At 43.7% G+C, this 144179-nt stretch overlaps 5 protein-coding genes across 12 annotated transcripts; 3 read left to right on the top strand and 2 right to left on the bottom strand.

The window, feature by feature from the left end:
- The first annotated feature begins 1638 nt into the window (after positions 1-1638).
- On the top strand, positions 1639-22198 carry btaf1 (BTAF1 RNA polymerase II, B-TFIID transcription factor-associated). The gene is made up of 38 exons (XM_080508156.1): positions 1639-1962; positions 2979-3102; positions 3334-3448; positions 5472-5615; positions 6358-6557; positions 7295-7428; positions 7557-7686; positions 7812-7880; positions 7967-8056; positions 8489-8584; positions 9147-9323; positions 9518-9658; positions 9880-10004; positions 10361-10481; positions 10664-10768; positions 10893-11042; positions 11481-11623; positions 11735-11909; positions 12344-12547; positions 12906-13326; positions 13545-13729; positions 13806-13962; positions 14273-14382; positions 14910-15111; positions 15634-15782; positions 15857-16009; positions 16465-16586; positions 17473-17640; positions 17715-17792; positions 17877-18006; positions 18090-18231; positions 18445-18575; positions 18721-18843; positions 19466-19618; positions 19774-19985; positions 20078-20237; positions 20358-20528; positions 21196-22198. The coding sequence occupies exons 1-38, from the start codon at positions 1949-1951 to the stop codon at positions 21343-21345; spliced, it is 5574 nt and encodes a 1857-aa protein (XP_080364282.1). The 5' UTR covers positions 1639-1948; the 3' UTR covers positions 21346-22198.
- A 3872-nt stretch (positions 22199-26070) lies between these two features.
- On the bottom strand, positions 26071-72798 carry cpeb3 (cytoplasmic polyadenylation element binding protein 3; the record flags this gene model as incomplete). 6 transcript variants are annotated; one of them, XM_080507810.1, is made up of 11 exons in its annotated part: positions 26071-28346; positions 30030-30211; positions 30686-30800; positions 33577-33695; positions 42002-42091; positions 43130-43297; positions 45566-45589; positions 48858-48914; positions 59566-59719; positions 69926-70812; positions 72651-72798. In XM_080507810.1, the coding sequence occupies 11 exons, from the start codon at positions 72796-72798 to the stop codon at positions 28119-28121; spliced, it is 2172 nt and encodes a 723-aa protein (XP_080363936.1). In that variant the 3' UTR covers positions 26071-28118. The 6 variants fall into 6 exon arrangements, with proteins under 6 accessions (XP_080363936.1, XP_080363939.1, XP_080363941.1 ...); XM_080507813.1 differs by having other exon boundaries at positions 59635-59719; XM_080507815.1 differs by lacking the exon at positions 72651-72798 and adding an exon at positions 71081-71141.
- An 824-nt stretch (positions 72799-73622) lies between these two features.
- marchf5 (membrane-associated ring finger (C3HC4) 5) lies at positions 73623-97100 on the top strand. Of its 2 annotated transcripts, none has more exons than XM_080507819.1 (6): positions 73623-73999; positions 85961-86044; positions 95232-95362; positions 95722-95905; positions 96048-96214; positions 96293-97100. In XM_080507819.1, exons 1-6 carry the CDS (start codon positions 73969-73971, stop codon positions 96407-96409), a joined length of 714 nt encoding a protein of 237 aa, XP_080363945.1. In that variant the 5' UTR covers positions 73623-73968; the 3' UTR covers positions 96410-97100. The 2 variants fall into 2 exon arrangements, with proteins under 2 accessions (XP_080363945.1, XP_080363944.1); XM_080507818.1 differs by having other exon boundaries at positions 85961-86163.
- A 54-nt stretch (positions 97101-97154) lies between these two features.
- On the bottom strand, positions 97155-123693 carry ide (insulin-degrading enzyme). 2 transcript variants are annotated; one of them, XM_080507809.1, is made up of 25 exons: positions 123593-123693; positions 121016-121200; positions 120339-120546; positions 119061-119230; positions 117890-118012; positions 116981-117093; positions 116436-116598; positions 115975-116067; positions 115764-115855; positions 115496-115576; positions 114803-114906; positions 113357-113459; positions 113116-113238; positions 112681-112763; positions 110820-110964; positions 108630-108740; positions 108205-108325; positions 107343-107434; positions 105256-105367; positions 103468-103635; positions 103101-103373; positions 102485-102546; positions 101127-101199; positions 100809-100876; positions 97155-99541 (listed from the first exon to the last, which is right to left on the bottom strand). In XM_080507809.1, the coding sequence occupies exons 1-25, from the start codon at positions 123682-123684 to the stop codon at positions 99446-99448; spliced, it is 3054 nt and encodes a 1017-aa protein (XP_080363935.1). In that variant the 5' UTR covers positions 123685-123693; the 3' UTR covers positions 97155-99445. The 2 variants fall into 2 exon arrangements, with proteins under 2 accessions (XP_080363935.1, XP_080363934.1); XM_080507808.1 differs by lacking the exon at positions 110820-110964 and adding an exon at positions 111536-111680 and having other exon boundaries at positions 97156-99541.
- A 3227-nt stretch (positions 123694-126920) lies between these two features.
- kmo (kynurenine 3-monooxygenase) lies at positions 126921-141162 on the top strand (the record flags this gene model as incomplete). Its single annotated transcript, XM_080507817.1, has 15 exons — positions 126921-126983; positions 127271-127340; positions 127429-127526; positions 128061-128150; positions 128671-128719; positions 130417-130504; positions 133752-133917; positions 134016-134087; positions 135742-135863; positions 136374-136521; positions 136852-136909; positions 137002-137084; positions 140078-140179; positions 140267-140326; positions 141016-141162. The coding sequence occupies 15 exons, from the start codon at positions 126921-126923 to the stop codon at positions 141160-141162; spliced, it is 1416 nt and encodes a 471-aa protein (XP_080363943.1).
- Between the last annotated feature and the right edge of the window lie 3017 nt (positions 141163-144179).

Below are 144179 nucleotides of genomic sequence, written 5' to 3'. Positions count from 1 at the left end.
CTACAAACTTGCATCCAACTTCAGGTCAAAAGCACAACTGGTTTGAAAATTTGAGGAAGTTAGTAAGTGTTGTGGTGTGCTAACTTGCTGCAGACATAGAATAGAATAGAATAGAATAGAATAGAATAGAATAGAATAGAATAGAATAGAATAGAATAGAATAGACTTTTTTAAAGAACAGACACTATCTGGAACACATTTGACTTTTCACCATGACACGTGTGTTAACCATTATACTTCAAAGGACGATACATTTATTGCATTGTTAAGTAGCTCCCTCCTGTTTTCTTTTTCTTTTGACGTACCCAGATTTTGGGGGGGCAGTGATGACCAAGAGGTTAGAGAAAATATTGGACGTGTGCAAGTCCAAATCCAACAGTGGGCAGGTCTCCTCTGTCGCTCCCTCAGGAAAACCCTCGACCCCATCAACTCTGAGTGCATTTTATTCTTTAACATGATTCAGTGCAGCAGCAAGCAGGGGCTCCATTAGAGAGGCTACCAGCACATTGTTGCGTTCAGAGAAGTTTTAAGTTGTGTTGTTGATAGTGATAACAACGCTCTGATTTTGAGTACATTGAAAGCTATGAGCACCTCGTTATCTTGGCTTGACAGCAGTATACGTTTGAAACCTACATAAATGCTTTATCGTAACAAATAATCCTTTACACGTTCCACAAAAGCAACTGGTTAAAATTACTGTTTTCCTCATCTTAAACTATGATGATGTCGTCTACAGCTTTGCCTCAAAAATTCTTATAAGTCATTGGTAACTCTTTCCATACCTTTAGTTTATTCAGATCAAAATAGGGGCAATGAAGCAAACAATAAAAGAATGCAATAATATTTCTCCCCCGATGGTAACTACAAGTGAGTTGTAGATTTCTTGGTTTTATGCTGCAAAAGACTGGAATCATCTGTAACAGACGTAAAACATTCTCTGTTGATTCCACTCTCCTCTCTCACAAATACCACAACCAATAATGAAGGATCATTGTTAACGCTGTGAATGCTACTTCCTTTATTTTATGATCGTGTGACACTGCTTTATTGTACGTATGTATTTGATCCTATGTTTTTCTTTGTGCCTCTCCACTGCCTCTTGGCCAGCATGTCATTATAATTGACCTGGTAAAATTAAACTGTAAAAAAAAAAAAATGGAACAGATGTGATGCGTCTCAGCAGAGCACAGCAACTCGTCGGGGGATTCCTGACATATTGTTTTTGCAGACAGTAACTAGGGAAAGGGCTTCAATAATAATCTGATCAAATGTCTAATTTCTAAGGAGGGCCTTTTCCAGATGAGCATCCTTTGCCTCTCTATAACGTCATAATTTCATTTGGAAGATCTACAGAGGTGAGTTGAAGGTTTGGAGCAGTGAAAGTATTAAATACTGTTGCTATCAATTCAATAATACCACATACTATGCTCTAATGTGTCCGATCACATTAAAAAAAAAAAAAAGAAAGAAAGAAACAATTCCTTTTTTTCTCTCTGTTCGTTTCCTCTTTTAACGCGCCATCTGATTGGCTCTCGCGGACGCTCGCAGCCAATCAGCGTCCGCCTGCTCTGGAGGAAGGAATAAATGCAAGATGGCTCCTCATATAAAAACAGTCTTCTGGGCCGTCCTCAGCGTGCAACAAAATAACTCTTTAAACCTCGTCAGGTTGAAATATTTATCTGCGAGGAGCTCCGAGGGATAAACCGGGCTTTCGGGCTGGTGGTATTTGGCGAGAGAGGAAAGCGGAGGGACCACGGGGAGAACTTTGAAGCCATGAATCGGCGGTGAAGTCTCTCTCCTTCGGGCCGGTCCGGAGCGCGCACAGCCGGGCCTCGGCGAGCTAGCGGCGGCCGTTAACCGGCTCATGCCGACACGTTTAAACGGCCTTCGAGGGAGCGTCTTCGGTCACCACCTGCTCGTTGGATGCGGGACGTGAGCGAAAGAGGCCATGGCTGTATCGAGGTGTGGTTTTACTGTAGTAGCTCCGCTTATTGCGACTTTTCCCGTAACAATTAGCTAGCGGGCTTGCTAACACCTGCTAGCTTCTGGAGTTGATGGATTATAGTTCTATTGAGATTAACACAATAGAATGTTGGCCTAATGGACTCATAGTGATGCACGTGCGCCACTTTAATTAAAAGTTAAATCCCCCACTCTTGGATATCCATTTGATCCCTCCCGGTTTGCAGTGGTTACGTACGCTGAACCAACGATGCTGTGGAGTTACAAGAGCTCGTCTGCAAACATGCATAATCTTTGTCTTGTGGCTCTCTAAGGGGATTACCTGGACAGTGACATTAGATAGCGATCTAGTTAAGTCGCTGCAGGTTATGTGCATATCGATCTAGATTCCTACGTCACTTTGACAGTCCACCGCAATCTCGGGGTGCATGTTTGTACCCCACTCACCCCAGTGATTGCTTTAACTCCACGTGGTGTCAGTGGGCTACTTATTCTTTTTTTCCGCACCACTGTACACACTCGTCTATAGCCCAGATTACGTGTGGTTTTACTCGGGGTCACACTCTGTATATCTCTAATCCACTGAACTTTATTAATAGACCGCTAATGACCACGTTGACAGACGGGTCTTGTTGGGCAGGTTGCCTTCATGCGTCGCTGGTGAAGCACAATCATGATGTCCCTTTGTATATTTTTGATCTAGATAACCAAAAAGTCTTAACACCTCGATGTGGAGTTTGCATGTTCCCCCAGTGCGTGGGTTTCCTCCCACCATCTAAAAAGATGCATGTGAGGTTCATTTGTGTCCCTTGATGACATGAATGTGTGTGTGGTTGTCTGTTTTGGTGTGTTTGCCCTATGATGGATTGGAGACCTGTCCAGGGTGTATCCTGTTGGCTGGTATCGGCTCCCACAACCCTGCACAGGATTAAGCGGCATAGAATATGGATGGATGGATGGATGGATTATCCAGTCGTCTTACTTTGCTTCTGTTGACCTTCTTTTGTATTCTGCAGACTTGATCGTTTGTTCATCCTGCTCGACACGGGCACAACACCTGTAACCAGGAAAGCGGCGGCCCAGCAGCTCGGGGAAGTGGTCAAACTGCACCCACATGAGCTCAATAACCTTTTATCCAAGGTATGTGCGTATGTATCTGTTATAGCTTTGTTCTTACAGGCTTTCAGAAGATATCCTCTCCCATGTTTGTGCAACATTGAAGTGCATGCTGGAATTGTACCTGGTTGTAATGACCGTTTCTGACATTGCCCCTGTAGCTTGTAGAGTGTTTTGTGTCTGTGCGTTTCCCTTTGGAGATCATACAATTTCAACTCTGGTGGTAAATATAATTTTGATCTTTTAAATCCTAAGGTCTTGACTTATCTGAGGAGTCCCAACTGGGATACTCGTATAGCAGCAGGCCAAGCTGTGGAGGCCATTGTGAAGAATATTCCAGAGTGGAAACCATGTCCCAGACCTAAAGAAGGTGAGCTTTAACTGTATGTTTGTCATTTTATCTTGAAATAATGTCCAGTAAAAGGGTACTAAAAATATATATATTTTTTTAACATGATGTCCTCTCGTGTCTTTTAAACAGAAATGTTGACGAAAACGTTCAGACCACTAATGTTCACCCTTGTTTAGCAGTAATGCATAAGGTCAGTCACTTGTGTGGGCTGTTGACCTCGTGCTTAGTTGGTGCTTCAGGGAAATAAAAGGTGCGTTTGTAGGCATCATTTAGTGGCACAAAGTCAACAAGAGTTGTGATTATTGTGAGCTATCCATTTTGACATGGCTATTGTCAAATTTTTGAAGATTGTATTAAAAAACAAAACCTCGTACATTTTATGTTATGAAAACAAATATGCAAGGCTTTCTTTCATTGTTGTGTTTAATACAGTATAAATGATGCTCTGAAACATCACATAACCATTACATACATGCTTAATGCAGTGTTTTCTTCTTTGGGCTCACTACTGGCCACTCACTGTCGTTCTCATCACAGAATGATATACATTGATAATGAATGATGTGCTGATCTGGGAACATTGTTGCTTTTTTTTTTTTTTTTTTTTTATACATTTTTAAAGTTGTTTTTAATTGTTTATGGCTGCTGCCATGAAGTCTCATCTCACAGCAGCCGTGCAGAGGCTCAAAAGTGATGAGCGATTTGGAAATATTTCAAAGTGCAAATGCAAAAACAGTCCAAGAACTTGCAATATTTACAATGCCGTTGTTTGAAGAGGCAGTGGCATCGGAGCTCATTTAAAAAAACTGGCTTGTTTGTAAATGTCGCATCGCTAATGTGGAGGCAGAATGAGGAGAATCGGTGGAAGAGAGACCAAGGGAGTCAGTCCATTATTTTCTAACATACTTTTGGGGGATGAGTTTTGGTGTTGTAAGTTGTTTGTTGACCCAAGCTTGAAAGAGATGTTTTTCTGACAAATATTGCATTGTGCTCTATCCACGCGTCGTCTCCAGAAAAGTGCATCCTAAGGCTGCTACGTTTCCTTTGACTCTGGCTCCTATTTTTTCCCCGCCAACTAATCTCTCCTCCTCTCTGATAAAGTGGTAAATGTGGCTCCTCTCCAGTCGCTTGTCCTCTAAATTAGCTGTGCATATATCACTGCGTTCACATCAATGGGGCGTGCTGTGGACGACGGCGACGTCAATAGTTATTCAACGCTGATAACTTGGACTCATCGGGCACACAGGTGACACGTGAAGAATGCGTGGGCAATTTGCACATACGAACAACTCCCAACTGGGCGACGTTCAAACGACTGACTCGTTTGCAAACGACGCATCTCTATAAAACATGTAAAACGGATCCGAGTGCAGTGTGGATGTGCCAAACAAAACTGTCAAATACACCACATGTTTGGAGCCAGTGTGAGCTGACAAGATTCCCAATTCCACATGATTCTCTAAATGTTCAGATATCCACAAGAATAGTAACTTGTACAATGTTTTCTGTAAACTGTTAATGAATAAAAGCTTAAATCATAGATCCAGACAGTATATTTCACTCTCCATCTTATGGAGCAGTACAACAAAGTACATGACAACATACAAGACAATTGAAAATGATAAGTGATAATTATCAGTTTTACTGCAGACATCTGGAACTCCACGTCACTGCTGAGCCTCACAGCACACTGGATTGATTCTGACACTTGAATCCTGCAGTGTTTCATAACACTCCACTTTGACGGCTCTCATACATGTGAAAGAGGAACATCCTGGAGATGAACTGTTCTTCCACGTCATTGTGTATACCACAAAATGACTTTGCAGTTTAATGTACAAAGTCAGAGATTGAAACCACGTTTCTCTACAGGTCCACACAGCAATGTCACACACATCCAGCTGTGGAATCAACGCGGTTGTTTTTAGAATCGATTCTTTGTTGTACACAGAGCAAACTTGGGCTGCATAAAAGTAAAGAATGAGAAACTGTTGTTTAAGATTTATGGGGTGCTTAACTGGACGTGTGTTGTTTCCTGTAGAGTCTTGTGAAGACTTTTCTCCAGAGGACTCCTCCTGCGACCGACTAAGTTTCTACCACTTTGACATCTCCCGCCTCCTCAAACATGGAGCGTCTCTGCTGGGATCTGCTGGGGCCGAGTTTGAATTGCCAGATGACAAAACTGGTTTGTAATGCTTTCTTTCTTTTTTTTCCTAAAACATTTACGCTATAGTGGCACCCATTCTTGTAGTTTTTCCGACGCAGGCACACGTTTACTCTGACCCATAGCTTGAGGCTGCGTTCACCCGGCAATGGTGTCAAGTGTTCAGAAAAGTTCCAAATTAACATGGCAACATGTAATCATTCTAATTTTTCATTATTCCAGATTCATTTTAAGTAGCTTCATTTAAATTCCTTACTATCTTTTTAATGCTCTTTTATTTTCTCTATCTTTTTGGGGGGAAATCGTATGCATTTCTTTGCCTTTGTGAAGCACTCTGAATAGCTCGGTGTATTCACGGTGCTATACAAATAACCTTGCCTTGCCTTTTGGATGCTTGAGCACCAAAAAGATTGCCTGTTACTCTCAAAGCTCAGTTGCTTGCACGTTTTGCTGAGATCAAAGGTGAACAGATGTGTGTGTATATATATATATGTATACTGAAGTCTTACATATTCAAATTTAATGCCACCAGTAAGGTTATCCATTTATTAATTTAAATGTGTTTTGTATAGAAAAAGACTTTAGTCACATCATTAGATTCTGTGACATTTTGAACCATTTATCTGACCATGCAGCCATTATGTAGTTTCAGTTGCATGCATTAACTCTCGGTCCCCACTCTGTTGTTCATATGAAGATAAATGGACTCCTCCATGTCCACTGTGAACGCACGATCTTAAGTGTCTCTTTTCTTCGGTCCCAGGAGAGATGGACCCCAAGGAGCGTTTGGCCCGCCAGAGGAAGCTTCTTCAGAAGAAGTTGGGCCTGGACATGGGTGCTGCGATCGGCATGGACACGGAGGAGCTGTTCAATGATGAGGACCTGGACTACACGTGTCAAGCAGGCGGACTCCGAGCCCCAGGAAGTAAAAGCACCGCTGGCTCAAGCTCCCGCAACCACGTGGTGAGTCAGTTGGGCTTTTGTTTTGTTGTCGTGTCCTTTGGCGAGTCATTTAAGATTTAGTAAATCAAACTGTCCCTTCATGTTGCACTTTATACTTCACTGCTTATCAAATCGGTTGAACATTTCTGACCCCCTAAGAAGCCGCAGCAACAGACACACCATTGTTTATTTTCAGGCAGTACGAGAATGAAACGGGAAGTGACAACGCATCCGGTTTTAAAGTTGGAGAATGACAGACACTACAAACAATAAAGGGGGATGTTTATCTGAGGGGTCACATAAAGTTAAAGTATTTCTATTCTACTCTATACCTTAGGTTCATTAGGCTTAAGATCACATGACTTAACTGGATATATTTTGCTGATGTAAGAATAAAAAACAAGATATGTTGTGTAGCTGTGCGTCTCTTCTTCTCAGATGTTCTTTTAATGTTGCAATGCTGTGGTGAATTAATCTCCCCGTCAATGTGACTTTGACGGTTTTGTTCAATCTTGCAGAATTGGACTTGATTTAGTATTTGCAGAAAGTTAACCCTACAATTTAATAATGACTTGAGTAATCATATGTCATACCTTAATGATATCCAGCAGAAGGTTAGATGTAATTGAAGCTTTATGCCCCACACCTTTAATAACAGACATGTTTTCCTACTGCCTGCTTTATAATGTAAATTATGATTAATGTGTGTCTTTGTGATGTTACAAACTGTATAATCAACTTCATCATTTTGCCTTCAGCCCATTCAAGCCGCTGAATTGATCGACACAGAGTTCCGGCCCGGCATGAGCAGTCGTCAGAAGAATAAAGCCAAGCGGATGGCTAAACTGGTGGCAAAGCAGCGCTCCAGAGATATGGATCCCAACGAAAAGAGGCGAGTCAGGAAACCGTGTATATACAGACAGTTTATTTATGACGTATGCTAAGGTAGGAAAAGACTGCTGTGCCATGTAGTGATGACTAGCTTTGCAATAAAATGGATTTATTCTTTTCGTACTTCAGTAACGACAGTTTTGAGGGCGAGCCCGAAGAAAAGCGAAGAAAAACTGCCAATGTAGTTATTGACCAACCGGCAACAGAGCATAAAGTCTTAATCGACAACGTTCCAGACAACTCCAGCCTGTCAGAGGAGGTAAGCAGTGAAACAGACTCGATTTGTCATTAATCGCTTGTTTGAATCACAGCATGAAGTAATGTGAATTATTTTCTATGACATAATAATGAATAAGGACTCTGCTGTTCTCCCTCTGTGGTTAGATTCTCGAGTGGCCTCTGGAGAGCTTCTGTGAAGAACTCTGCAATGACCTGTTCAACCCATCCTGGGAGGTAAAAAAAAAAAAACCCAGTTAAAATATGTATTGAATTTTAGTTTACAGCAAATGAATCGACCACTTGGATGTGATTGTTTCCAGATCCGTCATGGTGCAGGGACGGGGCTTAGAGAGATTCTCAAGTCCCACGGTGCTGAGGGTGGAAAGCTGGTGGGAAGCACCGCAGAGCAGGTACGTCATCCTCAGCCGGGAGTCTGCAACCTTTATGACCAAGCAACGTTTTTCAAGGACTTGTAGAGACTTTTATTTAGACATTTTATCTCTTCTCAGCATGTTTGCTTGTTTTTGTTTTCTTAAAAATATTCTATTCATTTTAACATTTCTTCCCATTTTAGTTATTGTTTTTTGGGGGGGGGGTTTTATCCAAAAGTTTAACGTAATTTTCAAAAGGATGAGGTGTAAATGAAATGAAGATGAGATGAAACGTTTGTTTTGGTATAATATTGAGGAAAGCTTCAGGGCACCACTGCAAAAGGTCCAAAGAGCCACATGTGCTTCCAGAGCGGCAGGTTGCAGCCCCCTGGTCTTAAACCCTCTCCTCGTTCTTCTGGATCTTCTGTCTTGAGCATCAAACCTGACCCCCGCTGTCCCGCTCTGTTCCAGATGTCCCGACAGCATCAGGAGTGGATCGAGGATCTGGTCATCCGGCTGCTCTGTGTCTTCGCTCTGGACCGCTTTGGAGATTTTATCTCTGACGAGGTAATCGCCTGACCAGGTTTTCTTGGCACACGTGCTGTAAAATGGGGGGTGTCATTTGCCATGTGTGTGAAATTTTTCACAGAGGAACTGTTTTTCATTCAACTTGCCTCCTGTTCTCAATTCCCACAGTGTCATTTTGTGTAGGTGTGATTTCTCTCATCATGTCGGTATTTTAAAAATGTTTCTACCAATTTGCAGTTATGTGCTTTGGCATGATTAATTAGGATAAACTGGGCTCCTTTTGATTTGCAATCGTCACTCTGACAGCATGACAATATTTATTGAACTATAGTAATGCCAGTGCTTATTTTAATAAAATGTTCAGCACAATGTACTTTGTTGTTGAGATTTTTTGTTTCCAGAGAAAATATTTGTCTACCATCTCTGAACATGAACACGACAAGGATTTCACAAACCACAACTTTTCTTATCTTGTATGTGACATGATTTAAAATCTACACGAGATCATTGTCATCTAGATTTTTTTTGCTAAACTTCCAGGTGCAATTGACACATCTCTGGGATTCACTTGAATTCTCCGGTTCTGCTCTCTCCTCTGTAGGTTGTGGCTCCTGTCAGGGAGACGTGCGCCCAGACGCTCGGCGTGGCGCTTCGCCACATGAATGAAACGGGTGTTTCCATGACCGTTAACGTCCTGCTGAAGCTGCTGAAGGAGGACCAGTGGGAGGTCCGTCACGGGGGCCTGCTCGGGATCAAATACGCCCTGGCTGTCCGTCAGGTACCACCTGCTTTGTGTGTGCATACGATAAAGCATCAAATAAGCATCGAAAACCTGTTTGATTCAAACACCATCTGGTCAAATATGAAGTGTTTGGGGGGGTGGAAACATGTATGCATGGACAAAAGGTTCTTTCCATCTGGAAACATGCGCTCCCTGCAGAAGTGTCACTGGTTTGCTCGTGTGCCCCTCAGGACTTGATTGCCGTTTTACTGCCGCGGGTGCTCCCCGCCGTCACCGAGGGCTTACAGGACCTGGATGACGACGTCCGAGCCGTGGCAGCTGCAGCCCTCATACCTGTGGTGGACAGCTTGGTGCAGCTGCTGCTCAATAAGGTCTGTATGGAAGTGAATCAACATCAAGTCCATGTGGTTCATTCTAAGGCCCGTATTCACACCAGTGTTTTCAAGTGAAAACACCAAACTTTTGTTGCGTTTTGGGTGTCTGCTTACTTTTCTGATGCAAAGCGTTTTCACTTGAAGCATTGTCTCGTACATGTCGCCTAATGCAGTCCTGGTTCCGAATCTAGTTGTCTTTTCTTGACTTTGTCTTCCAGGTCCCCTTCATAGTGAACACACTCTGGGACGCTCTGTTAGACTTGGACGACCTCACAGCATCCACCAACAGTATTATGACGTTGTTGTCCTCACTGCTCACCTATCCACAAGTCAGACAGTGCAGGTCAGTTTCTAACGTGCACACTCTTCCACAAGTGAAACATTAAGTTACAGACACCTCCTGTCTCTCTTTAATATTTCCCCCCCCCCAGAAATAGTAGTTTAACAGAAATTTCCAGCTGCATTGTGATTTTGATTGAATGAACTTGGAGAAAATAAACTTTTTTAAAGTTGGTGACTGTGCATCTCATGCAAACTGTTATGAAGTCTTAGTTTCCTTTCCTTTTGAAAACTACTTTATCATATAAACGCACACATCAACCTACTGAAACGTGTTCCCATCACAACAGTAAATGCCAGCTTTTATGTTGGTAATATTGCATTATTTGTTATGGTGAGCATCTTCCTGTGTGGCTGCAGCATGCAGCAGTCTCTAACCGTGTTGGTCCCTCGGGTGTGGCCGTTTCTGAGACACACCATATCCTCGGTCCGACGAGCTGCGCTGGAAACTCTGTTCACTCTGCTTTCCAAAGCTGACCAGGTAAATTTAATTGTCGGATATTCAGTTTTTCGAAGGTTTACCATTTCAAGTATGGATGCAATGATACCACCTTTCTAAAGGAAAATTACTTGTGCTTGTCCTTTAGAAAAGTGGTATCATTGCATCCATCGCTTTTGTATTGTTTTGGGGGTTTTTTTTAACATATTTTTTTGTCTCTTCAGAGTTGTGCAGCTTGGATAAATCCCATCTTGCAGGACATGCTTCGGCACATCTTCCAGTCCTGTATTCTGGAAAGCAACGAAGAAATCCTGGAACTCATACAAAAGGTTTGCTGTGCAACTCATTTTTTAATGGTTTGATTATCAGAACTCTGCACACAAACTGCTTGTGTCCAAGTATTGTTTTTCTGTGTGGGTCAGCCTGTCATGAAACGCCTGCGGTTCTGTACAGGTGTGGATGGCGCTGCTGTCTCAAGCCCCCCAGCAGTACGTGGTCGCCGCCAGCTGTCCGTGGATGGGCGCCTGGCTCTGCCTCATGATGCAGGCTTCCCGCATTCCCATAGATGTAAACATGCTGCTGGAGGTGAAGGCCCGCTCCAAGGTGATGCGCAGACTTTTATTACTCCCTTTTATTCTCTCTTCTATGTTAAATGTCTTTGTCCTCCGGAGTAAAATGTGAACTTCAAGATGTAGCTGTGCATCAGTTTTGGAAATGGTATGATGAAATGTATATGTGGATATGAATAATGTTCTGAAATAGAATTTTGACAAAACCCAGAGTTGCAGGGTTTTTTTCCCCTTTTTTTTTTTATTTATTTTTTTTACCCTTTCCAAGTAATTCCAGGATGCTCCCACACTCACTGTGCTGTTATTACAATGTGACAAACCAGCACTCAAGATGAAAATGAGAACTTTACCTGCTGTGGTTTATCTGTGAGCTTATACCAACTAAATGATATAACGGTGGTGGCGTCGTCAGTGGCAACATGTTTCATACTTCTGTATATAAATACTAATACAGTATGTGTGTATGCAGCAGGATAAGGCCGGTACAAAGGCACGCCAAGGGAACAATCAGGTGAAGGAAACAGTTCAGGAATACATAGCAGGCGCAGAGACGGTGGCAGACGACACGGCGACAAGGGACTACGTGGTGATCCGTGCCCGGCTCATGGCTGCGAGGTAAGTTTGACCCTTGCTTTTTTTAAGAAAACTATATGAAATGCAATATTCCAAGTCTTGTGACCTTTTTTAAAAATATCAATGCACTGTTTTTATTGCTCTGTGTACCAGATTGCTGGGGGCTTTGTGTCAGTGTATCTGTGACCCTCAATTCAACGCTGCATCCCAGGAGATCCGACCAGCAGAGTCTCTGGGCCAGCTGCTGCTCTTCCACCTCAACGCCAAGTCGGCGCTGCAGCGCATCGCTGTGGCGATGGTGCTTTGCGAGTGGGGCTCCTTACAGAAGGTGACATTGAGTTCTTGTACGGGTGTTGGATTATCACAAGATTTCGGGCTCCGTTTACATCAGGGGTAGGGAACCCTGGTCCTCGAGAGCCTTCGTCCTGCACGTTTTTCCAGGTCTCCCTCCACTGAATGTCCCGATGGTTCAGCCCAAAGCCAGATCACGAGCTGCTCATTGCAATCAGCTGTGTTGAAGCACGGAGACATGCAAAACGTGCAAGGCTGTGGCTCTCGAGGACCAGGTTCCCTACCCCTGGGTTACATGAGGCGTTGTGGACGTTCCACCTTGGGTGCCATGTTCAAAACGTTGCATTTTAAATGACTCCAAGCACCGTTGTGTAAACGGCTAACCAAATTGCAACGGATGTTTTGTGTTTTCAATCAAACGATGCCGTGTGAACGGCTTTGAAATCCTTTCATCTCCTTGAATCACCGCAGGGCTGTCAGGTGGTGTCGTCTCTGGTGCAGCCTCGCCTTCAGGCCATTCTATCAGAGCAGCTCTACTACGACGAGATCGCCATCCCCTTCACTCGCATGCAAAACGAATGCAAGCAGCTGATTTCTCTGCTGGCTGAGGCAAACATAGACCTTCAGGACCGGCTCAATTGTAGTGTTTTTACAATCGACCAGGCCAACCAGCTGGTAAGTCTTCACACAGACATGTTTAACCATCATAAAAGTCAAATTTTTAGCCTTTACCGGTCAGTCGACCAGACCAAAAGCAGTTTGCAGCATCTGCAGCTCATGTAGTTGTGTTGGGAATCACTGATCTAATATGGAGCCTAAATCTTGAAAATAACCTTGTGAACTCGATGGAGGGCAATCATAAACAAATATATGTACATTTTGAAAGACTGATTAATCATATGTAAGATTTTGTAGTTTTTCTTTCTTGATTTTCGGAGCTGACTGTTTTGGTGTAGGTACTATTGAGCTCCAAAGGCTAATGGATATTGTACTCCTCACAAATCACACTCTTCCCCCTTCTCTCGTTTCCTAGGTAACGACCATCTTCACAGAGTCGACGGCGGGATTAAATGTGAAGTCCAAACAGTGGCAGCCGCTGGACGGTAAACGACAGCAGGCTCAAGCAACTGTGATGGAAACCAACACGGAGTGGCAGCAGCTGCACCTGCGCGTCCACATGTTCGCAGCCTCCGCCGTCATCAATCTGCAAGTGCTTCCCGACAAGCTCAACCCTCTGATCAGGCCGCTGATGGAGGCCATCAAGAGGGAGGAGAACACCCTGATCCAGGGTTACGCCGCTTCTTTTATAGCCAAGCTGCTGCAGCAGTGTGCCGTGCGCTCACCGTGCCCCAACCCCAAGATCATCAAAAACCTCTGTGCCTCAGCCTGCGCCGACTCTGCGGCCACACCCTCATCCGCCTGCCCCGTGCCCCCCACACAGGAAAACGCCAAAGGTAGGACTAGTTCAGTATCACCCTTATTATTATTATTATTCTGATTGATATTTACATCGATGTCAACGTATTTTATATATCACTCCAAGTGATTCTGTAAAATTCTAACTAATTTAGGAAGATTTAAAACTATAATGAGCTATGGCTCAAGTTTTTGTGTGTGAGGGGTTGTGTCTATATTTTCATGACAATATGTCTTTTGTTTCCTTTGCTTTTAGGAAGTGGCTTCGAGAAGGACGGGATGCAGCACATGGTTAACAAAACCCGAGGTATCATCACTCTGTACCGCCACCAAAAGGCGGCCTTTGCCATCACCAGTAAGAGGGGCCCAGCCCCAAAAGCCCCCAAACCTCCCAGCACAGAGCTTCCGCCTGGCAGCACCATCCACACAGACACTGACGAGGTATGGACGGTGGCCACAGGGCACATTTAGCTCACGTCATCAGCGTTTACTGATCGTGATCCACTCTCCTTTGAAGAGCAAGAAGCCGTTTCTAATCCAGAGACGAGGAGCCGAGTTCTCCCTAACGACTGTTGCCAGGCACTTTGGTGCAGACCTCACCAAGTCTCTGCCGTACCTCTGGGACACCACAGTGGGACCGCTAAGAACAGTGGTGGCTGAGAATCACAGCATCGGTATGTGGAGTGCTTGTTGTGATTTTTGGGCAGGAGCAAATGTGAAGCTTGGTTTGAGCAATATACCAGCAGCTGTCTTGCAGCTACTGAGTTTCATCGAGTGTGTTGATTTAAGTTCATGTCAGCAAGATGAAATCTAAAACACCCTAACCTTTGCTTTTAATGAAACACTTTTCTTTTTTTATGGAGGACAGATGTTTTGAAGATCTAATCCTTACCAGTTAGTCAGAATGATGGACAGGCTTTCACCTTTTGTCTTTGTCAAGAAAGTCCCTTTGTGTTTAGTCGGTGCCCACCTTTGTCTTTCCAGATCGGCATGTCCAGCTGGAGAGGGGCGATGCTGCAGCTCAGGAACTCATCAACTCTCTGCAAGTGCTGGAGGTCATGGCTGGAGCGATGGCGCCCGAACTCAAATCAGTAGTAAGACAACTGAGCCACAGAGACCGTAGGCCCGTTTACACATTTGAGTGAAAAAGAAAACACTTTTGTTACGTTTTGGGTGTTTGTTTACACAACAACGGTGCACGGAGTTGCTGGAAACTCTTCTTTTTGGAAACTGCTCCTTAGGTGGGACCTTTAGAAAACACTTGAGCTACGTTGCCGCGGAGACATGGCTACTGCCTATTGGCACCATCGCTTTTGTAAATAGGTCTACTGCACAAGCGCAAGTAGATGGATAATAACAAAAATGATGGGAAACAAAAACTTGAAGTGTTGTTGTGTAAACGGGGCCTGCATTACTATGCTTTTAAACCACCAATTGCTCAGTCTTCATATATTTCAATAATAGTTCACAGAAGCATCGTTTGTTTGCTTCTTTCTCCGTCTCTAATGGTTAATTTATAAGCGGTGTTTATTATTTCATCAGGGATTTACACAATAATATTTTAAAAGCAGTTTTAAGTTGTTTGGCACACAAGTTAATGAACTTTCCTGCCTTTTTCCAGCTTATGGAGCATCTCCCCCATCTGTTCACCTGTCTGCAGCACCCGTACACAGCGGTGCGCCACATGGCAGCTCGCTGTGTGGGTGTGCTCAGTAAGATCGCCACCTTGGAGACCATGAACAGTTTCCTGGAACATGTACTTCCATGGTTGGCCGCCATTGACGACTGTACCAAACAAGAGGGCGCCATCGAGGCTTTAGCGTGTATCCTTCACAAATGAACCTCCCTGACTATAAAATATGCCTTGCCACTACTACATTTGACATCTGCTTGCATATGCTGCATTCTGTACCAATATCTATCTTTTATTTTATCTGCAGATCCAACCTGAAAACTATATTATTATTGTATAATTAACAGTGCAGATCATCCTGTATAAGTAATTCCAAGAAAACCAAAGAAATGGAGTTTAGGAAACAAAATGAGTGAATAGGGTTCAGTTGCGTTTCAATGTTGACATCACTCCCTGGAGAAACGACATGTTTGCAGCTTCTTTAATAGACAGAAAGTTAAATCCTACGCTTGAGTTGCTCCTACAGAGAACACTGACTCGGCACAATTCCACAGAATGGACATATGTTCTCTAGAAGTTGGCATGCTGAGGCTGATTTCTATTGGTTACCATATTAGTAAGGTTTCAGTTTGAGACCTTAAAAGCAAGATCAAAATTGGCAAATTCATTAACATCTCTTGCACAGTCATTTCCTTGACTGACGTATTTGCAGGTGTCATGGAGCAGCTGGAGGTGGACATCGTACCGTACATCGTGCTGCTGGTAGTACCGGTTCTCGGACGTATGAGCGACCCGAGCGACAGCATCCGCTTCATGGCCACGCAGTGCTTCGCCACGCTCATCCGCCTGCTGCCTCTGGAGGTGAAAGCCTACAGCTCGCTGGAAAGTCCATAAACCATCCAGTCGTCTAAGTGAATTTCTGCTGTGTTTGCCAGGCGGGTATACCTGACCCTCCCACCATGTCCGCTGACCTGATCCGCCAAAAGGCGAGGGAACGCCATTTCTTAGAGCAGCTGCTGGATGGAAGGAAACTGGAGAACTATAAGATCCCCGTGCCCATCAAAGCCGAGCTCAGGAAGTACCAGCAGGTGAGTGACGACCCATTGACACATTTAAGCAACATGTGAAACACTTTACACTGGAGGCGAGAAGACGACAATCTCCCATCTCCCTGACGTGGACGAGAGTTTTGCTTTGATTGCTGCTGCAGGCAGACAACGGAGACGCCGACAGCTAATGTTTTATGGAGTACATTTAAAGCACCCGAGTAGGGATGAGACGTCTCTGAGTAATGCAGGTTGCTGGCCCAGCCATCCATCTCTCGAATGGAGCCCAACTGTTTGAAATGCTGCTACCATTCTTGTTTCTGTTGGTCAACTCGCTGCCTTCAGGCAGTCGGCTTCACGATGAATACGCACTCGGTTTCCTGTCTGTTCTAGTTGAGCAACCTTTTTTTCTTCCCCACTTCTCATGCCGCCTGTGATGACAATGTCCTGCTTCAGTGTGCAGCCATGTAGCAGTTATGTTGTGATGCTTCCTGCAGGATGGCGTGAACTGGCTGTCCTTCCTGAACAAGTACAAGCTACACGGCATCCTGTGCGACGACATGGGACTCGGAAAGACTCTGCAGTCGATCTGCATCCTGGCAGGCGATCACTACCTCAGGTACCGAGTCACAAACGGCTCCCATAACAGTCTCCACAATGACCTTCCTGCTGTAATGCTGGAACATTGACGAACATCACTCTACCTGGAGATCTTCACATCTCTACGATTTTTATGACCACGTCCTGTAGTTTGTTTTAATGTATGGGATTTCAACAGACCAGTTGTTTTTAAGCTGCAGTCAGTTTCAGACATAAATGTTATACAGTAACTCCAGTTACTAAATCAGAGAAAATCTAAAAGCATGAACACTTTTTGGTCTTCTCAGTTTTTGAGCCGGTTGAAACAAATTGTGATGCAGAATCGTGTCAATCTTAGTTTATACACTGAGGGTGTGAAGAGATTTGGGGAGGGTAACGTCATTTACAGTTAGAATCTGTGATTTTTATAAAATGGTTGTCAAGTGGTGTCAAATATGAGACCCGTGGGCCAAAACTGGCCAGAGAAAGGCTCCAATCTGGCCGAGGAAACGATCAAGCAAAATAAGAATTGCATCATGAGGCCCGAGCTGAGATCTTGGTGATGCTGCCATGAAAGATGCTAGAAAGGAAGCAAGAGCTTCAAAGCCATGCTGACAGAGTAAGTTTGTAAAAACATACATGCGTAATGGATTCAGACCATTTGACCCTAGTTTCATGTTGAAAACTACAACCAACACCGTCACCTTGTATTATATCATGTTTATCTTACATCTGTTGATTCTGTTATGTACTTCTTTTTTATTTATTATTTAATTATGACATTTGATTCTACACAACTTAAATCTTTTTGGAGATTTGTATCAAACTACAGACACGGGTTAGATTGCAGATAAAGTTTTGTGGTAAATGGCAACAAAAAAGAATCGCCATTAAAGTGATCCTGGTCTGCTGATTGCGTCGTTCAGAGCACAGGAATACGCCCGGACCAAGGCCGCAGACTGCAGCCCGATGCCCTCCCTGGTGGTCTGTCCTCCCACGCTGACCGGCCACTGGGTGGACGAAGTGAGCAAGTTCTGCAGCAGAGAGTACCTCAACCCTCTGCACTACACCGGGCCGCCCACAGAACGCATGCGGTGAGGATGAGTCGGAGGATATTCCTTAAAGACAAAGGATTTACACGCGTCGCTGACGACTTGTCACTTTCCAGGTTACAACACCAAGTTAAGAGGCACAACCTCGTCGTAGCCTCCTATGACGTCGTTCGAAACGACGTCGACTTCTTTAGGTGAATTCTGGAACCAATGTGCATGTTTGACGTTTCTAGGGAAAAAAAACTTTCCATAATTAACACTTTTAATATATTTTTCAGGAATATTAAATTTAACTACTGTATCCTTGACGAGGGCCACGTCATCAAGAACGGGAAAACCAAGCTTTCCAAAGCGATCAAACAATTAGCCGCCAACTTCAGAGTCATCCTGTCAGGAACGCCCATTCAGGTGAAGCACCAAATGATATCTGTAGAACCAGCGACCGTGTTTGTTCGTCTCTGGACGAATCGTTTTCTTACTCCTGTCCTCAGAACAACGTACTGGAGCTCTGGTCTCTCTTCGACTTCCTCATGCCGGGATTCCTCGGAACGGAGCGACAGTTTGCCGCTCGCTACGGGAAACCTATCCTCGCCAGCCGAGACGCCAAGAGCTCGTCCAGGGAGCAGGAAGCAGGCAAGTTGGCTCTCTTTTGTCCTGACGACGACAAACAAACCTTCCTGATCTGACGACTCATCCAACAGTGGTTGGAAACCGTGTAGATGGAACCAGCAGATGCTGGTAATGCAACTTTATGGAAGCAAACTGCAGTTAAACTCCGAAGAAGACGACCCATCCCGTTTTAACAATGGTATTATGAGTTGCGTTAAATATTTCTCTCCCTCGCAGGTGTCCTGGCCATGGAGGCCTTACATCGACAGGTTCTCCCTTTCCTTCTGAGGAGGATGAAGGAGGATGTTCTCCAGGACCTTCCTCCTAAAATAATTCAGGACTATTACTGCAACTTGAGCCCTCTCCAGGTCCGTGTGGCTGCACATGTTCTTTTTCTTCCGATTCTTTCTGTTGACAGCAGGTTGCTGGTTTGGAAATATGATTGCAGGTGATGTGTGAGACGGACTGTCCTTGGTACTTATTCTTTGTGTAACAACTTGTCAATACTTACAGATTCAGTTGTACGAAGACTTTGCCAAGTCTCGAGCCAAAGCCAGCGTGGAGGACAGCATCTCTGTGGCCAGTACGGAGGAAGAAGAGAAGCCCAAACTGAAGGCGACGGGACACGTCTTCCAGGTACAGATGCAATGATGAAATTCATTCCTCGTGTATTGCCGCAGAAACTTTGCTGCAATACTAGTCCTGCACCGTTGAGAGCATGTACACACAAAGCACATCAAAATCGTGAAAAACTGCGAGTAATTTTCCATTCAACTCTGATGGGAGCCGAAGGAAAAACCAACAAGAATCCTCATGTTTCAATGCCAGCTCATGTTGCCATACTTTCAGCCATAGCCTTGATTTTGATTTCAAAATGTTGCTGCAGCTGTCTTCTATTCTGATGTGAAATTTATTTTTTCATATCTAAGACCGATTTTATTCTTTGAGCCTTTAAGTTTGATATAGTTCTCAGCTGTTTTGGGAGTTTTACGTTGGTGTACATGTGAGCCAGTGTGAGGGGGATTAAGTCAGAGTGGACAGGTGGTCCACTTCCAAAAAAAAGTCCTCTTCTCGTCTGCATGGCCACATTTCTTCCTCAATGTCATCAAATTATACATTAAAACGTAGCTACAGTGTTGTGCTTTAATGACTTTTCATCCCCCCACATTTTCAAAAGTGTTTGTATTTCTGGCTGGTGTCATTTCTCTTTGTAGATTCAACTCAACTCATGGTGATATTCATGTTTGTGTTCTCTCAGGCGTTGCAATACCTGCGGAAGCTGTGTAACCACCCGAGCCTGGTCCTGACGTCTCAGCATCCAGAGTACAAGCGCATCACGGAGCAGCTGGCCGGTCAGAACTCCAGCCTGCGGGACATCCAGCACGCGCCCAAACTCTCCGCTCTCAAGCAGGTGACTCACTCGTCTCAATCTGATTTTGCATTTACTTAAAAAGAAAAAAATTATGATGATAATAAAAAGATTCATGATGTAGGACCAGAGATCAGCAGAGGCGGTTTGATTAAAATGTCTGCGACATTAACGGTGTTTCGTCCTGCGCCCTCCAGCTGCTGTTGGACTGTGGTCTCGGAGGCGGTGGCGGGTCAGAGGGCGGCACTGAGGCCGTGGTGGCCCAGCATCGCGTGCTCATCTTCTGTCAGCTGAAGAGCATGCTTGACATCGTGGAGCACGACCTGCTGAAGCCCAAACTGCCCAGCGTCACATACCTGAGGCTGGACGGCAGCGTGCAGGCCGGCCTGCGACACTCCATCGTTTCCAGGTCCGGCGCTCGCTTTCCTTTTCCTGGAAAAGCTTTTCCGGCTGCTCGTGTGTCGACTTGACGCGATATTGTTTCCCCCCTCTGTGCGTCAGATTCAACAACGACCCCTCAATCGACGTGCTGCTGCTGACCACCCATGTTGGCGGCCTGGGTTTGAACCTGACGGGCGCAGACACTGTGGTGTTTGTGGAACATGATTGGAACCCCATGAGGGACCTGCAGGCCATGGACCGAGCCCACAGGATCGGACAGGTAGTGTTTCAGTATGCAGGGTGTTGTTAGAGGTGTGTGCTGCCTCTACGTTGAAAGGTGCTCCTCAGCATTAATGAATGCCTTCAGTACGTCTGACCGTTTGTTCTTGTTTTTGCCCAGAAACGAGTGGTGAATGTGTACAGGCTGATCACACGAGGCACGCTGGAGGAGAAGATCATGGGACTGCAGAAATTCAAGATCAGCATCGCCAACACCATCATCAATCAGGAGAACACCGGCCTCGGGAGCATGGGCACCGACCAGGTCCTCAACCTCTTCACACTCGATAAGGTGAGTCGGGGAGAAGGCTTCAATATATCGTATTTGTGTTTAGATTTGTCACGTTGGGGCAACCCAGTTGTTAATATAGTGCGTGGGCCCTAAAGGTATTTTATCATGTTATTAGAGCATCAGCAAATCTGCAAAGGATAAATCCAGAAATGGTTGGTTCAGCAAATTATCCTGGAAACTAAGGCTGATCCGACTGGCAGTTTTTGTGCTCAGGATATCTGGAACCAACTAATTTATTTATTTATTTTATTTATTTTTCATATCACGGCATTGTACTAAGATTTGCTTTCCACATCTCTTTTTTTTTTTAATTATTATTATTATTTTAAAAAAAGACATTTTTAAATACGTTAGTCAGTCCAATGTGCTTTTATAGTGAAAATAGAAAAGCCCAACATATCCACATGAGCAAGCAGGTGTGTTTGCGACACTGGACCCAATTGATTAATATTCATAATATCTGTTTACCACGACGACGGGATGGTTGGATATTTGGGTCCAGTCCTACTGGAAACCTTAAAAGCAGCTTGTATTTACATGGGCACAATAATAATGTGTAAATGATGCACCAAGACGAGCCACAGTTTGAAGCAACAAAGATCTGCAGGGACAAAAAAAACCCATTGAGCTCCAAACTGAAGACTCCCGGGGTGTCGCTGTGTTTCAGGACGAGAAGGCGGAGAGGGGGGAGCAGTCGCCGTCCACCTCAGGGAAGAGCTCCATGAAGTCTGTGCTGGACAACCTGGGCGAGCTGTGGGACCAGCAGCAGTACGACACGGAGTACAACCTGGACAGCTTCATGCACTCGCTGCAGTAGCTCCGCCCCTCCGCCGACACCACTCATCTCATCGACTGGCCAAGCAGGACCTGGTCAGAGCCTCCATCCCCTCCCCCCGCCACACTCGCACCTAAAACAAAGAGCTGTGAGGAGGAAACACTTCATCCACACAGATCATGGATCTTCAGATTTCTCATTGCAAAAGTGACAACAAACACATTCTTCGAAATTTTGTCCCACGATTCCCAGCAACACTAAACCAGCCACACGTAAACAACGTCGGCGTTTCCCCGCTCGCTCGGCACGTAACCGAATCGTAGTTACAGTTTTGGTTCATTGTTACAAGAACTTTCTTCTTCAAAAGATTCTACAGTGTTGCGTGTAACTGCTTCAGGCGCCATCACCCCCACCTCTCGTCCTCCTCCACCATCACCCCATCCTTCCACCGCCGCCTCCTCCCATCACAAAGTCTTAAAAGCACCGCTCGACGCAGCCACAGCTCTCGGCACGCCTCAAAGTCTGATAGAAACACGTTTGACAAAGGGAAACGGTGTGAACGGTGTCATCACCCCGTGTAGGATTGGTTTTTTTTTCAATTTTGTTTGTTTCGACGCACATAAAGTTTGTTCTCCAACAAAGGTGAGTTGTGTTCCGCAGAGGAAGAGTCCGGTCTCCGTATTCCTCCTCCTCCGGTGTACAGACGAGTCGGAGAAGCTCCGCCCTCGACGCGGCGTTGCAGAAACTGAAGTCGAGGCCGCGCAGCGACGGCACCCGCCACTCGTCAAGTATTTTAAAAGAAGAAGAAAAAATAGGACTTGTACATTTTTCTGTAACTGCAGCTTTTTGTTTATGATCGTCAAATTGTAATAAATTCTACAACCTTTGAGATACACATCTGTGGTTTTCCCTTGTGTGTTTGAAGGACGGCGGCCAGTAGATGGTGTGGTTGTATATCTCAACACATTTCTTTTCAACACAAGCTTGTGTGATTTATTACATCAACATATAGCAAAAGAGAAACTGCAACCATGAGCTTTAGCAAATTTTGTCTTGTTTTTCTTTAAGCAACTCAAACTTCAGCTTGTGAATTTTGTAGATGACATTTAGATGCATTTTTAAATTAAGAACTGTATAATGAAACTGTCTACAATAAAGTTAAAGTGACCACTCATTTATTTCATTGTCAAGAATTTAAAAAAGAAAACTGATTAAAAAAAAAAAAAAAAAAGGATCTGGTCTTTGCAAAAGAGTATCTGGACAAACTTAGAGCTTTATGTTGATGCACACAAAGTTATTTTTACAGACAGCATAATGAAGCCTGCAAGGACTGACCAACAGTTGAGCATGGTGGAGGAACCATAATGCTGTGGGGCGGCTTTGCTTCAACCGATTCTGGAGGACTTGATCGTACCACAGGAAGCCTGAAATCAGAATAATCAAGAGAATTTGCAGAGAAATGTCCGACCAACATAAGGAATCAGTCAAAGATCATGAATCCTTCAGCAAGACAACAGAAAGCAGATGTTTTATTTGAAATTACTGTATGTCAAAAAATTCTTTGTTAAATTACTTTGGCCCTTTGATTAAAACATTGGGATTGTATACATTTTCTGCATTTGACTTTATCTCTGAAGAGATTCTGCAGGTTATGTTAAAAATGTTCCCCACCAAAGTCAGAAAATGAACTGGCTTCTAAAAATTTTTTTTTTCAATAATCTGAACTTCATACAAAACACTGAATTACATTAACAAACCACTACGGGTCCGCCATGTTTGTTTACAGGCGGATGAGCAGAAACCGGGAAGGGGGTCATAATAAAAAATAATAAAAACAAGATCAGACATTATGTGAACATTCCCTGGTAAAGAACTGAACATTTAAATGGGGTGTCCTAATTTTTTCACATGACTGTAGGTGGACTAAAATGTTTTGTTTGAATTTTAATATGACTTCCTTAAAATCGTTGACCTTCATTGCTTCACGATATAAACATGCAATTGCAATAAATACACTAATGCATATGATGTTGAAGTATTTTTGTTCTCAGATAGCAACACAAATCTCATGCAAACAGAAGTAACAAATACACAACACACTGCATGTATGCTCCTTTCTTGCCATTTTTTGTTTATTTTATTGCCCATTCATTTGTATACATTGCGAATCACTTAAACATCACCAACCACCAATCTGTGTCTGTGTGAGTAGTTTTGTTTTTTTTCTTCTATCTCCATAGATCGTTTTCACACTAATGTAAGCAACATCAGCGAGTTAACACATAAAGCTTAGCATTTCAAGAAACGAGACACTTTAGTAACAATATTACAAAGGTTGTTTTTCTCAGCTTCAAAAAATGGAAGAAAAAAAAATAGGTGAACAAATAAAAAAAATAAACTTTGAAAGAATTAGCATCATAAAATTAATTTACTCCAAGTAAAAACACAAAATAATATTAATGACATTGACCAGATATGAAAGTCTCCCCCAAAAACAACTAATAATGGTTGAGAAATAAAGTCTGTAAAGAAAAATATGAAATAAAAATGTAAATATGTTTAAATTCTTATATATATATATTTTTTTAGCAAAACCTTTCTAAAAATAATGAAAATTTCTCAGTACAAAGGCTACATTACTACTGGAAGGTACTAGCAGGTAGAGTAGGTAAATACACAGTAGAAAATGATTTTAGTGAATCACAATGCTTGCAATGAAAATAATTCTGCAATAAAGATTTATGCGTCTTTTTCTCATTTTTTTTTCTTCTTTTCTACAAACAGTACAAACAGTATTGCACATTACAACAAAGAATCAAGGTTCTCAGCCTTTAAAAAAAAAAACGGGACGAATTCAAGTCTTGCGTGAATCAAAGGCCACCAGTCAATTGATGCACCTTTTTTGGGGCTTTAGGTCACGTTGCAGGTGAAAAAAAACAAAACAACACTTGTCTGGATTTTTTTTTCCCATTATTATTATTATCACTATTATTATTCGGTGTTAAAAAATAACATTCTTTTCTCACCACACGCCGGGGTCACCTCGCTGCTGCTGCATTTTTACTTTTAAGGTTTTTTTTTTTACAAAAACAAAAAGGGAGCACATACTTTTAGAAACATAAAAAACTTCTCTTTAAAAAAATAACAAACAGAAGATCTCTTTCACAACTCTGGTCAGCATAGTAAATGATTTGATTTGATTATAAATATACAAAAAGGTGGGAAATGTGTCGTTTTCCTCTCCGAGCACCTGATGTTTGATCAAGTTTTTATTTCTTTCATGATGTTCTCCACCATTTTTTTTTTTTTTTTTTTAACCAGTGGGACGCTTGCTAGCCTTTGCTTCCACTGCCATAAAGTACTCTCGCCAACTATATCATTATTATATTAGTTATAAAGCTCTAACTCCTTCAATTATAGTCTTTTTCAAAAAGAAAAGAAATGCAAAAAAAAAAAGCATGACAAAGAAAAAAAACAACCATCTGTTAAATCATTTCTCTCGCAGAATTAAATTAATATATAGATTTTTTTTTTCATCTGAATAAACTTACTTAGAAAATATCTGTTTCTCTCCTAATATATTTCAAAATTGAGGTATTGCAAAAGATCTCGTCAGTCAGAAAGCACGCGTTACTTTTTTTTTTCTTCGCTTTTTCGTCTTAACAAAAAGAACTGCTGACTGTTGAAAACTGTTCGGATACAAAGAGTAGTGCATAACAAAGATCTATCGTAGAGAAGAAACAAACATAGAAAACCAGTCTGGGCGATGAAAGAAAAGTCACCAAAAAACACCCAGATTTCACCTTCGTCAGGATGCTTATTATTACTCATAGTTAGCTTTCGTTTGTTTTTCTCCCATCGGTTAAAAAAAAAAAAAAAAAAAAAAAAAAAAAAAAAAGAACCTTCTGTTTAGTAGTTTCAATTAGACTTTTTTTTTTTTCCTTGGACAAGAAACAAAAACGTCTGTTGAAAAAAGAACAGGGAAGAAAACAGTTTACGACTAAATTAAGAAAAAGAGGCGGGGCCATCGCGACTTACCGAAGATTAAAAAAAAAAATGAATTTACAGTTTACGACTAAATCAAGAGAAACGAGGACCATCCAGAGTGAGAGGAAAACAGTTCAGGGTTAAAAAATAAAACAAAGAAATGAGGACTTTGGGATGGGCCAATCACAACACACAAAAAGGTTTTACGACGAATACAAAAAAAAAAATATATACGTTATGTTCATAACTTATAGAAAAAAAAAATAGGAGATTACGGGAAGGGACTCCTGGGCGGGTCGACCGAAACGTACAGAAGAGAAAAAAATAAAAACATTGAAAGAGGAGAGGGGGAAGGGAGCGACAACACACGTGAGTAAATGTAGTATCCCGTTCGGATTGTCCGCACAACTGCTAAAAACCAGTGTAACTCCCCCCCCCCCCCCCCCCTCGACAAACCAGAGCCACCCCTGTCTACAGCAGCCAATACCTTGAAGTGTCATTAATAATCTACACCCCCCCCCCCCTCCTGTTTACACTGCGCACTATACAACCATTCGCAAAAAACAAAAAAATATATATGTATCTATGTATTTATATCCACCATTTTTTTTTTTTTTTAGCAGGTTCATTACTTCAAGCTTTGCAGGAAAAAGAAAAAAAGAAATCTGAATAAATGTGGTAACTCCAGCTTGCACGTGTGCGCGACCCCTCAGCCAATGACGTTTAGCACGTGCAGGGCTCAGTTTATCAACTCGACAGGTCTCCAGTAGCTTCAATGTTTTTGTGTTACAGCACACCCCCCCCCCCCCTCCCCCTTTCCTCTTCTTCACAAAAATTAAAAATGAATAAAAAAAAAAAATTAAATAAAGATCTGCCCTCATTTTTTTTGTTTTTCTCATCGAATCACTCCGTGGCGATCAGGCGGTCTGTCAAAAAGTCAACACGTGAGCTCTTTGGTTGCACTCCGGGACGTAAACGTTAGCTTTTTTGTTTTGTCAACGGTGGAACAAAAGGTAGTTAAAAAAAACAAAAACAAAAACAAACAAACCTCAGTTCTCGGTTTAAGCTCACATTGTTGCGTGTTTTCCTCGGATCAGACTCGGATGTTTGTCGGCCTGTTTTGTGTGCGTGACAACGACAGCCGTCCGAGTGCGTGTTCGTATCCGTGTGTGTGGGTGTGTGTGTGTGTGTGTCCGCTGAGAGGCTTCCTGTGTGCACTGGTGCAAAGTGTTGTGTATGCGAGTGTGTGTGTGTGTGTGTGTGTACAAGAGAACATATATACGTGTGCATACACTAGTTATGAAGTTTCACAGGACTTCTATGTCGGACATTAACGACAGTTAAAGCGAATCACAGTTCTAGGCATACTCAGACCTAACTACATACGGTATAAAAAATTGCACAATTATATCAACAATCACTGCAAAAAAGTACTTCACCTATCAGACAGTTTTAAATGGTAAATCCTACATTTAATTTAATTTGTGATTATTGTCGTTTTTTTTTTTCCTTTGTTTGTTGTTTTTCTTTTCCTCTTGCCCCTCCCCCCTGATGTCGTCTTGTGCAGGAACCCCCTTCTCTGCAACGTGGGCTTTTAAAGGTGGGGGGGGGGGGGGGGGGGGAGGGGGTTGTCATGATTCCTCTTGTCCAGCCTCGTGCGAGTCAAACGTACGTCTATAAGTTGTGTTGTGCAAACATGGGCAGAATCGAATAGTAGACACGGTATTGAAAAGTCTATTGCATGCAGCAACCTGATTGAAAGAAACATGCAGTTCGGGGGCGACCCCACCCCCCCCTCCCCCAACCCCACCCTTCACCGTGACCTTTGGGGGGGGGGGGGGGGCGGCCCCTCCCCCACCCACTCCCCGGTGCCTGTCTACGTCTGTCGTATTTCTATGCCCCAGCCTGAATAAAGTACATATGGTATGGGTTTATACCATAGATTTCTTAGCAGCAAACCTGTCGCAGCATTAACGTTTACATAACACTACAAAATTATGTTATTACAAAAATAAAGAGCTAGAAATCCAAAGCAAACTAATCTGATTGTGTGTATGAGGTAATTTTTTTCCAGAGTGAGAATCGAGACTGAATGTATCTGTTAGTTTTACTCCGGGGGGGGGGGGGGGGGGTATGAGACCCCTCCACTACTGGATAGTTGTTCAATTTTGCTACATCTTTTGCCACCTATTTTTTTTTTCTGGTGTGCATTCATTTAATTTGCCTTTGGTGATGTTTAGTTTTTTTCTACGAGGGGAAATTTAACTACAGCTGCAGAAAATAAGTGCATGCTCCGTTTCACATCGACTTTAAATTATCTATATACGCATAGATAGGTACAAAACAAAAAAAATATATAGACTTTTTTTCTTTTTTAAATATCTGTCTGGTCCCACCGGGTCTCAATATTTGGAGGGGGGGGGGGGGGGGGTCCAAGTCGCAGGTCAACTACACGGACCTGAAAGTAGCCAGATGTCTAACATACGATCCTGTGTGTGTGTGTTTGTGTGTTCTGTGAAATTTTGTGCCAAAGTGCAAATTCTAAGCGGATTCCCCCACCGAGCTTCGTCAGAGGAAGAGTTCTAGACGTTCTTGACGATGAGTTCAGCGTGCCGGATGAACAAGGTCCTGCTCAGATACTTCTTTTTGGGTGAGGTGTGTGACAGGGTGGGTTAGCGGTGCTGTCCCGAGGCTGCGGGGAGGCCTTTTCATTATTTCTTTTTTTTTTTCTGGATTCGGGCTTCGTAGTTGGGTGGGAGGGTTGGTCTGCTGCGGGGAGGGGAGGGCGGGGACAGGGCCTATTTGAAAATCCCACACCCCCCCTCGCCTCAGCTCCAGCGGAAGGACACGTGTCGAGGGCGGTCGCCGCCCTCCTTCACCAGTGGCTTGTGGAACTCGCGGCCGGCCCGCGAGTGGATGCTGGCCCAGCAGTACTCGCAGTAGTACTGCAGGCAGGTCACATTGGCACAGAAGAAGGGTGCGAACTTCCCGCCGCAGCGTGCGCCCTGGCACTCGTCGCACATCTGGTCATCCAGGACGTACGGCTTCACCTCCACCTGGAGAGGAAGCGGGGGTAAGTCGGTAAGTCACGTCTGGAAATGCTCAACGGTATCACTAATTTGAACTACTAGAAATTGCTTAAGGGCACATTTTGTGAATTCTTTCCTTTCCAATCGATTGGTGTGCCCTCCAGTTAATGCAAAATATCACCGCCCACACATGCCCACATCTTGGGAAGAGGAGGAAGTACTTCCTCTCGCGGTGCCATGTGCCAGATTAGAGCTGTCTAATTGTGGGAGGAGTCAAAGGGGAGACGCCTACCTTGGATGGGATTAGTTAAACCCCCCGATGACACTATATAGGGTTTGATTTCTGATTGGCTGGGTGGAGAAACACACACTCTCTCTCCTCCACACACACTTTCTTCACTTCTGGGGCATAATTTCAGGTATGGAGATGCATATCATTGTTGGTAAACCATTAGAAAGTCAATTTTGCACAATATGACCCCTTTAAATGAAACTGAAAATGTAAATGATTTGAAACATTTCTCACAAAGGAAAAATAATCACTATTGTGATCCTGGACCTTGATAAGAACTCACTTTTGCAATCTTTTGTCCCAAAAACAAGTGGACACTAAGCTCAGTTGATTATTCTTCTTGGTACTGTTGATTTAACTTGATTATTCCGGGTTAACCCTCACAGTTCTCAGAAAACACAAACACATCGAAGTTGATTTCCCTCAGTAAAGTAAAGATGACCACTGAAGTTCTGCTGCTGTAGAGTCGCCCCAGTGTGTGAGCAGGGGCAGATGCTGACCTCGCTATAGCCTGGTTTCAGAGTTATCAAGCCCTCGGAGAGCGGGAGAGTGACCTTTGTAGCCAAGCACTGCGGCAACCATGAAACAGCAAAACAAGGAAAGCAGGACAAAACGCAACCGGCGACTCTGCAGGGACATTAAACGCCAAAAACGGTCGGTGGACATGAAGTTGACCGCATACAATTCAATTTTAGAGTTAATTGGCATGCTATTGGTGAGAAACACAAATGCAGCAATGCCTCAATCTCATTTCCTCCGGTCCACAACGGACATTGGTAGTTAAATAAGTGGTTGTCCGAATCACTCTAAGCTCAATACTGCATGGTCCCTTTGTATGAAACTCTCATCATTCACACTTCAATATTTTCTGCTCATTCCTTGGAATTGTGTTCTTATTTACATGCCACCTAGTCGCAGTCATAATAAAGCCACCTAAGCCCCACACTGAATACAGTCGGTGATAGCGGAGGTGGGGTGGAAATGCCCCGCCCTGCAGAGGCTCGGCTTCCTGGCTGACGACCAGTCTCTCTCGGTCACGATCCGTCTCGCTGCGATTGGCCCGCGCGCCGAAAATAAGCAGGCTGCAGCGCAGTCTGTGCAGATATACACGTATAGGGAGCTGCTATAATTAAAAGCAACCCTATGTGTCTGCAACTTGAAAACATCTGTCGGGACTCTGGCAGCCAAAGGCCATAGTGATTACACATCCAGGCACGGGCTTCCGTTATTGTAGGCTGCAGCGAGCAGTTGGCTGGAAGCCCCCGCTATAATGAAAGCTCTGATACATGGGAGAGAGGGCTCCAGAGGCGCTCGGCCTCCGCGGGAGCGACTCCAGCAAAACCTCCCTTGTGGTTAAAGGAAGCCGCCGCTTTCAGGAGGAGCAGGATGTTTTGAATGGAGCCCGTGAACTCGCTCACCCGTTTGTCGATGTCATTGTGCTGCAGCTGAACGAAGCGAGCGCTGATGGCGGCGATGTAGCTCTGCTGATTGGAGAAAGCCACGCGGCCCGCTCCCTTCGGGTACTTCAGCTCCGGGTCAGTGTCGATGCCAGCGTAGCAGACGCCTCCGTACAGCCGGTCCATGATCATAGCCAGCTCCACTGGAGTCAAGACGGGGAGATGATTAGTGCTGCGGGGCGTCCCATCAGCAGTTTTTGAACAAATCAAAGAAAGTTTTGCCCACAAACTGAAATCCAGTTTTTCTGCTCCAATTGACACCGTTTGTGAAACGACATCAAGACCTTCCCTCCTGTATTCATCAGCACAGCGGTATTAAACTGATGGTATAATTAGTAGAAGGGGTGGGGGGTGGGGGTGGGGGGGGTCACATTGCAGACAGCAATGTTTCTCCCGAGAAGAGAAAGACCGAGCCTTCCATTACACCATGAATTCTTAACATGATGACCACTTGGCCGGCGTCCTGGAAACCCGAGCGGAGGATCGCTTTCTCACAGGGAGAACTTTCATTACAGCCCCGGGCCTCCTCTCTCCAATGCCAGTCGGTGTTGTGAAGCCAATTCAGAGAGGGAAAAAAAAAAGAAAGAAAAGAAAAGGATTCCCCTTAAACCAGTTACCTGCACGTAGGGGCCGCGGTACCCCTCCAACAAAGATGGTTTTGCGGGGATCCAGAGGCTGGGAGCCATCCATGACAAAGTCACTGTCGCTCAGGTTCCAGGGACGGATCTGGACCTGCAGGAAGGTGAAGAAAACGAGGTGTTTAAGGGTGCGTTCATTTGGTTTGTTAAAGGGAAGTTTACAATCGACTTGTTCATGTGAACAGGGGCGCCCATCAGAGAACACGACAAAGGTCATCCCGGGATCTTTGCTCATTTGCTTTCCTGTGACGCTGTTCGATTTGACTCAGAGCCCATTTGCACAACATGTTCAAGTGGAAAATGGGAAACTTTCTGTTGCGTTCTGGGTGCAGAAGGCCAGAAGGTCAATAGAAGCTCTCGCAACTCGATTATTTGCCTTCGCCTCTGCCTCACCCCATGTCATGTTCAGATCTTTCACTTCACTTTCAACAGTCCCTTGCCAAGTTGTTTTTGCTCTGCCTCTTGGTCTTTTGCCCTGTGGTGTCCACCGAAGGGCTGTTTTAGTATAATGTTCTTTCCTTGCATCCTATGACACGTCGAAAACGCTTTTGTGGCAGTTGTAGCAAGTTGATATTTGAAATGGTGTTGGCCTAAAATATCAGCAAATCCGTCGGAGGCAGTTGTAGGAGAAACATGACGGTGACCTCATATGTGATTTCGTGACCCTCCCAACATTCACTTCCATACATTAATAGTGATTTAATGTTACTGTTATATAACTTTGGGTTGCCACTTCATTGTTTTGATTTCCAGATCAGTCTAAATTTATGAAAGGCTGTTCTTTCTTTAGCCAGTCTGTTTTTTGGTATCTTTTCCAGTCGGATCTTCATCCAAGGATCTTTTGTTCCATTTGCTTTACTGTGGTGCCGTTCGATTTTACTCAGGCCTCATTTACACATCGTTTTCAAGTGAAAACGGAACACTGAGTTGCGTTTTGGGTGTCCGACTACAGAATCATTTCTTAAAAAACGACTTACGGTGGAACTTTTTCGACAACTTTTCGGAAACACTGCTATTGTGCAAGTGCAACACCACCGTAGTAAATAGTTGTTTTGTACATGAGCGAGTGAATAATAGCAGCAATGCTCGCCTCTAGTTGACGGTCACCGTAATGACAACTTGGTCGTCTGTCCACACCAATGTCTATGTAATCCCAATTTGAATCTTTATAGCGTATTGTTCTCGACAGCATACCGTACGTGTGGTTTCATTACAAAAACAACCAAAGGCACCAAACCGTGGCCCAACGTGAAAACGACTGTTTTCAAAACGTTACCACGTGAATACGAAACTTTTCTTCAAACGTAAGCTCAAAAACGATTTTCCCTTGAAAAGTTGTGTAAACAGGGCCTATAAGCAAAATGCAAACCTTGTGCATCTAAATAGCGCCGACACAGGACGTGACGTGCATCGAGAACTGCAGAAAAATGCCTGATGATTGACTCCTACCACTCTGGTGGGACCCTTTTATTTTTATTATTATTATTATTATTCAGGAGAAGTTTCAAAGTCAGAGTCCAAAGCTATTATTTCCGTTGAATCGTGCCAGTGTGAAGTTGAGGGACCCTGCGGGGAGACGCTAATGAGCATGTGCAGCCAGCCGCACAACACGGAAGGGAGAAAACCCGGAAGCGCCAAAATGTTTTTGAATCATCAGCCCGGCAAGAGATTTTTGTAAGAGAGAGTCAAAGCTACGTTTAAATCCGGTATCCAGCTCAGTTTGTGTCTTACTCATGAATTAAGTATAATTTCCAAGGTATTAAACAGATCACTACACAGTGTATCGGCCTCTGAGCTGCACATCAAGAACACACCAGCGCCTGATGCTACTGATGCTGGGCTCAGTGTGGGAAAGAGAGAGAGAGAGAGCGAGAGAGGATAATAGGTATGTGTGATAATGGTAATAGTTTATTAGTATTCAACAAAGTACCATTGATGCAAAAAAAAGCATCAATAATGTGGCAATAATAGTTAAAAAGAATCAAAAAGTACCTGTTAAAATGAAAATGCATCAACAAAGTAACAGTACTAGTAAAAAAAAAAAATCAATAACGCAGCAGCAATAGTGGAAAAGTATCAAAAAAGTACCAGAGAATATAAGCTATTAAATCAATGTAAGGTAATCGCACTACATTGGTCAAATGGTCGTAGGATACAAGCAAACTGATTAGTCTTTGTACCATGAAAGAGTGTTTTATACGATGGTATAAAACACTCCGGACACTCGCTTTCACCGCGCTGCATAAAATGACTGAATACTGAACGGTCAGCTCTTATCTTCTCTGACGGAGCTTCAGTGGGTCAACATGAGAAGATAATGGGACTTTCGAGGGAACTTTAACCAACCGCGACGGAAACATTTTTTTTTTTTCAAAAGAAAGATTGTGTAATGCTAATTTTTAAATGGAATTTCAAAATCCTCCAAGCTTTTGTCTTGTTAGATCACATCTGTTGAACTTCTACAAAGCGGGTGATCTTCACACAATGACTGCGGTATTTAAATTTTTTTTTTTTTAATTCTTTGTGAACTGCTCAACTTGTTCCAACATTAATTTCATATTTTACCCTACAACGTTCAGTGTGACAAGAGCCATTTCACACATGAGCTCAGAGCCATTATTAAAGAAAATCTGGGACATTTTGGAGCTTACACTCTTAAATTAGCCTGCACGAGCCTCCAAATTGTCCCTGCTTTAATTAAGATCCCAGGCTGATATCTTTACTAACATGATAATTAGCTTAGCATGACAAAAGCCATATTAATTCGCTCGACTTTGCAGCACACCTTCTTCCAGGAGTCCAATATGGATACGAACTGCCCGGACTCCTGTGGTTACTTGCGTGTGGCTTGTTTGGGTGTCACCACTCACCGGTTTGTCCTTGATGGTGGGACTCGACACACACAGGTAGAGTTTTCCATCCTCCTCTATGCAGGCGTCTATCAGGGCCTGGACAGAAGTCTCTTCCTGGAACAGCAAAAAGGCGTAGCCTGAAAAAGAAACGGCAGGGATCTCAGAAGAAATAACTTCTTTTTTTTTTTTTTTATAAACAAGAAACCATATCTGTCTAGACGTCACGTCCTTGTGACCGTGACTCTTCAAACTCTGTCCTCAAGGCAGAAGTTTGTGGCCGTCTCTGTATTTTTAAAAGTCACAATCCCATGACTACTCCTTCCTACTTCTTCCTAGCAACTATTCATAGACTGAGACAACGCGGGCCTTACGCAGGCAACGACCACGACCTTGTGGCCCATTTCTCTGTCCTCATTTGCCTCCATAAGAGACTCTTGTGCCTGGCACCTCGCTGCCCCGCACTGCTTCAGATTAAATGGCTCCGAGTGCCGCTCTCCAAAAAGAACCATGCAAAATTGATCAGCCTCATACACTGCAGATCCTCCCCCGCGGCCGGGTCAGGTAGAGAGAGTTTGGCGATGTCTCCGCGGGGAAGAAAGAAAGAGCAACTCAGACAGTCACTCTGTGCTCGTGAATTATTAAGCAGAGCGCTCATACAAGGTCAGAGCTATTAGACCATTTCAAAGCAATTTGGAAATGTGCATCCATCACACAAAGACACAGCAAAAACAGCTGTACAGTAATCAGCGCACACAGGAAGAGTTGCAAAGAGTCGAGAGACAACTTTCAGTTACGTCTCGTCACTTCAAGTGTCGAAGGCCAAGCGTCTCCTCAGGACTCTATTTTAAAACGCTGCATCGTTCACACACATAAATCCAGACAAGACACACACCACATACGTATGTGGACAAATGCATGAGTGAAAATGAAAACGAGGAATGTGCATCTGTCATGTTTCACTTCTGACATTCCCGAGTGGAGCTGCTGTGGTGGGTGGGTGGGGGGGGGGGGGGGGGGGGGGGGGGGGGGGGGGGGTTGAAAGGTCTGATGACTCAGCAAAACCGGTCAACTGTGGCGTGTGGATCGGTCTAAAAGGGAGGGGAGGGAGATAAAAGCAAGTCAAGAAGGTGACGGCAGCAGATCTGAAATGGGGGGGAAAGGCAGGTGCATGGACAGATGTGTACGTCTTTAAGAAGGCTCGGGGCTTTCGTTCGTGTGTGACATGCATTCTCTCATCTGAAGTAAAGAAATGCGCGACAATTTCTCAATTCAGAGACTGTCATTTGTAGAGTTTCCTGTTTGAAACCTTCATCGGAGAGCGTTACCCCCGTCTTAAAGTAAGAGAAGACCAGTCGGTGCTGCATTCTTTGTGTCGTTGCCTGACTTCGCCTCCTGCAGCTGATTTCATACGCAAACGTATTTCTATGCGACGAGAACTAAAACTACAGAAGTTCTAACAAATTTAACGTTTTTAGCGGCTGCCATTCGCAGGCTAATAATTTCAGTACGATGTTTCTAATAACAAGCCGTACCATCATGGGCACAACGGAAATACTCATGATTGCGATCAGCTGCTTGTAGTGGCCAGCTGTGTCCGTTTGAAATTGCTTGCTGCAAAGCCAAATGCCGATCCAGACGTCACTGATGGGAAACTCAACATAAAGAGCATTTTGTGCACAGTGGTCGTCCTCCACGTGCGCCGGCATCACCCGGCATAAGACCCCTGTCTCTGCGTGGCGGGCTCACATAAAGCGGGTTTGTCATTGGTAGAAATCATGTGGTTTAAGCTCTGACATCCCCCCCTCAGAGAAAATAACAACTGCAGTCATACACAGGGGGAGAAAGAGAAAAAAAAAGAAAGAAAAGAAACGCAGGCATGAAAAGGCAGCGCGAGCCAGCAGCTCAGAGAGTCTGAAGGAGGGAACAACGTGTTCCATGACCCAAGGGAGGAAGAGAGGCTGCGAGAGGAGCGAGCAGGAGGGGAAGACGGATGGAAAGGTAGCAAAGGAAGGAGGGAAGCGGCATGAATAACGGCCATACAAACGGAGAAAATAGGGGGGGGGGGGGTGACGGCGAGCGGGAGGGGAGGCAGACGAAGAGCTGCGACTTTAATGGACCCGGATAGGAAGCTGCAGAGTCAGACAGATGACCATTACCACGACGATACCCGACGAACCGTGGCGCGCCTCACTGATGCAGGCAAACGACACATCAGAGTTCAATATCAGATCAAACTAATTGGGGGGGGGGGGGGAAACAAAGTCATCAGAGCTTCACGAGTGGCCGTATCGACAATGTAAAGTTGTTCGAACGACGACAAGACGACACCAGACCTCGGTATTCAGTCTCGAAGGTTGCCTGTCTCTTCCTCGATCCGCCTTGCGCAGTGCAGAGGCTTATGCCACGGGAGGAGAGCGCAGATCTGCAGTGGCTCGTGCCTGAGATTTATAGGGCTGCGAGCTCCCGGAGCCGCACAGCGAGGGATGGAGAACGCACTCCGCCAGCATTTTCCACCCCCAGGGTGGCGCGTACCGAGACAAACCATTGACTTTGTGTGAGGCCGTCTTTAATGTGACACAATCCAGCAGTTTGACAGGGAGAGGAAGGCGCGATTCATTTAGTGAAATGACTTGGAAAAACAAAGGCATAACTCCACCCATTTAACCAAAAACTGCTCCATGACAGAGTTTGAAACAGTTACTGAGGTCCGGCTACTATCGAATCTACACTTCAACACGAGCTTGTCTTTGCACAACAAAGCAGAAGCATCCAGCTGCACACCACTAGAGACCTGGCAGTGCTGAATCACGCTGCGTTCCTGCAGCGGGGAACTGCTAGATGGAATTAGAGTGAGTCGCCTTTTCCATTTTTACAGCGCTCACGTGACGACGGCAAACAAGAAACACGGCCGTCCGCTGCAGTGCCGCTTTATTGCAGCTGGAGGAATACAGGGAGGAGACAAACAAGGTCGCCATCGCGTACGTCCACCGAGAGACGGCAGGATGAAGCTCAGGAGGTTTATGGTCACACTGCATTAGCGGATCAGGTTGTTACACTCATATAATACGATCATGTATGCCAGGAGAGTGAGTGTAATTTACCATATGATATTATGCTGGAAGGTAAACTATTCCAAATGAAATTCCTTTTCTTTTTTTTTTACTTCAAAAAATCACAACCATGAGGTTGAAAATGTAAGAATCCATAAATTCAGCTTTAAGCATGACGCTGTATGCGAACAAGAAGTTTATTCCATCTAAGTAGCAACAATGCGGGCTAAAGTATATTTCTTAACTTTCCTTGTCTTCAGGTGTTTTTCTACCTGTAAAAACTGGAAACCTCTCCTGCCTCTCAGACTTCTGATGGGCGACCATTAACCATCATACCATAGTGGTGATCTTCTCAGTTAATTCTGACATAATCACACTTTATAACATAAACTGCCACTCAGAAATGAGAAACTATAAAGAGAATCAACTTTTTAGGCAGCAAAACATGCAGTGTGTTGGTTCTCCTTTAGGGGAGCTCTTCCTCCCACACTGTGATGTAATAGAACGATGAAAATGTTTACCTTTTGATTTTTTTTTTACCTTGTTTAGACTATAACGTCCCGATTAACTTCGTATACACCTTCTTCCAATATTCAATAATGTGCAGAGTTTCAATCAGAAATGTTTTCACATTGATCTGAAAAAGTATTTGAGTGCTTTCACTGTGAGAAATGAAACAAGTCGGATTTGAGAAATGACAGTTTGTAGGCCAGTTGTGTTTTAACACTCAGCTTAAATACGCCGTGGAATCCTGAAAGCTGCAGCTCTCGTACACTGAGAATGGATTTCACACTGAAGTTCGAGACTGTTTCACTTTAAAAATTGTTTGCATATTTATTGATTCTGTAATCATCATCATCAGTATCATTGGATTGGTAAGGTTTGTTTGTGAGGAAAAAAATACAGAAAAAGTATGATCTATCTTTTATTTTTGAGTTATTTTTGAGGTTACGACTCCAAACAAGCGCTCTAAAAACACCCTGCTGATTCAAAGTACTGCTTTGGTTCCCTGTGCCAGGCTTCTACTTTATTTAATCACACAGCAGTGTTGTGTCTCTGCAACCGATACGGTCAGGTCAGTCATTACGGCGTACGCAAACATCTTTCCGTCGGTTCATCAGAGTCCCACACTGCAATCCTGGTCACCCCGTTTACCTCATCGAATGAAAGTTATGTCAAGTTCGCTGAAATCCAATCCAATGATGACTGGATAGAGCAAGCAGGAGAGCGAGGGAGTGAGAGAGCGAGAGAGAGAGAGCGGTCACAATGTCAACCTGTCATACTGACATTTGAAACCAGGTTTGCGTTTCATATATGTGTCCGCAGATCGGGCGCCTGTCGGCGAGGAACGGTTCAGTCCCCGTCGACAAAATGGCAAAATATATAAAGTTGTATAGTGGAGAGACAAAAGGAGATGAATAACAAGAAGCGGGGAGGATGAGGATGGAGGGTAGCAAGAAGAACAAAGAAGACAAAGAAGGGTGAATAAAGATATGAGAAAGAGAAGAAAAAAAACAAGGGGAAGAAGAAAAGGAGGAAGTAAAAAGGCAGAAGAAAAACAAGGAAAAAAAAAATGCAAAATGAAGTGGACGGAATAAAGCAACAACAAAAGAGAGCACAGAGAAGATCACCAAAAGAGGACGGAGATGAAGAATGAAAGGAGAAAAACAAGATGAAGAACAAAGCTCCATTTACATCATAAGGTTTCATGTCAAAACGCTTCGTATTTCACTTTTCGTTTCAGAAAAGTTGCACGTTCGCAGGCAATGTTTTGGAAATGATGTTGGTTTCAAAGTTGTTTTTACCCTCGTTTACATGTGGATGAAGGAGATGTTGGAGCATTTTTGAAAAGTTGTGCTTTCCTCATTTCCATGGACGCTGACTCTGAGGGTTTTTGAAAAGTTGTGTTTTCAGTGGCTCCAAGCACCATCGTAGTGTAAACGGACATTCAAAACGCCACGGAAGTTTTGCGTCTTCACTTGAAAAAGATGTCGCGTAAATGGGGCCAAAGAGAAGAAAGAAGAAACAAAGGAATGGAGGTGAAGAAGAAAAGAGCCGAGGAAGAAAAGGAAAAACAGAAGAGGGGAAATAAGGATCAAAAAAGGAGGCGGCAGGTGAAGAGAAAAAAGGAGTGAAAAACAATAACAAAAGGATGAAGAGTAGGAAGAGGGAGATGAAAGAGAGGGGGGCGAAGGAGGAGGAGGGAGAAAACAAACATCTGCTCTGGCTCGGAGGCTTTCGGGGCGTTTCGTGGGCAGACGCTGATAAAATAAAGTAGAAGAGCGGCGAAATCAAGCGTCGCTAATCACGTGAATTTGAAGAAGTCCCTCAGTGGAGAGAATCCCGCAGCAGAGCGAGTGCACAGAGATAAATCACTGCAGGGTGGAAGCAGGAGGACTGGTGGCGCTGCAGCACTCCGACTGGCTTCAACCGGGCCGTGTAACGAGACGGGGAGGAGAAACTGCTGATCACCACTGGTTGTAGTAAAAAGGAAAGAGTTGTTAAATTCGAAAAGCTTTAAAACAAGTTGGACACGCTGTTATATTTCAGTATGACGTGAGCTTTAGCCACTGCAGTGGTTTATAGCTCCCGGTGCTCAGGCTGTACCATACGGACAAATCCTCCTCCTCCTCCTCCTCTTTTATCCCTGATCACAGACAGAAATAGCTCCCGAACATTCGCAGCCTCCTGCCAACAATAGTGACGCCAGCGTTGGGGCGACGGCGTGAGCGACGGCAGCATAATGACCACGGCCTGCTGGTTTACGCTTCGTCTTTAGCGGGTGAGACGACCGAGAAGGCAGCAGGGAAACAGACATGAGCCACGATAATACGGGTTTATCTGTGAAAACACAGTAAATATACAGAAGCTGAATTTTGGCCACAAACGGCCCTGATACCAACGTCTGTTCTGAGGTGGAGCCTCAGCTGGATAGTTCTGCATTTCTTACGTCTTCACAGGATCAAACAAGCTCCAATTTGTTACGTTTGTTGACGACGCAAATTCATTTTATTCCGGAAATAATATGAAAGAATAAGAAAACGTCAGATGATTTTGTTTTGTGTGTGTGTGCCTGCCGCTTGATGCCGACTATTATCTCCTCCATTTTGTTTGTTTTTCACCAAAATCACCATCCGCTGCCAAATAGTTTGCAGTTTTTAGTGCATTTTAAGGAAATGGTGCAGCGATAATGATCACTTTTCACCCAAATCCCATCCACGTTAATGGGAAACTTTGCAGTTTGTTAGCCTTTTTTTTTTTTTTTTCCTGAAACGGTTTATTGGATTGCCAACCAAAGTCACAGTGCACTATTTGATGATTTTTCCACACGTCTTGATGCCGTTCGTATACGTTACTTGCTGAAAATCTGGCAAAAATAAAAAAGATGAAAATTAAATTGTCTCCTAGGATAGTAATCCTTGTGGGGGAATGGGAGGGGAATTATTTGTGTTGGAAAAAATGGTTTACATAAACACAGCTTATGGCGTTTGGAGGGGTTACTGGTCATGATGAGTTGAAATCAAAAGATTGTGTGAAATTGAATTCTTAGGAGTGATTGTGGATTTAAAAACCCACTTGGAAGTTGGAGAGTATATTAACTAAAATTAATCCAAATTTGCTGCTGCTTTATATAAAACCCAGATCTGGAGTAGGAAACACTTTCATATAAACTAACTAACTAGATGAAAGAGCCATTATATTAATATTTTCAGCCTTCAAATCCATGATTATTAATTTAGTCCTGCACTGTAAAGCTTCCAAATATTGTGTATTTAATATCACAACGGGTTCTGAACAAAAGCTGTTGGTAATCAGTTTTTTCAGTTAAGAGAATGCAAATATAATTGAATGGGATTGTATATTTTTGAGTAAAGTGAGAACCAATGTACAATAAACATATTTCTATTCTGCTAGTTTAACTCTGATGAACTTAAATGTAATAGTATAATGAGGATAATGTAATCCTGTTGCCTGTTAATGAAAGTTACACTATGAATTGACCTGTACACTGATATACTGTTTTGATGAATTAGATTTTTAATCCATATCTACAGTTGGTTACTACAACTTGTACCGGTGCTGTCGTGGTTTGCTCGGTCAGCTGGAGGACACGAGTCCAGGTCAACACTTTCTGTACTCTATAGTCTTCGTGTGATTTTTCTCTGTACGACTGTTTCTTCCCACGACTTAAGAAACGTGCACTTCAGGTAACTCTACACTGCCTGTCGGAGGGCATTTATCTGCTAAAAGTGAAAATGTTAATTAGAATGGCGTAAGAGTAGCTCCTCTTGCAGATTGCTGTCAAAAGTCCACTTCTCAACTGATTTGACTAATTTCAACTTTTTCTTTGTGGAGACGATGCAGAACGAGAGAAGCTTTTCCCGTCCGCGCCTCCATTTCGTCTCCAGGCACAAACCAGAGTCCTGCCCTGCCCCTCGAGCCACGATGTGAGTCACTCCTCAAACCAAAACACTTCCATAACACACGGCGGTCCAACGCCAAGCGGGACGGAAAAGTGACGGCCATCTTCCATTCGGTGGAGCTTGGAGAGGAAGTTTAAACGGGAGGAGAGGCCGGTGACCCCCCCCCACCCCCCCCCCCCCCCCCAGCCTCCACCCACCCCCAGGTGTCTGTAAATCACTCAGCCCGCACGCCATCGTGCACATGCATCCCCTCTCAACCCCCCGGAGCCATTAGTGCTAATAACTCTGTCACCAGGCATCTGTCCAAAGCTCCCTCACCAGTTATGTGATTTTAGCAGTTTGCCTCAGTCTGGCAGTGGAGGAAGAGCTTTAGATGAAAGCGAGTGATGACTGTTGCAACCCCCCCCCCCCCCCCGTTACATGTCTCCTCCCCTTACATGGCGGCGTCCACCAGCTGCTGAAAGCTCATTCATTCCCCTAAAAGGATGCAGCATTTTTTTCCTGCCGGCTTTGGATATTAGTGGAGCTGAGCCTGTTTCGAGAATAATCCTCCCGAGCTACAAAACGGTTGAAAAATGAGAGTATGGGGGGGTGGAAGCTGATGCGGCGTATTGCCATCCGACGATGGAGTGTCTCTTTATTTCCAGCGCATCTGAACAGTTTCCCCAATATGACAGATGAGGAGGAGAGTTTGATCTCCCGTCCGAGAGGAGGAAAACTTTCACACTCCCTCCAGCAAACAATCCCCGGTGGGCAGTAATGGAGTCGTAACTCCCTCGCCGTGTCTTCCATGCAAGCGGTCACCTACATAAACACGCACCTCCGCGGCTGCCCAGCGGGGAACCAGGAATTCTGGGTAATGCGACTCTCCAAAGCTCCACGGCGTCGCCGGCCCGAGGGCGATATGTGCTGGTGCCGGTTGTTGATGTCTGATGGGAAAAGCTTACACTGCGAGCGCCCGCTGCTCACCTTTAGGGGGGAAGTAGGACTTGCTCTCGGCTTTGTGGGGCCAGTCGACCACCAGGTGCCCGTAGCGCCGGAAACTGTTGGTGATCTCGTCTGCATTTTAAAAAAAAACAACAAAAAAAAAAACAAAGACACAAAACAGATTTTCATGAAACAATAGACCTCACCCGAGCCCGTTCGTGTGAAATGCATATGAAGCGACTTTATGCGCGGCCACACTCTCCTGCAGTTGCTATTTTTTGCCCTCTTCCTGCCGCAGTAGTGGCCACTGCATTAAACAGGAACACGAGCGCTGCCGGACCGGACTCGTTCTGTGGAAACTCATGAATTTTTCACCCCGCTGAGGGCACGTAGTGTGCATTGATTCAGCGGCTCACGCTTGCTGAACCCTTTCAGGTCTGAGGCGACGTCTGCCCGTACGCCTTCGTGACTGCTTGCCAAAGTCTGCGATGCGGCGGCGTCACACCTTGTGCTGCCGTGCTTCAGCAAGAAATTGTGCTTCATCTCGCATTTTAAGTCGCGGGATTCTCAAAATTTGTTTGGAAGTTTGAGAAAATTAAAAATCGGGAAGCTTATCAAAGGGTGAAACTTAAAAAAAGAAAAAAAAAACAAGTGTAAATCAGTAAATCATTATGACGAAGTTGGGTTAATCAAAATGTTAAATTCGTATTACAAACCGGTAGGCTGCATGCTCAGTGCTATTAAAATATTTTCTGCGTGTATCTGTGATCTTTGGGTCATCAAGCAGCACCGGGCGAATAATAAGGGAGGCGACTGCCGTCTCCTCAGACCTGCCCAGTTCCAGTTTTTTACCTCGTGGGAAATGGGTACAAACACTCATTTCCCTTCTGAATTCTGGAAGGGTCAGAGGAGTTGTACCTAATTTGAATTTTTGGCCAAGTTCTCTGAATTCAAAAAGTCTGTCTTTAATCATGAGAGATGCATCATGTGTGATGGAGACGATCCAGGTTTCTTTTCAACACTGGAAAGAAAAGTCTCTATTAACTACCACAATGTCCAATATTTACTGGGCGTGTGGTTTTTAACATTCTGAAGGCACAATATGGATGAATGAGGCTGATTCGGGGGAGGGGGGGGGGGGCAACACCTTCCTCGTCAAATTCTCTTTACCTTCATCGATGTCTGGGGGAAGGCCTCCGACAAAGACCTTCCTTGAGTAGCGCTCCATCCTCTCTCCGTTCTGACAACGGGTGGGCGAGTTCAGGCCCGGGGTCAGCGAGGGGTCACCGTGGCCGTCGTCGAGGAAACCGTCTTCAAACGGGAAAAGGCAGGAACGACCTGGAAAGAGGAAGATGAGGAGGAGGAGGAGGATGGAAGAAGTGTGAAGTAAAAAAAAAAAAAAAGGGATGGAAGGAGGGAGAGAGAATTAATCACATATGGAAACAGTTGGAGTGGCAGCAGCAGGTTAAATATGGGAGATTACCATTGTAATTCTGACTAAAGTGTCTGCAGGCTGCTCTTGTTCCCCTCCAAACACATCTGCTCCGACTCATGTGTCACACAAATGTGTGTGGATTTACATTTACATTCACAATCGACTATTCATATTCCCACTTTTTTTTTTTTTTTTTTTGTCTTCTGGCTGCAAAACTCATTTGGAAGTCAAAGAAAAACACTAAAAGTTTGCTATTAACATGCAATGTGTGGCAAATGTTTACATGATTTCGAATCTCCATCTCTGGAGCAAATGCTTGGTTTTAAACATTTGCATGATAAAAATGCTTATAATAAGACTGCTGATCTGACACTCAGGAGCATGATTAGAGTGTCTACCGCTCCAGCGGAGCCCAATTTTTTAACATTTGTTCACACAATGATCTTATTCTAGACGCAGCCAGAATCATATTCATGTGCCACATTGGATATTTGATCTCATGTCGCTGCCCGAACAGCAGCGAGCAATCAGATTCAGCCATTATTGGGCACACTGTGACATTTTAGTTCCCCGGCCACAGCGCTGCAGTGTGACCTCACACGTGTCACACACGGTAGCGGCAGCTTTCCTCCTCGCTGGGGAAAGACAGAATTAGTTAAAAAGCACGTCAAGTCGGAGATGAGTCACGTTTGGAAGGTGCCCGTCTTTGCTTTCAGGATGATGAATGACCCCTGAGTCAGCAGACTCTGTCAGGAAACCCTGAAAATCAATCCTGGAAGCACTCCAGCCAAACGTACTGGAAGGGTCACGGTTTACTCCCTTTGATCAAATATAGCAAGCACTTCATCTACAGTCGCTCTGCTTGTTTGCACAACTGCTCCTTTTTTTTAACACTTGGATGCATCCATAATTTGTACGACAGGGTCATTCCACATCAAATCAACAGGACTTTTCCTTCATTCATTTTCTTGTATTTACTTAATGTGTTGTGTAATCAATGTGCCAAAGAACTGTGTACACAATCAATTTTCTGCTTTGTGGGGGATTTAAAAAGTTGCCTCTTTGTGCTCAAAACCACAAGTATTTCTAAAATGTGACCACGATTCTATACATCAAGATTTCTAATCTACACATGTGTAGTTAATTATGATGTGATGTGTGACACTGTTCGATGTCTAAATTCAACATTATATGAAAAAGAAAATATAGTTTGACATATTTGGGAATCTGACATGTTTTTTCCCCCACATCTAACCTACTAAGTAGTTGCATTATTGCATCTTCCTAAGAAATACTCTTCCTAATGTAGATGCATTATTGTTGCTGTGTTCAATTAACGTCATACTGATTTCTCTGAGTGCTCAGAAACTTCCCACTGATGCACTGGGAAGTTCCCAGTTTGATAGCTTAGAAGTGTATTATTTCTGCTCAGACGTCACCCTTACTGTGTTACACACTCTTAAAAACAACTCTTTTCTCCAGTTTTGTACAGCTTTGTAATCTTAGGTGTCCCATCAAGACAGTTCGGCCATAAATTCTGTTCAATTTTGTGGAAAATGACCATGAAAGTATTTGTTAAACAACACTATTTCTTAAATTAATGTTTTCAATATTTTTGCAATATTTTTATATGGTCACATATAATAGTGTTAGAAAACCATTGTAAAGTGATTTTTTTTGTATAATAATGGTCTTTTAAGCAACACATAAGCAGAAAATTGTGCACAGGGGTTGTTGAGTATGTTGGCATTATTCATCCACATGGATGTGGAACATAAAGGCAGTTTGAGGTTAATTTCACATGGAATGATTCAGTCGTTCGGCTCACACACGTCACAGGGAGAAAACAGAATTTGAACCATTATTTTTTTTTTCCCCCCCTTCACCATCAAGCAAAACAAAAATTACACAGACTGATTGGACGCTTGAGAGCTTCGCCTTCCCCGATTCAATGCACAGCATGGAGATTGCTTAATATCATTTTAAATCAACATGATTTTATCCAATCACAACACAGATGAGAAGCAGAGAGTGCCACAACACCAGAAGAACCCCCCCACCCTCCTCCGCTCCCACCCACAACCCCCCCAGCCTTGGACTGGACAGAGACGGGAAGAAACAGACACAGCCGGCATGGCAAGCAGAACCCCAGAGAAAATGCCACACGTTACCTCTTCTGCGGCCATAGCTCCGGGCTGCTTGTCAGCACAGTGAAGAGATGTGGTGGGGGGAGGTTGGGGGGAGTGGGGGGGGGGGCACACAAGGAGAGACAGAAGGTTGGGGCAGGAACAAGGAAAGGAAAAAGATACAGAGACATGGGTTTTTGGTGGAAATAAACCACACCAGGAACATCTCCAAGACAACAGTGGAAACCACAGACAGCCACACCTAAAAGCTTTGGCAACGGAATGATTATTACCGCCTGGCGCCGGCCCACGGTGAACCTGCTGCACCTGCCAAGGCGGCACAAGCATGCAGATGCTGCACGGGTGGCGAGGGGGGGGGGGGGGGGGGGGGGTGGAGGACAAGGGCAATAGGTGAAGCTGAGCGTTGCAAACGGGCCGAGATATTTCGCAGCAGAATGCGACGCCCGACAGGCGGAGATTGTAATCTGGATTTAATGAACCCGGCAATCGCTGGAGAGTTCCTGCTAATCTTCTGTGAATATTCGCAAATGAGGCCATAAAACGGCGCGCATGCAGGGCCGGAGGTGGAGCAGGTTAGTCATTATCACGGCCTCGGTGAAATATTAAGAGGCAGCCGCCAGGTCAAGTATGGCAGGCCAGGCGTGAGCAAAAACTGGAAGGAAAAAAACAAAACAAAGAATAGAAAGCAGAGAGGAGACGGGGAAAGAGAGGGTGTCACGGTGGGACTGATCCAAATCTATTGCAGGACAAAACAACCGAGCTGTGATAACTCGTTTCCCACATTTGGTCAGGTGCTGATTCTCAGAGCTGGACTTAACAACTGAAACAATTACCTCGACTCAGATATGATGGATAAACTAAACACAAATACATGCATGTTAATAGTTCTCAGGTCACTATATCAGCATTTTATATAACTTGCCATCATATCTTCGGGAAATTAGGTCAAATGCTTCAAAATATGAATTTTATACCATCAAAGTCCAAGTTCAACTTAATGTATCCTTTGTTAAAAGGAGAAGCTTTTGTGCAAAAGTAAGAAGAATAACAATACGATTTGCCTAGAAAATAAGCAACTCAGCAGCATGACAAAGTGAGTGTCTGTCCTTCCTGGTTAGATTGAATCTACGGCCTCGCCGAGGTGTCAGCATAACATACAGATCTCGATGAGGGTTGATGGCTTCTGTGTGTATAAGGAGATCACCCATCTATGTCAACATGAGGATCCAAACCCAGAGGAGGTTAGAACAACTAATGCTTTGACCAGGCCCATCAACGTGGCTCTGCTTGTGTTCACAGCTGAGGTGAGAAAGCAGGATAAACATCGAGACGGAAAGCTGAAAGAGTGGAAAACATGTATACGTCCAGGGTGAAAGTGGAATCTACAGGCTTGATTTAGGGACTGTGAAGGACTGCTGCGGTTGGGGCTCGGTTGGGAGAGCAGATTGTCTTTCAATCACAATATTGTGAGTTCGACCATAATTTCATCCTGCCCATATGTTGAGGTGTCCTTCGGCAAGACATTAAACCCCAATATGCTCTCAATGAAGGTTGAGTGAGCGTATGAATGAGTGACTTGTGAAAAGGCAAAAGCTATGGAGCTAAGAAATACTGTAAATGATTCTTATTAAGAGTTTTGTCCTCACATTGGGGTTTTTTTTTAAAGTCATTAGCTCAGGTTTCATATTGAAATAGCTCATCTCTTGAATGTTCTCATTCTGTATCTCGCTTTGCTGTGAAGTGAAACCACAGCAGAGGTAAAAACTGCTTTAAGACAGTGCAAATGCCAGGGAACAGCAGGAGGGCAACGCGAGCGCCAAGCAGGCTCTCCCGCTGCTCAAAGCAGACTCCTAACCTCAAAAACCAACATGGGCCGTCGCATTGTGGTGCCTCCATTATGTGAGCGGACCCCTTGACTCGTCTCGGGGAATAAATTGTCTCCGAAGCCTCTTCTCCCTCGCTATGTTTTCATTAAAAAAAGATCTGGCCCTCTCAATCCAAAAGACCTGGCTGGCCTCTCTGCGGCGGTGCCCTCTCGCCGGCTGGCAACAAAGTCACCTAGCAACTGGGGCCAAGTTGAGAAAAGAAGAAAAAGGTTGCACCGGGGAGACCGTCGGATGCCTCTGCAAGCGAGAATATTAGCCACACGGTGAAGGAGGGAGGTGAAATGCGAGGGGTTCTCAATGTACTTCAAACTGTGGCATCACAGATCTACATTTTTTTTTTTTTTTTTAAAGCCTGAGAAATGTTTTCGCCAAGCTGTCAAGTCAACAGGAGCAAACTACCTGGAAGAAGGACTGACGACTCTCCACCCAGCCCAAACACCATCCCCAGGAAGTAGAGACCTCACAGGTTTCATGTAAAGCCCCAAAGCGAATAGGAAGCAATGAAGTAGAAGTACCGAGTAAAAACTCTTTAAAGCTTGAAACCAAAGCTTCCCTGTCTTTGTGCATCACAGGCTACAACGGAGAGAGATGGCACCGACAGACTCAGAAAGATCTGGACAGATCTGTGCTTCCCCGAGCGAAATCCCATGACACAACAGCTTAACATCAATCGGAGGCACGTTCCTTGAGGACACGGCTCATGAAAGGAACACAACTGAGAAAGGCGCGCCAAGCCTCGTCAGGACGCGACAGAAGAAACAGTCTCGATGAAAAAGTTTTTTGTTTTTTTTCATAAATCGTCAGACAACCGCTTCGTTTTTCCGTTTCTATGCCCTGTAGGCTCACCGAGAGCGTCCAGAAAGGAAACTGGCGCTTTGCGGATTTCACTTGATCATTTGTTAAAGACATCTTTGAGATTTTGCCGAGGTTTGAGCCATTTCGTGAAAAAAAAACACGACAGTTCCTAAAAGAACAACAGCGTATCAGCAGGACTGGAAGAAAACATGTCCTATATTCCCTCTGAAGACCCTTTCAAATGGCCTGGAACGTTTTGTGGCATGAGGCTAGCAGCATATGGGATCAATAGCTGATTTCCCAGCTTGGTTTTTCCTCTCGCTGTCGGTCATCTGCTGGCCGGTGGGACACCAAGCGGGGGAATCTGGCCTCATGTGCCAGGCTGTTTTTAGGAGAGCTGTTTACAGGTCGTCTGTGCTTCCCAAGGGTCCGAGAGGTCCGTCTTGGTATCAGGGAATACGAGCAACATTAAAAGGTAGGCAGGTGTACCTGGCGTATGCTCCAGAGCATCCGTGGCCACAGCATATGTCTTATCACGCCGAGGGGTCGGGCAATAAATTAACGCTTATTCATGAGCTACAAACAGCTGCAGCAGCATGTATCGGAATATTTTTCACAATAAAACCTTGACTTACTGTTCAATGGCATGATGTGGTCTGCTCCAGGATGATGGAAATTTAGGCCCATGCGTCCTGTCAAAGCAAAGACAAAAAATCGTTTACAAAAGGAGGGAAAAATGTGAAAACTAAAGAGATTAAAAAAAGCCAGCCAACATTTTAATCTTCTACTCTGTGTTTTGCAGCAGAGAAAACAACTGTGATGAAATTTGAATGAATCAACAACAAATCAATTGAAGAAAAAGTGGGAGAAAGAAAAGACAAACACAGATGTGGAGGGGAAAAAAGAGTAGGGACATTACTTTGTTGTGACAGCTCTAAAACACACACACACACACACACCTGCTCAAACCAACAAAGGTATCTACTTGGCCCAGTGTTGGAAAGGAACACACGAATTACTGAAAGACTTCCTGATCTCGCTCTTTGTTGTTCTACCCACACAAGGAAACAAGAAAAATACACGATAGCCGACGGAGAAACAGGTTGTAGAATCACACCCGGCCACATAAAGTTTAAATCAGGGGGGTCAAAAATAAGGCTTGTGGGCCAAAACCCATGAATATGTTTCAGAGGATTTACATGGTTTACAAATGTGGTCTGAATAATCTCAATATAGCCCCCATGATCAATCCAGCCGTCAGTGCTTTACAACTGCCATCCAACCAAAATGCACTTTCCTTCAGATGAAAACTTCACTTTCAGTAGTGCTGCGACTGCCAATGATTTAGTTTAGTCGATCATGATATCACAAATGGGTTATAATGTATATGGGTTGCTGATTCACTTCCCGTCTTTAAGTCAGGCAACAACATTTAGCACAAATTTTAAGAAAAATATAGAAAAATGTGAGCAATAAGATTTGGAAGATGTGATCAGTTTCAACAAATAAAAACGGGATTGTTGCCTTCACCTGGTTGGTTGCAGTTATTCATCGTAAAGCCCGTCACCCCAAATATGACAATTAAGTTGCGTCAGAAAAAAAGTAAACAAAAGCAAAGATGGTTTCTCAACATTTAGGTTGTTTTTAATCAGACTAATTGTTTCTTGGAACACTGTAATTCAAAGCTATTAGTGGCAGGAACATGTGAATTGGCCATTCACCATTTCATCATCATGTGTGCAGGCCCACAGTCGGTCTAGTCAACATTGCAGTATTGAGTGCTGGTAATTTAACAACAGCCTCACTGTCTTGCTGAATTCTGGTGAGTTATAACGCCCTTTGTACAGAGAGAGAGAGAGAGCGAAGGAAATACATAACGAGCATTTACAAATATTTTCCTTTTCCCCCCTCAACTAAGTTACTTAAATTGGAGCAACAACAATACTGTTAAACAAGAGCATAAACTGTCCCCTTTTAAGAAAGATGGTAGATGAAGCAATGGTTTGAAAAAACAAAGGAGCATTTCACACATTTGGTAAACACTTCATGGGTTGTCCTATCATTGGTACAGCACTTCCACCCTGGTGGGGGGTGGGGGGGGTTCGGGTTAAAGGCTGAGGGGCCAACTGCAGAGGGTATCTCACTTTACTGCTGCTGGTGTATGTTGCCCCACATGTAACGTAGACTTTGAGCGATGGGCCGGCTGCATGTTGCAAGCTACTGTGGTGCAAACAAGGTGGCATGAGGAAAGGATCACAATTTGGCCGCAGGAGGGGAGCCAATGGGGGGGGGGGGGGGGCTCTTACTCACTCACAAACAAGAGTGAACTAGCACTAGCAGTTAAACCAGAGCAGCAGGCTGGGGGTGAGGGTAAGGAGGTGGTGGTGTGGTGTGTGTGTGTGTGTGTGTGTGTGGGGGGGGGGGGGGGGGGGGGGGGGGGGGGGGGGGGGGGGGGACCCCTGCAGCTCCACAGATGTGGATTTCAACACTCCTCTCAACCAATCAAGACTGAGGCGACATTAGGGGCTCCGGGGCAAACAGAAAAACGACAAGCCCAAACATCCACGCATATGTTAACAACACAGGTCCAACATGTGGATCCATGACAATATGCCCCCCCCCCCCGACTGATAATCATGGGAACAAAAGTTTGCTGGCACTTTCTTTTTTTCGCTCTTGCCATCTCACCTCTCTTACATAGTGGAGCCCGGCTGCTATCCAAGTTCAACAACCCCCGTAGTGACTGCTGCACAGAATCATGTATTGATAAATGTGTGGGTGGTCTTGTTTGTTGGTTCTCCGACCAAATCACAGGGGTCTCTGCCCAAATGTCTCACTGGCTGAAGTGTCCCGGACAGAGAATCCTTCCCAGCTTCACGTTTTTACACACAAAACAAAACAAATAGGATGTATAAAGCACAACCAGTGAAAATAGTTGCAATTACAGCTGAGGGTTTGCCGACAGGAAAGCAAACACAGCAACAGACACCAATGCTTGTCTTTCTATATACTTGAGTCATTTTGGGTAACATGGAGTAGTGGAGGGGGGGCAGATGCCCTCCTTAAAATAACTCTGGGCATGTGCCATCTGCTTTCCCCCCCCATGACCTCAGGGGCGGTGCCCAAAGCCCCCCCCCCCCCTCCAACCACACACACACACACACTATTCTACTGCGGTGACATTTTCTTGCTAAGAGCCCGAGCTATTTTCAACCTTTTTGTGATGATGGCATGGCAGCGTGGCCACTCCGGGACCAACAACACACCATGTGCTTCTGACTAAAACCACGCCAAACTTTAGTGTAAATCCCCCAATCGAAGAAACAACCGACCTTGGTGTGACCACTTCAGTGGAGACGGGCGGAGAGTGAACAATGGATTTCTTTTTTTAAGGAAGTGTTCATTAATGTGGGGCCTAAGCTTCGAAGAAAGCCACTGAGGGAGAGTGCAAGGTGCCTTAAGAGCTATAAATACAGCGGTCAGACACGCAGACAGCATTACGCAATTACAAATGATGTGTGCAGTCATCATCTTGCAGTAAACAGTTCATCTTACCGTTTGAGAAACTTTGCTCAACTCGTTTGTGTGAAGTCATGACGACCTTGAGCTTTGACCACCACAAGAGTTTCACGTGAAAATGCATAATTTTTACGTTTTAGTTTCAGAAACGTTTAGCCGTTACACATTGTTGTTATTGTCCGTCTACTCGCACATCTAAAGAAGAAACATTTGCTACAGCCGAGGTGCACATGTGCAGTAGCAGCGTTTCAGAAAAGTTAAATTTCCCCTGTGTCCACAGGGTCCGAGCGTGTTTGAAAACTTGCATTTTCAGTGACTCCGAGCGCCGTTGTCGTGGAAACTGACCCCGAGGCTGCACATTGAGGCTGCTCAGGGGATAAAACACGATATATTAAAAAGGAAAGTCCTTTCACCATTTACTTGAGCGACTCTCAAATGGAAAACGAAATGTGTCGGGTGGGCTATGAACAACAGTTACAGCCGCACATGACGGCGCCGCCTTCATTATGATTATCTCCATTATCACTTCATCTGTACAATAACCACAGACTGTGTCCGACACCTGGAGCGTCTCGTGCCACGCTTCATCTGGGCCTCATCCTAGCACATATTTACACCTCTCAACAGAAGCTTTTGGCTTCTCTAGTGAGCGACCAAAGAAAAGGTTCAACAATGATCCTCACACAGAAAACAATTCTCCAATTACCAAAACCTCACTCTGGCCAGGAAAAATATGACAATAGAAACTGAGATCATTCCTTCTGCACACAGCCAAGAGATGGCTGGAAAGATTGAGAGGGGTGGATGTTTATATTGGAAAACCTGGCGAGTTGTTTGTGTCTCTGAATGACCCATTTCTTCCACTTACGAAGGGGCCAAAGTTCTTTTAACCTTCCAGCTACAACATGCATCCTGCTTCCTCCTGTTCAGAGTCGTGCGTCTTTAGTATGACAACTGATTGGACACGACATGCTTGATGAAAATATTTTAACTGATTACCAAACACTTGCTGAATCTGTATGAAAATGAAGTTCCTCCCAGAGCAACAGTCACACACTCGCATTCACACGTACGGGCAATTTAGACTCACAAAGAACTACAGGCATGTTTGGATTGTGGAATAAATCCAATGTACCCCGAGGAACCTCGTGCCCTTTATGCGACAACGCTTTAAGTGAAAACACATAATTTTCAGAATTTTAGTTTCAGAAAAGTTTTGCATTTACACGGCAATGTTTGAAAAACGTTTCTAAGGAAATTGCAGAAATGCCGAAATCAATGTAGTTTTCATGCCGGGCCACTAGTTGGTGCTGTTTGTTTTTTTTTTTGTAATGAATCCTCTTACACAAATCTGACCACTGCTTCACTGTGCCATCCAATCGATATTCTCAATATTGGATTTGGATTTCTTGGCACAAGTATTATGCCAAAGTCCTGATAGCGGGACCAAACAAATGTTATTGCTCTGTTATCTAAATCCTATTAAATCATTTCTTTTTATGATACCAGAGTATGTTCAGGATCCAGTTAACCCTGAAGCTACTTGACAGAGCCAGTACCGCCTTTCACTCGGACTTCATAGTTTGTGAGTTCTGGACAAACTGTGATTTTAATTGACAAAACATGCCCAGGCATGCTTGGTTGCCTGGACTGGATTAGCTCAGTCATGCTCGCCCGAGTCATGAATTTTCCACCATAACAAAAACATAGCACTCTGACGATGCCTTTTGCTGAAAGCAAGGTACGAGCTAACCTTTAACACAGCCAATAAACACATCAGCTTATCTCCGTGCAGTCATTACTGAACGTTTAAAGTACAGGTGGGGATAATCTCATGTACCTGTAAAGGTTGAATAGTTTATTGGGTCAAAAGCAGCTCTTCCCCAGCCAAATTTTTTACCTTTGACCACAGGAAGACTGGAATTTAAAGAACAAAAAAAATCATCTTTATTCCTGGAGTTTTTCTGAGAACGACTTCACCTTTGCAAGAAACAGAAGGTGTAACATCTGGGCTCCGTCCCCATAACTCAGACTCTTCCCTGTAATCGACACACTGATTTCGACGGTTTGTTCCATTATCCAGTGCGCTCGTCAACATCAAGTCAAACAGCATCGATGTTCGCTTTCCTGCTGCTACCATTTTCAGCGTCACCTGTTGATGGCGTGATACTAATCATCCATAAACCAAAGTGCCGCCGCTCTGACCAAAACTGAACAAAACGGCAGTAAAATGTTTTTAGCAAAAGCGAAGCTTATTTTCTTCTGAATCCTCAACGAATGCTGTCAAAGTGATGGTCGTCATATGTTTTCTGAAATATGCTACTGGTTTTACATTCAACAAGAGCTTCCATTTTGATATTTTTTAATATTTAATACGGTATTGTGAACTTTCAAGCACGTCCTTTCTGAAATGCTGCTATTGCACATGCGCACCACTGCTGTAGTAAACGGTTCTGCACCACACGTGCAAGTAGATTGACAACAACAACAATGGCGGCCTCCAGAGCGTCATGAGTCCCGGTTTATGTTCTCCTGGGTTTGTTTCTTAGATAAGAGTCACCCGGAATAACAATCTAAATGTCCACGTACTCGCAAAAACGACGCGTTTTCACGTGATAAACAGGACCTTAACTGTTGATAATCTGAGGTTTCTACCCTCTTAATGTTGTAGCTGGTTAAATAATGGTTAAATTAAAAAAATAAAATAAAAAAAACGAGTAAAAACTTTATTTTCCAAATCACAGTAGTTTACAACACGTACATTTAAACATTTGTTGTGGGTCACCAAGTGATTATTTACAACATCGATTGTTAGAAATGAACATGAAACTATATTAATGCTCTGTTGGAGAACATTGTGTGTTAACATTTAGGGGGAAATGTTTTGTAGTTATGAGCTTTATGAGAGGACTGCGAGCACTTTCACATCTGTGGCTGACGTATAAAACCACAGCCACTATGCGACTACTCAAGCCTCAACATCTGGGGGGGAAAAAAAACCCGGCAGATCTCAAAACCTTTGACAAAAACCACAGCGAACTCGTGTCCCTGCATCTTGTTTTCATTGAACTCGGCTAATCAACAGCTTGCTGCAGGTCCGCATGTGGTGTGAAAGTTAAAAGTTACGAGCATGGGAGCCATCTTCCTGTCGCACCCTCAGCAAGAAAGTCATTCAGCACAATTACCCCCCCCCAAAAAAAAAAAAAAACCCAACAACTAACATTGGTTTATTTTGAGTGAGGGAACAAAAAAAAAAGGATAAATAAACCAGCTCGTTGGGAAAACAAACACGAACACCAGCTCAGCTTCAGGGCTTCAAATTGAAGCCTTCAACCGGTCGCCCTCCAGCACACAAAACAGTCTATATGCAAACCGTGTTTGACGCTCGAGTAACATCATGTGAGTCGAGAGCAGCTGAGGGAGTGTATGCATGTGTGTGTGTGTGTGTGTGTGTGTGTGTGTGTGTGTGTGTGTGTGTGTGTGTGTGTGTGTGTGTGTGTGTGTGTGTGTGTGTGTGTGTGTGTGTTTTACAGTGAGTGGTCTTGTGCAGCCTTCATCACATCCGCTGGGCTATTTTGACCACAGAAAACAATGAGTGACAGTTCGAGAGGAGAGTGTTTTACAGCGAACGTCAGAAGTTGATTTACATGTCAGCAACAATTTGGAAGCCTGTTTGATGGCGTGTGTGTGTGTGTCTGTGTGTGTGTGTGTGTGTGTGTGTGTGTGTGTGTGTGTGTGTGTGTGTGTCTGTTTGTTTGTGTGTGTGTCAGCTGTTGTCAAACCGGTGGTATTTGTCCAGGCCAAGAGAAGAATCTCTCGCGTGTGTGTTTATGTGAGAGTGCTTAGTTCTCCACACGTGAGCTTGGCTGACCCAGTTCAGAAACTACATGCAGACCTGTGTGTGTGTGTGTGTGTGTGTGTGTGTGTGTGTGTGTGTGTGTGTGTGTGTGTGTGTGTGTGTGTGTGTGTGTGTGTGTGTGTGTGTGTGTGTGTGTGTGTGTGTGTCCCCGTTTGTACAGATGTCCCTGCCGTCCGGCTCCACTTAACCACGAGTGAAAAGAGCTTTTAGAAAGTTCTGATGTTTCGAAACATCAGCGGGAATAAAGTGTCTGGCTCGCTCTGGCTCTCTCTCTCTCTCTCTCTCTCTCTCTCTCTCTCTCTCTCTCTCTCTCTCGCTCTCTCTCTCAGACCTCTTTTGAAGTCGACTTCTAAAAACAAGCGCTTCAACAAAAAAAAAAAAGAGAGAGAAAAGAAAAGAAACACTGGACAAATGAGGATGGCTCCGTCCTCTTCCTTGCACTAGAAGTGCTTCCTAACCTGGAGTCTTTGAACGCCCCGAGCGCCGAGGCTTTGTTTGCTCTGAGGTTGTCAGAATTAGATTTAGACAACATAAAACACTTTTTTTTTTTTTTTATAGCCGACAACAAAATGCTTGAGAGTGGGGGTCCGCAGCCATTATCAGAGGCAATCTAGAGTCACAAAGGAAAAAAAAAACATTTGTGAACCAAAAAAACCCCCATCAACCCTCGTGTTTAAAAACACACGGACACACGTACATGGACTCGTAAAACACACGAGGAAAAACAACTATTCCTGGCACAATGAGAAGTATGTGAGAAATGTCTGTGATGGGATGGAGGTGGGTGGTACCCGTTCACTTGGGAATGTAAAAAACTGGGCCTACTGGGTTAATTAGTTTTGACTCGTGGTTCACAGCTGGTGAACAGAAACCCAGAGGCCTCAGTCCTGACAGACGCACCGCGAGAAGGAGGTTCCCTTCACAAAATGTGTGAATGCTCATGCTAACACCTGCCAAGGAAGGAGGAAATCTGCAGACCTCATGTTGTGTGTTTTTTTTCTTCTTTTTTTCAGAAATACTCTAAATTAGAGCTTGATAAGGTTTGACAGGTCAAACAGTATCAGGTTGCTGAATGGATTGAAGCAAAGTGGCATTTTCAGCGATAAGGGGGGTGAACACATCACAAGTGGCGAATCCTAAAGGCAAGTGTGTACACGGGCACCAAGCCACTTCCTGAGGTGGTTTGTACTGTGCGTTCCGGGGACGGTGGCGTAGCGGGAAAATACGTCATGCGCAATACTTAATGTCATCAGTATGCGCAGTGCACTCGTTTAAGAGAGTGCGCCGGTCAGTTGAGTTATGCAGTCTTTCCAACTTTCCAAAGAAACTAGGAAGAAAAGAACTTGGACGTCTGCGCCTGGGGGTCTGCTGAGACCTTATAGCGGTCTGAGCAGAGGATCCGTCCAGGCTGGATGACTCATAACTGCGCGTCGGGCCATTTAGCAGAAGTAACAAAGAGGTAGTAACACAATCTGATCTCCAGTGGCCTTAGAAATAGACAGATGAATAAAAGAAACAACTGTTTGTACTCAAAAACTCCAACAATTCTTTCAACATGTGAGATACAATCTAAATCATGTCAGAGTTATCATGGATTACAAAGCCTGTCGACGTCTGTTTGACATTTTCGCTATCGGTCCTTTGAGGGACTTTAAACGCAACATGGACGTCACTCATAAAACAGGTTTTTACTACTTCAGCAGTCTTTAGGTGTCACACCCCTTGGGTGGATTAATTCATGTCACTTAGGATCGGTGGGTAAACCCACTTGTGGGTCCGATCCCCATCTTGCCCTGCCCATGTGTAGAATATGCCCTTGAGCAAGAGGTGACATGTAAAATGTTTGGCATGAAATAGAATTTAAGTAATTTTTTTCTTTTTCGGGAAATTATTTGGCTAAAAATCAGCGCGTGATGGTTCCACGTCGCAAATCTTGCTCGAGTTGATTTGCCTTGCGTTGAGCTTGAGTTGGTTTTACAACTGCACAATAACACACTTCCTGTAAAAAAACAAACAAAAAAAAACAACCCAGAAAATGACAAACCACATGGTGGCATGTGAGAAAAAAGCTCGGGTTTGTCATAATAGTGGCAGATTTTAACCATTTAAAGGTCTTTGAGAGCGTCGACACAAACTTTGGTCATATTTTATGTTCTATCTCAACAAATGTATCCTAAAAAAGAAGGGAATTCCGTAACTTGCATTAGTAGTTACTTGATTATTCCTTTTGCATCTTTGGTATTATGAATACAACTATTCATTAAACTGTATTCAAGAGTTGATGCGACTTCAAGTAGATCAACTTTATGATCCAATCAGGTTTTACGGTCTGTTTTAGGATCTTAAAGGGAACCTTAAAGACTCCATTTCAGAGCTTCAATGATTCACAGTCAACCACTAAAAAGACTTCAAACTCGCGCCCACTGTCCAGACCCCCAAGCCAACGCTGTTTTGTTTTTTTTATAGCCAACACAGCGTGCAGACAGTCATTTAACGGGGATCTACTGTGCTTATTTATAACAAACTGGACCCTTTTGTCTTTTAAAAAGAATTAAAAAAAACCTCCCTGGATCTCTTTCTGGCTGGCTTACTCCTAGGAAGACCCGTTTAATGGATAGAATTTGCTAAAATGCAGAATCAAGTGAATGTAATTGGACACCAGCCTCATGGTTCCCAGCAGTAAAACAAAGCAAAATCATACGTGGATCCATTAAGGACATTTTATGACCTACAGCTGGGCTGATCGGTGCTCTTCTCATACGGAATCTCTGCTGAACTGCGGAAAGCAGCCATGTTTGTTGCAGTAGCTCAAACAGCAGATGGGCCGAGACAGTGAGTAGGTACACCGGCAGGGTGGAGCAGGTCTGTGGTTGGCAGGATGGCTTACTGCAACCCCACGCTGCAGACACGACGGCAACACAAGTAAACAAGCAAGAAAGAGATTCGGGAACATGCCGCAATCCCTGGATTCTCTCATATCTCCTCTGTGTTTGTCGTCATGAAGAAAATCCTTGCAGGACATTTCAACACCTTCATATGTGGAGTAAAGCCTGGGCGACCCTGATTCTTGTTTTCTTTTTTTTTTTTTTTGCTCTAACAATGCACTCTCAGCAATGAGACTGGGGAAACAGGCACTAATGCATGGGAAAACAACATGCCGTGCTCATTATGTACCCCTCCCACCAATCTTTCCATTGTTAAGATGGGAGTACAGGGGAGCATAAAAACCCTACACCCAACCTGACAGGGCCCCATCTGGGAGCCGAGTTTTTACAATAGACACGTGACCCGTTCTCTGAAAATATTTACTTAGAAGGCCTGACATAGATTGAATACTCTTACACGGGTGTGAGGAGAAACGGCTTTACCTTGTTGGGATCGTTTGAAAAAAATTTTAATTGCAAAAAACTCCCTGCTGCTCTTTGTAAATGAAAACGTTTTGCTGGACAATTTTATTAGAGTGAAACAGAATTTTCTGTCCAAGGAAGAAACGCAATGTCTGAATAGAAGTTGCATAGAAATGGCTTGATCTTGTGTCATAATTACGCACAGGATGGAAAAATCCACGGATTTGAATCACAAGAGGTGTAAACCACTAAGTCCTTTCGACTAATTCAATGACAATCTGTCACTTAATCCACAGATTCTGAACAACAAATCCAAGAAGGGAAGGGAAAGAAATGGAAACGAAACAGAAAACACTCAATCACAAATACACACGGACAAAACTAACAAAGATATGTTGAGATTTTGCAGGTGAGGTTCATCAAAGTTAATTACTTGTCCTGAGAACACAATGCTCCGTATAGGACTGATTCAGAGATTGGCAAATTAGAAAAAAAAAAAAAGAAAGAAGAGAAAAACAAACGAGTTCAAAGATGATGTATGCCAATGATGCAAAAACAACAAGAAAAAAAAAACAACAACCTAAATATTGAAAGTGAGGATGTATGAATATTCCTAACCTGCAAAATGATTCCTCCATATAATATCAGCGATAGTCATTGGGGGGCCACCGGCAGGGTGTGGTTTACCTTTGTCATGGTCAGTCCTTATCATATCCATTAAGGAATTCTCCAAAGAGTGCAAGCTAAAAGCATCAAAGGGCCGACTCCGGTCCTGCAACACAGAAACAAGTAACAACATCATTAATTAGATGCATCACATTGGATTATAGTTAAAAACAAAGACATAGATGCCGTCATGGCCATTATGACAGTTTATGATTCATCCACCCCCCCCCCCACCTTTTTGTTTGTTTAAACCATATTATCAATGTTGACCCTGTAACAGACCACTTATAAAATTACCTTATGTTGAGATTTAAAAACCATGTTCTAACGGTTTCAACATTACTTCCATGCAATCGAAACCACACATTCCTTTTTTTTTTTACTTTTTCATCACGACAACAACTGGATACATTTGGATTCTATGGATATAGAATTGTCCAGAAATGTGCAGTGAGTCAGTGCTTCACACATTTTGGTTTTGAAAGATAACCTGATACAAGTTCATTTATATGGCAGTTCTTCAATGTCCCTGTGTGTACAAAGGGTTGCAAATCTTTCAGTTTCTCTGCTTTGTAGTATGTTCTGTGTTTTTCAGCAACCATGACTCGTCTCAATTCCTGTGTGTGGTGACAGGATAGCAGGAAATCAAAAGGCGATTGAACAATTTGGACATTTATATCCATGCTTATTGTATTCCGATTGATCCATCCCTCCACTAATCACTTCACTCACAGAGATCTCCAATCATTCATGGATCCATCTTTGAATATACACATCAATCTATCCTTTCTGAATCTAAATATTGATTCTTCCTTTTACTCATCCAACTATGTATTTGAAAACTAGAAAATGTATACATGAAACCAATTCATCACAGGACTTGCTGTTTAAGAGACATTTTAGAACTACACTGAACAGGAGGTGAACCAAACTGCAGGTTTCAGATTGAATAAATTGCAAAAGTCAGAAGGTCCAAATGAAAGCAACCCCAATCATTTCTTTGATCATAAGTGACCATTTCACTGTAAGATATGGGATCAATAATAAACACATTCAGAAAATGTTCTTCATGAATGGTGAGACGGCTCTTTAAAAAGGCGCATGCTTCTTGTATGCACAATGTTGACATGGTTGTTCCTGAAACTCCTGCCTGGTTGGTTCTCAAGCTTAAGGGCAGATTACCAACAAAAACTTGTGCCGACAGCTCCCGGCCAGGTGGGGGATGTCGTCTCAGCTTAATGGACATCATGTTAATTATGGATCTGGGACTAGATTTTACAGGTTCTAACAGAAAAGGAAAATAGATGGTATGTGTCAGCCCTGGGGATGACGGGGAACACAGTGGATGGTGGGGGCGATATGACTCTCAAGCCTTTTCATGTGCTGAAGAAAAAGCAACAATGACAGATGAGACAGGATTCTGCCCAGAGGAAGTTCATCTGTCAGGATCCCTTTAATTTAAAACCTCTAAACAGTCAAATCCGTCGGCAGCAAAATAAAGGCGTGACGGATGAGCCACTTGTGGGGCTATCGTGTCATCAGATTAGTGCTTTCAAAACTGAACCTTCGGGGGTGCCGCAGGTCCGAGGTGGAGGAATGCATTCAAATATAACTACGACAGAGAATGTGCAGTGAAATAAATCATAAATCTCCTTAAACTTTATTTTACATGGTTTGTGTTCCGTGGTATATACAATAGAGAAAACCCGTGGACTCCCATAAGGAAAACTATCAGTATTAAAACTCAATTCTTCCCTTCCAGTTAATATTATGTGTTTATCTGAACCAGACAAACAGAACTGTGACTCTACTGTGTTTTGGGAGTTTGATGTCATGTGAGCAGCAGGTTTAGCAGCAGCAGTGAGCGACTCCTTTGCGTTTGCACACTGGAGGCGTTCGAGGTCACATGACAGTCATTTTAGAGGCTCAGTTTAACTATTAACCTTGACTGTCCACAACTACCCAAGAAAAAGAAAGAAAAGATGTCCTGTACTGTGTTTTAGTGTCATCATAAGCTGAGGGGAAGGATTTTCACGTTTCTTTCTACATGAGCGAACGTTCAGTTTGAAGCCATTTTGAAGTCCTCAAGGCCAAACGTGACGAAAAAACATGACTGTCCTGGTCAAACTAAAGAAAGAACAGAAATGCTTACGAACAATCTGTGTCAGATTGTAAGCTAAATCTCTAAGGGAACCAAAGAATTCATGGCTGGAAGATAATTTCAGAGCACAGCAACATTCAAACATAAACCTGGAATCCATTATCCTGCACATTTTTCATTAACATTCATTCTGCATAGGGCTTCACACAAGGACGATTTGTTCTTCTGAATGCCAGTTTCAGGTATTTTTTGTGGCCGTGGTGTCTTGTGTTTGTATTTATAAACAAATGCATTTCACTGCTATCTGAGTGACTAAACACAAGTAGAAAAACTACTAAAACCTGATTAATTTAGTAGGAACTTAATGTAAATTTTGAATTACATGCATTTAATGTCCCTCCGTCATTGTACTCTCATTTTTACAGATATTTACTCACAAAATAATGTATTTACTGTACTGGAAGATACAAATCTCAGGTGAGTTTAAAGAGAAAACAATATTTGGTCAAAATGAAGAAAGAAAAATATTTGACGAGGCCTCGGATAATTAGCTTCCAGAAGAACCAGCCAGCTCTTTCAATAAATGACATAACTGTGGAACTCGATGCGAGTCACATCGGCAAAAACTACTTTGTGTCGATCCGCCAACACGAGTTCAACCGTGCAAGAACTTACAGGGCCCGTACGATCAAAGCGCTTCACAGACGATTATGTGAAGACATTACCAAAGCCTACAAATCAATCAGCAGCTCACTTCTACGAGCGAAAACCGGATTGGAAACTGCCCTGAAGCTGAAAGTTGGGGCCCTGCGGCGGTCCGTCAGGGGGTGCCGGGAACGCTTCCCTTTTGCTTGTTGTCACTGGGAATTTGGCTTCTCACTGCTTATTTAACACCGTCCTGACCTCGCGAGGCAGGTCGGTCGGGTTTTCGGCTCACGTCGGACACGATGACGGCCAGACCGCCATCTGCCAGCGAGACGTTCACGTCGCCGGACGGAACTGTGAGAACGCCTGTGTGTGTATGTGCCGGAGGTGGGCCGCCCTGCCGGGGCTGCAGCCTTGGCAGCCTCGTCCTGTGTCCAGGGGCCCGGCGGGGGCCACATTGTTTGCACACTGCGGCTATTGTCGCCCGTTCGGCTGAGCATTCAATTACAATAACCCCCAGCAGCACCACCACCACCACCACCACCACACACACACACACACACTCTGGACCCGGCAGCACCACATAGATAAAAATCTGCCCACTTGGTACAAATGGTAAACACTTAAAACGCTGAGCTTTGACTTTCCTCAGTCCCTCCCCCTTCCACTCATGTGGATGAACATGGCGATGGTGATGGGAGGAGGAGGGGGGGGGCGGGCGCAGACAGCTCTTGCCTCAGTCAAACGAGCTGAGGCGATAAACCAAAAATCCAAACCAGACTTGAGTCTTGAACTCATCAGGAGCGTTCCCGGAGCGAGGAATGCCGGTTGGAGCGACTTCAGCCCGAATACACTGCAGCTCATCTTTCCCTTCACAACCCGTAAACAAGATATAGGAGCGTTTATGACAGAGTTCAAGAGGAGAATGAGACTGGGCATTTAGGATATGGCTGAATACCTCTCCTTTTAATGAATAAAGTCTGCTGAGTGAGGCGAATGGCTGCCAGGTTAAGGAGCAGATCAGAGCGTCTCCACCACACAATCAATCAGTCAGTGGGAAAAGACCCAAAGACACAATAAAAGAGCTTCAGGGATATCATTACAGGTGCCGCAGGCTCATGCTGTACATCTATTGCAACCTCTAATTAAATGCAGCGAGTCCTCCCAGTATGTGTTCGGGTGTGAATACAGCAATGAAGTGCCACCTGAGGCACATTACCGAAGGATTAATTCATGATCATTATAGCAGTAATTCATTAACCCTTACCGGAACTTGTTATCAGTTCGAGAAATATTTGAGAAATCCTGAGCATTCCGCATAAAACTGGTGACGGACTTGAGGAAAATGTTTGATAATACATTCTCGCAGTTTGACTTTTGATGTAAAGCTTCCTTCCCTTTTGGAATTATGAAGCAAGTCTGCGCCTTTAATAGAGGATTTTTTTTCTTGAGTCCTGTAAGTTTACCCAGCCAACCTTTTTGTGATTGAAAGCCCAATGATATTAATAGCAAGAAATAAGTCAGGCCCGGTTTATACGACAATATTTCAAAACGCATCACTTTTGGCATTTTCATTTCAGAAAGGTTTCACGTTTACACGGCAATGTTTTGAAAGCAAGGTCGGGTTGGTGCTTTATCTGTGTGCCCCCCCGCTCAGTGTTTCCCACAGCGATGTTGCCATCTGACAGGCTAGTGAGCATCAATATGAGCCAACGTGCCGGCAATGCCAACTCAGTTCTGCAGACAAATGTGGCGTTGGCAAAGGCGAGCATGCTTGGAATTGTATTTATTTAATCTAATTGCTTAAGAATTGTAAAAGGATGTGTGTAAAGAGTAAAGGCTTCAACTTGTGGCACTTCTTCAATATTTGTTTTTTCAAATTGCCTCACAGCAAAAATGTCCCCAGTTTGAATCAGGGTTAGCGGGAACTACGTTGAATTTACATGTTCTTCCCGTGAGTGCCATGGTTTTTTCTCTCGGCACAAGTATTAAAATAAAAACAAATTTAAAAAAGTGTTTCAAGTTAAATTGATGAGACAAACTTGCCCCAGGGTGTGTTTAGATGTGTGTTTTGTCCTGTGATAGACTAGCAATCCGTCCAGGGTGTAACCTGACCGCACGCATCATCAGCCGGAATCACCTTCAAGACCTCGTGACCCAATCCTGGATAAAGTGGTTTAGAAGTGAAATGAATAACAACCTCATGTTACAAAAGTCGTGTCGGTTACTGAATGCTCGTATTGTGGGATCACAGTATTGGCTCCCTGAGCCACCCTTTAGCCTGGAGGTGTGTGTGTGTGTGTGTGTGTGTGGTGGGGGGGGGGGGGGGGGGGGCATTTGGTTTAACGTTGGCCTCAAAGTCACTCTGACAATAGGTTAACTTGTACACTGTAAGTCATAGTGAATGGTCACTTCAATCTTCAAGTACTTTCATAATGAAAGGGAACCATTGCAAGTTGCAATTTACCTTCCTGATACAACTACATAAACCATTTAAGGTTCTTTAACTTTGCGAACTTCTCCAACAAAGAAAACTTAAAGCATGCGTCGCAAAAGCCAAAATCTCAATCAATAAGTAAAAGCAATTAGGGTGTTCCAGGTTGAACCACATGAATTTCTCAATGCAAATCACTCGAGCTGCACCTTTAAACCCGCCGAGGCTCCTGCTGCTTTACATGACCATCATTTGACTGACAGACCGGACCGGATCCCTCCACCCCGCTGACGTCTCGTCTTGAAACCGACACGATAGGATCACGGCGGCTGTGCCACACAATGCCTGCCGACCGTTTATATCTTCCAGCGAGGCTCATGTGACTTTGCATTTTAAGCCTCACGCCGACACGTTAGGTTGAATTCCGCGCATTCCTCGGCCTGTGAGCGGCGGCAGGCGAGTACGAGCACATTGTCGGAGCGCGCAACATTTCAGCCCGCGGTTCACCGGGGGCAACGTGAAGAGCGCCCGTCCGAATCGTGACAAGCGCACCTGTCACCAGCTGTCCACACGACGGCGGCGGACCACTGTGTGTGTTCACCCTCGGCCAGCGCGACCCGCTGCCGAGCTCGGTGACTTGCCCCAATTTCTTGGGGGTATGACTTCCCCACAGTAAACAGGTCGAGTTGGCATGTGGCACCGTGACCTTGCATCTTGGTGATAACTCCTCTCCAATTAGGGCTGGAATGGTTAAGCAGGGAAGTGTGAGCTTCAGCAAAAACCATCTGCATTCAAGAGGCGCCCATGAGCCCTTCGCAAAATGTAAATGTTCTACATACAGGGACTGACATTTCAGTAATTCGTTGTGCAAAATGATGCAAATTATTGGGAGAAATATAGTCAGAAGTGACATTTCAGATGAAAGAAGTAGGCATATCTATATAGTTACTGCAAATTGCAAGACCAATCAGTTCAAATCAGTTTTGAATAATTATTTCCGGATGGGAGAGAATCGATGGAAGATTGGCTCGGCAGCTTTCCTTACTATTCAAACTCCTCCTGAAGAGCTCACAGAGGCTATCAGAGGGAGGTTGTAGGGTGGGGGAGGTCTCCAATTGATTCAAATTAATCATCTGCAAGCAACAAACGTGGAGAAACTTGGTAATTTATCCAGGACAGATTGCTCCTATAGGTTTTGCTCCAACGATAAAGTATTGGAAGCAAAAAAACATGTAGCTCCAGTAAAGATTCTGTTACAGTGCAAGAGATTAATAACAGGAAAAGTAGAAATCATTCAATTTTGACCTGTGTTGATGGCGTAATAAGTTTCACACTTTTAGTAGACCAATACTGTACAGAGTGTCGCAGATTAGGTCAACAATTTGACTTCACTGGCTATTAGCGAAACCTAGGATAATGATCTCAAGCACTTAGAGACGTATATTGTCTCAAAATCTTTGATTTTTGGTTGAATTTGCTCCCATATTAAATCCTAAAAAAACCAAATCGAATTATTAGCCCGAAAGTTTTGAACTCCACCGTTTCATGATGATCAAGTGTGATGACTTACTATTTCAAAGTTGATTATTATTATGACAAATTTAGATAGAATGTCAATTTTAGATGCAATTTGTTTGACAATAACCCCTTGTCACCATCAACCAGTGTTACTCCTGCACCATGTTTATACACATTTTAATCTTTGACCTTCATTCTTTGTTGTATTTATATCCGACTCATGATTTTATTATCAGATTTTTACTATTACTGGTATTTATTTACCCCGTGATGTCATTGTTATTGCATTATTTTATCTATTCCCACTGCCTGCTCTAAGCTAACATTCAATTGCCCCCCGGGGACAAATTAAGTCTTTGATTGATTGATTGATTGGTTAAAAAAAAGGGAGGGGCTTCCTGCCTATATATCCGTTTTACTCACGAAAATTACAAAAACTGTAACATCTCTCCAGTTGTGTTCTTGTTGCATGACAAGGTTTATCGAATATATTGGAGACCTGTGTATGTGTGTGTGTGTGTGTGTGTGTGTGTGTGTGTGTGTGTGTGTGTGTGTGTGTGTGTGTGTGTGTGTGTGTGTGTGTGTGTGTGTGTGTGTGTGTGTGTGTTTGGACGAGAACAGAGGAGTGGTCGGTTCTGTTTAATAATAAAGGGGCTTTACAAACAAGAAACTAACGCACAGTGACTTCGAGAAGTAACTTTAATCTGAATTCTGGTTTGGAAATAGTAATGCGTTAGATTACTCGTTACTGAAAAAAGTGGTCATGTGAGAGTCACTAAGTAACGCGTTACCGGCATCACTGCTACCGACTAACCGTTTTCTCAAGCTCTACTTATTTTTGCTGCATTGGCCGTTGGTTTGTGACCTTGAAAGGAAAATTACTTGATGAAGCAAAAAGGTTGAAAAGGTTCATGTGTGCACAATTAGAAGGCGATTGGACCAGTTTGACCTGCTTATGCCATTACATTTTAATTTTTTTTTAAAGAACCTATTTTGACCTGCATGTAACGAACTTGTTTGACATGTTTTCATTAATTACTTCATTTCAGGTAAAAGCTATGCAATTTATGTTTCATACTAGGCAAATACATTGACCCACCAGTTATAAGAGCTCCCTGGAGAGGAAGCTACAATGAGTGGTTGCTCTTAGAGACGGATTTCAGAAATTCTGCAGATAAAGAGAGCAGTACTTTCACTGCATCGAGACCTGAAAAGTAATTTCAATTTGCATCCAATGTGAAACTTAGTCTTTGCTGTAATTTTTTAAGTCATTAAAATAATAAAGAATAAAGAGAAAAATGTAAAATGCAAAGGTCATTTGTTCAACTCTCTCCTTGAAAACCCACTTTAATGGAGGATCAACCATTTTAAAATAAAATATGTAGTTTAAAATATCATGAATTTTCTTCAGGTGAGCTTGACTTGACTGCAGGTATGCGATCACAACTATAATAAATTAATGGATGTCTTGTTTGTAGATTAAGCATTTCAATTTCAAGGATATGTGTGGAAAAAGACAAGCAGAGAGGCTGATGTAGGCAACAAGACTGATACAGCGAACGTTGGTAGAACTACATCTTCTGGACAATGTTTTCCTCGAACTATATGTGCAATAAGACAAAACAGGAAAGCGAAACAATGCTGGGGTGACTGTTGTCCTATTTGCCTGTGTTTCACTTCAGTAAACAGAGGACTCTATACAGCGTGACACGTGGCCCCCTAACCCCGTCTCCTGGCGATAACTAATCCAGCCAAGTCAAGGTAGAACACAGATCGGGGCTGCGGGCCGAGGAAACTCAGTACCAGAGCCCAGAGAGGGCCTGACTGACACACACAATCATTATCTCCTCAAAGGGCGATACGTTTCAAGGTGGCTGGAATTTCACCCAGAGTCAGGCTGCGTTACGTCTCCACACGTACACCTCCTCTGCTGCCGCGACAGGTTAGCGTTTTGGCTCTTTTCTCTCTTTGATCGGGCAAACAAGTGCTCCTTTTTAAGTAAGCCAGTCACTTGAGGAGGGAAGGGGGAGTATCCGGCAGGCTCGCATTTTTTTTTTTTCCTTTCTCTTCTCTCTCATGTTGGCTTGTTTGCCAGTGAGCATAGATAAACAGAGAGGAAACCACGTGATGTGCCATGTGAGAAAGAAGATAGACAGTATTGTGACGGTTCATTTTTATCAACGCTTCAATCAGACAGGTCAATCAAGCTTGGATATCAAACCAACATGAGTCCAAATCCCTACAAAGGAGACTCTCCGGTTTCCAAGGCAAGAGACCTTCAACAGGATACATATCGATTATTGTTGGCAATGAATGTTTGGTGACAAAAATGTATTAACACCACCATTCACTTTGTATACTCCATATTCACACAGTATACAAACAACAGTACACACCCTCATCCTTTCCTCTGTCAATTGTGTTTGTTGCCTTTGACTCATTTAAGATGTTCACAATAAATGTTTTTCCAAGTCAGAATTAACCAACTTAATAGCCAAATGTCATGCATGTAGTCCGTTTCTGTAAAGTGAAAAAAAACAATAAGACTCTAAAATATCTGTAAATCAATGCCAGCTGCTGCATTGAGTGTTAGATTAAAGCTCATATGGGATAAATGTTGCATTTTGACTTTCTAAATTACTGAAAAATAACGAGATGTTAGCTTAAGCCCTGCCCACCTCTCCATAATAAACCAATCACATACTTTTGTGAATGATGGCTTCTGAAAAATTGAAAATGGAGGAGTTATTGAAAGAATATGACTGGATAACTTACACTCCACACAAAACTAAATACAACTTGTTAATAGTTAATATAAATGATGATTAAAGACTGACAGTGCAGCTCATTCTGCGGCTTACCGTTTTAATGATAGATGTTATTTATTCTATATGAAATATCACTGAAAACAATGCAATCCTGATGTTTTTACAGTTTACAGGTATTCAAGTAAGCAGATTGTGATCCGAGATGCCTTATCACTGAAAATTCCGAGGCGTTATTGAACGCATCGTGTGTCCTTTAAACCTCACGGAGCTCAAGCGGAAATCTCAATCGTCGTTCAATAAACGAAGCAATTTAAAGGAATAATAATATATATATATATATATATATTTTTAATCTGAATGCAACAAGACAACAGCGATGGATTAATACACCCTCAAGGACTCGCCGTCCTTTGGGATTTGTTTGACCTTTTCCACAACATTAAAACTCGAACAGTAAAACCTGACGGTTGTTTATCAGTACAACTAAAACACTTATGCGACTGATTTAATGAATCTTACATTAAAAAGAAGAGAGAGAATTGTGCTACTTTATCACATATTCACATCGATCAACTTGCCTTTCATAGTAACGTGAAAAACAAATTCAAATGAGTTGGTGGAAAATATTGAATCATTATTGTGACGAATAAATTAAAATCATTTAATGAGACAGATCGTCATTTTATGCCGGCAGTCGCTCCTGCGACGAACGTGCGGGGTCGATGAGTTCAGGGTGACCTTTTAATCCTACTTGTATTTCTGCTTCAGACAAAACGTGAATTTACCTGAATTATTGAGAGAGAAACGTGTGAAACGTGTCCTGGATGAAAAGAGTGAGACGTGTACCTGGAAAGGCAGTATGTTGTTGCCGTTGTCCGTCCTGAACGCGCTGTCCTCCATCCAGGGTTTGGCGGTGAGGGGACCGGGTCTGGGGAACTTCGGGGGCGCGATAACATTGCTGGAATAGGGTTTCTTCATGGGGGAGATGGGGTTCAGGGGTGACGGCACTCCGACACCGACCCCCACCGCGACGCCCACCGCCCGGCGCGGGTCGCGGCCCGCCTGCAGCCCGCTCCAGGGGTTGGAGGCGGAGGTCCACGCCGCGTTCTGGTGGTTATTCCAAGCGGACGACGAGCCGGAGGACGAGGACGACGGGCCCTTGCCGTTGTTCATGACGGCTTGATAAGCGTTTCTCGGGGGGAACGGGCCCTGGCTGGGGCTGACCGGGGACCTCCGGTGCTGCTGGGGCGGCTGCTGCTGCTGCTGCTGCTGCTGCTGCTGCTGGGACTGCGGAGCCTGCAGGCCGAGCTGCGGGGAGAAATTCCCCCCGAACACCGGGTTGACGTGGTGGGGGAAGTTCTGGAAAAGCATCGTCCCGTTGACCGACGGAATTCCCTGGAAGAAGCTGTCGTCCACCTGGCTCGCGGTGCCGGTGGACCAGGTGCTCCCGTACGAGGAGGAGGAGGGCGAGGACAGCGGGGCGCCGGGCTCCTGCGGCTGCTGGTGGAAGCTCAGCCCGGGCAGGATGGGCGACTCCATCGGCACTTTGTCCTGGCTGCTGCTGCCGCCGCCGCCGCCGCTCAACGGGCTCTCCGACTCGGACGAGGAAGAAGTGGGCTCCGATGACGGGGTCGGCGTGGAGGGAGGGGGGTCTACTTGCGTCGGATCGTGTTGATGGTGAGGCTGGGCTTTGTTTTTGTCCATCAGTAAATCATCCTGCATGGTTTGTGGAGCTGCAGCGGGGGGAAACAGACACGGGGAGTTATTATTGTGGGTGTAGTGTCTGATGAAGTGGGACAACTCCGACAGGGAGATGATGTTAGAGGCGCCGGGCAACTGCAAAGCCACTGCCTGATCACCCATTTAGCCGAGAGACACAGAGAGAGAGAGAGAGAGAGCAATAAAAAAAAATAGAGAGAAGAAAAAAAAAACACTTCCCAAAGACTACACCAGAAAAAATCCCTCAGATTATACACGCAGCATACGCCAGCAGATATTCACCAGATTTCGCCACGTCTCGTTTTTCCTTCCACGCAGGAACTCCGGAGCTGCAATGTGAAACTGATTCACTGCTGTTTTTTTTTTTTTTTTGCTCAAGGACCTCCCCTATATTCATTTACATACGTCAGTAAATACAGCTGTCCTTCAACAAGGTTAAAACGTAGTTCTACCTTGACCGTGACACTTAAAACACAACAGTCCTTTCTATAAATGGACACTTTTATTAAAAGAAGCCACACTTCTGCCTTTGTTTAATGCAGCAGAAAGTGACGCACCTGCGCTTCAGCTCAGCTTGCTGCTGCTGCTGCAAAAAAGTGCGCTTCCTTTGGCAATAAAATGCAATCAATTTTAAACTCAACAGGATGACGATGGTGGCTGAATCCAGAAGATTGCGCAATTGCTTATAGGGGCACCCGCAGGAATAATATGATTTATAGTGAGGAGGTTTTATTATAGCGCAGCCCGAGGTCCGCCGCATTGACACACAGCCACGGGGGTTTCATCTACATAATGCAACATGCACGTTGCATTTGTAGGGCACCAATGCAATAGGGGGAAGGCAATACAATTCTACCCTTTGTCCCATTTTTTTTCCAAGTTAAAAGAACTAACCCTGAGATTTGTGTTATGGAGACAACGCCTTGCGCAGCACAATTAGCGCACACACACACACACACACACACACACACACACACACACACACACACACACACACTCACACACACACACACACACACACACACACACACACACACACACACACACACACACACACACACACACACACACACACAATATAATATAATACTGTCCAGCTAGACATCTGCATTCATGAAAACACTATAAACTCATTGATCCATGGATGCAGGAGGAAATGAAGATCTCGGAGTAGTCTTGTTTTGGTGCGTAAAAACGCACAGCCGCTTATCTTAATGCTTAAGTCTGAGGATATGTGTCAGCCAACGTTACAATGATGATATACTGAGTTCAACGATGACAAAGCTCTTCAGAATATGACTGCAGGGGAACTAACATTCTGTCCACAACCGAGGCCTTTCTATGCCATGGGTGCAAGAGTCCGCAGACTTTCAAAATAGCCCCCCCAGATGACATGCCGGGGATCAGTTCAGCGCCTTGATGGCAAGTAACACAAGTTGCACTTTGAGGTAATCGGAACAGCCAACACACACGGACACACTCACGCGCGGGCGCAAACACACCGCACCGGCTAATCCGTGTTTTCTTCTACAAGAGCAACGCTTCCAAGGTCATCAAATCAGCACAATCAGCAGCCCACCGTGGCTCACCTCACCGGCCCTTTAACCACCAGCACCGGACAACCGTGACCCCCCCCCCCCCCCCCACCCCCCACCGACTGCCCGTTTTTTTTATCGCGCTGATCGACAGGGCCGATATGCGTTTCATGAAGCTACCTTTACCTTGAAATCCTCCTCTAATCCATATGTGTCTCTCTTAACACAAAACGGGAATAGAAAAACAAAAAATAAAATAAACCCAGCATGCACACTCAGCATGATCGCGTCTGTGGCTAACGTGAAGCTGGAATTACCTTTATCGTTCACCTTTGTGTGACTCTGTAAATTAAAAATAAAAATAAAAATCTGTTTTCCTCGTCTGGATTTAAGATATGACAAACGAGCTACCCTTGTGCCGAGGTAGTCAGCAGTTGCCTCAACAGCTGATTGACTGCGGCGCATGGATGATGCCGAATTGCCTGCTTGGAGTTGTAGTTCGCTCTTCAAGAGCTACTTCCTGCTGACAGCGTATGCGTTTAAAACATACCGTGGCTATTTACATCTGCTTTGAATGTGCAACCAGTATAACATTACAAAGTGAAGCAACTCGTCATGGCAGCAAGAACATGTAGTGTTATAAATGACAGCAACTCTCCTTTTTTAAACGTGTATTCACAGCAAAAGTGCATCTTTGAGAAGAAAGGGCGCCGCCATATCTCTCTCAACACCGGAAGTTACGTATTTCAGCGTTTTAAATGTATTGAACATGAACACATTCTAGTAGTGGCCAAGCATGCAATCATGAATCACAAAGTTAACAATAGGGAAAAAAACACCAAACAACCAGCAAATACAAGGGGGGAGAACCAGTCAAAAGGACCTAAATATCCTTATACAGGTTAACCACAAACATATTAATCTGGGCTTTTTACATTGAAATTAAATGTATATATCATCATAGAAACTGTATTTATTTCTGTATTTATTTCTGTATTTATTTATTTACAAAACGTGAGAATTTATATCATTCAGTTTTGTTGATATTGAAGTCCGTCTTGTAAAAGGGGGATCCCCAGAAGCGCAATGCTTATGGACAGGGCTCCACGGTTTAAATACACATATCAACAAAACAAATTGCTTTTGTAACGATACTTGCTAACTGTTTGGCCAACATAATAACTGTGTCCTACACATTGCTAAAGAACTACATTTCCCATCGCGGAGGTGACGGGCCTTGTTTTGATGACGCAATTACGCACCGGCGTCCCTCAGAGACGGCCTGTCAATGGAGTCAAACGGTCACGTAAAATGAGGCCGTAGCACATTCAAAGAGGATTTTTACTCGAGATAGCGCATCTCCTGCAGTTAAGTGTCACCAAGGTCGCGATAACGTCACAGACATGATTTTCAGCTGAAGAAATAGTTAGTTAGTTGCCGTGTCAACACACAGGCCTGCGCAGCTCGTTAGCATCAGTTCCGTAGCTAACTTGTTAGCCGTCCCGCAGCTGCAGTAGATTGACAGGCGTGACTTTTTTTTTAATGTTTTATCCGTAACTTAACATTTTTTTCCTCCCAAGAAGACGGCGTCTTGAGTGTATTTTGTTTTCTTCTTCGCGATAATGGCGGAAGAGAATGCCGTGGCCATGCAGCAGAATTTGGACAGGTGAGTACCAAGTTGGAGGCTAGCATGCTAGCGGCAGCTGCACAGATTTACGATTAATCACAGCGATTGTCACAAATGAAGAGCACCGTTCTTGACTAAAATACGAGAAAACTAGTCGATAACAACGTATTTATTATTCTCGGACAGCGAAACACTCCACACTTAGTGCATCGCAACTTTATTGAACTGCTGTGTCTTGCATTGTTTATTCAAGACGCCCCTTCTGCTAGCTATTTGCTTTAAATAAGTCGAGACTGTGTAAGGGAGCCACAAACAACACTTGAAATGTTTTTTTTAAATCCACAAATAATTTAAAGGTCACGTCGTCAGGTTTTTACAATAACATGACCTCCAAACTCTTGATCCAGAGACAAGGAGGGGGACTGCAGTAGCACTATTGTTACGCCCTTTGGTAGATCATGCCACTGAATGTGGAAACTTTCACTTTATCTTGTGCTACATGAGAAACTCAATGTTCCTTTCCTTTGGCAAGTGTGCTTTCACGTACCTTTTGATTGTATCTTTTAGATCGACAAACGTGCATTGAGCAAGGGACACTTTGTCGCCTGATATGTGATTGATAAAGACCTTTTGTTTGAATGGTGTGCACCAACAAAGCTTGTGCAGGTTGGTGAAGACATAAACCAAACTGAGCACGGGTTGCAGTTTAAGAAAGTTGAGATCTTAAGCAAGAGCAACACTTTAGAACTGATTTGCAGTACAAAACCAAGCTGAAATGTGTGTTAAAGGGACTAAAGTTGAATCTTTCTCCAGGCAATATAAAAGAAAATGTGAGCTTTACACATTCAGTTTTATATCTCTGCATTAAAATGCTTGTACTTATTTCTCCCTGAGTCTCAATTATGTCTTCTGAGCTAAGTAGTCTGATATTCCTTCTGATGAATCTGAATCTTAGTTTTCAAACAGAATTCGGGGAGTAGAATCAAGTGTGTGCTTTCAGTGCATTCAGTCCAAATAGAAGAGACAATTGCATCCATGTAATTAGACATCATTCAGATTCATCATTGGTGCATTAGTGTCTCCTTTAAAGTAGGACTGCTCAATTATGGGGAAAAAATCATAATCCCGATTATTTTGGGCAGTATTGAAATCACGATTTTTTTACACGATTATGTCTTTGAATTTGGAACAGCATTTATTGAACGTATTTAAAAAAGACTCCTGTTAAATATGCAAAAATGTTGTAATGTAGTATTAAAAAATACACTGTTGTCCTGCACTCAATCTTTTGAAAACAGTGTTGTAACAGTGTGTGGCGTTGCGCTCTCATGTCAGAGAGAGAGAAAAGAAGAGTTATTGAGAAGTGTGGATTAATGGAGAATAAAGTTTGGAGTTCCTTGCTGAACACGCCGCCTCCAACTCCCGTTCATTGGCTCTACAACATAATCGTTTTTCCTCCATTATAGGAATTTTGACATCGTCTGCAGCCAAGGTCGTAATCACGATTCAAATTCGATGAATTGAGCAGCCCTACTTTAAAGACTCCATCACAGTAAACAAAAACCCCACAGTCCATCTTTTATGGATCAGTTTATGGGAAAGACATGCTGAGGACTCCCAAATCTTAAGCAGTTCCCTGTTGTTATCACACCAAAGTTGAAGTGTAACGGGAGCCACACTTCTTAAATGAGCACCGCCAAAGAACCGGTTCCTTTTCCACCATTAACGGAGCAAAGCGAGCGCTACGTCATTGCGTCACTCCAAAATGTGATATGTCACTGATCTCGCCGATCAGTGCTGACAGTGCTCATAGAAGAACGAGGAGACAGACTGTATTCATCGGATTGGTCCGGGTCACTGCATCTAGTCTGGCCTGAACCTCTGATTCAGACCAAAGAGACAGAAAACATTGCGTCTCCTCGTTGCTCTGTTGTTGTTTTTTCACGTCCGTTTTGTTTTAGTCCAGAGCCCCAAAGTGGCCAGAGAGAAAAAATAAAAAATGCGCCAATGAGCTTGGGGCTTATTTTTCAACATTTGGGAATTACATTGTGAATTTCTGCTCCTTTCACTTTACTTCTGGACGTGTCTGAATCAAATGCTTCAACATCAGGAGGAATGGAGGTGTAAAATGATGGACTGCAGCTCTACAGCCATTTATAATGGAAACCTGCGTGAACACACGCTGATTAAAGTTCTCTTTCACATGAAACTTTAAAAGGCACCTTTTATGGCAAAAAAAAAAAGATCCGAGCTTTCATTTGCAGTAGTATGTAGTTAGTTTTTTAGTTGCTGATGAACCAGAAGTATCACTTCATTATAAAGTTCTGTGGGTTAGAAAATATTAATGGAGCGTCTCGTAGCAGAGTGCAACGCAGCATGCAGACCTCAGCCTGCGGTCATAACGCAACACGACATGAAAGTGAAGTAAGTTACAATGATGTTACGATAAGCGTGAAGAAATCTGCTTGGAAATTGTATATCCTACGCAGCTTGCAGCGCAGCGCCCCAGCTCTGCAGCATCTCGAGAGCCACGGTTCCGCGATCAGGATGAAATGATCTCGTATTATTAACTTTAGGGAGCACCTTATTATATCGTTCCCACGTGTTATTACATTTTTTTTCTCTATAACCGCTCCGGGGCTCTGATTTCACTGTAGATTTCAGAACGCTGGTTCAACCGCTCTTCCGCCTTGTAGTTGGCGATAACTACGGCCCCAGCTGATGACGCGTCTGGCCCAGCGATGAAGTGAAGCCAGCGTAGCAACGGTTTCACTCCTGTTTAGCCCGAGCTTTGGCAGTGGAAAGACAAAGAACTGGTGCCAAGTCTGGCCCTGGCTCCGAACTAGAACCTGGTTGTTTCCGGTGGAAAAGCCCCCACTGAGGCCACCTCCGAAGACTGGAAGCAGTGCAGAAGTTTAAAATGTTTCAAGTTAAATACTTACATCAACAAACCAACTAAGGTTTTCATCAGACACATTAAAGTTTGTCCTTGGACTGAAGTAAAATATTTTGTAGAACTATAAGGGGAAAAATAATAATCCTGGACAATAGGTGCACATTCATACATATATTCACTTGACATTACAGATATGAGTTTGAAGGTTGGAATGTTTAACGTAAATTTAAACCAAGTAAGGGATGGTACTTGATATTATGAAGACCTTTGTGTATCGCAGTCGAAGGTTATCAGTTGATATTGTCAGGTTTATCCAACTCATCCCCTTTTCCACTTTCTTGCCCTAAGATGACCACAAATTGAAAGGCAACAGTCATACTTGTTTGATGAGCTGCTGATTTGAAACCGAAAACACGATGTCATAGATTCAAAGACAACAGAAAGCTCTTTTCTTTCCGTCCTAGAACATCAGCCGTTCTCGTTAAGCTATTTGTGAAGAAATTCACAACTGTTCGAAATTTCCGAACACAGACCTAGAGAACAAAGGCTGGATGTCTATTGGCAATATTTATGAAAGAGGCTTTTTAATTAATAGGACTATTAAAATTTCATTTGAAAATGATCCCAGACTTTATTGGTTTAAAATCTTTTCTGATTTTGGTGGTTTAAACGAGCGTTGGCAACTCGGTAGTCTGAAACTAGTCGTCCATGAAGCTGTGATTTAGCACAGTCATGTTGATAAAGGGAAATCCGCTGGGAAACTAATACAACTGTTCCTCAATGGCAATTGCTTTTTAAAAATTCACCTCTCTTTGGACAAAGACAACAGCCATGATATGCAGGGTTTTTTTTTTTGTCATCCATGACTGAGCAGAGTGCGGCTGCTGCAACAATAGTTTCAGATTTGTGTGACTTGTACTCCCCACGAATAGTTGGCGGTGTTGGAAAGCTCACACAGTTTTCTACTGAAGGCACTTGTAGGAATCTGACTTTGCTCTTTGTGTAAATATTGAATGCTGGACTTTGAAAGCTTTTCCCAGGCACGTGGTTGAGTGGCCGAACGAGCGGAAGAGCATGTGAGCTTTGTTTTTTTGTGCTTTTGTTGACGGGGTGTGTGGCGGAGGCAATAACCCCGACCGGTGTTTGGGGAGCCGATAGCAATAAGATGTATGCCATGTCCCCTTGCTCCTGTACCCAGCCTCTATCACTGACAAACACAAGGCTCCACAGGCTCTTATCTGGGGCTGCCACAAGCAGCCAGCTGCCCCTGCAATGCGGTGTTTCACAAATAGATGTGGGAGACACTTTTCAATCCAGCCTGACCCTTTTTTTTTTTTTATTGGCACCACCCTCCTCATGTCACACTTTTCTTGTCCAGATTGTTCCCCCTGGCTGTGCTCAGTATGACTGGGACAATACACACATGCTGTATGTGTGCATATATAAACACTCATGAACCACACAGACAGGATTTTAACCTGGTAGAAGTAAATATTTGCAGCAATATAAATATACATGTTTTGTTTGAATGTACTGAGAGAAAGTTTCATTCCCATAAGTAAAAAAAAAAAAAAAAAAAGCACAAACTTGGGAAGGTAATTGTTTTGTACTCAGTCATCTGCGTAATGCAATAGAAAGATGCTCAGCTGTTTAGCAGCTGACTTGTCTTGGTTGAGTAACCTGTGGCTGGCATAAATAACTTGTAATGCACAGCATTAACGTCAGCCTGTGCCAAATAACACAACTCAAAATAGTTCTCAGGCTCCGCGGTATTTAAGTCACTGTTACCCGGAGGCCACCCTGGCAAGCCGAGGGTCGTACCTCATACCTTTCCCATCAGCCCTCCATCGTTCTGGGTGTTTTGAACTTGTGCGAGTTGCACATAAATAATGTACTTTCATCAAACATGAATTGTGAATCATGTGAAAACCAACATTAATTCCCAATAGCAGTTCACCTTCTGCCTTGGTTTTCATTACTTTGGATCAAGACACAAGCAATAGTTTAGAATAAAAAATGTGTTATTGAACCACATTTTCAGGTAATGTAAAGATTAAAGAGAACTGTTTTTGGCTTTTCGTTCAAAGAGCGCAAAGACGGTTCCAGACTATATGTTAAGATTTGTGTTCGAAAGCCTCTTAACACGTCAGCAAAGGCTATTTATTGCTTATGGATCCGAAATAGCCATTACTGCTGTTTTTAATGACATCATGAGAAACACTGTGGGAGACTATGAAACAAAAATATAAATGTCGTTATGACTCTACAATATATATGTGGCAACTATTTTCTTTTTCTTAACCCCCCCCCAAAAAAAACCCCAAAACATCCAGTCATTCAAAGTATTGCAATATTTATGTTTCTGATTGATTCTCAGTTGGAGACGGCAGGATATGCAAGTAACGAGTCATTACTGTACAAATTGTCCCTTAAATCTTCATTTTAATTCTTTCAGTGGTATTTTATTTTTTAACCTTTCTTTGAGTTTAAGTACTAAAATCAACAAATCATGATGTGATTCACTGGTCACATGTTCCTCCTGTTGCTTGCCCTACTTAAACCTTTTCTAGTTCCAGGACAGCAGACCCTGAACTTGCATCCGATAGTCGTCTCACCTTGGACACCAGCCACATTGGGTGAAAGAAAGCATAAACAAGTGCCTTTTCCTGGATTCCCAAGCTTGTGTTGAAGAAATAGAAAACACTGCATGTACCAGAAGTGTACATATTTGTTCTGCAGTATGTTGAGGCTGTAATACAGGAAGCGGCTTCTGTGTTTGGTTGACTCAGCTGTCGCACTCAAGTTACTTTTGAATCATTGAAACAGTTTAAATACACCTCTAAGACTAGGATCATGAAATTAAAGTCACAAGACCAATATGTAAGGTTTTGGGAAGTTTCTGCATAAAGTGTCAAAGTTTAGCTTGTTTGGATGTTTCACCATGTTATCAGCTGGAGGCAGGGAGACGGTAAGATATCGGACGACCCAGTGAGGCAAGCAGTCATAGTTTTTATTTAACACACTTGGACAGGACTAGTTAGTGATCGAGTGGAAGCAGTCAGACATGGAGAAGCCCTCCAAGGCCATAACCTTGCTTTCAGATCTTTGTTGACTAGAATCCGGCCCTTTGTGCCGAGGAACCTCCAGTTTTCCCACAGTCACATGACCGTCGCCGAGTGAAAGGAGCCTTTGTGGGGCGCCCCTTTAAGAATGGGAGCCTGACTTGTGAGACGATGAGAAAGTAACGATGTCGTCACACTCATCTTTGTAAGAGAGTGTCAATCATGTTGGCGTTGTGTATTCCCTCAGCGCACTGTTCTCTTATGTGGCTGTGTGACACGTGAAGCAGGTTTTTTCTTTTTTAGAATAACTGGTGCTATTTGCCTGCTCTTGTTGTGTCAAAGCAATCTGCTAGAATTGGGTGGATTCAGACTTGGAAATGGCAAAGCTCTGCTTGACTTTGTTGTTCTGGCCTCCTGAACTTGTCTGAGGGTTGAACTCGCCGGTCACCTTGCTTCAGTGGAGTTCAGGCATCGAGCCATAATCCCGTGTTGTTTGAAGGACATTTTGATGGAAATCTTCTCGACCTTGTGCCTGAGTAATTTGGTAATGTTTGTTTTTATTTTTCCTGCAGTTAAATATACATAAACAGGCTCTGCTTACAGGATTACTGTTGCTCATAATTGGAAGAATTGCCAGCAAGCAATGTTCCCAACCGCTGTCTCTTTTTTCCCAATTTTTTTTCACGTGAACCTGCAGGAATCCTCTGCGTTCAGGCGAAATTTTGTACATGTGCTGCCTCAGCTTATCTGCCCAAGCGTTCTGTTAAACAGCTCCAAGGCGACGGAGAGCTGGAGATTAAGGTTTCATGCAGGGGGATTGCATTTCGGTGCTGTTGTATTAGGTCCCGTCATGCTCAGGGGGGCCGGGTTACAGGAATAAGAGCCAGTGAATCTAAGGTAGCTACCTTAGATTAGATTAGACATCGGTTTTGTTCTCCGCTGTCGAGCTCCTGTGGAGACATCTGCCCACTGTTCTCCTCATCTTCATGTTTTATCGTGGCTTCATTTGTAGCTTCTGAAATCCTCACTCTGTCGGCCTACATGATGATTTTTTTTTTTTTTTAACCTGTTTCAGCCCTGCAGTGCAAAAGAGGGTAAGATCTGGAACAGTCTGGTGCAGGGACGTGTCACTGTCGGGAGGCAAAGAGAAGCAGGCAGTGTAGAACCAGCTCAGTACAGACTGTCAACAAGATTGTGAATGGAGGGTAGATGCTTCAGTTAGACTGGGATTCAACACGTCAGCCCACTGTGGTCCTTTCACCGGACACCTGAGCACCTTGACCCGAGGACTCGTCTCCTGCATCGTCATGTTTTATTCAGCGTCGTGGAGGATTGCGGAGTCGTTCGCAGCAAGCGAGGCACTAACCCGGGCAAATTATCCAAGTTGGCCTTTCAGTGTTTGACAGAAGACCCCTCAAACCCCCCCACCGTCCTCCTCCTCGAGCCTCCCGTGGCACACCTCGACCTCAGTCTGATGATGACAGAACGCCACAGATTTGGCATTCATTATTCAAATGTGAGAGCAGGATGGTTCAAATATACACAGTGCTCTGTGGGGGATTTGCTGAGGCAAGCTCTGGAGCAATGCTGCTGGTTGTGGATCGCATGAAAAATGTCTAACCTCACCCTGCAAAGCCCCTCTGGGGACCTTTTAGTGACGGTTATCCACATCATCTATAGCGAGATGTTGAGTTGTGGTTGTTTCCAAAGGTGTGTTGCAAAATTAAGTTGTTTTTTTTTAATCACAATTCTCATGTGACCAAAACTGAATGTACATGCTCCCTGCAATACATTTTAACTCTGCCAATCTGTGGTTTCTTAATCATAAAACGTGAAAATATATGCCAAATGTCGGTTTTCATCAAGACTTGAGCATCTTCACTACTGAAGTTAAATGTGTGTACTTAATTTGTGGGAAAAGAGATTAATTTATATTGAGCCCAATAGAAGTCAAGTTGTTCAGAGTACTCCTTTTTAATTTGGCCCTAATGATAATTGCCTACGTTTGATTTACAAATGATCAGTGGGGAGAAACTCTGAGAAAAGTAGAACTCGACCAATAGCATTACATTTAAAACCTCTAATTGTTGAAATGCATTCCTACAAAGCATAACTTGGAATATCATATGACATTTTATGAACATTCTTACTGTGATTCATGGCCATGTTTGATGGAAAATACATTTTCTTAACTACGATAGCAATTCTTTTCTTTTATTTATGCAAACGTTTCACAAGCTGACACATGAAGAGGATGTACTTCTTCCAACAGCTTCAAGTATCTCAGGTCCCACAGTACCTCAGTAACTTCCAAGAAGCTCCAGAGCAAAACTCTGCATCCCCGACATTTTCTCCAAAGCCTATCAGTGATTTAACAAACGCCCATCTGTGTTGATGTTTTAACAGAAATACAGGGCAGCTGTCTCCTTCTCAGTCATACCTGTTGTTAAAAACAGGAAATGGAACAATAAATGTTAGATATGTCTTATCAGGTCAGCACAGGCGGCCTGCTGTCTAAACCCTGTCGGGGACCAGATAGTCGCCCATTTGGCCCAGTTTTAAACCTCCAACCTGCAGGATTATTGCAGCAGGAACAGAGTTTAAATGGTTAATCTTGAGACTTAAAAAAACCCCCAACAAAACACAAAAAAAACCTAATCATCCTCTGTGATGCGTTTTGGGGATTGCAGTAATGTGAACTCTGAACATTAATCCAGCATTTCTATTTTTAGGCGCCCAAATATCCTGATATGAATGATAAACAGAGTATAATCACAGTCTGAGGAGGGGAAAGAAGAGGCTTTTCTGTCTATCTGTGGCTCCACGTTGAGGGTGTACCAGGGGTTTATACGAGGTGTGTGTCTACTAATAATCTTTTCATTCATCCAGTGAAATGCCAACTGTTCAAGGTTCAGTGTGATTATGAAAATGAGAACATAAATATCACAGGCAAGCAGTGCAAGTTGAAAATGGGTTGAAGGCAGTCAGTCGGCCTCCTGAACCTGCGGGATCTCCCAGCAACATGCTGCTCCAAGCTCTAATTAGGTATGAAAGAGGCTTCAGGGAAAGTCTTGACATTTTGGGGGTTGCATGTTTAGTTTTTTTTTTCTTCTTTCTTTTGTGTGGTGGGCTTTTTTTTTGGTCATTCAAGTCTTTATTTCTTTTATCACATGCAAACAAGATCCATAAACACAAAACCAAAGTAGATATTCACTAATTATACTGATATCGATGCAGCCAATTAGATCATCACAGTGTCACATTATTTTGTTATAAACAAATAAGAAAGCTGTCCCGTTTCCAATGGGATTGTTTTAGTAGTTATCAAGGTTATGGAGTTCAGTCTCCATTCGGCAATAGCCAATTGCATGTGGAATGTTGAAATTGACTTGTGTGTTGACAAATATTTTATATATATAACTTTCCAAATGTAGTCCAAAAAGGTGACTTAATATCAGCACTGTAAAAGATCATTTCTGCTCCATTCATCAATTTAATTTAGAAGTTTGTGGTTTTCAATTCCGGATGCTGCAGAGTTTATTTTAATGAATTCTTCATGTCTAACCCATGACTCTCTTTACTGGTAGATTGCAGCTAAAATAGAAATGTCACCGCTGTGGGTTGCTGAGTTTGGCCACATGCAGCGAGGCGGAGGGGCGGACGCTCCTCCAGCCGCTTGCATGTCGTCGCTGATTAATTATGAAAAAGCTATCTCATGTCCCAGTCGGAGATGTGCTGTGGTAAGGTCAGGGAAGTCGGGTATCAAATTACCTCCCAGATGTTGAGCTGACATGAAGCGGAAAAGGATCCGGGAGGGGGTGTTGTTCACTAGAAGGGGGCAGTTAATTGGAAGACACGCCAAAAGTTGCCGAAGACTCGTTTCCTGTGAGTGAGGAGGCACGAGCCTTTTGTCAAAGGAAGAACAGACAGCCCTTCACTGTATGGGGGGAGTAGAGGAAGGAAGGATGTGTCGGGACACTTGTGGGGGGGGGGGGGGGGGGGGGGGGCGGGCGCTGATAAATATGGTTTGGCTGGAGGCCAGAGTGGAGCATTTGTCTGGATGTTGCGCACAAGGGAGAGCAGTGTGTCCTCGGTTTGTCTGCATACAGCGCCCCTCTGCTTCTCACCCCGGCTGTGGAGTAGAATGTTTTTGTCACAAGCACAGGGATGCCCTGATGACTTTAGTCTCCTGCAGCAATGCAGTCACAGCAAAAGACAATGTCGGAGGAATGCAGGCCAAGCTGGAGGGAAGGTACGATCTAAGCCCACAGAAGCGTGAAATATGTATGGCCTGCCAGTTTTTTTTTTCAAATAAATATTTCTCGAGCAAATAAAACGGGGGGATTTTAACATTATAATGTGATGTGCAATATCATCCTCTGAAAATGCTTTGCCTTGTATACAAATTGGAGGATGAAGGCTCCGTTTGTTCGAGCGAGTGTATGTGATCGTTGAGCAGTTCTTGCGGTACTCTTAGATATGCAGCTTGTTTGCCTTTTGGGTTTATGTATTGATCTGATTTCACACAGACACATGGGCTCAGGCTGATACTGTGTACGTTCATAGAGGCTATTTTAATCCCAGAGACTGAGGCCACATTTACACTTTCAGCGATTGGAAATGCAAACAAGCCTTTGCATAAACATAAAAACAATTACTGCTTTAAAGGCACCCGTCGTCATCAAGCAGCCAGACTGTAAGCAAAGGTAGCTTTGTTTATGTGTTAACGAAAGGCCCAAATGCATTGAAATATCACGGATTTTGCTTTGTGTAAACGCCCCGAGTTCGCCGCTTCCGTCGCTGTCCTCCAAATGGTGAAAAATGGCCCTGCCAACACTTTTCTCAACAACAACTCCCAATAAGCCCCGTTTTAATCCCAAACCTTTTACTCGGGTTTGGAATGACTTTGTGCTGCTGACTGCTTGCTTTTTTACTCCAGGGGTGACATGGAAGATTACATTAGTCTCACTTGATGTCTTTCACTCTTCTCCTCAACACGCACGCACGCACGCACGCACGCACGCACGCACGCACGCACGCACACACACACACACACACACACACACACACACACACACACACACACACACACACACACACACACACACACACACACACACACACACACACACACACACACACACACACACACACACACACACACACACACACACACACACACACACACACACACACACAGATTGTCGTCAGACTCCGAGTTACCACCTGTGCCACACTGTACGATTTTTAAAACTAAATCGTAGAAGTGCACAACTAGCCACACTGTACGACAGGAAGTTTGCCGTGTGCAAATTACATGATGAAAACAAGCTGACTCGCGGTCTACGGTGTCTGTGAGTTGACGTGATTGTACACAAATAAACCTTCATAAGCATGCACCAATCCTACACAAAAAGAGACAAGCGAAACATGAACAGAGCCCTCGCCCTTACATGGACGATCACCCCAAATGTCTCACAATGTCAGAATTTTATCGCAGATTATCTTTGGATGCGAGGCCCTGACAACGTCTGTCCTTGAGCCAGTCTGACCGTGTGATGAAGGACCACTAGTTTAGAGCCGGGGTTTGTAGCCGGCCTAAGTCAGTAGGCTGTGTTGCGTGAACTTCTGTAACACGTTTCACAGTGACAGGAGGACGGTCACGACATGTACTTGGGTTTTCTTTTGCAAGTGTTTATCACCCAGTTTAAAATGACATTAACACATTAGCTTGAACTTTTTCTGCTGGTTAGTGATCTTCTCATCCGTTGTATATTGACAGTTGAAGGGATGAACCGCAAAACTTGAGTTCCCCTTGGTGGTCTTACCTCAGACATATAGGCAGTCTGTCGCCAGAGTTCACTGTGGCTTTAATTAACATGAACAAAAATGATTTCCATTATGAATTCAAACACCTCTAGGCCTGATCCCTGAAACCTGTAGCCCTATCTCTCTATCTCTCTCACACACACACACACACAAAATGTCTTGTGTTTTTAAGTCATCCACCTTCTTATCCCACCTGTGGATTGTTTGTCTCAGGAGCTGCTGGGTGTGCTTCGCAACAGACGAGGACGATCGCACAGCAGAGTGGGTTCGCCCGTGTCGCTGTCGCGGCTCCACCAAGTGGGTCCACCAGTCGTGCCTGCAGCGCTGGGTCGATGAGAAACAGCGGGGTAACAGCACGGCACGCGTGGCGTGCCCACAATGCAACGCAGAGTACCTCATCGTCTTTCCCAAGCTAGGTGAGTCCACTTTGCAAAGGAAATAAAGCTGGGCTGGCAGGAGCGCTTGCAGTGCAGTTCTCTAATCTGGACTGATTCTTGCCACCTGATAAATCCTGATATGTTACAAAATGTGTTTAAAGAACGTGCCAAGAATCCCTTTTATAATGTTAAATGTTGCATGAAGAAGGAATTTCCCGTCTGTCACATCCTGAGTGCCCCTGTCAACATTCCTTTGTCTTCAGTCAAATGCACACTAAATGCATTTCAACAACAATTCTGGTTTGCCTGTACACCCCTCAACATTTAGCAATGTGTGAACCAACCCTTTAAACAGCACAGGAGAACTTTAAAAACCTGCTCGCCCTCATCCTCAGTCGTCCTTTGGGCTGAACTGTTCAGCCGGTATGACAGTGGCTCAGGTTTCAGGGAAAAGTTGTGGAAACTGTCCACACAGTTACAATAATGAATGTCAACTGTGGCTGTAAACAGCTTCAGGGAGCTGCACGGGTTGAAAGTCGGCCGCGGGAGGATCCGTCACATCCCGGATACAGGATGAGGAATATTTGAAAAGCAGCATCTATTGGATTATCGTCGCGCAGTATTTAGTCTGTTGTTCAGCTTGGTTGAAGTACGTGATACACAAACACTATTGCTTGTTTGCCAGTTGCCTTTCGGCCACACACTCGATTGAGACGCTGCCTCAGAGTTTCTAAATCTGACTTTAATTTACTGCGCTGTCCAAACGTCAGGAGGACTCTCATTTTCTGCCAGCTGTGGCCACTGAAGGAGCATTACAGAGCAAATTTCCATGTAAACAGATTGCTGAAGCTCCTCTTTGAGGCCACTTTTAATAGCTGCTGCCTGTATCCAAACCTAAAGCTTCTGAGAGCCAGTCGGTTTGTCTTGCCTGAGTGCGTGTTTATTTACTCGGGAGCCAGCATCAGTTCTGTGGCGATCTGGGTAAATATTTCCTTTCAGCCTGACGAGGAACAGAAGAGCGCTCGCTTGTTGTCGCGTCCCCGCTTCTGGCTGACGGACCAGCGGCCGCCTCAATTATCCCGACACGTCAGAGTGACGAGGGCTCAGATTGTTCCCAACACTCTGACTCACACATAATGGAAATACACCATTATAGAACTGGCTTACTCAAGCAGAACCTGCTCACTTCTCTACAGCAGATCCCTTCGTGGCTTGTGACCAACAGTCTTCATCATTTCCCTTCCATGACCAGATTCCCCGAGTGCATCAGAAACAATAGCGTTTGCTTTTTTTTTCAAACCGTCAAATGTGCGAAGAGTTGATGGCACACCTTTGTGACTTCGTCACCCCGTCGGCCTCCGTGGCACCACCAGCTCAACCTCACACGGAGAGAAGTTGCAATTTGAGATAGACGCTGAATGTTAGACAATGTAGGTCTGCGGGAGGCCGGGCCTCTCTGGTAAACAGCTTCATGTATATTTATAGCGACCGAGGCTGCGCTGTCACTCACTGCTGTGCTACAAGCAGAAAGTTTCAGCTCAGTCTCTCTCAACGTTACCTGAGTACGTCTCTCCATCTCGCTCTGAGAGACCATCATAGTCTGCCTGCTTTTTCCATCAGCCTCTTTCTGGCGCACACCTCTCAATAGAACCGATTATTGGCCCCATGTTAAGAAATGTGCATCATGACAGGGTTACAAATTACTTTGTTTTAAGTCAAAAATCGAGTTCGTTAGTTGAAGTAGAAGATGACCTCTGGTCTTTTGTTATAAATATGTCAATTCGTGATGGCGTAAAAACATATTTTAATCTAATATATACGTATGAGAAGTTATATATTTCTGTCCCACACTTTCTCCAGTGAGCGCTAATAAATGGTAAGCGGGTGTTATTTGCATAGTGCGTCTTCCTGCTTATGTAATCTCAACTTGCATTTACATGATCAGTCAAATCCACCAGTGTCACTTCCACGCTGCACCACAGAAGGTGAAGATGCTATATGTGAGCACGTTGTCAAGGATAATGATAATGATATGATCCGTGATAAATACATTTACCCTGGAGTGCATGTTGGTTCCCATTAGGAGCTTTTCAGAAGTGGAGCAGTTTCTTGTTTTTCACCATTCGTAGTGTGAAAAAGCCCTGTCGGGGACTGACTGTACTGATGGCGTGGGCTTCTTTGTCTTTTTGGATTTTCAGTGTGGAAATCCTGCAAGGAGCCCTGATGGTCCAGTGCAGCCGTGCGCTCTCTCTCAGTTCAACTTCCTGTAACGCGTCATAAGTGGACTGACGTAAAAAAGAAAAGAGTAAAGAATAGTCTGTTGTTCATTCGGTCGTCTATTTCAAATAAGGAACCGATTCAGTGAAGCCATTTCTGACTGGTTGCCAAGCAACATGGTGAAGGGAAGCCTGTACTGTTGGCTACGTCACACAACTAATCTCTCGGTTATGGACACGCTGGATATTCATGTACCTTTTCCTGCGACTCAATGTGGGCTTCAATGTTGCTGTCGGAGGTTAAACAAAAACACTGCAAAAAATAGGTGACATTATTGCTGCCTTCTCAAAAGATGCGTTTACAAACGTGTTTGTTATTTAAAGCCTGCGTTACACTGGCGCGCTGTTCTAGAGAGACGCATTATGAGTTGGACCTTCATTTGACAAAGCCGTGTTTAAAAGCATCAGCGTTTTCTTGCACCGCGCCGCATAATTACACCATTTTTGTCGGTCCCTTTTTTGTTTTTTCTTAAATGAGGCAAAGTCTATAAGGAACTCGTTGCCCACAAGGTAAAATGATGGATGCACCGTGATGGATGGCCAGTGGGTTCATTCTGAAGGGAAACTTCCTTTTCTCTGTGGCTGATGACCAGAGTCTCACACCATCACTTTATTCACGAGGTCTTAAAATAACCAAGCGGAGGAGGCTCCTTTAACTTTGGCTCGAACGTGTGGAGCGTTCTGGTTTCCTTTTGATTTCGATGCCAGGCTGTGACAGGGTCCCAAGTTTGTGCCTCAGGATGTTTTGTGGACCTTTCACCACACGAAGGCACACAAACAGCTGGAGGAGCTGATTTAAAGGTGGTTTACTTCATTGGCTTACCTTTGGTTTCCCTCCGAGGATCCAGATCTGATGTTGGTGAACTTGATTTCACATATCAAACAAAACTGGAAAACTGCATTTATTGTTTATTTTGAAGGCTCCTGTATTTGTGGATGTGTTGACCAGCATTTACAAAATTACAGATTAGAGGGGTATGTAACCTTTCTAAGCTTCCTGTTTACATGATAATGCGTAAATGTTTAAATGTCAAGTATTGAACCGAATTACTTGCAGGATGTTATTGTCGTTATCATTATTATTGCTATCAACAATTCCTACTATTTCCAAAGCGGTTAAAGTCAGTCGGTTAAAGAGGCTCAGCAAACACTGATGATTAGTGTGTGTGTTTCGGGTGGTATCACACAAAAACAGTTGAAGCCGTCTTTCTTTTATACGTCACACTTTTGCAGTGCAAAGACTTGAACGTTGTGAAGAATCGACTTTCTGAATACATTTGTGTGACTTCACCAGTCGAGGTAAAACTAATCTTGATGAGATGCAAGTTTAATAAACATCATTTGAGAAAGTTGATTTAAAAAAACCATCTAACAGTGTTTAAGAGCATTGAACAAGCCAAGTGGGTGATTTTGCTGGTAAGAGTTGTTCAGTTTAAATGAGTGATGCATCTACTTTCTCCAAAGTCTAGTTTTTCGTTGGTTTTTTTTTTCAACCTGAAAAAGGTTCCTGCCCCCCGTGGCCACAGCGCTCGGTGCCGAAGAGGCTCTTCCAGCTGAGGGAAAAGCACCTTTTTTCCCCTTAATCCCATCAGCAGGTGTCAGACATGTGGTGAAGACGGAGGACGTGTCTGTGAGACGGGGAATCGGGGTCACAGGAGGAGCCGACGCAGCACGCGGGGAGACGAGTGGAGAGACGCTGTGAAGCCGCAGCCGTCCTCCGGCGTCTTCCTGCCACCGTGACGAGGACGCCACTTTGTAGGAACAGGATGCATCTCCGATGTACCCCATCCGGCGCGGCGGCGCATGCAAGCGCAGGATTATTCCTTCATTTGCATCCGTGGCAGATGTGGGTCAGGCTGTACTTGTGCACCTTTTGTTTCTTTTATTGTGGCAGCGCGGCTGCAGGGTGCGTCCTGCCTTCACCTTCAGGCTCGGCTTTCACCACAACGTTTCAGAAAGGCTTTGCGTTTACATGGTGACGTACGATGTGACAGAAATTGCACCCAAGCGTTTCCAGAATGCATCGGTTGCAGATGTTTACACAACAGTTAGGTTTTATTTATTTTTTTTATAATTGCCCCATAAATACACCTTCTGGGCTTAAAAAGTGGTGATTTTTGTAATTGTTAAAGTTCTTTAAAACAGGTTTTCCTTATCAAACATTAATTTCCTGAAGTTTTTTTTCTACGATAAGGGCAAAATGTCCGACTTGTTTTGAACACGGCTTCTATCTGAAGCAGCCGCATCGCAGAGCAGTGGAACATCGACACAGAGTTGAAGCCAAATGGGGAAAGTCTCACAATTCCAAAAGCAATGTTCATGGATGTTATTCATGTCTGCTGCTTTTCTTCTGTTGCAGCCTTTGTGAAGCAGATTCCTGTAAGCTTTTGAAATATACATTCACTGATTGATGAAGACATAAATACCAAAGTAAGGCCGATGAATGATTTATCTTTGTTTTACTTTTCGATATTGAAAACGTCGGATCAGAAACATAGCAAGCATCCAAAGATGTGGCCTTCATATAAAAGCCAGCAGGAAACCATATTGAAACGTTTACCTGCTTTGGCTAAAGATTCAGTGCGTCTCTTCCAAGAAGTCGTGAAAAGCCTCCCACATATGCATTTTGGAATTTTGCCAGCCATGACGGTATCTGCTTTTATCGTAAGCAATATGAAAGGAGCTTACATAAGAGCACATCTCTACTTCTTTGCTCTGAGGACTCGAGACCTGGGCTGCAGGACACTCTGGGCTTTAGCACTCTCCCCACGGAGCGCTTCGGCGTTGTCTGTTTTGCTGCATCATTGCTGCAGTGCTACTTTCTCATTTTTTTTTTTTTCCTCGCAGCCCTGCTCTCTGTACTCGATGTATCGCCACCCGACGGTCGAGCTTCTCGTGACGCAGTGAGCCAGTGAAGTTCCCCTTTTCGAGACTGATTGGTGTCAGGAGTTACGTTGCTTGCAGCCTCTTTAATTAGCCCTCAGAATTGAAGTGGCGACACTGACGTGGACAGGTAGAGATGTCGACTCACTGCCGGGCCGCCGCCAGACTGATTTTCCTCGGGGTTGCTGCTGAGGCCAGCTTATTTCTAGAGGCTTTGACGGGAATTACTCAGGTTTTCTTGGCTCCCAGGTCGGGACCCCCGGCCTGCTACTCGATGAGATCGCTGGAGGTTGTCGGGGGGGGGGGGGGTGGCAGGCTTGGTTTGGGGCCACAGCACACCTTTTCCGTTTGCCCAGGTTTTGATTGCTTTCAGTGAGTCACGACTCGGGAGGAGAGGTGAGAGCCAGCCCAGCTCTCTCCCACCAGCACCTGCTGCAGAGCTAAAGCCAGCATATCATGCTAATTTGGCCGGCGATGGAACTCAGGAGGACGCCGTGTCCTTGCCGCTCCTCCTTCAGCGCCACTCCGCAGAGCGAGAGAGAGAGAGTAAACAAGCTGGTCAGGATGACTTGCCAGCGAGCGTGCCCACTACTAAGGAATGCACCCCCCTCCCGTAGACACACACACACTCGCATCTCCTTTACGCCCCCTCCCTCCTTCCGTTTTAATTATCGTAATTACAGGATCTGCTGCCAGCGGCCGAAATGAATTGCTAAGTTCTCCATCCTGCCAGCGGCCATTAAGGGCGACCCGGTTCCCTCCGGCCACGATGGCGTAACGCTTCGGCCGGAAGAGATTCCAGTGCTGTCATCAAAATGTGCCGTATTAATACACTCCAGCACAGTGAGGTCAGCCCGGTCTGCAAACACAGGCACTGCGAGAGATGGGGGTTAAAAAAAAAAAAAACCAGAGGTCGAGAGCGAGCTGCTACATTAATAAAGACTGCAGCAATAACTTGTACTGTGAGTTTTAAAAGCAACAAAAGCGTCTCTCTCCTCAGTGGGCCAGGGCGCTGCAGTCTGAAGAAGAGGAGTCTTGGCGTGGCCTGTTTAAAATGCTGCACAGAGCTTAAATTTCTTTTTTTCTTTTTTTTTTTTGAGAGTGAATGCAGTCAGCTGTGGAAAAAAGGTGAGATACAAACTGTTCCACAGCTTGTGGGCCCGCACTTTAGTGGGAACGTCTTCACGATGGCCACACGACACAAACCCTTAATAAACAACTGTCAACGTATTTATTGTTTCTGGGCCCTTGATGTTCCAACACGGCTCTTTTTTCTGAAGGCTGCTGAAGTAGTGAATCAGCTCAGGTGCATTAAATCTGCCCACGTCCTGAAGGATGACTTGGCAGCCTGAAACACCAGCAACAATCGTCTTTAACTTTAAGTGATGGATGCCTCCTCCACCACAAGGTCGCTCTTTTTTTTCCCCTCCCTCTCTGTTTTCACTACACAACAACAACAACAACAACAACAACAGCTTAATAGATTTATGACACGAGCAGAGAGAAAAGTGTTTTTCTACCAAATTTGTAGCGATGACTCAACATTTTTTTCTCACGGCGGGTGTGGCTTCTCCCTGATGCTGAAAAATGTGACGTCTCACAAGGGAGGGAAGTAGAAAGTTAAAGAATCGAGAGGGGGGGGGGGGGTGGGGGGGGGGAGGATTCAGTAGTTTCTTTGTGTTCCCAAAACTACAAAAAGAGAGATCTCATCAGTCACACTGAACACGCATCGATCAGCTGCCGTGACACGTTCTGCAATGTGAAGAAGCTTTACCCCGCGAAGAGCTGCCAAGCAATGTATTGAGTGTACATGGAATTCTCTGGTAATTATGATAAAGTGACAGAATTGACCCTTTCTTTTCCCTCAGTCTATGATGTTTTCACACTTGACTTTGACTTTGACAAAATCATATCAAACTACGTCTGCCAGCACGCCAGGACAGGCACTTTTCTGAAAGCCCTTCCCAAGGTGGCGCCTTTGGGAAATAATGCAGCACAGTCGTGAATATTTCTTCTTCGCCTGCACAAATAGATGGACAGTAATGACAATGTTTGTCTCCATTAGATGGTCTCCTCGTCTCCTGGGACTTGATAGTTTTCTACTTGACAGTCACCGCAATAACAATCCCAACTTCATCTGTCCGTACGAATGCCCAGCTTCTCCCATTGTTATTGTTTATATGCTATTGTTCTCTGTGTGCGTGTGGTTTCATTACAAAAACAAAGAGTATGAAAACCACATCTGTTTCAGAGTTTCTGCCGTCTCTGTGTAAACAGGCATGGTTTTCAAAACGTCGTGTAAACAAGAAACTTTCCCTAAAATGTGAAAACGCCGCGTTTTCACATGAAACTTCATGTAAACCGGACCTTTACTGTCCACGTCAGACAAAAACGTATCGTTTTCAATAATGTCTACATGAAAACTGCTGTGGCGTCACGCAAACGGACACGGAGTGCAGGTTCAGGAAACCTGTCGTATTTGAATGCGAGTCGCTGTGACGTGGCTTTGTTATAATTCACACAATATATAAAGCAGACGGAACCTTCCGGCTGCCATCAAGGTCTTCAGAGGTCTGTTGAGGTCTGTGACTTTGGGGCTTCATTGTTTTTAATTAAAAAGAGATATTTTATCAGGTCTGAAAGAAAGAACCATAAAGTAAATCTCATCTCTTTATTGTAAATTCGCAAAAACTGAAGCGAATCACAACTTGAATCTGTTTTATGTTCTGCTCAGAAGTAATCAAACGTGAGCTGTCGAGGATCGTTTTGGTCTTTAAAAACAAACGGGACTTGATGTTAAGCAGTAAGACGGCTGCTGCGAGGAACAGAACATCAAGCGGTCCATTATCCAGACACGTTGTGGATAAAGTCTCCCCCTCCGTCCGACTGGAGGAAATCCGACGCTTCGTTCTGCTCCAGCAGCTCCAGATGATCCAGTAACTCAACATGTTCGGCCTCAACTCCTGACTTTTGTTTAACTGATGTTTAGAAATGACTTGGCTCCAAGTCGTCTTCTTCATAGAAGTGTTGATTATCTTCTCATTTGGTGACCTGGACCAGGGCCAGACTAACATTAAGCTGATTACAATATTTTGGGATTAAAAAAAAAAAAAATTCCGATAACGGATGTGCTGTGTCGGCGAAAATACGGTGACGATGTGCGTCGCATCACAGATGAAAGTGTTAACGGAGAAGGAGCGAACACATCAGTCCAGCATGAACGACACGACGAGGAAACTTAGCAAGTCTTTAGAATTAGAGGTCAAATGAAAGGCGCTGGTCTGGTGGGAGAACCTGGCAAGACAAAGTCCAGAACACTGTTTGCAGTCTAGTGGTGGAGTCTTTAAGCCCCGATTTTGTCAAAGGGTACCAAGAGGACTTCTTCCAAAAGTGTTGGAGAAACGCTGTCAATGTTTAGATGTTTCCTTTCAGTGGGAGTTGACAGAGTTCAGCTCTGCCCAGCAGCCCCCTGTGGTGGCGTCCTCGTCCCGCCCCCTCCCTCCTGGACGGGTTATTAATAGCACGTGGACGCTCGGTCTGAGGAAATCAGGTTGCCTTCCTGTAAATATTGCATGATTTCCCCGGAGTCGTCCTCGGAGGAAGCAGCGGAGCTCCTCCCTCCTCTCTGATGCCGCCACATCGATGGTCTCTTCTCTGGACGGAACTCCGGAGCTCCGCCCTGAACGTCAACAAAGCCTCCTGCAGGACGAGCTCACCTCGTCTTCACCCTCCACGCCTTTAAAGTTCAACATGATTGCAGCCTTATTTCATTATTCCTCGACTTTACCTCAGAATCACGAAACCTCCAGGTGTTCCGCTGCAGTTTAGTTCAACCTGGTGTGAAAAATAACCACTTCTTTTGTTCAGTGCACAATAATGGATGTAAACATGTCGACTCATGAGCTGGTGGTTGAACAGTTTTGTTTTATTTAATCCCCCCCCCGCCAGGTCCCGTGGTGTACGTGTTGGATCTGGCCGACCGGCTCATCTCCAAGGCCGGACCCTTCGCCGCCGCCGGCATCATGGTGGGCTCCATCTACTGGACAGCTGTGACGTACGGCGCCGTGACAGTCATGCAGGTACAGACAGCCAAAACACCCCCCCCCCCCCCCCCCCCCCCCCAGCATTCTCAAAAAAAGAAATTGTCCAAATGCGGCATGTAGCACATATGCCAGGCCTTTAGGGGCGCTGTGACTCACAAAATACACCATAAATGCAGAAGAAGACACTGAGCTCAGAGAAAATTAGAAGTAGCCTCCTCAGACCTATATAATATATATGCTCCTGCTAGCGGCAGTAGCTTCTGCAGCATCACCTGGAGTGTGTAGTTTGGGATTTCTAAAACGCCGCCTCGTGTGGATGAATGGTCACAACCGGTGCGTTTACGTCTCATGTGGACGGCCCCTCGCCGTGTGTCCTCCCCCCCTCTGCCGTCCAGGTGGTGGGACATAAGGAGGGCCTGGATGTGATGGAGCGGGCCGACCCCCTCTTCCTGCTCATCGGACTGCCCACCATCCCCGTCATGCTGATCCTCGGCAAGATGATCCGCTGGGAGGACTACGTGCTGCGACTGTGGAGGAAATACTCCAACAAGCTGCAGATCCTCAACAGCATCTTCCCAGGTCGGCAGGGAAACAACCCGGAGCAGAGGAAATTACACACCACCACAACCCGGGGTTGAAAAGTGAAATGTCAGTGACAAAATGTTAGTGATCTTGAAATGGACTGACCCTGTACCCCCCCCACCCCCCCTCGTCTGTGCAGGGATTGGCTGCCCTGTCCCGAGGATCCCGGCGGAGGCCAGCCCCCTGGCTGACCACGTCTCGGCCACACGGATCCTCTGTGGCGCCCTGGTGTTTCCAACCATCGCCACCATCGTGGGCAAGCTGATGTTCAGCAGCGTCAACTCCAACCTGCAGAGGACCATCCTGGTAGGACACACACACACACACACACACACCCAAAAACACAAACGATGTGTCTCAGTGCTTCTCTTCACTGTGTCTCAGGGAGGAATTGCCTTCGTGGCCATCAAAGGAGCGTTCAAGGTTTACTTCAAGCAGCAGCAGTACCTGAGACAAGCTCACCGCAGGATCCTCAACTTCCCTGAGCAGGACGCCGCCTGAACACACACACACACACACGCCCAGAAGCCTGAGGGGGCGGAGCTTGAAGGAACCCCTCAGTGATTCATTACACCCGCCAATCGACTTTTAGTTTGACGAGCCCGACGTGCGCTCACACACACACACACGATATTAAACACATTTTACAGGAAGTATACGAGGACACGTGTGATTAGATGTTTTATAACATTGGCTCTGCTGTTTGGGCTTCGTGTGTGTGTGTGTGTGTAATGTATTATCACTAATTTCTGACGCGCGCACACAAATACACGCACGGAGTGATTCCAGGACTGTTTGTGCAGATCTGCGGCTCCAAATCGCAGACGTGTGATGGACGTTGACGATTAACTTTTGATTTTAGAAACTATCACAAGGATTCTGTGACGGACGAGCCAAGCTTTGGACAGTGAATCATAAAGTTGTTTTTGTTTGGATGTTTCAGTTTTTTTTTTTTTCTTTTTTGCGTGGGGGGGGTGATGAAGGGTCAGTTCAGCCAAACAGTGACTCAGCGTGTTAATCTGATGTAACAACTCGGCGAGTTCCTCGCTTCGTCAGGCTTAGAAATAAAACCAGTTCATTGAATATTTCCCCCGCCTCCCCCCACCTGCCAACAGATGTTCAACTGTGCGAACTGTCCTGTAAACTCTTGTTTCTCTGCGTTCGGTTCTGTGAATAAATGTATTTTTCCAAAGCGTGCCGTGCAGACTGCGTACAATGAAAACGCACACACACGTGCTTCCATCCACTTTGTTTATTAGTTAGAAACACACAACACAAACATCAGACTGTCCACACACCTCCACCAGCCAATCACAGTCCTCCCTGCAGCCTCTCTACATGTACACACCGAGGACTTCACACTGCTGCTGCACAGACGAGTCCAGGAGGACAAAACATTCAACGATTCCTTCAAGTCAGGAGTTTCTCACATTGGCCGTAATAGTCTGGAAACGTTAATCTAGCAAATCTACCTACGACTGTTGAGTGATTTGTGAAAGTGGGATTAGTTATTTTGGCTCCACGGCGGTGTGATTCGATCATTCCCGGAGGGACTCCTCTTCACAGCGGCGTGTCCTGCCGTCACCCTGCCGTGGTTTAAAACTACATTTATTACTGTCGCCAACACAAAATGACAAAGAAATCACCAGGGTTTGTTCTTAAACACTTTATGCATCGACAGTCTGTTTGTATCGGTGTTTGGAGAGACGTTTGATTCCACGTAGTGCACAATCAGGTTTGCTGTGATTTGGACGCGACGCCACGACAACTGATGCATTGTGGGAGTCTGAAGCCGAGAAAACGGGACTATTTGAGCCCATGGTTGACAAAGTGAAGCCACTTCTGATATCAATGTGGTAAATTTGATTTACTAATGTTTAATTTAAACCTATAAATGTCTGGGGTGTCGAATGTAATTATGATTCTGCATCACCAGAAATCTTGCAACTCTTTCTGCAGTATTTTTACTTTCGTATTTCACTTTGCCAAGTAATTTTTCACTGACTCCACTCTTGTCCTGCAGCAGCTTTTACATTTTAAATTGCTCTCACTTCCAGTTGGAAGTTTACATCTTCAATTGTAGAGATTTTTTGTATTTATTTTTTTTTATCAAAAAGTCTTGTGTTAATGAAATGCTTTTGAAATATCAGCCAAGTCTCCACATTTAGTCTGCAGCTGTCGTATGTATAAAGGAGACGATTTAAAACTTAAAATTAGTCTAAAAATACGTTTTTTTTCCCACTAAATAAATATTTTTAACTCTCGATTTCAGTAATTTCTCCTTAATCAAAAAGAAAATCTGGGATTATTTCCCTTCCTTCTGTTTAGACGAGTCCAGTGCAGAAGAATAATTGGTTCAAAACTCTTGAATTCCACCCGGTGTGAAATGATTCAGATCCTCACGACTGGTTCGTGAGCGATTGAGGCCTGAGAGCGAGCGGCGGTTGCAGCTTTAATGTTTTTTTGTTTTAAACTCTGCACCCGAGAGCGTCACGCTTCGCCTTCGTCCGTCTCGGGGGGGGATTTCAAGGCCGAATCCCATCTGCGGCGTTAAATTATTGCTTGGTGAGAGAAGTGCATATATTCAAGAAAAAACTACCAAAAAAACCACCCCAAAAAAAAAAGGCTGGATTTTCTCTGACATCACATAAAAACGCCGCTTTGCAGAGTGACAGGCCGAATCCCACCAATCAGGACGCAGAGACCCTCGTCCTCTTCCTCATCTACTGGTCTGTTTCCCCGTCAGTGAATGAAACACTATAACTATCGACGTCGGACCAATAAAAGTGTTTTTATTAATGACTAATAATAGAAAAAGAAACACAGAAAACCAGCGAGGACAAACCCTGAGATGTCTGAACCGAGAGTCAAAATTCTGTCGAATACCTTCAAAATAAAAACAAACTTGTCATGAGCATGCGTCTGTGGCCAGCGGTTTTAAAAACTGTTTTTTTTCCAAACACATTCTCAACACGCCGGGACTTTTAAAAAAAAAAGAAAAGAAAAAAAGGCTTCGGCCACAAGAGAGAAAAAACAAAAAAATCATTCTAGATCAGTCTGGCAGATTAAAAAATAAGATAAAATACAACGTTAAAAACGAGACGCCTTCGTGGAACTTTAACTTCTGCAGTTCTTCATAACACTGCTGTCTTTAAAGCAGCTGAAATAAAAAGGCGTGTGCAGCCGCTGCAGCTCCTCGGCGGGGGGCGGGGGGTGGGGGTGTTTGTATCGGGGTGTTTTCTACAGCGCGAGGAGGCGGAGCTACCAGGAGCCGACCGGCGCAGCTACGACCGCGGCTAACTTTGTGACTCGTTTGGGTTTTATTGTGGAGTTTTCTCTTCTTCTAGTGGCTCCGGCCTGCCACACGTGCACACACTTGCATCCTCACACGCACACACACACACACACACACACACACACACACACACACACACACACACACACACACACACACACACACACACACACTGATGCAGGCTCAGTCGGATCTTCCTGATGATGGAGGAGGAGGGGGGGAGGAGGGGCCAGGAGTCGCGCTCACAGTTTGGCCGCCATGAAGTTGATGTGAGGCTTGACGAGGGGGAAGAGAGGGAGACTCCTCTTGAACTCCGTCATGTCCTGAACCAGCGTCGGCTGCAGGAAAACAACACGCTTATTAGTCTAGTTCAGGTTTTCTGTCGTTTCCTCTTCATGTCTCCAACTTCAATTTAGTGTTCTGCTTGGTTTTTATTTGATCTTTTTATAACCCTTTGATGAAAAGATCCAACAAAGCAGCCACCGGGTCGTTGGGGAGTCATGCTGTGTAATAGATGGATAATATGTTGGCCTCTCTTTGATATTCTTCTTTGGTGGATTGTTACAAACGACACAAGTTGAACTGGACCTACAGAAATGGACAAACGAGGGGCAACGCTATATCACGGATCGTCGTTTTACACGGCGTCATTGCTCATTACTTTGCAGTCGCACGGTAGGGAAAGCGAGTTTTCTAACAAGGTATAACACACATGTGGTGAAAAGCTGGAGGGTACTGGGTTGACCTCCCGCCAGAGACGGTCCACAAGGGGTTAACGTCAGTGGGGTTTTCAGGCCGTAGCTCTTATTAGACGATCTGAAAAGAATCCTCAATGGAAACTCTGGAGTGACCTGCTGGAACCTACCGTCACAATTCAACGCTTTCTTTACTATTTTTGTTACTATTAGTTTGTTTTGCAAAACTGGTACAGTTTCAGGTATCGTTTAAAAAAAAAAAATAGATATAAAGTTTAGATTTTACTTCAGTTAACGGCGTCGTTTTTGCATTTCTAGTTTTGGTTGCAGTTCTAGTTTTGGTCTGACCCCAACTGTCTGAGTCAGTGACTGGTTGTACATGTACTCGTTTATTCACTTGCCTTATTCTCGTCTCTTGTTTTTTTTACCCTGCGCTTATAATTTGCAACAAATCTTCAGAACGAATTCCTCGTATTGTGTAAACCCAGGCCAGTTCCTGTCGAGGAGATGAAGGGAAGCCGTCGCCGCTGCAGCTTCAGTCCAACACTCGTGCAGGAAGACGACCGGAGCCGCACGTTTGTTTCGGTCTGTTCGTGTAGCTTTTGGTAAAAAAAGACCCGACTGTGTTTTTTTACACCCGACTTCACGGCAGTTTACCATGTGGATGTTGCTGTACCATGAGAAACACGACAATGAGTTCCATCGTCATCGCCGCTTCTAAAAACGACAAATTCCAACCTTCTTTCTTGAAAAGTCATTTAAAAGCAACAGATCCTCAACTTTGGACTTTAGAGCCTCCGGAGTCCAAAGACCTCCGACTCAAACGCTGAAACACTTGATAGAAATAAAATACATCGTCCAGACGTTTGAGGTTAGAGAAAGCTGCTGCGGGACGAGAGCTGGACGTTACCTGAGGCAGCGAGGGGGCCGGGGCCAGGTTGACATCGTTCTGAGCAGGGAACTCTCCCACCACTGGACCTGACACACACACACACACACACACACACACACACACACACACACACACACACACACACACACACACACACACACACACACACACACACACACACACACACACACACACACACACACACACACACACACACACACACACACACACACACACACACACACACACACACACACACACACACACACACACCCAGGTCAGGCTGCATGGACTTTAGTTCCACTGTGTGTGTGTGTGTGTGTGTGAGATACTCACAGGAGTCCATCTCTCTGGACAGGACGTGCACCGACACCTTGTGTCTCTTTGGAGCTTCAATCGTCAGCCGTTCCTGCGAAAAAAACCCCCCAAAAAACACAGTCACGTCACTGGATGATACCAAGACGTGTCTTGCAGCCCAAAAAAGACATGATGCCACTAAAAACAGGGGTGAAAAGCAGCAGCTCCTGCTGAGACGCATCAGAAATGCATGAGCTTGATGCTGCGGCGTCCCAGATAACGGCCATTCCGTCTGCGCCCTGCGTCTTTGGCCTTCACTCCCTGAACCGTCGTCATGGCAGCTGATGTGCTACGAATAGAAGCGGGGGAGGGGGGGGGGGGGACGAGAGCCTGCAGGCCGGACCAGAATGGTTCGGGTGTAAAAAACATGATCTGTTTAAGAAGGTTCATTCTGCAGAAGCTCCGCTGTGCGACTTGATGGCCGGTTGCTTTGGTATCGTGTCGATCGCGTCATTTATTCAATAGAACCGCGAAAAAACCGAGCGTGAACGTGGCTCGGACGAAAAGAAACTTCACACCTTCGGTCTTCATTAAAATCCTCGGATTTCGTGGCTGCTTTGTTTTGAGGAGTTGGTTTGAAGGTGGAGAATGAACTTTGAACGTCAGAGGAGGTATTATGCATCGAAACTGACGAGTTGACAAACACGGCAGTCGTTTCTTTAATGCGTTTTTTTTTTTTTTTTTTTTTATTGAATATTGAACGGTGTTTCTGCAGACTTCAAATGATCGTCTACAGCAGCTGATGAATCGTGGGACATTTCATGGTTCTTGTAACGTCTGCAGCCTCTGTCGTCAGTGACATCACCATCAGCAGCAGCAGCAAAGCGCCGCAGTTAAAGTTAAACAAACACCATAATGTCAGACTGCTCCAATAAAACAGGCAGTTCAACAAGTAAATACACTCCGGGGAGTCTTTGCCGTCTCGTGTCAGATATTACATCAGATTTATGGCGGCTAATGATCTGGCGGTGCTGAACACACACACAAACTCAACCTCAGCATTTCTAAATCTCCCCATTAACAGAGACTAAAACTGTTTCTATGAACTTTGACAACATGAATGATGTTTGTGTAAAATCTTAAAAATTTTTTGGGGGTTTAATGTGGTCATTTTGAGTTCACGTGTGTCGGTGAGGGAGAATCTCCTCCCATTGCAGAAACTATGTTCATATGAAAAGTGCTCTTTATCCTCCCAGTTAGTCCACAAGATGCATTTGACATTCAAAAGCACAAAGGACGTTCTTGCCGAGTCATTTTGTGATTCGAATCTGACGCAACGTGTCAGCTTCTTAAAAAAAAAAAAAGAAAAAAAAAAGGACAACCATCTCATGACTCACCCTGTAGAACTGCATGACGTTCTCCTTGGACAGAGTCTTCAGATATGCCACTTCGATGTTGTCTGCAACACAGAGGAGACGGCGGTCGGCGACTCAGCAGCTCTCGTCAGTGCCGACGGTGCAGGAACACACTTTGGGTTCAGGGGTGATTCATCAGCGCAAACAGTTCGTCTGCTAATTCCGTCCAACTTATAAGTTATGACTGCGGCGTCAGAGAGGAGCTGAAAGCTTCAGGTGTGTGTGTGTGTGTGTGTGTGTGTGTGTGTGTGTACTTTGACTCCAGGCAGCCCTGCTATTACAGGAATCTAAACGTTTTAAAGTCTATTTATAATAAGAAGCATTAATCGGCCGGCTGTGGCATTAATGGAGCGTGACCTCGGCGTGGAGCAGGTCAGCCTGAGAATCGGTCCCAGTCCCCCGCCAGCCTCGCCATCACTCCAGGCTTTAGGCAGATTGCTGGAGAATCGGCGCCATTACGGCACTCGCCGCTGCAGATTATTTCAGCCTCGGAAAATGTATCGAATTTGTAGCTAAAAACAATTTCCATTTAGCAGAACGGCGTCTTGCTCACGTCTGGACGAGAGCAATGTCTCCACGGCGAGGGCGGCGGCCTCACCTCTGTCGAAGTTGTACTGCTGAGAGATGATCTCGCCCCAGTACTTGGCGCACTCGGCAGACAGCTTCTTGGGCTTGTCCAGGCGGCGGATGGCGAGGGCCTGGATGTGCTTCTGGAAGGCTTCGTCGCCCATCTCCTCCACCGCCTTCTCCATGGTGCACAGGAAGGCCTCCACGCGGCTCTCCAGGTAGTGCGGCGCCTTCTCCGACTGGATGATGAAGCGCAGGCCCTGCACGCCGTTGGCCCGCCGCGGCCCGCTGAACACGATGTAGCCTTGGAGGGGAGGGGAGGGAAGGGGGGGGGTTAAATACTGAAGGCGAGGACCGCCCGGTCGCCGCCCGGTCGTCTCTGCCTTGGCGCCACTCACCCAGCTGCTCTTTGGTTCTCAGCGTGTTGAAGCAGGGCTCGGAGATGATCTGGCAGAACAGCTCCAGCAGCATGTTGTCGTGGGTCGTCTGCATGTCCGTCTGGTAGTAGATCTCGATGCCGCAGTTGTTGTGCACCTCGTTCCTCTGCTGGTAAACGTACCAGCCGCCTGGCGGGGACAACAGCACAGAGCGTCAACAGGGTTTCGAAGAAAGCAAAAAGTACAAAGAACTTTATAAATGCTGGATGTTTGGTTCATTCAATGAAACGTCTCTTTAAAAGCACATTTCTCAGATAGAAATGTACCAAAAAATTAATGTTTAAGGCCAAAGTTATTGGCCTTAAACATGCAGATCAATTGGCTTGACTATTAAGAGGAACTGCAGATTAAATGTACTTGAGTAGGAATGAAATCATTTTTCAAAATTATGTTTAATGTAGATTTTTCCTTCAGTTTGCCTCAATATTAAGAACATTTCGTTCCCTTAACAAACTGCATGGATTGCAGGATGCATGGATGTTTATATGGTCAATCTCCAAAAAATTGATCAAGTCTGAGCACTTAAACTACCAAAGTTTAGTGCTTTCAGTTCATCATTTCCTCCACCAACCCCTGAATCGTCCCACACAATGTTTGCAATTCTGACAACTACATATAACTGAAATTCTTCTAAATCAAATTCATTTTATTTTAAAGCCTAGAAAAACAAGTACCCACGACGAAAAATGTGATTGGAGTGTTGAGTAGATGTAATTTGTTGTCCCCCCCCTGCAGTGAGTGAGCAACAAGCTCAGCTGAATCCAATCCTTTTTATTAACCCAGAATCCGGTGGAGCAGCTCCACGCAATCCAGCCCTGAATGAGCAGCCCGGAGCAAGAAGAGGGTGATTCGAATCGAGGATGAGAGTTCAGACGGAGGACGGCAGCGACGCTGTAGAAAAGTCAGAGACTTCCTGTTGAATACAACAGTTTAATCTGCTGAATGGATTCAAATTTGTCAAGGCCATTTGTTTTAGTTTAAGAAAAGGCGCCACTTCCTTCTTTCACTTGAACAAACTTGGACTTTCGCAAGCGATTTGGACTTAAATTGTGACTGACAGGTTAACTCATTAGCGAATGAGAAACTTGTTTCCACGGTGATGAGCAGCGATAAAAACCACGAGCAGGACATCGCGCTCCTTTTCCTAATCCTCTTGGGGAGATCCGCCGACGCTGTCAGCAGAGCCGTGCCTTACCGGCCTGGTTTGTGTGAACTGCTTTCAGCTGCAACTGTGCAGACGTGTCGCCGGACGCTGGGTCGGCTCAGAGGCCAGACTCGCGTTTACGTCCTCTGTTGGTTCTCCTGCGGCTCTGTTCTGCGTCTGACTGACTGACAGTCTGGAGCCGAGCCTGGAAAAACCCCCCGCTGAGAACCAGGATGTCCCCGGGTGGCCGCACGGCTCTGCTTTTCTTCTTCAGCGGCCCGACTTTCTCTAATGTAATCAGGAAGGCAGCACCTGTGTCTGTGTGTGTGTGTGTGTGTGTGTCTGTGTGTGTGTGTGTGTGTCGCCAATGACATCCATTCCTCCTCGCTGACCTTTATTTCTTCCTCCGAGGTAAATGTGGAGTTTTGAATTTAATCAGATCTTTACAAAAGCGAGACGCCATCACTGATGACGAGCGCATGGTTGCCGTGGCGACAGGCCGCTCGGGTGGCACACAATCAACAGAGCTCAACTGGCGTGTGTGTGTGTGTGTGTGTGTGTGTGTGTGTGTGTGTGTGTGTGTGTGTGTGTTGTACAGGGCCTACCGTCTGGGACCTGGACCTCTCTGTAGCGGATGAGCTGGCTGGGGAGGAGGGGCTTGGTGTGAGCGTGCTCGATGAGCGTGTCCTCCACCATTTGCATCATTCCGAGAGCCGACTGGAAAGAAGACCGGCGGAAAAACAAACCTGTTACTTCTCATCTCCGCCAGCAGTAATTTGACTCTTAGAGAAACATCAACGTCCAAAGAAATTGGATTTCACGCCCTTTCCTTCACGCGGCTGAGAATTGGATCGTGACGTCGCCCACTCGGCTGGATTAAGCTCCAAAATGAGCGGAATGACGTGGACGGCGCAGGTTTTGCTAAATAACGGAGGCGCTTCCCTCGCGGCTTTCTTTCTCCACCACACACAGCCTGCTGCGAGCCACTGAACCCCTTCCCTGTGCCGGAACCTCGGTCATATTATTAGGAACACCGTTCCAGACAGAACTTATAGAGGCCGCACAGAATAACTGACGTTCGTACGTTTTACTATGAAACTGTAGTATTTAGAGGCAGCAGACAGTCTCACCTCTGAATAGTTTATTTTTGCACTCTGTCTATATGGGTGGACATTGTCCATGTGCTGTAGCGAGAAAAGTTCTGTGTAGAGCAAAGTTTGGCATCGTTTCCAGTGAGGAGAAAGGTGCAGGATACTCAGAGTATCGTAACTGGTTTTGTTAACAAAAACAAAGTAATTAAAGCTACAGCTGCGATCTTGTGTTCATGTACTTGTATCCGAGTGTTTACTCGCGTGCGTGTGGCAGTGTGTGTGTGTGTGACCAGGTTAGAATAAAGTGGTCGGTTATAATTTCCCTGTTAGTTTACATGCTGCCATTTGAAGACTACTACTCTCCAAACCTGCCGACACTGCCCTCCATCTGCTGCCACACAAGTTAGGTTTTTTTTTTTTTTTTTTAGCATAAATGGATCAGTTTAATCAGATTAGAAGGAACTCTTAAGGTGACAAGCAGCAACATTTTTCTTTGCAGAGACGTTTTGTTGGCTGCCGGTCTGTACAGACTTCAGTGAGATGATCAAAACAGCCACTATGAAACTCCATAAGGGCATTTAGATTAGATTAGAGTAAAACTTTATTAATCCTTTTGGTGCAATACCTCAGGGAAATTTCACCAGGCACACAGCAACTGTGAAAGTTTGTCAGGTTGTCTAATTGTAAATGTGTCATAAAAGTTTGCCAGGGGAGAAAAAGGAAAAAGAAACAAGCATTTTCCTTGAGCTCTCAAGGCTCACTAACAAACTGTTTACAAGTTCTTGGCAGGCAGAGAGACTTGTTTTACCAACAACAACAGGACACATCACTCCGCCTGACCCAAGGTTTCTTCAAGTTTCATGCTTTTATTTTGTATTTTTTGGAGTGATCATCTGAAAATGAATGACACCGTGAATGTCATTAAGGGAGTTTTTAAATGTACTGCGACGTCCACAATGTCAACATTGCCCGTCAGTCAGCACAAAGAAATGAAGGCATAACTAAACAAATAAATAAAGTGTGTGTGTGAGATCCAGTCAGTGCTTGTATTTCAGTTTGATGTTACAAATGTCAACGCAAGTGCATTTCTTTATGTGCAGTTGTGTTTTGGAGCGGGACGCTGCACCACAGCCTGCACAAGTGCTTATCGGACCTCTTCTTCTATCCGCCTGTCCTGCCGCGCTACAATCAATCGCAGCTCGTCCAAATTTTACTGCCCGACTCCATATGATCCATCACGGAGCCTCATTCGGTCCGAGCCGGACTCCTCGGACTGTCGTGTTCTGGTGTGTGCACGGCGGCTCGATGACGACAGAACGGATCATTGCTCCTGCTGCTTCTCCCCCAGACTGTGACGCTGTTGCCATTACAAGGCATAAGGCTGCCGCCGTGACTGCTGGGAACTCGCACAGAGCGCGACGCGATTGCAGTGCCCGACGCCAATCTGCAGCGACCCCACCCCGAGGACCGAACGGGTGATGCATAAATCGCATTCAAAATGTGAAGTCGATGACGATTAAATGTGCTTTTCAGGCAAAAAAAAAAAAGTTAACCAATTTCAAATTCGGACAAGTTAGCAGGAAAAAGGTGAGTGAACAAACCTCTTTAGTGATGTTGCCATGAATAAGAGCTTCAATATGTAGCCGTGACAGAAGCTGAGGTATGAAGGCCTTGAGGCGCGCAAGACTCACATCTGGAACAGAGAACCAGGAATCAGTATAACAGACATTATCCAAAGTGGTAGTGAAATGATGTGTGAAGACTCCATTCTTCTTATTCAGCAAAATATTGAAAACAAAAAAAGAAACACAATCGAGAGACAAAACTCATGTATATTCCATTATCTGACCCAGATTGAAGGAACACAGACCCAGAGCCCTACACTGCTCATCTCCACTGCAACAGGAAACAAGATCCTGAGAGTTTCTTAGACCCCAGACAGGGAGGGACAGCAGGGTAAGAGCTGATGGGGGAGCTGATGGGGGAACAATCTGTGGTAATTGAAGGCTGGAGTGACTCGGCTACATGGCCTGACCCTGCCGGATAATTGAGTCTCTTGTGAATCTGCCAAAACTCTGTGGAAGCTCCGAGGTAAAAATATAACAATCTGCCCTTCAGGCTCCTGCAGAGCACAGCGAAGAGGAAAAAGACTGCAGCTTGGGGGGGGGGGGGGGCATTCAACATTCAAATCAGGACTGAAGGAAACAGAAGAGAAGACGTGAGCTGAGAAGAGAAGGACCGACTGTAAAACTTGGAAATGAGCTGAAGCCCACAGAGAACTCGTGAAACTCTTTATCACAGTCAATACAGCTACTTTTATTCCAACTACTACAAAGGCCACACTTCCGTGGTGGAGTTCTAGCCCCAAGCGGAGCCCGACTCTGCATTTATTCCGTTCAGTTTGCGGTGAAAAGGGGTAATAATAAGCACGAGAGCAGGAAGCTCCAGAGAACAGCGCCTCACCATCCAGTGCCTCCCTGAGCTCATCTTTGGTCCAGGCCACCTCGGTCATTAAAAGACGGAGGTAGTACATGGCGTGCTGGTGAGGCTGCTCGGCTCGGAAGTTGTTCAAAGACCTCATGTACTGCAAAGAAGAGATAGAAAGCAAAGTCAGTTCCACATCGAGGGGGAAGAGGAATACAGTTCAACGAGGGGAAATTCATAATTTCACAGCGTGGCTCAATAAATCGTTTCATCCTCTCTTTAACTATAAAACATTCTGCAGATTCTTCTCACCATTTAATCTTCACTGTTAAAACTCAACGCCCAAGTTACAAAAACAAGTCGACTAAAAAAAACTTTGGAACACCTGTAGTCTTCAAACTGGGCTTTCCAATGCATTTCTGAGTGATCTCAATCATCGTGACAGCGCTGCTTTCGCAACTTACCGCTTCCTTGATGATATCGAAGCGCTTCTCGTCTATCTCAAAGGTCGCCATTTTCTCGACGATCTTCTTCAGCAGGATGTGCTGTTTGTCATTGTAACCTTTAACAGACAGCTGCAGCAAACGGTGACAGAGCAGAGGTGGCGCATCAACAAACCGAAGGAAAAGAAGATCACACTTTTCAGGCGTTGCGTTCATGAGCCCTCACCCACCAGTGACTACATGACTGCGGTGTGACGGTTTAGCGTGATGGAGAGGCTGGATTATTGTCAAACAATCCTTTCTTCACCAATGTATTCTTAAATATCACAATATTTAAAAGACCACCAACCATTAAGATGCTCTAATAAACCAGTACAAACACAAAACCTTGCTGTGGGCCTTTTGTGAACAGCTACGTAATCTGAACACGAACCACCATCTGTGGAGAAGCTGCATAAATATCATGCAAATCCTCTGACAATCTTGGTCGATGTGCAACAGCATAAATTTGAGGACAAAACAGAGCTGGAAGCCATCTTCAAATACCAGCCTGTTTAAGAAACCTCATTTCGTCTCATGCAGTGCAAACATATTGAGCTATAATCTCTCTTGGAGACGAACGGGCCCCAGTGGCTGATGACGAGGCACTTCTATGCAAATGAGGCTTTTAAAATGGAAAAGAACAGTCAAGGTTATTTAAAGCCTCCATTTTGCAGAGTCATGCGCGCCTCCTGGCCCCTTCATGATGCAGCAGATCCTCCCACGGCACGGCCCTGATCTCACGCGCCGGCTCCTCACCTCTGCCTGCTGACATCTGTTAAAGCTAATCTCTCCTAACGTCATTAACCTTGACATACGGCCAGCCGACCGCGTCGATACCGCTGACTCAGATCTTTTTTTTTCTCCGGCCTGCCGCGCACAGGCGCCGGACGCCGTGTTGAGCAGCCATCTCCCGAGGACACGCCGCTGTCATGAGTCGACTGGTGAGACGGGAAGCTAATGAATTTGGGTCAGTAGGTCACGACAAAGGGTGCAGTTAGTGAGGAAGCCTGGAAGAACAGAGCACACCACCGCCACCGCCGCCAGTGCAGATCGCTTTCATTCACCGGTCGATTTGCAAACACACGTGGGCAAGCATGTTGTTTTCTAACTGGACCAGTCACACCTCTTGCATGCAGATCCACTCCCAACATCCTTTGTGTTTTTTCATCAGCACTGATCCGATTAGAATCACTGAATGTACATCCTACATCCATATTTGCTCTGATGGAGGCTTTAATTTAAAATCTATACAAGATTTGAATAATACGTAATAAAGGATGAAAGATGCAGAAAAAAAACATCAAGGAGGCCACAGCTTGCATTCATCAGGGATGGCAAGAGGAGAAATGACTAACTGAAAGATCTGGGGGTCTTGGTGGCCATAGGACCCTTGAAACGGAAGGGTTTTAAGCTATTTTCTACAATATATGGAATAAATCTTAAATATTTCATGGAAATCAACTTTTTGACCAACTGTCCAAGTATCTTGCTGATCTCATTGATCTTTTTTCCCGTTTTCAACCCTCACTGTCACTTTTTGTTGTTGCCAATCCAAGCAAAATTTGTTCTTGATATCTATTTTCAATATCAGACACCGATGCTTCTTGGTCTCATGTTAAAAACTTCATATTTCCCACAAAGAAATATTGCTAACAATCAATGTAATTCCTGTTGTTAGCGAGACAGCGTTCAACGCTAATCTAATCTTATCGTCGTTTATAGCAATACAATTTAGGGGTCTCACCCCCCTAAAAAATGTTTTTCAATGCATTGAGAAGCTTCACAAAAATGACCACTTTGAATATCAGATTAATAAATTGCCATCCCTGATTTATTCTGCTGAGCATTCAGTGAGTTAAAGCACCCGGATGACGTCTCAAAGTGAATCTGTAGCCTCGAATCAGAGTCCAGTGTATCCCGGGAGACTACACGCAAGCTTTGAATGTGCCTCTTCGTATTGCAAAAATTAGGTTTAATCAGATGATGGAAACACAAAGTACAGTTATGGTACTGAGCTGGTGTTTGCAGGGAGGAGCAGTAGCAAGCGCAGAGACCTAACAGGATGACACCTCACACACTCAAAATGAGCGTCGGAAAACCAAGCCATTGTCACTCATGGTCACAGACTCAGATCGGACCCTTCCACGCTCCTTCAAGCAGCTTACTTACGAGGATGGCATTCATCCCTGAGGCTACGCCATAGAACAGCCCGGCCAGGCGGGCTGCATATGTATACTCTCTTAAATCATCCTTCAGTAATCTGAGTAACAAGTAGGTCATGTTGCAGTGCAGGGGGTCTGCGTAAAGGTAGCGACTAATGGAGGGAGAAGAGAACAAAAAAAATACAAGGGAGAAACATGGTTGGTGGAGGATGAGATGGTCAGAAATGTAAAAAAAAAAAAAAAAAGACATCGAAGAATGACGAGAAGAGTATGTATATGCAGCCACACGAGCAGCTTTCTGTCTCGCGGCAACTGGCAGAAACCGTTTGGACGAATGCCACCGCTCTCTTTTTTTTTCCAGGTTAACTTTTAAAACCAGTGCAAAGTTAAACCCAACGCCTGAACAGGAGAGGCGACGGTTGGATGTGCGGAAGAGATGTAGGTGGTCGTTGGGGGTTTGGCGGGAGGAGTTTAAGGTGGGGTGAGGGGTCGATGCAGAATGAAGAGGAGGACGCACAGAGAACAGCCGGGCCAGAGCTGGAAGGTATTCGAGGACTTGACATTACAAACAAGCCACTGGAACAAACGGCACTGATCTGCGAATGTCTCAACTTTTAATCAGACCAAGACGAGTGACCAAAAAGCGACCGCGGCTCGGCTGAGTGAGGATGATAAGGGGTGAAGGTCTGGGATGGGGAATGCGGAGGGATTCTCAATACTTACATACATCCCATAGATGGTATTTTGGAGGTCATAGTTCAAGCCAGCTAGCTCGGCTGCATATGCATACTCGTTGAGGGAGTCCTTGAGGAGCTCCAGGTATAAATATGCCATGTTACAATGCAATGGGTCCACGTACGCAAACGGGCTGTAGAGAAAATGGCAGCGGTCACACAAAGCACACAAACACAAGAGTCAAGATGTCAGGTCTACCTTCTCTCAGTGCAATTTGACGTACTGGAAAATACATGTTTTTTTTTTACACTTTGACGTACTAATCAGCGCCATCTGGAGTGTTACTGATGCCGGTTTTTAACTACATGGAGCCAAACTGTGGGATAGTGGCTAGTTTTCTCACTTTATAGCGAGAACGTAGAGGTTTGATCTCAGTGTTTGCATATTTCTCCAGAAAACATACGAGGTGAATTTGTATGCGATTGGCGACAGTCCAAGGTTTGGTAGCATTTGAATGCCAGCAAATTTCACCTGTAACCCTATAGATAGCAGTACTTTCTAAGAAGTAAAGATTAGATCAATCCCTTGATGTGACTGGAAGCAGTACAACTCCCCGCCCTGTATGCAGCTGCACATCCCAGTGAAGAAGCTGATCTGACCTAAACAATCAAACCTGCTGCAGTTCATGGTTTCTGAACTGGATTATGAAGAGTTGCTTTGTGTGATACAGTGCTTTGTGTATTTTGGGTGTTTTTTTCTGCTCCACTGGAAGCGTGAACCTCACTCAGGATCCCGAATTATGATTCCCCACAAGGTAGAGCAGGTGTGCAGGAGTGTATGTTGAAGTTAAAGCCAAATACAGCTGGGTTTTTTTTATTTTTATTGTTGACTGTATAGATGATAATCATCTTTCCCTTCAGTTTCCTCAGTCTATTTTGCACATTGTGGTTCTGTTGCTCACACTACTATTTAATCAAAAATGCTCTAATAGAGTCTTAGTTTTCAGGTAAATCATCTACTCACTACAAAAGATGTGGGGCAACAATGAAATCATCTTATATAGTGACTGCAGGAATTAATCATTCAATTACATCTTGCCATTTCTTTGATTACAATAAGTTTTCTTGATCTAGGAACCAAACGTGGAATCGGCTATCGCAGAGTCGAGCCGACAGTCACGACCCATCACTTACCTGAAGAACTCAAAATTCAGGCAGGCCTTTGGGAGGAAGAATTTATCGTCCTGCTTGAACCACACCTTGCTCATCGCAGTGTCCTGGAAGAAAAACAAATCCAGCTATTACCATTACAACACCAGCATTGAGGGGACTTTTATTCAATGATATCTAACAAAGCTAGTTCAACGCGGCTTTTAGAGATAAAAGACATGAAGAGTATCAGAGAAGGGAATATGTTCACGGTGGTTAATAGCTCTGTTCCTCTGACCTCGACATGACGGCGAGAAAATTACTAAATGCTTGATGTCTCAGGCACAATACCATATTTCCATATGAAAGCATGGCGCGTTGTTTTCTCGAACAAAACAAACTGAAGCAGTGATACGATGTGGAAAAGAAACAAGTAGTGGCGATGCTTTGAAGGCAGAGCTGTGCAGCAGAAACACTCACTTTGATTAAAGAGGGGACTGGAGGAGCGTCTTTCTCCAGGGGGTAGATCTCAAACTTTGTGGGGATGAACTCATTTTTCATCGGTAATTTAAACTGGCCATTGAGGTCTGCATTTGCCCAATTCTGGAGAAAAAAAAAAGAAGAAGACAAAAACATGTTCATCATCAGCGAAGTGACTACTGAGTGTTAGCAGGTGTCGCAGCAGACGGAATGAAGCTGCCAGATAAAACCAGTGGCTCACCTTGATGGTCTCATCAGAGATGGCTTCCTGTTTGTACTGCGTGCCGTACCACTCCTCCGTCTTGTCCGTCTTTCCTTCAAAGGATTTTGACACCACTGCAACTCTGTTGGGGAAAAAAAAAAAAGAGCACATCCGATGAAAACCTGCGATTAGACGATTTGCAAAAATGCCCCGGAAGACGCGAATCAGACACATTTTTCTAATTGAATGATTAAAATTCTATCTGCTGCGGCCTTTAGGGACTGTTAAAATTGTTATAATGTGTTTCAATGGAAACTTTTGAGTGTACTTTCCTTAGTTAAACAATAAAGTCGAAGCAATAACTTTTACAATCAGCAAGCGTTCCTATTTTTTTCCTGCCCTCTTTAATGATACAATGCAGCTTGCTGGAATAGGAGTGATACATTAAGAACTGTTTGGTCATGAATTTAAAGTGGTGCTGGCAAAAGCCTGCATTAAATAGCCACTTTAGCAAAAGCAAGAGGCTGGCAGGCAAAGCGTCAGGGTCAGCCAATAAGTGCCCGCCATCTCCTCCTCTTCTCGTGGACTAGTTACAAGTCCACAATTTGACACAGCACGATCGACCCAGAAAAGTAATTATGAGTTTAAGCTACCAAAGCTTGGAACTTTTATTTATTTCAAGTCGGGTTAGATAGTCTGGCAAATGTAAAGATAACGTGATCAGGACAAAACCTGACCACGTTTCTTCTGTGCACTGACATTTAAGGCCCTAAATTAACTGACACTTTGCTCCTGCAACTCTCAAAGGAATATTTTTTGAAAAAAAGTTGCACCAAGAAGTTTGACTTTGGACTGCAGCTAATCATATCAGGGAATAATGGAAATTTTTTTTTTATTTCTTAGCACCGTCACATGAGCCATAAACAAAGTATTTATGTACAAAACACAGTTATCTCTGCTAATACAACACTTCTATCCAGCTCAATTATAACTTAATGGGAAATCTTTTTCCACGGCACAGGAGAAGTTCAAAACATTTCACTCCATTTATGCGAAATCCTGTGAGGATACTGGAATCTCCAGCAAGGAGTGCAAAGCCTGATAATGTATTCCTCAGCACACGTACCCATCTCCTGATATAAGAGACTAACCCTCTTTGAGGCGGCAGAGATAATCAAATCTATAAAGCTGTCTGGCATTTCTCATTCAGGGGAGAAAATTGAAAAGATGTTTCATCCAAACATCAAACATGGCAACCGTGTGTTTTCTTGAGTATCAGAAAGCATAGAGCCCAGTTAGAGATACATGCAGTTTGCCAGGCAATCAGAGCATCTGTCTAAAAGTGAATGATGCTGCCTACAAAATACATTAAAGAGGTCATTTTTCTGTATACGGTGTAGACAAAATCATCGAAAAGAAATCTACACTGATAGCTTCTCTGCTGCTCTTATTATCAGAGGTTTTCCTGATGGTTCCCACACTCACCTGACTTGTTCTGGTCTCAGTTTGTCCAGCACCATCTCAATCAGATCAGGCCTGAAGTCTTCCAAAAGGTACTCTGCTGCCAGAACTTCCTCAAGTGGGTAATACTGCAGCACAAAACGCAGACGCATTAAAAAACAAACTAACAAAAAAAACACCCCAATACTTCTATTTCTGCACGAGGCCACATTAAGTGATGATAAAACATTTATAGTTAAAGCTCTTATCTTTTGGCTGCACACATTCCAAATGTATCGTTTAATGACTAAAAGAAGAACAAGTGCAGGAAGATATTGTAAGAAACTGCAAGAGTCTCAAGGGGATTACACTCCATCCTGCAGTATGGGCGTAATGCATTACTTCCTACCACTTCTTATAAAGAATTGTCGCCCTTTTATTTAGTTTTTTTAAGTGGTTGCCAAAGCAACTCATTGCAAGTTTTATCACAGACTTTACTAGTTTGTACACCAGATTCCTTTCTTGACTTTGTTATAATGGTCCAAAGCTTCAGTTTTATCCAGCCACGTATAAAACTGCAGCACTAAGCATGAGGCCCTCTACCTACTGCAACTCGGTTCAATTCAAAGCCGGGCTATTAACTCAGGAGACTTGCAAACAGACTCATGATGACAGCAGGCCCAGAAGGTGCACCGACTCTCGCTGGACACAACCTGTTGAGATGGAGCCGGGACCTACGTGGAGTAATCCTGCCACTTTGGAGGTGTAGCCACGGGGTCGCTCCTTGTCCTTAAACCTGAAGGCCACCTTGTTTAAATCCTGCAGGGAGCGGGAGAAGTGGAGGATGTAACAGGTGAAGTCTAAACACAAGCAAAAGCTTACAAAGGAGGGTATAATGTAGGCTACACAGAGTGGGGGATCTGTTAGTGGGAGAAGGAGTAATGTGACAGAGCATCTACTGTATGAAACGGTGGGCCTTGCAACGACACAGTGGATAAGAAATTACCTTGCACTCATCAAACACCCACTCCTGAGGTCCCTCGGTTCGCAGCTTCTGGATGTACTGGAACATGTGGAAGATGATGTCCTCCACGTGCACTGCAGCGATGCACAGATCACGCCTCCGTGAGACTTATTTACATTTGATAACACGCCCTTTGATATAATGACAGCGACATGCAAAAGCCACCAGCGTGGTGGTGTCATGCAGTACTTACAGAGGCCTTCCTCAGTCAGGTCCACGTTGATGATGAAGAACATGAATCCTCTGGCGCCTTCCTTTTGTCCCCCAACCAGTGTGTTCACCCAGCCTTAAAAGCAATTAAGACATTTTCCCTCAGTGAGGAGATTGTCAATTCAATTTTATGATGGAAAATTAAACTTCTAATAAATTTGATGTCACACCCTGAGCACCGGAATACATTATGTGCTTTTATTTTAGGCTTTCAAATAGAAAAATGGTCCTTTCGTGACTCGACCTGTCAGGAAGAAATGTAGCTCTGCTCCAAGGTACAAGCACTGACGTCAGTGTGTCAGAACCATATCAAGGAACAGGATGCTGGTTTTATACCTCAATTATTAAATATAATCGTGAAATTTAAGTGAATGCGAGTCAGTGGTCCGTCACGTGACATGTAAAGTGATCAACTTCGTAGGCGAGGCAACTTCATGTCTCCACCTTTTGATTTCAGCTCAGATAACAAACTTCCAGGCCCCTCATGTCCGATCAGATGCCCCAGATAATGCCCTGGGTTGGATTTGTAGTATTTCTGCAGGTCTGGGATTGGGAACGTCACGTACAGATTCCTGATGTCTTTGATAGGAACCACTTTGTAAAATTGCTGCGACAAAAACAACAAACAAGGCCGTTTCATTAGAAAAGACATTAACTGAGGACTGGTCAAACTGCAATGAATGATGGTTCCATGCACCGAGCATTCCTGAGTAATACAATCTCCAAGTACAAAGAAATTAACATCTAAAAGGTTTCTAGTCACCACAGTTGGTATCGTGATCACATTAATAATCAGAATTATTGCTTGTTCACCCCTTGCCCTGCAGCCCAATACAGAACCAAGGCAATGAAATGTTTCAAAAACTAATTCATTTCATACATCAAAACATGAACTTTGATAAATAAATGTTTTTGCTTCCATTATCAGATGACGGCGACCTGCAGGGTGATCCGAGTGGGAAGAAAAAAAAAAAAGTTCAGCTGCTCACTTTGAGATGTTCTTCCTGGAAAGGGTGCTCTGGGAATTCTGGGATAGGCACGTTCTTGTTCTCCACTTCTCCGAACAGCTTAACCACCATGGACGTCAGCTCATCAAGTGACTCTGCAAATAAAAACACACAATAGAACATATTCACAATGGACATTCACAAGAAAATCAAACAAACTTGTTTTGAATTAAAAAAAACTTTAAGCATCCTGAAAGTTTAAAGTTTTGTCATAATGACGACCTGGATAAATCAATAACAAGTCCAATAATCACTAGAACTTTGTGTGTTTGATTACGTTACTTCGTTTGGTCGTACGTGTTGTTACGGTTACTCCCAAGTAGCTAACGCTCGGTCCTGCTAAGTGCAAGGGCAACAAGGCAGAGCTCCATCAACAGAGGGAGTGCCTATTCCCCTGCATGACATCATGAAAGGAAAATCTCTGATTTACCTGTCTGAGCACACATTTGCTAAAAAGTGGAGCAAGCAAGTGAGCGATGACGGCCTTTCTTCACTTCTGGGGCCTCATAACCACTCAGGGGACACATATTACCGGGAGAAACCCATTCTAAAGTGTATTTTGCATAATGTGGGACCTTTAAACATGCCGCATGACATCAATAAGTCACGGACCATCTTTCTTAAAAGGGTAGAGATGCAATTTTGGTTGATTTCAAATCTCACTGTGCATCATGCCCAGTGCAATTGGTGAGTGCTGCACTACAGCCTTTAACACAATCTATATGGCAGTGTAATAAATACACCTCGAGATTGAGACCGAGGCATACGTGACGGTTGGTTCCTCTCTCGGGTGACTGGCGGTGCAAAGGTTTCGTTAACCGAGGTGTGGCGAAAGCTCTGTGAGGATTTTGCAACATTTCAGCATGATTCGGTTATTTGTGTTTGCTTTACCTCTTCCGAGAACGCACAGCCCCATGAGGTTAGAGGAGTAGTATGTGGAGTGGAATTTCAGCAGCTCCTGGCGGATGTCGATCCCGTCTTTAGAAGGTCTGGTCTCAAGAGTCAATTTGTTACCTGGAAAAAAATGTAATCAGTTGAATTAATACTCATGTGTCAGCGTCTGTCAACTGATTAAGAAGAAAAATCCATAAGGCTCATCTCTTTATTTTGTTTTAGCTTTAAGAAAAAGAAGGCTGGTCCAGTACATTATCAGGAACAGACAGCATTTAAGTCAATAAATTCTGAAACATGATAGATTGAGCAGCTTGTGTGTTTTTAGTTTTCGTTTTAACATGTTGTTGTACATCTTTAATGAAAACGACAGTGGAGTACACAAGCAAGCTGCCTGCCAACTGTCAACGGAGTAACTTGCAACCACAGACAACATGCACCACATTTCACGAGAATCGAGAGGCTGATTTATTTATTTCCGTTGTGCCAAAGACACACGTGCAGAAAACGATGCGAAAGTGACTGTTGTTCAGAGCGCGTGGCCTCCAGCCCTGCCTCAGCCACTTCTATTCTTAAGGGCAATACTACATTATATAAATCAAGACTGCCATCAGGTGGCTATTTTGAGCTTGGGGACGGTCCAAGTCGCTGTGATTCAGGACTCGCTCTGGCATGGTAACCTGCTCTCTGGGATCCGGTGGTTTCCGTTACTACAGCTATCGTACCGACTTCTCTATCGAAGATAAAAGGATAACTAAATTGTAGACTGCTTTGAATCCAATACTCTGCAGCAAGAGGCTACTTTAATGTACGTGATTAGATCCCAGCTTCTATGAATAGGGTAATCCAAACTGTAAACCACATTATCTCTTCGTTACGGAGCGAGCGGTTTTTCTCGATCCTCAGATAACCCCGCGCTGCACGTCTCTGTTCCGGGACATCGGATTCAAATGATCGAGTCATTCGAAAGCTCGCCCGAAGTCTCATGATGAGCCTTGTGTTTCAGTCATGTTGGGAAGCTATGAAACATACCAAGCGCCACCTCAAGTGTGTCCATATTTATTTGTATCCGCTGTGCGTACGCAGCAGCCTACAATAGCGAGACCAAGCGTGAATGAATAGTGTGATGATGGTCAGGTGAGGTCTGACGAGAATCGTTCGGGGCCGCTACCTGTTCCAAATTTACTGAAGGGGTGGTTTGGGTTTCCCGTGGCCTTCTCCAGCTGAAACAGCCTCCAGGCGTCATTCATCAGGTTCTTCTCGTGCTCGGAGTCCACGGCGTTCACCTCCCGGTCCTTGCAGCTCTCGTCAAACAGCGGGCAAAGGAAAAACTGGGCAAACCTACAGAGGTCGCAACACAATCCGACGCTGTTAAACGGCAACTTTCATCAGCAAGACTTTCATTACAGCATGCAACCCTTTTCTTTTTTTAATTGCACACTGGACAATGTTGTGTGACATCAACTGAAAAGTGTTAGTGTGCATGTTAGGAGCATTTGTAGATGCGCAGAGGGGAATGCAAACACCAAGCAAATTCAACTGCCATGCAAATGAGGATGGCAGGGGCACACACAAAAAACTTAAAGCTGTACATGTAGAGATTTACATAACAGATGGCTTCTTGTACCATGTTGGAGGGTTTTTTTTTATGTTTGTTTTTTTTCTCCTCCCAATTCAGCCGACAAAACTGCCACTCTGACACAGCAGCTGGCTATTTAAATACAGACTCATTACAAAGGAACTGTACCATTACCCTTTGTGCTGGAGGGTGTTTATAGCCAGAGATGTGTCCCACAAAGGGATACAAACAGAACCTGAATGTTGCTGGCGTGGGTATAAAAAGTTGACGCTAATGACTCATATGATCCTTTTCAGACGGTGTTTTCAAAAAGGCCTCGGCATCAATAATTCAGCTCACTCTGCACTGTCCTTTCCGACCACTAACGTCCAGATGGCCTTCACAATTCACCGGCGCGAGGGAACAATTAGCCTATGCCACAGAAACAGGTGCTTGCTAGACCATCATTCATTTCTAATTAGGTAAGCTTATCCCTGCAGGTTCAGTTCGGACTGCCGGAGTGTCCTTTCCAAAACTGCCACAGCTGAGTAGAGACCCCATGCAAGGCTGAAGCTATCAGCTGAGGTTCCAGACCGGGGGGGGGGGGAAGAGGGAGAACCGCAAGAACAATGAGGCTGGGTCTGGTAACCCAACACAGGCAGACTGTGACCTGGCAGTTCCCGCAAATTAACACCTGGATTCTCACGGGAACGCTGCATATGATGACCAGCTCTTTCAGCAAGCGGATGACCTCAGTTTGAGGAAAGTACAACACGGATGAGCTTTTACTGCTACACACGGTTGAAAAAGAAATACTTGGGACATTCAATTGAGACAATGTCATCCACCAAAGTCAACACAGAATATGATACAGCTGACTGTATCAAGTACCTATCAAGTGCTCCTTGCAAGTGCTCATGGGACACGTCAAAGTAGTAGTTGGTGTGCTCTCCGCTGGTGAAAGCGTTGGAGCTGCCGGCGTGCTCGCTGAGGAACTGGCTATACTCATTCTCCTTGGGGTACTTCTGTGTTCCCAGGAACAGCATGTGCTCACAAAAGTGGGCCAGGCCCGAGATGTTTGACGGGTCCGAGAGTGAACCTGTGGATTTAAGAGGACAGATTACAACATCAAGTTCAGGTTGAAAATAAGAAAGTCTCCCTTACTGTGAGGGGGACACCAAATTCAGATCCAGCATTGATTCTAATGAAGGCCTGGTCAAAATTACATGCTCTAGTTGGATTCAATCTTTCTTGAAAGCGGCCTATTGATGTGTAAAGTCACTGTGGGCAGGAAACTTGACAACGTTACACAAGATGTTTCTTCCTCTGACATCAAAAGCAAACTACTGATGCTCTGTCAGTGAGCATTAAATGCTCAAAGTCAACACATTTTCATAGGAGTTTCCGCAGTTTTATCTGGTATTTAACAATGTGCTACTTCTTTGTTTATGTTTTTACCATCATGTGGATAATTACTATGAACCACGGCGTCAAACCAGTTCTGCAACGTCTGTGCAATACAGGCAACAAATAAAATAAAAGACAAAACAGTAATGGGCATCCTTTACCTATTTGGACATCCAAAGCAGCGGAGGATTTGTCTGTGGTTGGGTCACTGATGAGCATAGCTTTCAGGCCATTGATAAATTCCAGGCCACGGTACTCCCTCTTGTCCTCTGGAGAGCGAATAATGTCACTGATCACCCTGTTCACAGCCGGATCCGTCATTCTGAGTGGCAAGGGTGACACCAGCCTGCAGCAGACGGGAAGGAATGCAAAGTTTATTGTCGCTGCCAGTATAAACTGCAATATTGACACCGGGGTTTAAACTCCAGTGTAAACAGATGTTAACACCGGTGAGGCCTGTGTCTTCCACCCTGTCCAACACGTTTTGGGTGTCTCCTGTTTTCTGGCTTTGACTGGGATTAATGACAACTCTTTCCTTTCAATCAGGTGTGTTGGACGAGACACACACCTTAATCATGCAAGACGGAGGCCTCCAATTACAGCCAAGGAGTGAAATACTTAAGGAAGGCATCACCCTTAAACAACCAAGGCTGGCAAATACCGACCAGATACACGGCAAATTAAATATCACATAAATTACTTTCAGTCATCTCAAGGCCCTATACACCGTCATACTGATATAAAGTGAATACAAGGACTTCCATTAGGAGAAACTTGGAAGGACAATTTAGAAAAGTGATCGAATTGCCAACCTTGAGACTGGAGGACAATCTGCTCCACCGCCAGAACCATTTGGTCCCATTTAAAAGTCTTTATTAATGGCTGTAGGAAGGGTTCATATTTGAACAGTGTTATCTAGGTTGTAGGAAGTGGTTGTCTTTTACAGGAGAGAATAAATTCAAATGGGTTTATGATGTACTATTGCGATCATCTGTTATGATACAGTTCAACCACCTCAAAAACCACATCATCAGTTGTAAAAAATTCAGGGAGAATCCAGTTAAACCATAAACTGTGGGACATCCATATAAACACAAAACTAGCAAGTGAAGCATGTAGGTCAATGTAAAAATACGAACAAAGTCAACATCAAATAGTCTCCGTAAAGTCCGTTTTTAATGAAGTAGTTTTAAACTCAGGTGAGCAGCAACCTTTGTCAGGTGCACTCAGATCCTGCAGTCACGAGACATAGTGTTTAGGATTATAAATTAATCCTCTAAAAGCTCATAAAACTCAGTATCTGCATGCAATCACGATCATTGAGAAACACGTGTAATTAAAGCGTCTGCATTAAGCCACATTGGTGTGAGCGCCACTTATTGCACCGGCTGCCCGTGTGTCTATGGATCACCTTCACAATTTGACTTCTGCTCTATGAAGCTTTGAATAGTCTGGGACCTAAATACATGTAGAATATGAATTATTCAGACCGCCGAGGTCCATGGGAAGAGGGTTATGACGCGTTCTGAGAGTTAGGAGGAACAAGGTGGAGCAACTTTTAGTTCCTATCCTCCTCACAGGTGGATCAAACTTCCTGCTCACACACTCACTTCCTTTAAATTATTATTTGATCAGGCTTTCCATTAAAACATAGATGAATTATTGCATTACCTTTATCTTCATAAGGTTTTAACTTTGTTCCTTTCTTAATCACTTTGTTTTAATGTATTTCCTTAAAGAGCACTGTGAATTGCTCTGTGTCTGAATGATCCAGAAGTAAAATGCCCTTGCCAAATGCAAAACCATCAGTATAACTAACATTTGGCTTGGGAAAGGCTTCTTTCAAAGACAAAGCTCCCATCAGCAGCTGATAATTGAAGATCAGGCACTTTAACAACCACTGCAATTGTGGGACTAATGAAGTTTTATCGAATGTGCAACTCAACAAGTTTTACTTTTTCACCCTGCTGTACTGATATTAACACAGAAATACAGGGAAAAAAAGCAACCTGAAAAAATGTCTCCTTTACTTCAATAATCTCCAGAAATTATAAATTCGGATTGAGGCTCTTCACCTGTGAAACAAACTTCTTGAACACCTGACGACTGCTGACACACTTCTTTTAAATAAAGACTAACACGTTTACCTATTTAGTTGCTCGGGGTTTCTATTGAACAATAGATTTTATTTATTTCATTACGTTTAATCTTGATATTTTATTTAATACTTCACTTTTAAAGCCTCCCTCAACCACTTTGCTTTTCACAATCTTAACCGCTTATGATTCAGTGAATTTCCTTGCGTCTAAATAGTGCTAAATAAATAAATTAGCCTTGCCTGGATACATAATAAGTGTGATCCCACTGATCAGCGGAGTTAACTCACTGCAGGACTCAGTTTAATTAATCCAACTCACAGAAAAAGCCGCTAGCATTAGCTCATTCACTCAGCACACTTCAACAGTCAACTAACACAGACCGGGCCATGTGAGCAAGTTCACCAATAACCCCGGCTTTAGAGAAGATTATTTAATCAGATTATAGTGTATAGTTGCGGCCATAACCCGTTCCATAAAGGTCCTCATGTAGCCGGGTTAGCTGAGAGCTTAGCTGGGTTAACGAGCCGGCTTTAAACAGCCGCTGCGGCTAAGTCTGGGCGAGAGCTAGCCTCTCATTCAGTCCGAGAATCGGCCGGTGCTTATCACTAAAGATCCCACCGCCAGCCTGACAGCTCTCACCTTAAGTTCTGCTGCAGATAAAAGCCTTTGCCGGCCGCTTGGAGGAGTCTGGTGAACTGGGCCGCTCGGTTAAAGCTCTTCAACATACTCATGGAAAACAAACCCGGGCCATTTTGGAAGAGGCACGAGCAATCGATCACAGAGCGGAGCGTCGTTCAACAAAGTATGCGATCATCTCTGCAATAACAACTCGCGTTCACACACTTATCGTCACACTTGTAACTAATTATGAATTAAACATAGTTTTCAAACCGTTCGCCGAGTACTAACAGCGAGGCCCGGTTCTTATGATTGCGATGTGTCATTGCTTCCAGTATCGATTAGGCACCCTGTGGGAGGATTTCCTCGTATGATCCACGTGACTGACCGAGTGTCATGCAGATTTATTTTGTCCAAATGAAGTCCAAATCGTCCAGGTGATTAAAATGTATCACGTGCACCATCCCGCTCTTCTTTCATGAATAAAATATTTATTTGTGATGTAAGTGTTGTCAGTAGGTAAGTGTAGACGTGGATTGATAGGCAACAGGTAAGTATCCGACTCGCACGCACACACACACATACAGAGAGAGAGAGAGAGAGAGAGAGAGAGAGAGAGAGAGAGAGAGCGAGAGAGAGAGATCTTAATAATCAACCTAATAGGTCACAAAATGCTCATTAAACTTTATTTTTAAATAGCACATTTCACCTTTACAGCCCGTGTCCCTTTCAAATGAGTTACTATTTGTCATGAGGTGCGGCAAATTGAGAGGCCTTCAGGTGTCAGCAATTCTCAGGTGTTCAGTAAGTTTGTTACACAGGTAAGGAGCCTCAACTCTAATTTATGAAGGTTGTTAAAGTTAAGCTTACACTTCTTGTGGTTGTTTTATATACATACATATATATATATATATATATATATATATATATATATATATAAAACAACCACAAGAAGTGTAAGCTTAACTTTAACAACCTTCATAAATTGACTTCTGTCAATTTCCCAGAAGTTATGGTATCTGCAAAGTGTGAAAAAGGAAAACATAAAACAAGTTGATGTGTAGATGAGATGAGCTAAAATTTTATCAGTCACACAAGTATTGTGTGATATTGCAATGGTTGTTAAACTGGTTGATCTTCAAATATCAACTGTGGATCCACAGGCAATACATTGCATTTATCTTATATGTGCTATGTGGGAGCTTTTTCTTGAAAAGAAACCTGCCCTGGTACTAGTTATTCTGATGGTTTTGAATTTGGCACGGCAATTCTATTCTTGTATCACCATGTCTCAATGATGCTCTATAAATACATTTGCCTTGCCTTAGTAGAAACTTGAGTGATGAAGTGCACATCCGTACCTTTTTATGGTGGCCTTGTATATTATTTTCTCTGCAATACTTTGTTTAATCACGGAGCCCCAGACATGACATCTAATATGAAACTTTCAACTGTGGCCACAAACTATTATTTTGTTGCTACAAAATATCAATTTGTGGCCACAAATTAAAGTTTCATTTTAGATGTCTGGAGCTCTGTAAATAAATGTATCACTTTGATATTTTTTTAACTAAAAGCTGAACTTGTGAAGCTTTGTATTCCCTTCAAATTGTATCAAAGCAGACCACCTATACTATCTTAATTCAGTTCAGGGAATACATAGGACCCAGTTTGATCTCTGAGGGGTCCGACCTATAGAGTGATATGAGTATGATATTGTTTAATTCATTTGAGGCTCACTGGAGCCCTTTTGCAGTTCAAACTGGGTCAGACACATTACATCATGGACAGATCACCAGAGGTTATATTTGACTAGATAAGACTTATGTTTACAAATTAACAAATAGTGAAAATTCTGGTTGATTAAAGTTGAAGGTGTACTTGAGTCAAATGACCATTCAAAATAAATCAGGAAAGTAAAAAACAAAAACAAACTCAAAATATACCACACAGCAATATATAAAATATCACCTCAGAGAAAAAATATCTAATTTGATTCTGGACTTGAGGGCCTTTCCATCAGTAGTTTGTGTATTCTCCATATCAGATTTTCTCTGTTTTCTCACAATTTAAAACAGGAGTGTCAAACTTGTTGCCCATGGGCCAAAACAGGCCCACGAGAGAGTTCAACGTGGGTGTATAGCTGCAGAAATAGCATCATAAAGGCTATACAATCACAACAAACATGCAAGCATCTCATGGAAAGCAACGATGTCCTACATTTGTCTGAGTAGAGGCTGCACAGTGGTGAAGTGGTTACACTCCATGTGTAGTTTATTATTTATACTACCCTTTTGTGTCCATTGGTTGACTCTTTCTTCCATAGTCCAAAACCCAAAACCACGCATTGGAGGCTCACTGGTGACTAAACACCCCGTAGGTGGGAAATTCAGCCATACTCTGCTGGGACTGGTTACAGACTCGGTGACCCTGAGTTTGGTTAAGTGGTGTAGAAGTTGGATGGATAGTCTGAGGAAAATCAACACTACAACCTCATTTCCCCTCTGGTATTGGTAAAGCATTTCTATTCTAACAAGAGACAAGACCAAGATAATTAAAGATTGCACCTTTTTTTACTCAATCAAATGCAAAGTCTTTCATCACTTATGACATGTTTGCGTGCATATAAATCGTTGGAATCAAGCGTCGTTGTCAAGAAACCTGTTTTAGTTTTACTCATAAAAAGAGGGATGCATAAGAATAAATTGTGATAAACTCATCTTCTATTTTCTCCTTAATTATTTGAACATGTCCCTTTTGTACAATGATGTAGTGATTTAATACTACTACAATATTCTTGAGTTTTAGGTGTATCGGCATGTGCTGTCATAAAATAGCCACAAGATGGAGACATAATCCTTTCTTTATAAATTGCATTCCTCCCCTGTCGTTAGGGAAGTCCAAATCAATGATCGACTATTCAGAGTCACATTTAGATGACCGCTGAACAGTAGCACTGCTGAGATTATTATAAATGTACGGTTCATAAAACTCCAAGTTCAACAATTGGTATGCTGTGTGTAGTGCAGTGACTGTGTGGAGAAGTAAAGACCTTAATCCAACAAAAACACAATTTAATCCATTGAAATGATTCAGCTCAGACACACGTGAATGTGTGTTTCAGTCTGTTGATATCAGAGCAGGTTATCACACTGCCAGGGCAGCACTTTTTTTTATTTCTTTATCACCGGGCTTGTGTTTGTTCTGAAAGGAGAACTGGTTTTGAAAGTGTCGCGCACATGGTTTCCACTGTGCTCCTCCTCTTTTTAAAACCTTCACTCAGTGGCCCAGTGAATTCTCCTGAAGCACACAGTGAGAGGGGTCAGACCGCCGCTGAACCCAGAGCACGATGGACGAATCAAGTGGTGCACACACCAAGAGGAAAGTTGTGGCTGTAGTGGGTGGTGGTTTGGTAAGAAAAGAAAATGAAACTGAATTTTAGATTCTCTCGAGTGTTCTGATCTCCTGACTGCAAATTTACTTTTTTCTATGGATCCTTGCCTCTTAAAAATGGATCAACCTGCAGCACTTGCAGGACGAAGGAGACATTTTTCCCACAGTTAAAAGATCGCATAGGAATGTTTTATAAAAGGTTGTTAACGTGTGTTTTGAAATGCCTGTATAAGGCACATCCTGGTTACTGACACTGTGGTTTAAATGTACCAAACACAGCGTTTTTCTGTCTCTTCTCCTGTTGAGGTGGGGTCGCTGAATGCCTGCTTCTTTGCCAAAAGAGGATTCAATGTGGAGGTCTTTGAAAGTCGAGAAGGTAGCTTTTCAAGAACTTCTTCGAACCACAAAAGTCAAACCGCGTAAGTGAAAAGGAAAACAAACCTGATCGAATCTCTCTTGGTCAGACATCCGTCAGGCTAAAACAGTGAGGGGAAGAAGCATCAACCTGGCACTGTCTCACCGAGGCCGACAAGCTCTGAAGCATGTTGGAATGGAGGAGAAGGTACGTTTCAATCACACCGATCCTCTGTGACTAACACAGTGGAAATGAGATAAGGTAGAAGGATTGTGGGCCAAAGTCGAAGTAGGCATTTTGTGTGCATCTCCAATTAAAAAAAATAAAAAAATAAATAAAAAAGGTGAATATGGTGCACTCCACTCCAAATGTTTTATTCCTGCAGGAAGGGTCAGCAGTCTTTATGCTGGTCTGCATGTGTTGCACTGAGATTGTTATCCACGCCTGAGGAAAGCTGCATCAGCCTCTCATTTTTACACTTGCATGACTTTTCAGCATGACAAAATAAGACCTGCTTAGCCAGGCTTTCTCGTGTTTGCACTCTCAAGGTCGGACAACGAGTCACTGCACAGGGAGGGAGATGTTTGTCTCTTGCTCGATGAGTTTCTACTGATTGATTTGGTTCCTTAAACCACAACTTCATACAGAAATATTTATCCTAAATGGCAGTACATATCTGATTTAAGATGTTATACTCTAACAGTAATCTGTTTTTTTTTTGTGTTTTTTTTGTGTGTGCAGATTGTCTCTCAGGGTATTCCCATGCATGCAAGAATGATTCATTCTTCAACTGGGAAGCAATCGCCAATACCTTATGGAAAGAAAGGACAGGTAAATCTACCTTCATGTCTGTTTTAATGTGTTAATAAGTTGTCTCCACACCCACTTCTCATGCTCGATATCGCTTAAGCTGTGCTTTACTTACACAGTGCTCTGCTTACACATGTTCAGTGGTTAAAAAAATGATGACTTTGAGTGTCCAGATTCAGATTAAACATTCATCTTGCTCTCGTCTGCTCAACCTTGAATGTGTTCACAAGCACATGCCTGAATGCAGGTCGCTGCAGTTCAAGCACAGGCAAAGTGACGACTGCAGGAACCATCGTGCCTTGTAAAACACGTCAGTCCACCGACCTTATATAGGTTTCAACTTTTCAAAGCTGAACAGTTAGCTAGATAATCACACAATTTCCGTGATGAAACGAAACAAAAACGCCAGAAGTGCAGTCGACACACGTGGAGCCATGAATCCAGGTGGACGATGGAAACCCCAGTCTCTTCCTGCTCTCATTTTAAAAGCCGTCTGTTTCAGAGGATGTAGCACTAAAAGGCAGACTGTTCTCTCTTGCAGTACATTCTGTCCGTGGACCGAGCCAATCTGAACAAAGAGCTGCTAACAGGTGAGAACCGCGACGGTGTAATTTAATAAGAACATGGCCCTGAAGCGTAGACGCTGATAAAACAACGTTGTATGAAATGCGGGGCAGTCAACACAACTCGTTCGCTTTCATGAAAAGTCCACTGAAATATACAGTGCAGACTTTTAAATAGCCTCAAATGGTCAATAAAGGTTAATTTAATACATGTTTTGGACACAAAAGTCACAAAACAACAAGAGTGATAGCAGATCAGCACAACGGGAGGATTTTTCATGATTCCCAAAAGTATATGAATGTATATCCTCTCTCTAAATGACAAAAACAGGCAGTGTGACTGAGGGAAAGCTACAAACAAAACTGTTTTGGTTTTAGAATGATATGTTTGTAGAGTCCTTACAGTCCACTGTAATGTCGTGTTGTGTTATGCCACGTAATGATTTGTCGTATGTTGTGTCATGTCACTTCCTGTTATGTCACATTTTGTTATGTTACATCATGTTGTGTCACGTCAGATTTGATTCGTGCCATTCATGTCATGATTCGTCATGTTTTGTCTTGTTTCTTGTCACTTCGCTCTCTTTCACATTGCATTATGTTGTGTCTCATTACATGACGTGCTGCTTACTTCTGGCTTGTTTACATTTAGACAACTCAGCAACTTGAAACATTCCTGTTTGGACAAAAAGATCCCATTTTGTGGCCTTTCATTACATGGTCTATTGCGCTTACAATAATTGCATTTTCATTGATAAAAGAAATGAGTTTGAACCATTTGAACCTGGATGGATTTGTCACAGCATTGAGAAGTCACTGTAATTATTATGGATTGCATTTGAACATTTGAGCAATTGACCACTGTTTTAGTTTTGTATGTTTTTTGTTTTGTTTTTTTTAACATGAAAACGAGCTGAAGCTGACAATTTTTTTTGCAATAACTTCAATTGGTTGCCTTAAACTGGTTCAGACCAAGCTGTGCTCTTGTAGCTATGCATGACTCAAGTGAGACATTTTTTTTTTATCGAACAGCAATTTAACAAATACCAAACAATACTTTGATTAAGAGCATCTGTACTTTACATTTTTTTATTACACAAAGCTGAAATTTGAAAGTCAGTCTCTTTTTCCAGAGAAGCTGTTTTGTTTACTTTGAGTTGGGCCTCACAGCTTCAGTCACTCCCCACGGACGAACTTCATGACAGCTTTTTAAACCGCATGCATGCGTCAGGTGACGTCAGAGGAACGTGTTTGTCTTTTAGCTAAAAGGATTTTGCAGAATATTTAATGAAGCGCCTCTGTGTATGTTTGGAGATAAAGCACGACAGCGTGGGTCTGCTTTTAATTAGATTGTGCATGAAAGCGGCCGACAGTGAAGCCGTCGCTCTTATCAGGGCCGATCCAGGCTCCTGGAGCGAACATGGAGATAAAGAGATTTTGGAGAGTGTGACAGCCTAAACATTGGTTTTCACAAAAATCAGACACACAGAGGAACTGCTGCTTTTCAAGTGACACATGCTGATCAGCTCTGAGCCATTCTCCCCCTAACGGGTTGATTGACTCTTTTTTTGCTGATGACCTTCTTCCTATGTCCATTTTTACGAGAGTTGCGAAAGTTTCTTTTACACTCTAACGAGCTATTTCTCAGCCACGGGGAGCCGCGTTGTGTCATGCTCACATGCGATGTTTGCGCTCTTTCATTCTGTAACGTTTCTCTCCTGCAGAGGCAGATACGTATCCAAACACAAAGCTGAACTTCGACCACAAACTGCAGGACTGGAGCGCGGAAACAGGGCTAATGACCTTTGTCAGGTAAACAGTTACTGATGTCGCGAGTGCAGCCCCCAGTTACAAGGAGAATTACCCAAGAGGCGTACGGGCTCATCCAGATCCTATGTATTAACTCCGGCTGTATTGATCATGTGTCCCTGCATGTGAAGGAGCGCGGCCTTGGACATGTCAACCATGTGAGGTCACGGACAGTGATTAAAAACAAGCTCTTTGAAGCCCCCAGTTGCTTTGTAATTGGCTGCTCTTGAGGTAAATGTGATGCACAGTTTACAACCTAATTAACACAGGAACACCTTCTGTCTGGTCTTTTTTAGCTGCGAGGATTAACGACCCCCCCCCCCCCCCCCACCGTCCCTGTCACCTCGCTAGTAAATTAACACTGTATGCTGGTGCTCAAACGCTGTTCCATTTCGTCTCGGAGTCGTTCAATTAAATTCCGCCTTATCAAAAATGTGGCCAAAAAAAGAAAAAAAAAGGAAGACATTTGAAGTGTGTGTTGTCATTTCCATTTCTTTATTTCTTTATGAGCTTATCCGAAAATGTGAATTACAATTAGTTCCTGCAGCTTTTTGCCGTGCTTCAATGCACTTCACCAAAATGAAGCTTTACATTAAAGCTCCAAACGTCCCCTCACACATCCTCGACTCTCCGTCCACCTGCAGCTTATATTTGCTCTCTCCAGAGATCCTGATGATAGCTGGTGTTCGCCGATACTTGCCAGGAAATGTACCGATAGCCATCAGCATAGAATAGGTGCTCATGACCTCTGCTCCTCTTCCAGCCAGCTCCATACTGATACAATAAACAACTTAATTACTGGAGATCTAATAATATTCCAAAGAGGAAATGAGACACAACCAACATCACATGATGCTTGCGCATGCAGACAACAAGAAGGAATTGCCTTTCCTCAGGAAGGAGACCAGACGCTGTCAGATTTGCTTGTGCACGGGGGCATTTATATATTTATGTCATTATCCTGGAGGCGTAATGAAATCAGTCAATGTGAATTGTAAGTCTACTTACCTAAATATGTGACAATGACACCAAAGACCTGATTTGTAATCCAGTGTTGGGTGCTTGGAATTGTATGCAATAAGATTAGTAGTGTGGCTTCATAAATAAGGGCGAGTTCTTGAGTCGGTGCTGTTTGGTCATTCTAATGAAGCAAACCCAAGCAAAAGTAATCATGTGGCCTCAGTTCAAGGAAGAAAGCAAGTTGTCAACAAACCAGTGAAGAACAATGACTTACGCTTTGAAATTGTTAGTCTGGCAGTGGTTCAGTGTAATGGCCAACACTCTCACTCACAAAAATTCAAGATATTATCATATATCATAGCTGTAGGCCCCGTCATTTATATCTGATTGGCCAAAGCTAAAATAAGATGAGATACAAAAACAGGAGCCATCCAATTTCTACTCAACATTATTCAAGAAACTGTCTTACTCTTGTTTTCTATGATGTGCAAATCCATCTTTTGTTAAACAAGTGGTTGTGAGGTTAATAAGTTCCAATAACGTTTCAGCAATTTAAGGCAATGCAAATTTGGCTGGATAGTCGAGATAGGCACTTTAAATGGGACTCTATAGATGCATGTAGCTGAGAACTAAACAAGCCGATTGCTTTCTTATAAAAAAGATAAAACCTTTGAATATCTAATAGTAGGATTACAATTTAGTCATATGTGAGCTGAATGTCTTCATCTTGAGGCAGAACTGAATAAGAAGCTGAAAGTAAACCTTACTGTCTCACAATCATACTGGCAAGATGAGTTAAATCAAGGAATTCAATGTTGCATCTACTAATTTTGTTTGTGGTGGTACACATAACATTTTTGGACAGAGGACATGGGCCATATTAAATCTACTGTTGGTCCATGATTAGTCTTGAGGACAGATTTAGGACGAGACTGCCACGGATATAAAATGATACAAAACTGGACTCTGCCTCCGTGGGTGATTGGCAGCAGACAGCCGAGCCAGGACAGATAAGAGATCCAGTTGGTCTGATCAAAGCACCAGATTAGCTAAGAAATGCTGAAAAAGTTAAATAACTAAAGACAGAAAATGCAGCAAACACAGATTCATTATTTTCTTTTGCTGTCAAGTTATCAGATGTTAAAGGATTTAGGAAAAGGAGGTGATAAGAGGTTGGTGTTTGTTGTATCGAGTGAAAAATTCTTACAATTATTGATTGCTTTCTCACAACACAATCACCAGGTCACTGAATGGACCTGTTCCTTTAGTTTGCGACAAAATACGAGAAAAATAAGTGGAGTGAGAAACCATGAACCTCTACTTCTTTTGGAAAATTAAAGTCCAAAACCTGCTTGAATTTATTTTAATAGGAAGTCAAAATCTTCTGGGAAAATGTCAAACTTGTTTAGGGAAAACATGAAAAGTCCACCCAACCGATGTCCCTTGCTATACTGTGAATGTGTTCACTACTAAATAATACATGTATGTAAGTACAGCCAGAAAGAGAGAAAGCTATTCTCAGTGCATCACATGGAATGGAATAGATTGAAATAAATGACTCTTCCTATTACTCGTGGTTAGTTATGTGTCAACATTACACGTCATCACGTAACCTGCAAGGATCATTAAATCAGAAGCTGGTTTGCTCGAGGAAATACTGTGAACATTTAGTCTGACAGATGCACCTGAGTCCACCCCGGTCATTATTGCCGCATCATATGCGAGTCCTGAAGGTGTGACGGCAGCATGTCAGACTGCTTCCAGCCATGTTGGGGATAATTACTCCTGCTGTTTACAGCAGCTTTTTAATCAAGCAGCAGATGTAGCAAGAGTCCATCATCTGGGACCTCAGTGATTTACCAAGATGAATCAATGATTAGACACTACTTTTATTTATATATATATATATATATATATATATATATATATATATATATATATATATATATATATATATATACACACACATACATACACCACCGCATTCTTACAAAATAATTGTAAAAGAATACAGTTAATTAGACCTGGAGCGCATTTCCTCTGTCGACACACCTAAAAATAATTCTTTTAAACCCGGAGTGTCGGCCTGCAGGCGACAGGCATTTCAGCGACTGGAACATCAGTTCCTGGAAGTTTAATGAAGAGCAGAAATTGTACCGGCGCTGCCAATTAGATTATGCAAACTGTGTGGGATTGTTTAGTTAAATGGCCTCCAACCTGAACGTTGAATGAAGTTTGAGTCGCGCATTTCGTATAATACAATAGATGACTTGTTTTTGCCGCTCCTCAGAGCCGATGGGTCCGAGGAGCAGATTGAAGCCGACCTGATCGTCGGCTGCGACGGAGCCTTCTCCGCCATCCGGAAGCAGTTCCTGCGTCGCAGCCGCTTCAACTACAGCCAGACCTACATCCCTCACGGCTACATGGAGCTCACCATGCCGCCCGTCGACGGAGAGGTCAGTCCTTAGAGCAGCGATGGAATCCCCATCCTCCAAGCAGCAGTTTTCCTGTTATGTTTTACCGCTTTTTTTTTTTTTTTTTTTGTCATTTGCAGTTTGCTATGAAGCCCAATTACTTGCACATCTGGCCCCGGAACACGTTCATGATGATCGCCCTGCCGAACCAGGTCAGCTGGAACTCCCTTCTCTTTCCTCCTATCTGGTGATGTGCGACGTTATAGAGATCGGTGTGTTTCAGAGAAAGCATACGACACAATGCAAGGTATGACAGGGAGACTTAATCATAATCACGTCGGGAGACAACTCGGCATGATTGACCTCTGAGGTGTCCTCGTCCAGTTAATTAGGCTCACTTGACCGCCATGCGAGGCTTAGCTGAACAAAAAAAGCCTGAGAGTGCACGTCGTGCCATCCTTACGCCCCCGGCGGCCTCCTTCTCACCTGACGTTGCTTTTTTTATTGTGTCACTTCGCTCCGTCCCTGCTGTCCCTCTTAATCCCGCAAGGATTTTTTTCCCCCTCTGCATGGCTGAGTCAGCACAACAGTGTTTAATTTTTTTTTCTTCTGCCCTCCACGGTGAGAACAGGTTAAAGGAACTGACACTGGAGTGCATCTGCACTGTCACTCACTGCCTCAGTTCCCAGGACACACACATTAGACCTAAAAATAAATAAATAAAGGAAAACCAACATATGAAGGGTATCCTTCGTGCGGTGGATGCCATGGTAACGGGGACGGTGCTAAAAGGTCCAGAGGGAGGCTTTTTGTGACGCTGCTGAGACGGGCAGCTAATGGCTCGCCCACCGCCTCAGTGCACCTTCATCCATCACTGAGGATCGAGGAGTCAACGGATTTCTACTCCCTTAAAACTTGAAAAATACACCATTTGATACAATGATAAATGATACCATGATGATAAATGAAGCCAATTCTATTGGGAATAGCAGAAGAGGGTTTATGTAGAATGAATTACTCTTTGAAATCCATTAAGCAGGGATTTTCCTTTCTGCCAATTTGACGTCTAAATCCATCGGCGATATTTTAGGGAGTGAGGTACTTGCGTTTTATTGCGATCGTAAAGGATAAGGTTAGACTGGCATAGAATCGTATCGAAAGCTGTCTGTCTGTTTACACGGAAATAGCAGAGAACAATATGTTATAAACATTAACAATGGCGAGTACACTGACATTTGAATGAACAGACGAAGTTGGATTGCTATTCCAGTAACTTGTTCTCTTTTCCTTTATTTTATTTTTTCCTCTCATGGTGAAATGCAGAGATGTGCTGGGACAACTGTTTCTGTCGGTAGAATGAGCTGTCTTCCTATCCCAAGGTCGATGGTTCAATCCTCCAGCCCTCACCTGTGTGTCAAAGTGTCCTTGGGCAGACATTAAACCACAAGTTGGTCCCAATGGAGAATCACGAATCGCAGCCGTCAATCACATTAGTGTGTCAGAGAAAGGGTTAACAGATGTACTTTGGGAATGTTAAAACGGTTTAATGCACTTCATCAGTAACAAATGTGGATTCTAAATGTTAACGATTTGGAATTGTATGGCTTTAAGTTAAATATCCGATGTCATAGTCATCCCGAGTTGAACCGTATTCTGTTTTAGCTTGTGTCTTTGAAACTGTTTAACCCCCCCCCAGGGTTAGGGTTAACCATACTTCAATACCATTATTTGTTACAACCAAGACCAGTTATTATATTGTTATATTGCTGTGTAAACTCTCCTAATAGTCATGTGTTTGTGTATGCGGAGACGTAATTTGACATTAAGTGCGTCACAGCAGATTTCTGCGTCTCTCCTCCACTGCAGGACAAGACTTTTACCTGCACCCTCTTCATGCCCTTCGAAGAGTTTGAGAAGATCACCACCGGAGATGAAGTCATGGAGTTTTTCCAGAAGTACTTCCCGGACACCATTCCTCTAATCGGGGCGTAAGTGACTTCCTCCGATTCTCATTCCTGCTCCCTCCGTTTCTCTCGTCTGCCCTTCGTCTCCTCATCCAACCTGCCAGGCCAGCCTCCAAAACACTTTAATTTCCCGTCGTCTCGTCGACGCAGGCCGCACTCTCAGCCGTGACCCGTGAAGTGTGAAATTGCAGACTCACAGTGACAATTTGAGGTGAACCGTATGCTGCGGGGGTGACTGAGAGATTGGGTCAGAGGCATGAGGTGTCGCGACGCCTGAGGCTCTTATTCGCTCTGCCTCGCCGCGGCGACTTTTTCCAACGCGCTTGGATACAAACAGCTGAAAGCATGTGTCCGTCGCTCCGGTTAACTGTTTAACTTGACCTGAGGCGACGAAGCACGACTGGTTTCAGCAGATTCAGAAGTGGCGGCGGGTATTTTATTTTGTAGCTGTATGTTCTAAATGAAATTGCACCTGTCAAATTGGATGACTCAGATGAGGCTTGAAGTTGTTTCACTGCAGTTTGTCTTTTGCAGCGATGCTCTCCGGAGAGATTATTTCAGGCTGCCTGCGCAGGCCATGGTGTCAGTGAAATGCTCCCCGTATCATATTGGTGACAAGTGTGTTCTTATGGGCGACGCGGCCCACGCAGTGGTTCCTTTCTACGGGCAAGGAATGAACGCGGTAAGTAATACTGACGTCGGTAGAAAAAGAGAAAAATATACTTCTTTATCTCTGTTAACTCTCAACACAATGTGGCAGATTGGAAGTATCAGCTTTCATGTGGCTCATACAACAGCTTGTTGGGTTATTGCTATTAACTTCATGATAAACCTACATTTAATGGATTTTATTGATGTTTTCCGACTCTTAAATCACTCCATTGCTTCTGTAATAATCACCATCACCACTGGATGGCGACACATCTTAACATTTTGGTGCAGGTGATAGAAAATTGGTACTCCTTATTAAAGTTTTGAGTTGGAAAGTAATTCATCTGGTCTCGCTTGACAGGGCTTTGAGGACTGCATTGTATTTGATGAAATATTGGAACAGTTCAACGAGGATTTGAGTAAGTGCTTCCATAAATGAACAAAGGAAAGCCAGGGAAGAGCTGACATGAGAAGAGAGATGTTAATGCTGAACCTTTGTGTATCTTTCCAGGTGCTGTTCTGCCCGAATATACCAGAGTGCGAGTTCCAGACGACCACGCGATTGCAGACCTGGCCATGTACAACTACGTTGAAGTAAATCTTATGTGTTTAATATGCCCATTATACATCATATTTAAAATGTCCATTATGTGAGATTCAACCGACACCGCCATTGTCTGCTGAGAGGTTTCAAGAGCAAGCATTTTTATGTGCATAACCAGTTGATTTACTTTTAAAAGCTCCAGCGTTTTCTTCTCTATATGTTAGATTAATTCACTGGGAGTCTGCGACCTGTGACTCTGAAGCAATATTGTATCACCATTAGCAGCTCTTTGAACATTTCAGAGAAATCCTGTGGAAATAGATATAGTAAATAAATAAATAATAGTGACATTTTCTTTTAAAGTACATGAAAAGCAAAGGAAAGAGTCCAAAATAACACCAAAGCTACACAGCTTAAACACTTAAATTGTATCTAAAAGTATCTAAAATTGCTTGAAAACCATCCAAACAGGCTAAAACTTGTCAAAAAGTGAAATGGAGATGACGAAGCTCAATTCAATAGAGTTTATTCTCCCAAGACAATAAACGAGTCGGAGTCCGGATCAGGACTAACAGCACGCTTTTCACATCCTCTTTTTACGCGGTCACACTCCTCCCTTCTCCCCACACTGTGACAAACATCATGCTTCACCTTCAAAAAAAGGAAATCTTTTGCGCTTCCATAAATAACCACGTCAGCTCTCAAAGTTATTGACCTTTTCAGCCACTGAGCCTGTTTCTACCCCGTCACATAACTCCACTTGTTTACTCCCAAGAGTGTCGTCTTCCACTCCACCTGTTGCTACCAGTCATTTATTTATCCATTCAAGGCTATCCTATTTAAAAGAAAACACAAAAAAAACAACATATTTTCTTAGAAAGGTCATGTCTGAGCCATGTTGGGCAAAGACTCTATAACAGAGGTCTGTGACCTTTATGACCAAAAAAGACCTTTACGTGATTTTTCCACCAAATCAAATTTATCTGAAGCTGCAAAACATGTTGAACATTTAAAAAGAGGCTGGAACCACTTCTAAAGTTTAATATATACAGTAGTTTTGAGACAAAAACTATATGTTGCATTTTCAATTACAATTTAGATAAACACTTCATTATATTTTCAGCAGTTTTTTTAAAATCTGATTTCATCCTTGTTTTCCAGCATTTCTCTGACAAGTTGCACATTTGAGTGTAGAATAGAAAAAAAAATATTTCATTAATTCCAGAGGGACGTTTCCTTAAGCACTGCATCACACAGAATAAATACAAAGAAAGCTGAATATCAAAATAAGACAAGATAGAAATTAAATAATATTTAATATTCAGGATTAACGGATTCAAGGATTAATGGCGACTACTATTAGCACAGAAATGATGAAATTGACCAAAGATAAGATAAGATAAAGCACAGCAAACACTGCTTAAATGCAGGGGTTATGGAGTGCTAAGGCCACAATTTAGCAATTTTAACCTTTTTGTCTCTTTTCTAAGAAGTTTTGCTTGTTTGTTCCCTTCATTTAAACTTGTCTCCTCCCTTTTAGAAAGTCAAATCATTGTGGAAATATTTTTTTCCCCATGTTAGCTTTTGTACCTCTTTTAAAGTTACAGTTTGATTAGTTTACCACATTTATTCCAAGAAATAAAAGCCATTTTGAAACTGACTCAGGTGTATAACAACAACAACAACAACAACAACAACAACAACAACAACAACAACAACAACAACAACAACAATAAAAGGACAGTTGTTTACAGACTAAATGTTTATTTTGGTATAATCTAGTCAAAAGCTTCAGGGAGCCTCTACAAAAGGACCAAAGCACCACATGTGGCTCCAGATCTGCAGGTTGAGAGATCTATAGTATATATACACTCACAACACAAGGCATAAAAGCAAATATAGACATTGATTTCTTTCATCTGACAAACTGTAAATGAAAGCATAAATAAAACGGTTGCCATGCGTCAATGGCATATAATCCTTTCGCGCTCACGCAGCAGATTTAAAGTCGATCGACTGGTTTTAGTTACAGGAAAGCCACAGTGAGTGTTGTGAAGTGGCGAGGAAGCAAATATTTTTGCTAGTATTTGGCCTCCACTTAGCAGGTGCTCCAAAAAATGAAATAATACAGGAAAAACTGTCAAACCAAAATTATTAAACTGGCTTGTACAGCTTTTCTTTTCAGAAAAAGAACAACAAGAAAAGGGGAAAAACAAAAAGAAAGCTGAAAGAAGGAAAAGGAAAACAAACCCTGAATTTTTTTAAAGAAAGGATAAAAGATGGAAAAAGGGGGAAAACAGCTAAATAGATAAATCAGCTGAAATAGCCATAAAATGGCTCAAGCAGGGAAATTCATTAAAAAAAGTCTTTAAAATTGGTTATAAAGCTAAAGATTTTATAAAGTATGTCTAAATTGCAATTATGTCTTCATGAATGCAACCAATAGCTTTTATTATATTCTTCTTCTTCTTCTTCTTCTTCTTCTTCTTCTTCTTCTTCTTCTTCTTCTTCTTCTTCTTCTTCTTCTTCTTCTTCTTCTTCTTCTTCTTCTTCTTCTTCTTCTTCTTCTTCTTCTTCTTCTTCTTCTTCTTCTTATTATTATTATTATTATTATTATTATTATTATTTACTTTTCTGCACATAAACATGTTTTACTGCTCCAGGCAAATTTTATTTGGTGGAAATTCAGACAAAAGTGTCTTTTAGTCATAACGGTTCCAGATTCCTGTCCGAGAAGTTTCTACTTGAAGTAGTTTTTCTTGACCAGATGCATGGTGATGTGCTTCACAGCAGTAATGTCAGTGTGTTGACCCCAATTATGTGCAGAGATTCACACTTTCCACCACATCTGACTGCTGTGCACCTTTCTAACCTCCATCAAGAGAATGTCACGGTCAGTAAGTGGACCGAGCTCCTTCCTCTGCAGCAGCCACAGCCAACAGAGCCAACAGACCATTTGGTTTCCTCTAAAGTGGCTGGAAGATGTGTTTAACTACTCCACAGGGCAGATGGTTTACGTCACAAAGTTTGTTTTGTTTTGTAGATGCGAGCGCACGTCAACTCCACGTGGTTCCTCTTCAGAAAGCACGTCGACAACGTCCTTCACTTCCTCATGCCAAAGACAATAGTCCCTCTGTACACAATGGTGAGTCCTGCATCCTGAAAAATCCTTACAACCTCACTTTGTCTGCCCTATAGTCCATGTCCTGTTTTGTTTTTTCACCGTTTCTAGGTCACCTTCACCAGGACCAGATACCATAAAGCTGTGGAGCGCTGGCACTGGCAAGACAAAGTACAACACAAATGCCTTTTTTCTTTCTCCCTCCCTCTTGCAAATGATTTATTTGGGGATTTTAGGGGATGATTTTTCAAGCCTTTGAACATTTCAAGTATTGTAATTGGGGACTTGTTTGAAGTGTCAGTACTACCAGCAGCCAGCGTGAAAGATGGGACGTGGCTCTCGCCGGGTAAACACTTCCTCTTTTGAGAAGCATTTTGATTTACTCTCACGCAGACAAACACGGCGCCACTGCATTGAAGAAATGTTCTCTGATTTGCCCGTCAGTCACGTGGCCTCGTCACCAATGATCAGATGGATCAGCAGGGATTTTCACACATTTGTAAATTGTTTGAACCCAGAAGGGACGAGCGGGCAAAGGGCAGACTGACCTCTGTTAAGGGAGGGTGGAAGCTCCAGATGTACAGAGAAAGAGGCTGAATCTACTACAATGACAACACTGAGTTTGGACTGACGCTGAAAAGCCGGGCTCTTCTGAGGCAGGGGAAGTGTCAAGTGAGGGGAAGTTGTTCGAGTTTTAAGATATATAAGTACGTATATACTATAAGTATAGGGAGTTTGTCTTGCTTTAAACAACCAGAGTGCTTAAATGTGGCATTATTCCACAAGCAAACGTGTGAAGAACAAAGCGACACATCTGAAATCCCAGCTCACGGTGTCGTTCCCTTTTCATTTCTTCACAGGTGATAAACCGCGGCCTGCTGCTGACTGCTACCGGCGCCGTGTTGGGAGGCGCCTACCTGCTCGTTAAAAATCCTCCAGATGTCAACAAGCTGGTCGTCCCCGCTGAGAAGCTGTGGAGCAGAATCGTGGCCCTCAAAAGCCCGTGAGCACATCTGCATCCGCCCGACAGGTGCCGGAGTGAGGCGCTCGGAAAAGCAAAGAGGCGGGGAAGTGTTCCCGATTTTAATTGTATTTTGATTGAATTATAATGTTCAAAGTGAACTCTCTGTCAGGGAAATTAATGGACCGCGACGACTGTAATAACTTTTGCCATTGGTTTTATTTGGAGAGAATGGATTGTCTCAGTGCGCACAATAAAAACAAAAGCATCAGTGTTATCACAGACAATGTGTAAAGAACGTGTGTGAGATGTTTTGCGGCTTTTGCACAAAATGTGATAATAAAAGCTCGACTCAGGCACTGTCTGTTTTTCTGTGGATCCAATTGTCATAAAAGCAACTTCATTCAAAAGGTCTAATAATGCTCCTTTTACTGAATCAGTTTTGCATCAAGCACTTCGAGAAAATAGTCAAAATACAATGTTGAGAATGAAGTGGAAATGCCTCCTCTGGCCCATCATTAAAGTCGGCGACAAACTGTGACTAACAATCAGAGGTTCACAGCGAGCCACACTGTACGACATGACGTTAGTGTGTTGCACAATGGAAACACAAGTTGAATCACATCCTGTGGCAAAGCCCTTGCCTTTGTGACGTTTACGTGTTTGAAGAGAAATCACAGTTTTTTGTTTCTATCCCACATACCTTTTTCGACGTGTTCTGCCACTGTGGCACTGTGGCACAACATCTATTCAGTGTCTCGCTGATCAGTACGTCATTCCTTGGATTGAAAAACGTTGCTCAGTCCTTGACTCTGATTTCAAACATATTTAGTTTCTCCTCAGATTATAAGGAGGAATATTTTTGGGGGATAAAAAAGATTAAAGGTACAAGAAGCAGACATAACCTGGGGTGTGTCTTACAGTGTTGAACACAAAACTAAATATGTTCTTTTAGAAACTTTGGAAAGGCAATCCGCTCTACTACTAATTGTTTTTACTGGTATTCTTAAGTAAAGGTAATACCAGAGCTCATCGAGCAATAAAGCTTAATGTTGACCTCAAATGTATTGCTATTGCGTTAACATCATTCAAAATATATTAAGACACAGAAGAATGATTGCCTGGCACAAATACATTAGCGTAATGTAAAGTAGTTGTTTGTATGTATTGATTGTGAATCATCGTTATCACAGTGCTAAACTTTGTCTTATGAAGGCCGAAAGCCGAGAGAGCAATGATGCAGCCATTAAACCAAGACATCTTTGCTTTGCTAATGAAATATTATTACCATCCAACCATACCAGCAGTGTCATTTTGTGAAAACATGCAACGAGCAGGATTTCAGTTGTTGTGAATCAAAGGTTTTGTAGAAAATACAATAAACATTTGAGAATCAGCTGGTATCTTTTATTAGACAAAACAAAGAAAAAAAGTAGCTGTATTTATAGGTCAAAACGTTATCATCTCACCTTGAACTTACCTGAGTTTGACACTTCTAATGTAGATGAATTAGAAGCAAGCACAAACCCCAGGATGGTGTCTCTAAGAGTCACTAAACCTTCAGATATTGAAGGTTTTCTCCTCTCTGAACCTCTTTAACTTTCTCAGACGGAAGGCGATAAAGACAAAACCAGACTTGGGACAGGACGGAGGTTTCCTTCGTGACACCAGTTGACTTCATGTTATTTTCAAAATAGTGAAAATGGCCTCATATTGAATGGCTCTCCAGCTTCACTGCAAGATGGATTCACAATTTAATATATTTGTCCACTATTTGATTATAAAATGATGGTATACAACAAAATACAGGCTTGTCAGAGGTTTTCCAACATGCATTATAAAACCGAAAAACTATGCAAAAAGAACTTCCAAGTCTCTGGAATGAATTAATGATAGAAAGCATGAATCTTTTGTGACAATGAGATATAAAAAGATAGCTGCATTTGCTGGAGACTAATTAACACATTTCAAATCCAGCGATTAAAAAAAAAAAAAAAGGTAATCTCACTATAGGTTTATTGCAATTGTACAGTCTGCCTTACTGCTCTGCCTCCACGTCCCTCACCACCTCCTCTGTCATTCCCACCTGTTGCTACCAGCTGTGGCTCATCGCCAAGCCACCATAAAGTAAAAAAAACACATCCCAATGCATTCACTCTGCAAAGCTTTCTTGGTTCACACTCCGCCTGAGCTCCTTTTACCGGCCCTGCCTGCTTCTGACCTCCGACCTTCACATCCCGACTTCATCTGAACTGTTTTCCCACGACAACTGGAGGCGGATGGGACTGGACTGAAGGTTCTGGCTTTTTCACCTGCTTGAATTTACTGATCCAACATCTTGATAGTATATTCTAATCACACCATGAGGCAGCCTCTTTAAGATTATGGACTAAGATACTGTATTCTGTGCAAAGAACTGGACAATTTAAATAGGAACAATAATAATACCAGGCATGTCAATGAATTTACAAAAAGTGAAAAGTGGACAAGTTCAGGCAGAAACAGATGTTTGGTCAGCTTTTGGTCATGTGAAGTAAATGCTGTTATATGTCACTCAAAGCCACAATTGAAGAAAATCCAGCCAAACATCTCCTCACTGCAGCTTCATTATTAACCCAAGTGTTTGTATGTTTCACTTTTTTCCATTTCTTACAAACAAGAATTTTAAATGTATGATAATCAATGAAATATTTCTGCTTGTGCTGCTGTTACCTATCTTTGGTAAAGCACAGTTCCCTCTGGGTCAGTGATAAATACTTTTAGCTTAATAAATAAGATAAAGAAAGTGCTTGAGCACATTGAAGCTTGGACGTTTCCAAACAGACTTCCAGTTATATTTAGGATTTAAGTTTTGCAAATATCCATTAAAAAGCAGGCAAGTGGAAACTCAATAGTGTTTAGCCAATCCTTTACAAACATAGAGACAGAATTTATCCAGTTTAGGACATTTCTATGGTAGAAATGCTGAACAATGAATTGGTCTAGTTTTCAAGTGAAAATGTAAAACTTTTGTCATATTTTGTCTGTTTACACAACAATGGTGGCTGAAACTTTTCAAGTGCA

This window comes from Blennius ocellaris, assembly GCF_963422515.1.
Source record: "Blennius ocellaris genome assembly, chromosome: 13".
NCBI lineage: Eukaryota > Metazoa > Chordata > Actinopteri > Blenniiformes > Blenniidae > Blennius > Blennius ocellaris.
This window is presented reverse-complemented; position numbering and strand designations above follow the sequence as displayed.

Coding starts and splice junctions, on each gene's coding strand:
- btaf1 (XM_080508156.1), top strand. Junction 5,616..6,357: donor ATTGCCAGATGACAAAACTG/GTTTGTAATGCT, acceptor CTTCGGTCCCAG/GAGAGATGGACCCCAAGGAG. Junction 20,529..21,195: donor ACCTCTTCACACTCGATAAG/GTGAGTCGGGGA, acceptor GCTGTGTTTCAG/GACGAGAAGGCGGAGAGGGG.
- marchf5 (XM_080507818.1), top strand. CDS start 73,956: ATGGCGGAAGAGAATGCCGTGGCCATGCAGCAGAATTTGGACAG. Junction 74,000..85,960: donor ATGCAGCAGAATTTGGACAG/GTGAGTACCAAG, acceptor TGTTTGTCTCAG/GAGCTGCTGGGTGTGCTTCG. Junction 86,164..95,231: donor CATCGTCTTTCCCAAGCTAG/GTGAGTCCACTT, acceptor CCCCCCCGCCAG/GTCCCGTGGTGTACGTGTTG.
- ide (XM_080507809.1), bottom strand. CDS start 123,684: ATGAGTATGTTGAAGAGCTTTAACCGAGCGGCCCAGTTCACCAGACTC. Junction 117,094..117,889: donor GCTGTGCGTTCTCGGAAGAG/GTAAAGCAAACA, acceptor TTTTATTTGCAG/AGTCACTTGATGAGCTGACG. Junction 113,460..114,802: donor CTGAGACCAGAACAAGTCAG/GTGAGTGTGGGA, acceptor TTTCCCCAACAG/AGTTGCAGTGGTGTCAAAAT.